This window comes from Crocuta crocuta, unplaced genomic scaffold (genome assembly GCF_008692635.1).
Source record: "Crocuta crocuta isolate KB4526 unplaced genomic scaffold, BGI_CrCroc_1.0 scaffold479, whole genome shotgun sequence".
NCBI lineage: Eukaryota > Metazoa > Chordata > Mammalia > Carnivora > Hyaenidae > Crocuta > Crocuta crocuta.
Window position 1 is genome coordinate 664,621 of NW_027531875.1, and position 135,293 is coordinate 799,913.

The following is a 135,293-nucleotide window of genomic DNA, read 5'->3' on the forward strand; positions in this document are numbered from 1 at the left end:
TTTCGAAGGATTTTCAATACAAATGATCATGTTACAATGGAGAAAGACAGCTTTACTTCTTTTCAAATCTGGATATCTTTTATTTTTCTTGCCAGAGTGCACAAATTAGAACCTGGTGGTATAATTTTGAATAGAAGTGATGAGAACAGACATTCTGACCCTGTTTCTGATCTTGGTGATAAGGGTTGGGGATTATGGCAGTGCGGAAAGCACCAAGTCTTTCACCACTAAGTATTATGTTACCTGTATCAGGTTGAAGAATTTCCCTTTCATTTCCAGTTTGCTGTAAGTTTTTCATAAGAATGTTAGACTTTATCCAAAACTTTTTAAATACCTACAGATAAAATCTTATGTTTATTAGTTTTCTTTAGTCTATTGATATGGTAAATTTCATTGAGGTGTATTTAAAATCTAAAACCAAACTTGCCTTGTTCAGATAATCTCCATCTGGTCATGATGTATTGTCCTTTTTATATCCTTTATATTATTGTTTAAGTTGCTAAAATTGTGATAAGAATTATTCATGTTCACGAAGGATATTAGTATATAGTTTTGTTTTATTGTATTTGCTAGGTTTTGGTATCAGGATAATGCTGACTTTACCAAATAGATGAGGAATATACCCTCTTTTTCAATTTTCTAAAGGTTTGTGTAGAATTGATATTACTTCCTCAAATGTTTGGTAGAATTCACTTGTGGTGCCATCTGGTCTGTAGGTATTAGTGGGAAGGTTCTTACTTATAAACTCCATTTTAGAAATAGATATAAAGCTATTCAAGTGATCTGTTTCTTCTTGACTGACCTTTGGTCACTTGTGTCTTTCAAAGAATTTGTCTATATTTTCTAAATTGTTCTTTTTTTTTTTTTCAAATAGTTTATTGTCAAATTAGTTTCCACATAACACTCAGTGCTCATCCCCACAAGTGTCCTCCTCCATGCCCATACCCCTCTCCCCCCCACATCCATCAGTCCTCAGTTTTTGTCAGCATTCAAGAGTCTCTCATGGTTTGCCTCTCTCCCTTTCCCCCACCATTTCCCCCCTTCTTCTATATTTTCTAAATTGTTCTAATTATTGGAATAAAGTTGTCCATAATATTTCCACATTTTAAAATATCTGTAAAATTTGTAGTGATCTCACTTCTCTCATTGCTTGATATTGGTAATTTTTACCTTCCTTTTTTTCCTGATGAATTTGACGGATGGTTAATTTTATCAGTTTTTAGGAACTGATAAACCAAGGAACCAAGTTTTGGTTTCATTGATTTTCTTGATTCCTATTTCATTGATTTATAACCTAGTAATTACTATTTTCTTTTATGCCACTTATTTTGGGTTGAGCTTGCACTTTTTCTAGTGTTTGAAATTGGAAGCTAAGTTCATTGACTTGAGATCTTCTTTCCTAATAAAAGCATTCAGTGCTATAAATTTCCTTTAAATACTGCTATAACAGCGTCACAAATTTTAATAGGTCTCATTTACATTCATTTTGAACACTTTCTGATTACTGTTTGATTATATTTTGTTTAAATTATTTACAAGTTTATATGTAATTTCACAGTATTTGGGGATATTCTAAAGGGCTTTCTGTTATTGATTTTTAATTTAATTATGTTTTGCTCAGAGGACATGACTTGATACTTGTTGATTTGTTGAGATTTGTTTTATGGCCCAGAATACAGTCTATCTTGACAAATATTATGTTTGCACTTAAGAATGTTTATTAAGATTAAGAATATTATTCTGTTGGGAAGTATGTTTTTTATAAATTCAATAAAGTCATCTTGGTTGATAGCATTACTTGAATTTTCTATATCCTTGTTGATTTTCTGTCTGCTTGTTTTTATCAATGACTAAAAGAAGTGTATTCCAATTTCCAACTGTAACTATTGATTTTTCTATTTATTCTTACAGTTTATTAGTCTTTGTGTATCTTGAAGCTTTCTTATTAGGGGCATAAACTTTCAAAATTTTTATGTTCTCTTGCATAACTGACCTTTGTCATGCAATGGCCTTCTTTATCCTTGGTATAATTCTTTGGTCTGAAATTGATTTTGTGTGATATTAATACAGCCACTCCAGATTGATTTTATAGTGGTAATTTCACTAAGTATATATGAATACACATGTAATATATACATTATATATTATTACATATGAATTCATATCAAAATATATTAAAACAGATCCAATTGTACATGTTAAATGGACATAAATCACTGTGTACAAATCATACTTCAATAAGGTTTAAATTTTCCAGTATGATTAACATAGTGTTGTGTTAGTTTTAGATGTATAATATAGTGATTCAACAGTTCTGTATATTACTCCATGGTCATCATGATAAGGGAACTGTCAGTTCCCTTCACTTATGCCACCTATCCCCTCACCCACCTCCCCTCTGCTAACAACCATTTCTCTATATTTAAAAGTCTAATTTTTCTGTCACTTTTTTCTTTGTTCATTTGTTTTGTTCCTTAAATCCCACATGAGTAAAATCATATGATATTTGTCTTTTTCTGACTGACTGATTTCACTTAGCATTATACTATCCAGATCCATCCATTTTCCATTTATTCCTTCTCCATTTATCTATTGATGGACACTTGGGTTGCTTCCATAATTTGGTATTGTAAATAATGCTATAGTAAACATAGGAGTGCAAATATCTTTGAATTAGTGTTTTGATATTCTTTGGGTAAATACTCAGTAATGGGATTACTGGATCATATGGTAACATACTTTTAATTTTTTGAGGAACCTCCATACAATTTTCTACAGTGGCGGCACCAGTTTGCATTCTCCCCAACAGTACACGAAGGTTCCTTTTATTCTACACCCTGGCCAGCACTTGGCTTCTTGTGTTTTTGATTTTAGTCATTCTGATAGGTGTGAGGTGATATTTTGTTGTGGTTTTGATTTTCATTTTCCTGATATTAGTGATGTTGAGCATCTTTTCATTTTGGCCATCTGTGTCATCTTGGGAGAAATATCTGTTCATGTCTTCTTTCCATTTTTTATTTTTTAAGTTTATTTATTTATTTTGAGACAGAGAGAAAGCATGAGTGGAGGAGGGGCAGAGAGAGAGGGAGAGAAAGAGAATCCCAAGCAGGCTCCACACTGTTAGAGCAGAGCCTGATGTGGAGTTTGAACCCACCAACCACAAGATCATGACCTGAGCCAAATTCAGATGTTTAACAAACTGAGCCATCCAGTTGCCCATCTTCCTGTTTTTTAATTGGGTTGAGATTTTTTTTAATTTGAGTTGTATAGGTTCTTTATACATTTTGGATATTGATCTCTTATTGGATATGTCATTTGCAAATATATTCTACCATTCAACAAGATGTCTTTTTGCTTTGTTGATTGTTTCTTTTGGTGTATAGAAACTTTTTATGTAGTTCCAACAGTTTATTTTTGCTTTTGTTTTCCTTGCTTCTGGAGGCATAACTAGAAAAATGTTGGATGGCTGATGTCAGAGAAATTACTGCCTGTGCCCCCTTCTATGATTTTTATGGTTTCAGGCGTCACATTAGGTCTTTAATACATTTTGAGTTTATTTTTGTGTATAGTGTAAGAAAGTGGCCCAGTTTCATTGTTTTGCATATAGCTGTCCAGTTTTCCCAGCACCATTTTTTGAAGAGACTTCTTCCCATTATACATTCTTGCCTTCTTTGTCAAAGATTAATTGACCATATAATTGTGGGTTTAGTTCTGGGGTCTTTATTCTGCTCTATTGATCTGTGTCTACTTTTATGCCAGTGCTGTACTGCTATGATTACTGCAGCTTTGTAGTAGATCTTGAAATTAGGGATTATGATGGACTATGTTACCTGGTTTTATTCTTTTTCAAGATTGCTTTGGTTATTCAGGGTCTTTTGTGGTTCTATACAAATTTTAGTATTATTTCTTCTAGTTCTGTGAAAAATGCTGTTGGTGTTTTGATGGGAATTGCATTAAAAGTGTAAATTCCTTTGGTTAGTGTGGACATTTTAATAATATTTGTTCTTCCAATCCACAGGCATGGAATATCTTTTCTATTTGTTTGCATCATTTTTAATTTCTTTCACTGGTATTTTATAGTTTCCAGAGTACAAGTTTTTTACATCTTTGGCTAAATTTATTCCCAACTATTTTATTATTTGGTGCAATTATAAATGGGGTTCTTTTATTAATTTCTCTTTCTGCTATTTCATGATTAGTGTATATAAATGCCATGAATTCTATAAATGGATTTTGTATCCTGTGACCTTACTATCAGTTTTAGTAGTTTTTTGGTGGAGTCTTTAGGGTTTCCTGTGTATATAGTGTTCATGTCATCTGCAAATAGAGAAAGTTTTATTTCTTCCTTACCAATCTGTATGCCTTTTCTTTCTTTTTCTTGTCTGATTGCTGTGGACATAATACTAGGACTTCTAGTACTACGGTAAATCGAAATGGTGAGAGTAGACATCTTTGTCTTGTTCCTGATCTTAGGAGGAAATCTCTCATTTTTTCACCATAGAGCAAAGTGCTAGCTGTGGATTTTTCTTATATGGCTTTTATTATGTTTCCTTTAAACCTAATTTGTTGTGGGTTTTTATCATGAATAGATGTTGTGCTTTGCTGAATGTGTTTTCTTTATCATTGAAATGCATATGGTTTTTATCCCTTCTCTTTTGAAATGATGTATCACACTGATTGATTTACAAATATTGAACCACCCTTGCATCCAAGGAATAAACCCCACTTGAGTATGGGGAGTGATTTTTTTTTTAATGTTTGTTGGATTTGGTTTGCTAGTATTTTTTTTGGGGAGTGTTGCATCTGTGTTTATCAGAGTTCTCTCTCTCTCTCTCTCTTTTTTTTTTTGGTAATATTTTTATCTGGTTTGGGTATTAGGATATTGTTGACCTCAGAATGAATTTGGAAGTGTTTCTTCCTCTTCTATTTTTCAGAATAATTTGAGAACAATAGGTATTAACAATTACTTAATTGTTAATGTTCTACCAAACATTAGTGGTAGAACTCACCTGTGAATCTCTCTGGTTCTAGACTTTGTTGGCAATTTTTTTGTATTACTGAATCTATTTCATTGCTAATAGTCTGTTCAAATTTTCTGGTTCCTCCTGATTTGGTAGGTTATAGGTTTCTAAAAAGTTATCCATTTCTTTTGGTTTTCTAATTTGTTGGCATAGTATTCTCTGATAATTCTTTATTTCTATGATGTCAGTTGTTATTTCTCCTCTTTCATTTCTGATTTTGTTTGAGACTGGTCTCTCTCAGTGTCTGTCTCTTTTACTCTTTCTTTGAGTCTGACTAAAGGTTTGTCAATTTTGGTGATCTTTCCTAAGAACCAGTTCCTTGTTTTATTGATCTGTTCTATCTTGTTATTGTTTCTGCCATTTATTTTGGCTTCAATCTTTAATATTTTCTTCCTTCTACTGGTTTGGGTTTGTTGTTGTTGTTGTTCTTTTTCTAGCTTCTGTAGGTATAAGGTTAGGTTGTTTAGTGAAAATATTCTGGCTTCTTGAGGTTGGCCTGTATTGCTATAAATTTCCCTCAGAACAGCTTTTCCTGCAACCCAAAGATTTTGAAGCATCGTGTTTTCATTTTCACTTGTCTCCATTTACTTTTTATTTCTTCTTTGATTTTTTGGTTGCCCCATTCATTGTTTCATGTTATTTAACTTCAATATAGTTGTGTTCTTCCCAGATTTTTTCTTGTGGTTGATTTCTAGTTTTATATAGGATTGGGTCAGAAAAGATGCATAGTATGACTTTAATCTTTTTTAATCTGTTGAGACTTGTTTTGTGGCCCAGAGTATAATCCAGTCTGTTCCATGTGCACTTGAAAAGAGTGTGTATGCTGCTGTTTTAGGATGGAAGGTTTTGATTGTGTCCATTAAATCCATCTGGCCCAATGTGTCGTCATTCAAAGCTCCTATTTTCTTGTTGATTTTGTTTGGGTGATCTATTCATACTGGTGAGGTGTTAAATTTCCCTATTATTATTGTATTACTATCAATTACTTCCTTTATTTTTGTTATTAGCTACTTTATGTACTTGGGTGCTCTCAGGTTGGGGTTATAAATATTTACACTTGTTATATATTTTTGTTGGATTGTTTCCTTTATGATTAGGTTATCGCCTTCCTTGTCTCTTGTTATAATCTTTGTTTTAAAATCTATTTTGTCTGATATAAATATTGCTAGCCCACTTTTCTTTTCACTTCTATTTGCATGATAAATGCTTTTCCCACCCCTTCATTTTAGATCTGCATGTGTCTTAGGCCTGAAATGAGTCTCTCATAGGCAGCATCTAGATAGGTGGGTCTTGCTTTTTTATCCATTCCATCATCCTATGTCTTTTGACTGGAACATTTAGTTCATTAACATGCAAAGTAATTATTAATAAGTATGTACAGGCCACCATTTTGTTACTTGTTTTACTGTTGCTTTTGTAGTTCTTCCCTGTTCCAGCATTTGCTCTCCTCTCTCGGTTTGCTGGTTTTCTTCAGTGATCTACTTGGATTCCTTTCTCTTTATTTTTTGCATATCTATTACTGGATTTTGATTTGCGGTTACCATTATGTTTATATATATAACATTTCATACACATAGTTGTTTATATGAAGCTGATGGTCACTTAAGTTTGAACCATTCTAAAAGCGCTGAACTTTTACTCCTATCCCCCTAGTATATGGTGTCATACTCCTCATCCTTTTATTTTGTGGATCCCTTGATGGATTTTTATACATATACTCAATTTTCCTGCTTTTGTGCTTCCTAATCTTATTAGTCCTGCTTATAGTCTTTCCTTTCCACTCAGAGTCCCTTTTAACATTTCTTGTAAGGCTGGTTTAGTGGTGATGAATTCCTTCAACTGTTATTTGTCTGAGAAACTTCTCCTTCTATTCTGAATGATAGCCTTGCTGGATAGAGTATTCTTGGTTGCGGTTTTTCTTTTCAGCACTTCCCTTCTGGCCTGCAAATTTTCTGCTGAAATATCAGCTGATAGCCTTATGGGGTTTCCCTTATCTGTAACTGTTTTTTCTTGTTGCTTTTAAAATTCTCTTTATCACTATTTTTTGCCATTTTATTTTATTCTTAATTTTTTTTAATGTTTATTTATTTTTGAGAGAGACAGAGACAGAATGTAAGCAGAGGAGGGGCAGAGAGAGGAAGACAAAGAATCTGAAGCAGGCTCCAGGCTCTGAGCTGTCAGCACAGAGCCTGAGGTGGGGCTTGAACTCAAAAGCTGTGAGATTATGACCTGAGCTGAAGTTGGATGCTTAACCGACTGAGCCATCCAGGCGCCCCATTGCCATTTTAATTACTATGTGTTTTGGACCTCCTTGGGTTGATTTTGTTGGAAGCATTCTATGCCTCTAAGATCTAGATTTCTGTTTCCTTCCCCAGATTTGGGGAATTTATAACTATTGTTTCCTAAAATAAATTTTCTGCCCTCTTTTTCTTTCTTCTGGAATTCCTATAATGGGAAAGTTACTACACTTAATTGTATTATTGAGTTTCCTTAATCTCTTCAGTTTTTATTCTTTTTTTTTTTTTTTTCCTCTCTCCTGTTCAGCTTGACAGCTTTCTATTACTCTGACCTCCAGGTTGTGGATCCATTCTTCTGTTTTCTCTAGTAGTATTTACTGAGTATTTCATCTCTGATTGGTTCTTTTTTATGCTATCTCTTTATTGAGGTTCTCACTGATGTCGTCCACTCTTTACTCCAGCCCAGAGAATATCATTGTGACTATTACTTTAAATTCTTTATCAGGTATATTACTTATATCCATTTCATTCAGCTCTCTTGCTGTGATTTTTTTCTTGTTCCCTTACTGGGGACATACTCCTCTGTCTTCTCATTTGCCTAACTCTGAGTCTGTTTCTGTGTGTTAGGAAAGTCAGCTATGTCTCCTGCTCTTGGAAGTAGTGGACTCACAAAGCAGAGGTCTTGGAGTGCCCTGCTGTGCAACGTTCCCGGTTTACCTGAACCTGGCCGCTCAGGGTTGTCTCCTGTGTGTTGCATGCACCCTACTATTGTGGCTGAGTTGCATTTGCCTTTAGTCCAGTCATCTGCAATGGCCCTCTGCCTATTGTGGCAGGGTTTGATTCCTGTGTTAGTGGGCCAGTATGGGACTGCCTTGGGCTTGAGTAGGGTCAGACCAGGCATTTGCCACAGCTGCAGCAGCACAGAACTGCAGGGTGCTTCCCCTGAGTTTTCATTTTTGGGAGAGGTCTGCAGTCCACTGCTGGGACCACAGGGTGTGTGTGGTGGTTATCTTCTCTCCCTGAGCAGGAGTCTCTTTGGGGTGGTGCTGACCCATCAAGGCTGCTTGCACACTGCCAAGCTTGTGGCACCTCTTTGGATGGACTCCTACCAAGGGTGTTTTGGAGGAAGCAAGTCCATAGAATGCAGGGGTTGGGGCATGCCGTATTGGATAGCCAAGGTCACTTCTGGCCAAGAGCACTCCCAGTGTGCTAGAAGTATAATTTTCTGTGTGCCATGAAGCATGTGTGTGTGGGGAAGGCTAGAAATCTACATTGTTTGGACATGATATGGGGTACATCTGATAGATTTCAAAAATAATCCCAATTCTTTGCCCACCCCATATCCAGGTCCTCTGTCATGTAACTGCAGGGTCCACTCTAACTCTGGGATAAGCTATGTGATTTGCTTTGGCCAGTATGATATGAGAAAATGTGATACAAGCAGAGGTTTGATATATACCAGTGCAGTTGATCTTGGCTGCCACATTCTGACACACAGCCATAATGCATGCCTGGGTTAGTCTGCTGGAGGAAAAGACAGGTGGAACAGAATCTCAAGGCGGATGGGGCTGGCAATGGATCCAACACAAGTGACCTCTCTTGGAACATGGCTTGCCTGCTTTTAAACCCAAAATACTTATTCAAAGCAGAGTCATGGGGTTGGCTCTTTCTTTCCCATGGCAGAAACTTAGGAAAGAAGGCAACATACAATCTTAACTCTCCTATTTCCTTTGAGGCACTAAGGGATATTTTCCTCTTTGACATACACATTAAAGATTCAAAAAAAATACATTTTTATGAACGAAAAGAGTTCTCACAGGTGTATCTATCCTTTTGAGAAACACAGAAATCCTGTTGTAAATTGCCCAGGTGTTGGAATTTAACTGCATCTTTCTCTTATGAGAAAGGGGAAACATATTACATATATAATGAGTGTCAGGGGGTTTTCAGACCCATAAAGAGGGATTTAACTTCAAGCTTTTTATAAACATTAATATATACTATTCTAACATAAAAACACAACTGAGTTATTCCCCTAATGAAGGACATTTACATTTCTCCAAATTTTTTATTAGAAGCATCACTACAATGCATATATTCTTAGATTTATTGCTCTGGGTACAAGTTGAGTATTTTCCAGGATTTCTGGGATTATGGAAAATGCACTGTTTATGTGAATACATACTTACCAACTGTCCTCTGGTACCCACTGACACTTCTACCAACAGTGTAGGAGAGTTCTCATTTTCCCCTACCTGGGTCAATATATCACGTTCTAAAACTTTACATTTTTTACCAATTTCCCTGATTATCTATCTGGGAGACTGAGCATCTTTTTAAAAGTAAATTAGCTGTTAATATCTTTTGTCTCCTTCCCTATTGTGCAGTTGCTTTTTATTATGAATAATAGTGTTTTGACTTTCTAGATTATTCTAGATTTTAACCCTCCTCTATTATGCATTGACAAGTATCCTCTCAGTCTGTTTTACCACTGTTACAGAATCAGGTCATAAGGAAATTTTACATTTTATAATAAATCCATTAATCTTCTCTCATATTTTTGTTTTCTGGGTCTGAAATTATACATATTTAAGTAAATAAAAAATGTGTGCCTATTTACTGATCCAATGATATACCTACCACCTTTGTTTACCACTTCATAATATATCCTGATATCTGATTGGTTACCTTTTATCTTTGTTGTTTTTGCTCATTATTCTTTCATACTAATTTAAGAGGGGCTTACTTTTCATTTGTTTATTACTCCAACATTCTATTATTAGGCATAATTTTTACCAGCTTCTTCAATGGAAGAAGAGCAAATGTGATGGAAACACAGGCTTGATAAGCTCTTGTATATCAGTCTTGCCCTCTTGCAAGGTCTTCTCTATCACAGGAATAAGATGAGTGTAGCTTACTGGAGCCATGTAGAACAGACCCAGGCACATCAATCAGTGAATCACAAATTTTCAAATGGTCTTGTTTTAAATCACTGAGTTTTGAGATGGCTTGTTGTACAGCAATGGATAAGAGCTACACTTTATGGAACCTCATCATCTCTCTTTGTCTATGTCTGTGTAAGAGAAAATGAATAAAAATTTAATAAATGAAAAAAATTTTTGAAAAGAAAAACAAATCTTAGTCTCTCAGCAAACTCTTAACAGTGCTGGACCTGGTGAACATCTGTTGTATTTACCCCTCTACCTCAGCTATTCAGTCCACTTAAATAAGTATTTACAAGAATCAATAGTTTAACTGTTATCCTAAGTTCTATAGGTACAGAAGGAAGAAACTATATCAATGAACAGAGTACGTGATAAATATTTTTATTTTTAAACACTGAATCGTACATCTTTCATATAAAAGATGAAATTCCAGACTTTTAAAAAAAATCATTCTAATACTTTACATTTTTTTACAGAAGTGAATTTTCTCTAAATTTGCAGCTTCATTCCATTAGCTTTTATAGAATCATAATCTCTTGAATATATTTCCAATTTCCTTTAAAAATAAAAAAATCCATAGAAGATAATTTATTTAACATAGTAAAACTTAATAGGCTACAGTATAACTACTAAGCTTCCTGGCTACCACTGACTACTTTTCCCAGTACAGAGAAGCCAACATGTTGGGGTGATCAGTTCTCTGTATTTACTTTTATTAAAAAGAGGTTTTTGGTAGTGAGAACAAATAATCTCTCATTTGTTGCTTGAAAGCCTAAAATAGGATCATTGGTTTCTAGGCTTGCTACTTGCTGCTTAGCAACCTGCCCTACTTGCCGGCCTTCCTTTCTGTTGTAAAGTACAGTGGACATGGGCGTGGGCTGGCGGTAGATGAACACTCGACGAAGGCACTCGCACAGGGCTGCATACGAGTAGTTTGGAGCACAGGCAAAAAATTTTTTGTCTCTCTTTGATGCTTGGACGTAGCCTGTCATGAAATAGAAAAACAGAAAAAAAAAAACCATATATTAAAAAGAATATGTGATTACACATTTGGTATTTCCCAGTTTTTATTATATATTAAAAATGCCTTGATAAAATATACACCATAAATATTCAACAGTGTGTGAATTCTGAACCATTAGTGATTACCCACAATCAGTTTCTCCTGACTGGTGCAAAAATAGAGCTTTAATTCCTAAGGAACAAAACAGGTAGGGTTTTATCTCTTTAAGAAAACCACAATATAGTTCCTTATTTCCATGAATAATTAGGACGCTAAAAATCTAAAAAATCAAAAGGACTGAAATGCCAATGTCTTTAACAGTCAAACTATCTTTAAATGCCAATAATTAGGCTCATCAATCACAGATGTGGCATTACAGACTCTTTTTTATCAAATAAATGGAAAAATATTTATAAGATACCACTGTAAAGTTATTTCAGTAGTATGTTCATAATATAGCCCCCAAGCCTAAAAATGCTAATGTGACAATGCGGTCACTTATTACTTCTATAATGTTAGTTACATTTTTATACACCGATACCAACAGTGTAACAGGATTTTGTTGGTACTTCAGCTCCCAGAAGTAGAGCCTTGAGATCACTACAAGCTGGAATGAAAATTTAAGTCTCTAATTTTAAAAACTTAATTAGAACATCCCTTGAAAACTTTTCTAAAATCTTAATCTTGTCTTTTAAAAAATTATCTTTACAGGTTAAAAGGGCATTTATGTTCTGAAATATAAATTAGGATTTTCAAACTGGGACATGGTTACTGAATGTTATAGCATGTGAGATAAAAACAGAACAGTAATGTAAACTGACCTCATCAAATAATGAACAAAGAAAGATCAATATTGGTTTTATCATTAAACAGGTTTGAGAGGAAAAAGTGAAGAGGATGTAGATACCTATCTGAGTATGTTAGAATTAACTTTCCAGGCTAACCTTGAAAATTAATAATGTATACAATATCTCAAGACTACATATGGAATTTAATGTTGATTTAACTTAAACTCTAGTGGAATTCTTCCATGATAACAGATTAAGGGATACAAATGGAGAATCTAAGCATATAAAATTATGTGATAGAGATTACCTTACTGAAAAAAGGAGATTCAGAATTAAAAAATTATACAGAGGGCAAAAATTATATGTTTATATTTTTCAATAAAACTCTGTATTTCAGATCATAAAAATCCATTTGGAGTCTGAACCAGTTTAGCAGTCTACATTATTAACTATAAGTGATAACTAACAAATCTTTATAATTAAGGTTGTATTCAGAATATATAATTTTACTTCCTGTTCCCAGTTTAAAATAATCACTCAATAAAGCAGTAACTATGCCTAATTTATATAAAAAAAATTTCTCCCACACAATACTAATATACTAACATAAAATCAATTACTGCATACATCTATAATTATGTATCTTAAAACTTTTCAAGCCCTAGTTTTAAAATCATTTTCCCTTTTATCCTACAGGATAAATTTGACTTCTGCTTACCACCATTTTCCCTAAGTGTTTTCATTACAATGGCTCTCTTTTGCACGTAAGTGCCGTGAAAGAAGTCTCTTAATGTGCATTTCCTTAGAGCAAGTCTATGAGGTTTTTGCTCTGAAGAAACCTGAATACAAGTCCCACATAGGGTACTGTCAACCGGGCTGTTCATAGTCTAATACCATATAGCTTACTTGGAATAAACAAATAACTGATTAGAAGAATTAGATAACCACTTTGATTTCTATTCTATGCTGATCTTTTGTACAAGCATAAAAATAGATTAGTCTTACTGTTCCAAAAGTACTAACATTCATCAACTATAGTAAAAGCAGCCAAAGATAGCACAAATCAATCCAAAGGTAATGACAGCTCATATTAAAAAACAAAAAAGAAAGAAAGAAAAAAGAAATGAACTAAAAAAAATGATGACCATAATTTTTGATATAATGGAAAATGTTGTCAAAGAGCTTGCTTTATACCTAAAGCATTGAAAGTTGCAATGTGCTCCCACATATCATCCTGTTGGCTAGAGTGTGGCTGCCAGAGCAGGGCATCAACATCATGGCGTAAGCAGAAGCAGGGCATTTCTTTAGGATCCACTATGACTGAGAAAAGGTACTGGTTGCTTCCAAGATTCACCTAAAATAGTGACAAAGGATAATTTATTCAGCAAATTAATAATGATAATGATGATGCCAATAACTGACACACAGTTATGTCAGCAAGTTTGCTAAACTTTTTATACAGGCAAGTTGATTACCTCTTGAGAAATGTGCTACTGTCATATCCATTTTAAAGTTCAGGAAAGTTACTTGCCCAAAGCCAGCCTGGTAATAAGTCATGGAGCTGAGATTGAACCCGGCACCTATGTTCTTAACCCCTTCACTTCACATGATGTAATATATTCATCAACTAGTTAGTAACCTAGTTTAAAACATGATACAAAACATTTATAGGCAGAACATTTTTTAAACCACAGAATTACAAATAGGAAGTTTACAAATGGTGACCTGTAATAATAATTACCAAGAACAATTATAGCTACTAAGATTTATGAGCATGTCCTATATGCCAGGCATGTTATAAATATTAATTTCAACAACCAACAAGGTTGTCATTATCTGCACTTAATAGATAAAAGACCATGGAGAGTTTGAGAACTTGTTCTAGGCTACAAAGAAAAACAACAAGTCTGGGATTCAAACTCAAATCTGTTTACAAATTATTTAAGCAGATGTAATATTTAATTATAGTATCAATGTCAAGAATGTTTATTATGTTAATTTTATTGCAATATTCATGACTAAAGGGATTCATTTTTTTGAATTTTTTTTTTTTCTGAGAGAGTGAGAGAGAGAGAGAGATAGCATGAGCAGGGGAGGGTCAGAAAGAGAGAGGGAGACACAGAATCCAAAAGAGGCTCCAGGCTCCAAGCTAGCTGTCAGCACAGAGCCCGATGTGGGACTCGAACCCACGAACTATGAGATCATGACCTGAGCCGAAGTCAGACACTTAACTCACTGAGCCACCCAGGAGCCCCATAAAGGAATTCATTTTTAATACAAAACCATCAGGTTGAGACTCATATTTGGAGTGCCTAAATACAACACCAACAAAATCACATCAAATGCAGAAAACATAAAATACTCATAGTACCTGATAAATACTGAATTGCTTTCATGAGTTTCATGCCTAAATACAACACCAACAAAATCACATCAAATGCAGAAAACATAAAATACTCATAGTACCTGATAAATACTGAATTGCTTTCACGAGTTTCAGAGCAGACTGGAGAATGAAAATGTTGGTTTTCAATGAGAGAGACCTGACCTGTACTCAACAGGGAAAACGGTGTGGCTTTCCAGCAAGGGGATTTAGTGGTACAGCTGAGCAAGCAGGCAGAGGCTCCTGTCACAGGAGAATTCTGTGACAGAGCAACCCAATTTCTGTTGCCCCAGCAATGCCTGAGGATAGAACTTTTGTTTGTCTTCTTCAGAAGGGGAAGAGGACAGCAGACCATGTTCAGAAACTATATGTGTCTCTATGTAAATACATACAAGGATGTTTACTTCATCTTTGTTTATATAACAGTGAAACACTTAAAATAAAACAGGTACATTTTTCTTGGAAAAGAAAAAGGGCCTCTTAATCTGATTTAAATGTTTCTTCTCTTCCACTCTCACTTATGTGGGGCTCTAACTCATGAAACTATGAGATCCTGACCTGAGCTGAAATCAAGAGGTGGATCCTCAACCAACTGAGCCATCCGAGCATCCCAAAAGCCCATTAAAAAAAAATTTTTTTTTTTTACTTTATTTATTTTGAGACAGAGAGAATGAGCAGGGGAGGAGGGGAGAGAGGGAGAGAGAGAGAGAGAGACCAAGAGAATCCCAAGCAGGCTCAGCTCTGTCAGCACGGAGCCTGACATGGGGCTTGAACCCATGAACCATGAGATCATGACCTGAGACAAAGCCAAGAATCACATGCTTAACCAGCTGAGCCACCCAGGCGCCCTCTGCCCTAAAAAGTCCATTTTATAGTAATTATTATTTTTAATTGAAACAGTTGACATATAATACAACAGTTTTAGGTATATGACCTAGTGATCCAATAATCGCATACACATTACATAATGCTCACCATGATAGGTATAGTTACAATATAGTTACATCCAAAGTTCTTACAATATGATTGACTATATTCTTCCCTATGCTGTACTCTTGAGCTCTGTGACCTTTTTATAACTTCAAGTATGGACTTTTTAACTTTCTTCACCTATTTTGTCTATCTCCTAACCGCCATCCCCTCTGGCAATTACCAGTTCTCTGTATTTAGGAATCTGTTGTTTGTTCATTTGTTTTGTTTTTAGAGGTTCCACATATAAATGAGATCATTTATTTGTCTTATTTCACTTAGCATAATGGCATCAAAGTGCATCCATGTTGTCACAAATGGCAAGATTTCCTTCCTTTTTATGGATAAAGTATATTCTGTTGTATGTATATACACTTTTTGTTAAATCCATTAATCTATCAATGGACATATATTGTTCCCCTGTATTGGCTCTTGGCTATCATAAATAATGTTACCATAAGCATGGGGGTTAGTGCTTTGTTTGCGTGTTTATTTTCTTTGAATAAATACCCAGAAGTGGAATAATTGGAGTTCTAATCTTTTGAGGAATCTCCATTCTTGCATTTTGCATAATGGTTGCACCAATGTATATTTCCACAAAGACTGCACAAGTATTCCCTTTTCTGCACATCCTCACCAACACTTGTTACTTTTTGGCCATTCTTTTTTCAATAAAAATTTTTTTTAAATGCTTTTTATTTTATTTCTGAGAGAGAGAGAGAGACAGCATGAGCTGGGAAGGGTCAGAGAGAGAGGGAGATACAGAATCTGAAACAGGCTCCAGGATCTGAGCTGGCTGTCAGCACAGATTCCGACGCGGGGCTCAAACCCACGAGCTGTGAGATCATGACCTGAGCCGAAGTCGGACGCTTAACCGACTGAGCCACCCAGGCGCCCCATTTTTTGGTCATTCTCACTGGTTACTGGCTGTTTTCACTGGAGTGAGAGGATGATTCCCTATGGTTTTGATTTGCATAGGGCTCTGTGCTGGCAGCATGGAGCCTGCTTGGGATTCTCTCCCTCTTGTGGTCCCTCCCCCACTCATGCTCTATCTCAAAATAAATCAATAAACTTAAAAATAATAAAATGGGTTTTGGGAGAGCATGCAGTGGTGGTGATTAAAAATGTGGGTTTGGAAGCATATCTGAACTGAAATCCCAGTTGCCATTTATTAGCTTCCTAACTTAAATCTCTTAACCTCTTAAATTTGAGCTTCCTCTTCTATAAAATGGGATCAAATTTCTAATTCTTAAGTAGTGAAGATTAAATAAGGTAGTTGTAAAATAATAGAAAATATGTATATAATTATTCTCTGCCTCCAGGTCCTAGCATAGAGTTCCTGAAACTCTTATAATTTCCAGAGTGATAATGCTAGGAGCATCTTTTTTTGTAATACCTGATCTTTGATCCAGGTTCCTAACACAGAGCTCCTAATCCCTTGGTATTTGACTCTAAGTTATAGGAGTGTCTTTTGTTCTAATGAGATGACTCTTGGTGGGCTCCTGGATGGCTTCAGGATAGACGTTGTTCACCAGAAAGACGCCATGATTAGAAGCTTGGAACTTTCAGCTCCACCTCCTATCCTTTAGGACAGGGAGACTAGATACTGAGTTAATGACTGATCATGCCTATGTGATGAAACGTTCATAAAAGTCCCAAAAGTACAGGGTTTATACAGCTTCTGAGTTGCTGAATACATGGGTGTACTAGGAAGATGGCAAATCTGGTGAGGGAATGGAGGTTTTGTGCACCTTCCTCTATAGTTTGCATTATGCATCTCTTCCATCTAGATGTTCATTATATCCTTTATTGTATTTTTTATAATAAATTAGTCAATGTGCATTTTGTTAACTGTCTTAGCAAATTATGGAACCCAAGGAAAGGGTTGTTGGAACCCTGATTTATGGCCCATCACAAGTACAGACGAACCTGGGATTTGTAATTAGCATCTGAAGTGGGAGTTTAGGGGAGAGTTTTATGGAACTGAGGCCTTAGCTTGTGGGATCTGACACTACCTCCAAGTAGGTTGTGTCAGAACTGAACTGAATTGTAGGACATCCTACTAGTGTCAGAAAACTACTTGCTGTGTGGAAAACCCACACATCTGGTATCAGAAATGTTCTGAACGTGGCAGTGTTGTGAGAGTAAAGGAAAAATACAGGGAATATTTTTCCTTACACAGTTGTAGATACAGATCAATCCAATACTCAGTGCATAGTAAGAACAGTGTAAATTTTAGCAACTTATTCTATGTAGAGAGTGCTTGAATTTGGAATTCAATAATAGATTCTGGAATTAAAGTTTCATGTCACTAACTTTTCATTCTGGCCTCCTATAAACAGTTTGTTTCTGAACAGACAGAACCTTTCTCTTGATACTCATTTTTAATTTAATTCGGTAATAGCAGTTATTAGAAGTTCTTTAAATGTCTTTACTTTGACATTTAATCTTCAAAAGTCTTTAACTGGTAAGTGTTCTATAAAGAAAAAGGAAGTGTCAACTGACTACTTGAAATACATTTCAAAATTTTCTCTAGAGAATATTTTACTCTGTAGTTTTCATTAGTACTTCAAAGATAAATACAATCTTTTCTTTAATAAACGTGAAAATAAAAGGAATGTGGATATTTTATTGGCCAGTTTATGGATTTACGATTTTTTAAGGCAAGAAATTTGGCATTAGCAAAGAATGAGTTTTCCAGAGGAGTACATTGTCTGGTATAAAGGAGTTCTTATTTAAGTGCTAAAACCAGATTTCAAGGCTTTTTTTTAATGGAATCTTACTAAAATTTATTATTTGCCCAACATCTTATATAGAGCATCAGAAGAGAGAGAAACATGTTATTGATGGTTGAATGTCATCAGGGTAAACGTTAATTACCATGCTGTATATGTTTCCAATAATACCCTTAGAGGCATCTGAAGTAAGTAGAACCCTTTAATACTACACCAAGTAATTGCAGCTTTCTCCATTTTAAAAATGTATTTTCTGGTTATGTGTGGTTTGTTTTTGTTCTTTCCACTGCTAATAAGCTACTGGGTGTTACTTCTTTTGCCAGTGTTTGCCCAAAGCAGCTATCCTTTCCTTCTTTCTTATGTGCTGTCCCATTTTGCTCTTGGCTACCAAATTGTGGCCTTGGGATCTGTAGCACCTGTTCTTAACTCTTCAGGGAACCTTAGAGCATCTTATTCTTGATTCTTACAGGTAATTTGCCCATGCCAGATAAATGTTTCACTTCCTTTGTTTTATCTGCTTCAAATATTTTTGTTCTGCGTTTTCTTATGTTGATATTTTTTGTTTCCATAGGATCATACAAAAGTGCACGTGATTTTAATTGTACTTCTTAAATTATCACACTTCATTTTTATTTACTTAATTCACTTGACAAAACTAGTTACTTTAGTTTGGAATCTTAATATTGATTTGTTTTGCTTTTGGGCAAAATTATGTAGTGTGGATTTTTAAAGTTTGCAGGGAAAAGAGAAAACCTCTGGAATTCTCTTGAGGTGGATGTTGAATGTGAACATATGTGGAGATCATAGGGAACAGTGGAAACAATCTCTTTGAGATCTCATGAAGAACTAGGTCATTCTACAAACAAATGCAGTGGCAGGTCAGGTCTAAAGGATAAGTGGCACATTGTTTAGAAAATAGTACCCAGCTTTGATGAACAGGTAATCTACTTGTCTCTTGAGAAGCAAATGTCCCTTGTTCTGTACTTCACTGTGGTGTCACTGTGATCATATCACCATCTTCTTTCCTTCTTTCCTCATACCTGTATCCACTTCAGTCACTTACTTTCTACCTCCTATCATGCTTACTATATTCTCTCTGACCATGTCTTTTGCCCTTCTGTTGGTGGCATAATTGTGTTTATTGTTCATTTTGGCATTTGAACCATCACTAATTTACTGACTATTAAGTTGAAGTTCTAGGCTTTTTAAGCATGTTTACTGATAGTAAGCAAAGGAATTCTAGATTCTGCCTAGGATGAAGAAAGCTGGAAAGAATGTCACTCCAAACGTAACAAGAAAAGGCTGGATAATCTGGAGAATCAGTCTTTTTAAAAATTCTTCAGAGAGCTGAGGTTACAGGGAAACCAAGTAGCTTAAAATCTGAGGAAAACCAGGTGTTACCTAGGAGATGGGCTAGGAGAACTGTTCCATCTGAGCATAGAAAGAAGAAAAGAACTACCATAATTGAGAATTCAACTAACAAACTGCCAAAGGCCTAGTGTGGGACAGCAAGTATGGAATCCTTTGGATTTACAGATCTTCTTAGTTCCTAGCAAAAAAGACTGGGAGCAAGGGAGCTGCTCTGATGGTATGGGGTTTGAGGAAGGAAGTGACTTCCTCTGTGGAAAATGCAGAATGCCCTTCGTGGATTATTTTCTGTAAGTATCAAGTCTTAAGCTGTTGGGAGAAAAGCATTAAATCTTAGCATCCCAAGGGCTCAGGAAGACCTGTTGCAGATGAGAGGAATAAAAATAAAATATTTTTAAAACTACCATCTCTGTGCCTGGAGGAGAATTTAAGTCACCCTGGACCTGAACTGTTACAAATTTTCTAGAGGAAGGACAGTATCACAGAAAAGTCCCAAACCCTGAAACCCAAGAACACAAGGCTCAGGACTGAGGCTGAACCAAGAGACTGAACCCCTCATCCACACAACCCTTCCCGCCCCCAATCAGGCTGGGAAGCACCAAGTAACTGATAACAGCAGTCTACCACTAGACAATGAGTAAGAGCATAGAGAGACTCTCTCTGAGAGGCAGAGGTTTAGTGAAAGCCCAAAGCTTAGGGCAGAATAGTAGAGTTGGGGAAAATCCTCGAACAACTAAGCCTCCACCAGAGTGTAACACCACTAGGGGAATGTGCAGCTAGGGATGCACTAAGGGTAACCGTAAGAACAACAAAACTCAAGGTTAGATCAGCCTTTTCGCAACCATCCGGTCATAGCCACCCATACTGATGACCTAGCAGAAGTTGTGTCCACTCCCAGGCATAAACACTACTTACCTCAGTCTCTACTATTTTTCACATCCAGTATTCAATCAAAAATTGTAAGACACAAAAAAATGAAGACAGTAAAAACATCCCACTGTCAAGAAACAAGGCAGAGCAGGGAACCAGACTCAGATGATCCATATTTTGGAAATACCAGACAAGGAACCTAAAATAATGCTGGGATTTTAAAGAGTTTAGTAGAAGAGATAGGTTAGATACATAAATAAATGCAGAATTAAAACAGAGAGAAACTTCAAAGACTGAAATAAAAATCCTAGGGGAAAAAAAACACAAGAGAAAAATGCCTGCAACAAACTCATCAGTATACTCAATACATCTATGGAAGAAGAATTAGTGACCTTGAAAATAGGTTATTAAAAATTAGTAGAACCTAAACCAAAGTGTGGAGGAGGGGGTAGGGATTAAAAACAAAAAATTAAGCATCTAAATGTTGTCAGGCAATATCAAATAGTCTAACATACATCTGACTGGAATCCCAGAAGAGATATGGAAAATTCACCAAACTAGACCATATTCTGTCCTATAAAAAACAAATTTAAAAGAATAAGAATCATAAAAAGAGAATGTTCTCTGACCATAACAGAATTAAATTAGATATCAGTAGAGGTACCTAGTTGGTTAAGCATCTGACTTGATTTTGGTTCAGGTCACAATCCCTTGGTTCGTGAGTTCAAGCCCTACATCAGACTCTGCACTGACAGTGCGGAGCCTGTTTGGGATTCTCTTTCCTCCTCTCTCTGCCCTTCCCCACTCACACATGCTCTCTCAAACACTGAAAACAATTAGATATTAGTAAAACAGAAAATTCTGGAAAACCCACAAATAACTTGGAAATTAACATGTTTCTGAATAACCCATGAATCATAGTGGACCCCATGAAGATTAGGAAATTTTGTACTGAATGAAAATGAAGCACAGGACATGTGGGATGCAACTAAAACAATGCTTAGAACTGTGTAGCATTACAGGCTATATTAGAAAAGAAAAAAATGTCTCAATAGTTTAAGCTTCCACCTTAAACTAGGAAAAGAAGAGCAAACAAAATCTAAAGCAGACGGGAAGAACAAAATTTATAAAGGTAAGAGAAGAAATCAGTGAAACTGAAAATAATAGAGAAGCAATGAAACCAAAAGCTGGTCCTTTGAAAGGATCAGGCTGATAAGTCTATCACCAGAATAACCCAAGGAAAATGAAGACCGAAATGACAATATCAGGAATAAAAATGTGCATAAAGGTCCAAGACACTAAGGTTGGAGTGTATTATGAGCAACTATATTTTCATATATTTGATAATTTAAGTTAAACAAATTCTTGAAAGACCAGCATTATCACAGTTCATCAAGGAGAAACAGATAACCTTGGTAGTCCTGTATCTGTTAACAGGATTGAATTTATTGTTGAAAACCTGCCAACAAAGAAATCTCCAGACCTAGAATGCTTCATTTGAGTGTTTTACTGAATGAAAACAGTATCAAAGTGTTTCAGGAAACAAAAGAAAGGAACAACTCTCAACTTATTTTATGAGGTCAACATTACTCTGATAACCAAAGATATGACAAGAAAAGAAAAATGCAAAAAAAGGAGAGAAACTATTATTCCTCACGAATGTAAATGCAAAAAGTCTCAGTAAAATATTAGTAAGTCAAATACTGTAATAAGTAAAAAGGATAATACATCATGACCAAGTACAGTTTATCTTGGGAATTCAAGGCTGATTCAGCATCCAAATTATCAATCAGTGAAGTTTAGCATTATCAACAGACTAAAGAAAAATATTTTAGCCTCCATTTATGATTTAAAAAATGCTTTGCAAACTAGAAATTAAAGGTAACTGCTTCCCTGAGAAACCTAAAATTAACATTGTACTTTACAGTAAAAGACCAAATGCTTCTCGCCACTAAGACTGGTGACAGGAAAGGGTATTTGCCCTCATTACTCTTACTATCATGCTGGAAATCCAAGCTAGTGAAGGTAAGAAAAAGTAGTAAAAAGCATACAATGGAATGTTACTCAGCGATCAAAAAGAATGAAGTCTTGCCATTTGCAACAATGTGATTGAAATGGAGTGTATTATGCTAAGCAAAATAAGTCAGAAAAAGACAAATACATGATTTCACTCATATGTGGAATTTAAGAAACAAAACAAATGAACATAGGGGAAGGGAAGATAAAACAGAGAGGGAGGCACACCATAAGATACTCTTAAATACAGAGAACAAACAGAGTTGCTAGAGGAATACTGGGGTGGGGGGATGGGCTAAATGGGTAATGGGCATTAGAGAGGGCACTTGGGATGAGCACTGGGTGTTGTATGTTAAGTGATGGATCACTAAATTCTACTTATAAAATCATTATTACACTGTATGTTAACTAACTTGGATTTAATTTTAAAAATACTGAAAAGCATAAATAATTGTCAAGAGATTCTAATACTGTCATGAGAAAAATGAAACCTGACATTTTTAGGTGTTATCTTAAAATCACTGTTTATATACAATTCCTTTAGCTACTCTGCAACCTTTGAATGGAATTATAAAGCCTATTTTCCTATCATGTCCACTGACCAACTGACCAATCCAGGAGGGATCAAATATCTTTTAGTGGCATAATTTTTTTTTTTTTAGTGGAATAATCTAATTCACCTGTGGGGAATACTAGGAAGGCTGGAATTTATTAAGTAAAATGAATATTATACAATCTCCTACACAGAGAAGAATTCTAAATTATTTACCTCATCTAAAGGGTATGTTTTGTCTCAAAGTATACTACTGTTCGCAGTTAGTTATCATCAGACTAATTAATTTTGTTTTTACAACTTCCAGAAACTTGGTTTTGAGTATATTTAAAGCACCCAAATCTTATCTCAAGAATAACTTGTTCACTTTTTCTGGGAAGATCTACAAACTACTGAAACATATGCATTATAGGAAAGTATAAAATTGAAAGTGATGGGCATACAGTTGGAATTATAGATAAAATATAATTTGACAATAAAATGACAAACAGAATAATGAATCTTGCATTTCTTATTTTTGAAAGGGTGAAAAAGTTTACAAATTTGTCTCTAATTATGCTAGATTAACAGAGTCAGGTTAATAGCGAGTCACACATTTCTCAGGCACAAAATGTTTTAAGTGCTAGATGATTCCATGAAGATCTCTCCAAAATTGCTTTGTTTTCTCCATTAATGTTGCTCATCTCATCTGTTTAATTTTGGATGACTATAGTATTTAAGGCAGAATGGATAGAAGATGGCTAATAAAGGACATATGCATTTACTACAGTCTTTGTGTCAAGCACTGTGCAGGTGGCTTGAGATATATTTTACTCATTATAGTAACTGTAAAACAAGTACTATTATTGTCATATTTATAGAATAAGATAGGGGCTAAGTATCTTACCCAGAGTCATCTCAAAGAACATATAAAGGAAATGAGGTAAGTTCTACAGGAAAAGTTTAAGTTATTGATGCATTATTTCTTTTTATTAACACTGGAGAAAGCTGCTTGGAGGAGAAGGTGCTCTTTGAGTGTGGCATAAATTACAGGCATAGCTCGTTTTATTGTGCCTCACAGATGCAGCTTTTTTTTTTTAAACTGAAGGTTTGTATCAAAACTGTGCTGATCAAGTCTACTGGTGCCATTTTTTCAACAGCATTTGCTCACTGTGTCTCTTTTTGACATTTTGGTAATTCTTAACAATATTTCAAACTTGCTTATTATTATTATATTTGTTACTGTCATCTGTGATTGGCAATCTTTGGTGTTAACTATTGTTACTGTTTCAGGTGCCACAAACCTCACCCATATAAGATGGAGAACTGAATCTATAGGAAGGCATATCAAAGGCTGAGAAAGGCCCAAAACTAGGCCTCTTGCCCCAAATGATTAGCCAAGTTGTGAATGCAAAGGAAAAGTTCTTAAAGGAAATTAAAAGTGGTACTAAAGCGAACACACCAGCGATAAGGAAGCAAAACAACCTTAGCTGACAGGGAGAAAGTTTTAGTGGTGTGGACAGAAGATGAAACCGGCCCCAACATTTCCTGAAGCCAAAGCCTAGAGCAAGACTCTAATTCTTTGAAGGCTGGGAGAGGTAAAGCAGCAGCAGAAGAAAAGACTGAAGTTAGCAGAGCTTGGTTCATGAAGTTTTTTCATAGGTACCTAGTCATCTGTGCGTTTTCTTTGGAAAAATGCCTGTTCAGTTCCTCTGCCCATTTTTTAAAACATTGGTTTTCTGGTGTGGAGTTCTAGGAGTTCTTTATATATTTTGGATATTAATCCCTTATTGGATATGTCATTTATAAATATCTTCTCCAACTCAGTAAGTGACCTTTCATTTCATTGATGATTTCCTTTGCCATGCAAAAGATTTTTAGTTTGATGTAGTCCCAATGGTTTACTTTTACTATTGTTTCTCTTGCCTGAGGAGACAGATTGAGAAAAATATTGCCTACGCTGATGTGCAAGCCTTTATTGCCTATGTTTTCTTATGGGAGTTAAATGGCTTCAGGTCTTATACTTAAGTTTTTAATCCATTTTTAGTTTATTTTTGTGTATGGTGTAAAGGAATGGTCTAGTTTCATTCTTTTACAATGTAGCTGTTCTGCTCTCCCAGTACCATTTATTAATTTTCCCCATTTTATAGGGAACATTAATACTTCCTGTTTGTCATATATTAATTGACCATATCAGCATGGGTTGATCACTGGGCTCTCTTTTTCTGTTCTACTAATTTATGTATCTATTTTTGTGCCATACTATACTGTTTTGATTACTATGGCTTTGTAATATAGTTTGAAATCTGGGATTGTGACATCTCGAGCTTTGTTTTCTCAAGAATACCTTGGCTATTAGTCTTTTGTGACTCATACAAATTACAGGATTTTTTGTTCTAGTTCTGTGAAAAATGCTATTGGTACCTTGATAGGCATTTCACTGAATATCTAGATTGCTTTGAGAATTATGGTCATTTTAACAATCTAAATTCTTCCAATCCATAAGCATCATGTAGATTTCCATTTCTTTGTGTTTCCTTCAATTTCTTTCAACAATATGTTATAGTTTTTAGAGAACAGGTCTTTCATCTTCTTGGTTACATTTATTCCTAGGCATTTTATTCTTTGGGGACAGTTTTACTTTTTTTTAAATTGAAGTACAGTTTAACATCTGATGTTCTATTAGCTTGAGGTGAATAACATAGTGTCTTGACAAATCTTTGTTATGCTATGCCCACCACAACTGTGGCTACCATCTGTGACCATACAGCGTTGTTATAATACCGCTGGCTATATTCCTTATATCTGTACCTTTCATCCCTACGATTTATTCTTTTCATAACTACAGACATGTTTCTTCTACTCCCTCTCACCTATTCTGGCCATCCCCTGCCCTTTCCACTAGTTCCCTGTAGTTATGGATTTGGTTCTGCTTTTTATTTATTATATTCTACATATAAACAAAGTCATATAGTACTTGTTTTCTCTGTCCAAATTACTTTACATACCCTCTACTTATGTGCAACCACATTGTCAAAATGGTGAGATTTCATACTTTTTTCTAAAAGTTTTTATTTATTTTGAGAGAGAAAGAGCAAGCAGACGGGTAGTGGCATAGAGGGGGAGTGAGACAGTGCACAACCCAATGTGGACCTCGAACTCATGAACCAGAGACAAGGCTGGATGCTCAACTGACTCACACAAGCACTTTTTTTTTTTTTTTTAATTTTAGAGAGAGACCACGAGTGGGAGAAAAGAGGGAGAGGAAAAGAATCTTAAGCAGCCTCCACATTCAGCATGAAGTTCGATCTCACAACCCTGGAATCACAGCCTGAGCCGAAATCAAGTTGGATGCTCTACAAACTGAACCACTCAGGTGCCCCAAGATTTAAAGATTTCACACTTTTTTTTTTTTTTTATAGCTGAGTAATATTCCATTGCATGTGTTCACATACCACACTTTCTCTGTCCATTCTTCTATCGATGGACACGGGTTGCTTTCATATCTTGGCTACTGTAAGAAATAATGCAATGAACACCAGGGTGCATTTACCCTTTTGAATTAGTGTTTTTCCTTTCTCTGGGTAAATACCAGTAGTGGAATTACTACTTTTTTTTTTTTTTTTTTAAGTGTCTTTGCCTGGTTTTGGTATCAGGGTAATATTAGACTTATGGAAAGAATTTGTAAACCTTCCTTCCTCTTCTATAATTTGGAACAGTTTGCTAAGAATAGGTATTACTTTTTCTTTAATTTTTAGTAGAATTTATCTTTGAAGTCATCCATTCTTGGACTTTGTTTTTTTGGGAGTTTTTTGATTAATGATTCAATTTCACTACTAACTGTTAGTCTGTTCATATTTTTTTTTTTAATATTTTTATTTATTTCTAGGAGAGAGAGAGAGACAGCGTGAGCAGGGGAGGGTCAGAGAGAGAGGGAGATACAGACTCTGAAATAGGCTCCAGGCTCTGAGCTGGCAGTCAGCACAGAGCCCGACGCGGGGCTCGAACCCACGAACCGCGAGATCATGACCTAAGCAAAAGTCAGACGTTTAACCGACAAAGCCACCCAGGCGCCCCAGATTTTTTTCTTTCTGATTCAGTCTTGGAAGTTGTATATTTCTAAGAATTTATCCATTTTCTAGGTTATTCAGTTTGTTGGCAAATAATTTTTTGTCTCAGTCCTTTGTATTTCTATGGTGTCAGTTTTAACTTTAATTTCTGATTCTATTTGAGTCTTCTTTTTTTCTTGATGATTTTGGCTAAAGGTTTATCAATTTTATCTTTTCAAAGAACCAGCTTTTAGTCACTGGTCTATTTTAATTACTTCTGCTCTATTCTTTATTACTTTCCTTCTACTAACTTTGGGCTTTGTTCTTTTTCTTGTTCCTTTCATTAAGGTGAGATTGTTTGACATTTTTCTTATTTCTTGAGATAGGCCTGTATCACTATAAACATCTCCCTTAGAAACTGCTTTTCCTGCATCCCCAAAATTTTGAACCATTGTGTTTCTTTTTTCATTTCACACAAGTACTTATTAATTCAAAGGGGAAGATGTTAACTTGGGGGCAGGGAAACCAGGTAAATACCACCCAATTAAACTCCACACAACAGTATAGAAAATTGCCATGAAGTTCTTCTTCATGTGGTACACGAAAAAGGAGTATCATTTATGTGATATTTCTGGCAAAATGCAGCAAGTGAATCTGATCTTGAAGAAATACTGGAGACAGTCCACAAAAGGTACAAAATAAAGTCAATGACCTCAAGGGTGGGTACCTGGATGTTCCAAATAAAAGGAAACTAAAGAGACCCTACAACTTGGAAACCAAGTGCAACAGGTTTCCAAATCAGGAAAAAATATTGCTACAAACTATGTTAGATAAAAGTATTATATCAATGTTAAATTTCCTGACTTGTATTGTGCTTATATAAGAAAATGCCTTCATCTTTAGTGCACATGTGAAATAGTAGAGATGAAAGAACATGGCATGTGCAACTGTTCCTAAATGTTTCAGCAAAAAGGAGGTAGAAAAACAAAGAGAAAATAAGTGTGGCAAAATGTTAGTAACTGCTAAAATCTAAGTGAAGGATATTGTTATGGGCTAAGCTGTATCCTTCCCAAAGTCATATGTTTAAGTCCTAACCCCCTAGTACCTCGGAATGTGAAGTATTTGGAGACAGAACCTTTAAAAGGGGAAATTAAACTGGGTCATTAGGGTGTGTCTTAATCCAGTATGACTGGTGTTGTTATAACATATTAGGAAATAAACACACGCAGGGGAGGACCATGTGAAGACTAAGGAAGGAGAGGCTTCAGAAGAATCTAACATGCTAACACCCAAGATCTTTGACTTCTAGTCTCCAGAACTGAGAGAAAATAAATTTCCACTGTTTAAGCCACCCAGTCTGTAGTACTCTGTTATGGCAGCATAGTAGCAAAATTATTATATAGCTTAATTTTTTTTTTGCACTACATCAAATTTGACCAAGTATTAGAATTGATACCCCAAGGAATGTGAGAATGTAAAGGGATCCTGAGACCAAAGAGCTTGAGAACCATGGGCTTAGATACTTTCTAAACGTATTTCTTTCCTCTGTAACTTCTGATCTCATCCTTAGTATCTTCTTGAAAGAAACAGCCTATCAGATACAGGTCTTTTATACTAGCTTTCATAATGACATTAACCTAAAAGAATTATTTCCTTTTTGTAATTCCTCTGCTTCCAGTTTTAACGGCTTTATTTATCTATAAGTTGTAAATACTTTTTTCAGCTATTTTAATGTTCTGTTTTAAGCAATATATGATGAATACCATCTCATGTGATCTTAGAAATTCACTGTAATTTAAAAAAAATATCCTCTTTTGATTGTTTAAGCTTATGTTTAATTTGATCACTGCAGATTACTACAAACCAAGTATGTAATTTTGAATTTTCTAGTAGTCACATTAAAAAGTAATAAAAACAGAAAAAGGAGTCTTAGGAGTATATTAATCAAATGTATAAAACCTTATGAATTTTTATGAGGTAACAAGGTATTAACGTATATTATTTTTTATTCTAAGACTTCGAAATCTGGTTGTGTATTTCACACTTATAGTACATCTCATTTCAGACAAGCTACAATTTCAAATGCTCAATAACTACTCTGTGGCCAGTGGGTAATATTTTGCATACAGATCTAGACAGAAGCAAAAATATCTCGTCAGCTGTATTTGAATTCTAACTTGAGTTTTATACCCCAGTGACATCTTATTACTTTTCTTTCTCAAATCTAAAATTTAATATTTCTCTTTTATTGTGCTGCTGCATATATTCATTTACTATTTTATTTTCAAAATGCTAAATTCTAACCCTGATTTCCATTTCTTTCAGGGAATTTATATTTTGAAAAGTCTGTCATTAAGTGCCAGAGTTCTGACCTTTTTGTTACAGTGTTGTTTCCTAAAACTATAAGGACACTGACCTTTCCACGTACAGGTAATTTCAAACTGTCCGAAGTCATGAAAAATGAAATCAAGGGAGAACTTAGAGTAAACATTGTAGAAAGAAGTACAAATCGTCAATAAAGTACTATTTGATTCTGAGAATGGATGCAGCAGTGAACATCTGAAATATTTTAGCCTTCTTTGTTTCCTTCCTCCAATGGCAAACCAACTGGTACCCCTTGGGTATACCAAGAAACTACACATTTGACCAGGTAAACCTTGATTTTCATACAATACACTGACAAGCCAATTCTGCCTTTACAAAGATGTACTTACTCATTTGTTGGAGCTGTTCCATCTATACCCATTCCACTTATACACAAACAGCAATGTTTATACATTTGTACTTCACACAGTCTTTGCATATTTATATAAAATGTCTAATAACAGAAAAATTGAAGTGCTCATAATTGTAGGAAAAAAAACTTTGGTCTCAAATTATCCCAACTGAGACAAAGACAAGATACTTACGAGATTCAGTTCAAGGTGGCAATGTAGAAAGATCCTGAACTCACCTCCTCACATGCACACGCCAATCTACAGCTACATATGGAACAATCTCCTCTGGGAAAAAAAACCCACACCCAAGCAGGCAGAGGGGTAAGATATAATCTCACCATAAACTGCACCCTTGGTATGGTCACCTAGAATCGGGAGGGCACCCGAAACACTGAGTTACTCCCTGAGCAATGACGAGTTTAAGCCCACATTAGGCACCCCACCTTTAAAGACCTGCACTTGAGAGATGAACCTCCAAAACTTTAATGTTTGAATGCCGAGGGTGCGTGAACTGAGAAACTGTGATTACAGGGCCATGGGGCACGGAGGCAGCTGACTGCAAAGTACCCAGATTTTCTGTGAAAGAAGCTCATTTTAAAACTCCTCTAGAGACACTGTAATACTCTCAAGGGACACAGACGAGCAGGTGTCACATTTCCATTCTCCATCTGCCTTACTCCAGAGCACTGGTACCTCTCAGAAATGAGTTAGTTGCACTCTCATCTGGTGCCCCAATTTTTGTGGCTGTCGCCCAGGGGAGACCTCCAGGGCACCTAGCTCTGGCAGCTAGTGGGGTTTATACTTGCAGGTCCCACAAGCCTGTACAGGACAAAGAGTTCACTGGCAAACCAGTTAACCCAGGGCAAAGCACAGAGACAAAAGACTACAGTACCCAGTCTTTCTGCAAAGAAAACCCACTAGCTTAGCTTCATAGCTGTCGCTGAGGGGCAGGTTTCTCATTAAACATATCTAAGAGCTGGCTATAACCCTCTAGAGACCTCAGAATGCGGGTGCTATCTTTGCACTCTCCCTCTGCTGTGTTCCAGAGCACAGCATTTCCAGAAGAAAGCTTTCCCACACATCTGGCACCCCAGTTTTTAATCTGGTGGTCTCAGTTGTTATGGCTGCTATCCAGTGGATGCCTCCCTCCCTCCCCCCCACAAATTGCCTATCCAGTGGACCCTTTACTCCCAGGTCCTATGGGACACTAAAAGACTGGAGATGCAGTTCTTGGCCAGCTACCACAAGGGCATTGCACTAACAGAATGAAACATACCCCAAGTCTTTCTGTGAAAAAGACCTATTTGCTTTGCCTGGAATCTCAGCCCCAGGGACAGGGTTTTCATTTTACATACACGGACTTACTGAGATACTTTCTGGAGACAGAAAGCAGCAGGCATTACTGCACTCTCTCTCTGCATTCTTCCAGAGTGCCAGTATCCCCTGGAAAGATACTTGTACGCTTTCTTGGCACACTGATTTTTATGGCTGCCAGCCAGGGTACACCTCTAGTACCTGGTTCTGGTGGACAGTGGGACTTCTGGTTATGACTATTTGCCTACTTTATTTATTTTTTAATGTTTTAATGTATTTCTGAGAGAGAGAGAGACAGCATGAGCAGGGGAGGGCTAGAGAGAGAGGGAGGCACAGAATTAGACGCAGGCTCCAAGCTCTGAGCTAGCTGTCAGCACAGAGTCAGACGCAGGGCTCGAACCCACGAACTGTGAGATCATGACCTGAGAAGTCAGACACTTAACAAACTGAGCCACCCAGGCGCCCCTATTTGCCTACTTTAAAAGCTGTTGCCTGAGGGATAGGCTTCCGATCAATCTGAATGTGGGTGCTGACTGATATCCTCCCTTTAGGGACATTGACAGGTCTTGGTAAACCCCCAAATACTAGGAGCCACTGAAAGTAAAACAGGCTGCTTGGACAATCAAAAAGGTTTGGGAGACAACCAAGAGCTACGGCAGAGCTGAACAATAAGGTTCATTTCCTACAAGAGACCATTCCTTCAAGACCTGGAGAGCTGGCTGTTTAATGCAGAGAAACCAACACAGAGTCAGGAAAATGAAGAAACAGGAATGTTTCAAAGAGGAAAAAACAAGAACTCAGAAAGAAATCTTAACGAAATGGAGGTAAGTGGTTTGTTTACCCAATGAAGAGATCAAAATAACAGTCATAAAGATATTCCCCAAGCACAGAAGAATGGCTAAACAAAGGGAAAACCTGAGGAAGGAAGGGAGGGTTGAAGAAGCCCATAAAGTTTTAAGTAATATGAGCTCAAAAAGACTTACACCAAGACACATCATATTGAAAATGTCAAAAGTTAAAGGAGAGAATCTTAAAAGCAGGAAAAGAAAAACAGCTTGTTATGTTATAAGGGGCCCCCACCATCCCACCAAGACTACCAGCAGTATTTTTCAGGAGAACTTCGCAGGCTAGAAGGTGGGTAGCATGATACAAAGTGCTAAAGTAAAAAAAAAAAAAAAAAAGACTTCCAACCAAGAATACTCTACCTGGCAAGGATATCATTCAGATGGCAGGAGAAACAGTTTTCCAGAGAAGCAAAAGGTGAAGGAATTCATCAGTCCTAGACTGGCCTTATAAGAAATGTCAAGGAACTTCTTTAAGCTGAACAAAAAGGATGCCAAACAGTACCAGAAAACCATATGGAAATATAAACCTCACTGGTAAAGGTAAATACACAGTAACTTTCAAAATCTAATGTGAAGATGGCAAGTTAATCACCTAGAAAGGTAGCATAAAGGTTAAATGACAAAGTCGTAAAAACACAACTACAATATTTGTTATGGGATACACAAGATAAAAAAAATATCAACTGTGATATTAAAAACAGTTTCAGGGAAATAAAATGTATAGCTTTAAAATGCATTCAGACTTAAGCTGTTGTCAACATAAAACAAATGGTTACAAATCTAACCTTTTAAGCGTTAACCTCCTTGGGGCACCTGGGGTAGCTCAGTTAGGTGTCCGACTCTTGATTTTGGCTCACGATCTCACGGTCATGGAGATTAAGCCCCATGTCAGGCTCTGTGCTGAGCATGGAGCCTGCTTGGGATTCTCTGCCCCTCCCCTGCTCGTGTACATGCTCTCTCCTTCTCAAAATAAATAAATAAATTAAAAAAAAAATAGACGTAAACCTCATGGTAACCACTAAGCAAAAACCTACAGTAGATACATAAAGGAGTTTAAGCATACCACTATGGAAAATCATCAAATCACAAAGGAAGACAGAAGAGAAGAAAGTAACAGAGAAACTACAAAACAGCAAGAAAATTAAGTAGCAAACGGCAATAAGTACATACCTAATAATTAATCTACATGCAAACAGATTAAATTCTCAATACATAGAGTGACAGAAAGAAAAAAATAAGACCCATCTATACGCTGCCTAGAAGAGGCTCACTTCAGAAGTAAAGACACAAAGGCTGAAAATGAAGGGATCGCAAAAGATATTCCATTCAGTGGAAACCAAAAGAAATCTGGGGTAGCTATACTTATATCAGACAACAAAGACTTGAAGACACAGACTGTACTAAGAGGCAAAATCATTAAATAATCATAAAAGGTCACTCTAACAAGAGAATATAACATTTGTAAATATTTATGAACCCAACACAGAGGTACCCAAATACATAAAGCAAATATTAAGACCTGAAGGGGACTTTAATATCGCACTTTCACCAATGGATAGATCAGCCACTCAGAAAATCATGAGGATGGACTTAACAAACGTATATATAACATTTCATCCAAAGCAATACATATTGTTCTAAAGTGAATATGGAACAGTCTCCAAAATAAATCGTATATTAGGCCACAAAACAAGTTTGAAAAAATGTAAGACTGAAATCACATCAAGCATTTTTTTGACCACAATGGTATGAAACTACAATCATTTATAAGAATAAAACCTGAAAATTCACAAATATGGGGAGATTAAGCAACATGCTATAGAACAACCAATGGGTCAAAGAAGAAACCACAAGGTAAATAAAAAAATACCTTGAGACAAAAGAAAATGGAAATACAAAGTAACAAAACATTTGGAATGAAGCAAAGCAGTTCTAAGAGTGAAGTTAATATCAATAAGTGACTACTTCAAGAAACAAAAATAACAAAAAAACTAATGTCATTAACTCAAGGGGCCAGTAAAAGAACAAATAAAACCCAAAGTTAGTGAAAAGAAGGAAATAACAAAGACTGGAAATAAATGAAATAGTTTTACTGACCTTTTCTACTCTTTTTTAGTCTCTAAGAGTTGGTCCTTTGAAAAAGATAAAATTGACAAACCTTTATCTAGACTTACCAAGAAAAAAAGAATGAACTCCGATAAAATCAGAAATGAAAAAGAATCCCAACTGATACTACAGAAATAAAGGATCATAATGAGACCACCATAAACAACTATACATCAACACACATGACAACCTAGAAGAAATGGATAAAGTGACTAAATCAGTAACCAAAAATCTCCCTACAAAGTCTAAGAGCAGACAGCTTCCTTCCAAACATTCAAATAAAAATACCAATCTTTTTCAAACTTTTCCAAAAAACCAAAGAGGAGGGTACACTTCCAAATTCATTTTACAAGGCCAGCATTACCCTGATACCACAACCAGACAAAAATCCCACAAGAAAAAAAAAATTATAGGCCAATACTGATGATTAATATCAGGATGCCCCCTCTTAGCACTTTTATTCAACAGTCTTGGAAGTCCTAAGCAGGGCAATTAGGCAAGGCAAATAAAAAGGCATCGAAATCAGAAAGAAAGAAGTAAAACTGTCAGTATTTGAAGATGACATGACATTATATAGAAAACCCTAAAGACTACCAGAAAACTATTAAATTCAGTAAAGTTGAAGAACAAAGTTAACATACAAAAAGGTGTTGTTTCTGTATACATAATGTTGGAAAGAGAAATCAACAAAATAATCTTATTAACAATTTCATCAAAAAGATGAAAATAGGGATAAATTTAACAAAGGAGGTGAATAACCTCTAAACTGAAAACTGTAAGACACCAATGAAAGAAACTGAAGGCAAAAATAAATGGTAAGACATTCCACATTTATAGATTGGAAAAATTGTTACAATGTCCATTATTACCAAAGCAATCTACAGATTCAATAAAATTCCTATTAAAATTCTAAATGGCATTTTCCCAAGAAATAAAACAAAAATTCTAAAATTTGTATGGAACCAGAAAATATCCTAAATAGCTAAAGCAGTCTTAAAAAATGTTTCCTAATTTCAAACTATATTACAAAGCTAGCTATAGTAATCAAAATAGTATAGTACTGGTATAAAAATAGACACAGAGTCCTGAGGCACCTGGGTGGCTCAGAGAGGTAAGCATATGACTTTTGATTTTGGCTCTGGTCATGAGCTCATGTTTTGCGGGATTGAGCCCTCCATAGGCTCAGAGTCTGCTTGGGATTCTCTCTCTCTCCCTCTCTCTCTGCCCCTCCCCCACTCATGTTCCCTCCCTTCCGCTCTCTCAAAATAAATAAATATTTAAAAAAATAAAAAATAAAAATAGAGTCCAATGGAACAGAGAGGCCATAAGCAAACCTATCCATATATGGTCAATTTATGACAAAGAAGTCAAGAATATACAATGGGGAAAGGACAGTCTTCAACAAACGCTGTTGGGAAAACTGATAGCCACATGGAAAAAGAAAAAAAAAAACCAAGCCCAACCCAACCCAAAACTGGACCACTATCCTTACATCACACATAAACGCACTCAAATGGATTAAAAAGCTGAACATAAGGCCTGAAATCATAAAACTTCTAGAACAAAATAGAGGCAGTGAGCTTCTTGACCTCAGTCTTGGAAACGATTTTTGGGGGCAAATACTTAGGAGCAAAGGCAACAAAAGCAAAAGTAACAAGTGGGACTATTTCATACGAAAAATCTGAACAGCAAAGGAAATGGGCAACAAAATGAAAAGGCAACCTACTGAATGGGAAAAAATACTTGTGAATGATATATCTGGATAAGGGGTTAACATCCAAAATTTATAAAGAACTCCTATAACTAAACAGCAAAAAACAAACAATGCAATTAAAAGAAAATGATTAAAGCAACTAAACAGACATTTTTCCAAAGACCTACATATGGCCAATTTATACATGAAAAGGTGCTCAACAACATTAAACATCAAGAAATGTAAATCAGGGGCACATGGGTGGTGGCTCAGTTGGTTAAGCATACAAGTCTTGATTTCGGGCTAGAATTTCATAGTCATGAGATTGAACCCCATGTCGGCCTCCTCACTGGGCTTGAAACATGCTTTAGATTCTCTCTCCCTCTCTTCTGCTCGTCATACCTGACGGNGAGAGCACATGAGAAGGGGAAGGTCAGAGAGAGAGGGAGACACAGAATCTGAAGCAGGCTCCAGATTCTGAGCTAGCTGTCAGCACAGAGTCTGACATGGGGCTAGAATCCAAGAACCGTGAGATCATGACCTGAGCTGAAGTCGGATGCTTAACCCTCTGAGCCACCCAGGAGCCCCAGTCTTCCATTTATTATAAGTATGTGTTGGGGGCTGTAATTTATAGCATGATGACTATTAGTTAATACTGTACTTAATATCTGAAATATTAACAGATCTTAAAAGTTCTCATTATAAGAGAAAAAGTTTGTAACTATGTATGGTGACAAATGTTAACTAGACTTATTTTGGTAATCATTTTGCAATATATACAAATAGCTATTCATTGGAGTTAAACCAGCAATTAACACTTAACTGTGATTAAACAGTTTTAGAGTATGTGCAAAATGCTGGAAATGTTTTATCAACTATTGTCTCTAAAAAACTATGGTACAGTGAGGGATTGTATGTACATTTCTTAACTTTCTGACAATATAACCTAATTATAATGAAGTCTATCATGCATGCTCTTTAGGAACACATTTTGTGAAAAAGTAAGATCACACAAGTCAGTCAGAAACACCAAAACAAATAAATGAAAAAATTCTTCATGAAAGAAAGAGTCAAAGGTAATATCATGAAATAGTCAACAGCAAAAAAAAAAAAACAAAACAAAAAAACAGATTAAATGAAAAAAGATATGGTTATTATAAAGTAGCTGTAACTATACATAAAAACCTAAACAGAAAAAAGCTTACAAGATATCAAATATGTAACAGTATCAAAATAAGGCAACATTGTTTTATAAGGGATAGTGGTATAAACTGCCACTTCATGAAGTAATGAGTTTTAGATGATAGCCACCACCCACCCCAAAAAACCACACAAACTATAAATCCTTTATCTTGCACATCAATTAGTAAAGATCAAACAGAAAGTTCAAGGGTTTGTCATTTACTTAGCTGCTCAGCTTTGCAATCAAGCCAGGTTTGCAAATTACATGTTTGGCCAGTTAATTATTATCTCCTATAACTTGTATTTATTCATAAATTTTTAGAAATAGAATGATCAGTCATGTGGAATTTAAGAAGCAAAACAAAGAGGGGTGCCTGGGTGGCTTAGTCGGTTAAGCGTCCGACTTTCGCTTAGGTCATGATCTCGCAGTTCGTGGGTTCGAGCCCCGCATCGGGCTCTGTGCTGACTGCCAGCTCAGAGCCTGGAGCCAATTTCAGAGTCTGTTTCTCCCTCTCTCTCTGACCCTCCCCTGCTCACGCTGTCTCTCTCTCTCTCCTAGAAATAAATAAAAAATATTAAAAAAAAAAAATAGAATGATCAAAAACTTACCACATGAGTAGTTTTTAATGTAATGCCATCAAATCTGCATAAACTGGAGCTCTCTTCAAAGAAAATATCACATTCTTCTAACTCTTGAGCATTACAAGGAGGTTTTTCTTTATCGGGATTTGGATTCTTAGACCAGAAAACAAAATAAATAAACAAACCATTAACAATAAGACAGTGGATTTCTTCATACTTAAAATATCAAGATTATAACAGTAATTAAAAACTGAATTTCAGACCCATGACTGATAAATCCTAGTCAACAAAACCCAGAAATGACAGAGTGATGAAATCACCAGAAAGATATTACAACAGTTTTATATACTCAAAGATGTACAGAAAAATACATATATGTTGAGAAAGGTATGGAAGATATTTTTAAAAAGAACCAAACTGAACTTCTAAATATGAAAATACAATATCTGAAGTGGAAAGCAAAAAAGATGGGATTGACAGCTTATTAGACACAGCAGGAGACCTGTGAGCTTGCAACACAGCAAGAGAGTCTATCGAAAATGAAACACAAAGAGGACCAAAAAATAAAAAGAGAACTGAAATGATCAGGGGAACAAATATCAAATGGTCTAACACATGAACAACTAGACAAGGGCAGGGAGAACGGAAAAAGAATTGAAAGAAATGCTCACTAAATGATGAAAACTGTAACTCTATAAATTGAAGGTCAAAGAAAACATTAAAAAAACCCACTGCAAATCACATTATAATGAAACTGCTGAAAAGTAGTAATGAAGAGAAATCTTAAAAGTAGTCAGAGGAGGAAAAGACACATTATGAACAGATGAACAAAGATACAAATGACAGCCAACTTCTCATCAGAAACTATTCAAGGCAGAAAACAATGGAGTTGTGAAAGGGGGAAAAATCCTATCGACATGGACTTAATATACTTACCAAAAATATTTTTAAAAAGAAGACAACTTAAGTATTTTTACAGCAAACAAATTTTCCCCCTAAACCTACACTACCAGAAATGCTAAAAGAAGTTGTTCAGCCAGGAACAAAATGACAACAGTTGGAAATATGAATCAACACAAAGAAATGTAGAACAGAGGAAATGTGTAATATGTGGGTCAAGGTAAGACCCTCCCCCCATATTTTAATCTCTTTAAATTTAAAAAAGAACTGACTGATTAAAGTTGAAATAATAATGTGTTATTGAGTTTATAATATGTAAAAATGAAATGTATGATAAGAATACAAAGGATGGGGGCGCCTGGGTGGCTTAGTCGGTTAAGCGTCTGACTTTCGCTTAGGTCATGATCTCGCAGTTCGTGGGTTCGAGCCCCGCGTCGGACTCTGTGCTGACTGCCAGCTCAGAGCCTAGAGCCCATTTCAGAGTCTGTATCTCCCTCTCTCTCTGACCCTCCCCTGCTCACGCTGTCTCTCTCTCCTAGAAATAAAAAAAAAACAAAATACAAAGGATGAAGAAATGGAAATATATTGTGAAGCTCTTCAATTATAAGTGAAATGATATAATAGTTTTTGAAGAAAGATGGTGATAAATTAAAGACGTACAGTGCAAACTCCAGAACAACCACTAAATACACACATACACACATATAAAAACATAAAGGTGTAGCTAATAAGCCAAAAGAAAAGATAAATGGAATCATTAAAGTAATTTTAATATGTTCCATTGTTAAAATGCAAGAAGCGCTGTCTGGCCTTATAACCCTCATAGAGTAAAAGGATCACAATGCTGAAGTGATAATTTGCATATATATATGCATATCAATTGTGTATATACATATATACAACAGAAATATAATTCTACAATTGACCAAATGTCCACACACCTCATTTGCTGAAATGCAGTCATCTTACTGAAAACTTGATGAAATGACCTGAGAAGTCTATGAAACTAAATGGCTGGGAGTTACAGAAGTGACAGAAGATCAACCTTGTCTATGTTCCACCTGGGATTTGGAGCCACCTAGTTGAGTCAGCCTAAATTATCAATGGAAAAAATTCTGGTTGCTATGACTGGCTGGGAAGGCAAGGTCAACAATTAGCTGGAGCCATTTTTTCAGTGATTCAAGAATATATACATGTCCAGGAGCACAGAGAAGGCACCCTCTGCACTTCTCCCTCCCTTCCCTTTTCCATTACCTGTATGTTAAAGATTAGAGAGCAAATATTAAAGTTCAGGACTACTGGTGCACTTGGGTGGCTCAGTCAGTTAAGTCTCCAACTTTGGCTCATGTCATGATCTCACGGTTTGTGGATCTGAGCCCCGGGTCAGGCTCTGTGCCAACGGCTCAGAGCCTGGAGCCTGCTTTAGATTCTGTCTCTGTCTCTCAAAAATAAATAAAATGTCAAAAAAAAAAGTTCAGGACTATCAAGGCAGGCAGAATTAAACAGGGCAAGATTACAGAGAAAGGGGAACAGCAGAGAAGAGAACCCTCTGCCACTTCTCTATAGGCATTTATTGATTTTCAAGCACAGCTGAAAAAGGTAAGTGGAAAGAAGCAGGCAAGGGACTCAAGAGCTGAATGCTGATATTAATAAAGTGCTTGGGAGACAAAAATTGGAGCTCAGGCTGACACAGGAGAATCCCTGTAAACATCCTAGACTTTCAGTTATGAGTCATGAACAGTTCTGTCCTAGGAGAAAGAACAAGCAAGGAATAAATATCAGCCACATAAAATACTGAAATATAGCACCAAATCAAATCATCGTTAATGGATGCATTAAGGAGGATGCAAGTCAAGTAGTGTTTGGAATGAAGTGTATAGCATTAAATACTTTCAAAAGAAAAGTAGGTTAAAAAAATCAATCATGTAAACTTTCACTTTTAAAAATAGAGCAAAATAAATTCAAAGTAAGCAAATAGCAGAAAATAATCAATGTAATAACAAAAAATGAAACTGGAAACTGAAAAAAAAAAGCCAAAGGAAATAGATGCCCAATATAATCCTGTATTTAATAAAGGAATTAAATTCATGGTTAAAATCTTCCAAAAAAAAAAAAAAAGTCCAGTCCAGTTTCATTGGCAAATTCTGTATTTAAAGAAATAATGCCAAATCTACACAATCTCTTCCAGAAATAGAAAAAGCAGGAAACACTTCCCTATTTATTTTAAGACATCAGCATTACCCAGATACCAAAACTGGGTAATGACAGTAAGAAGACAAAACTACTACAGACCAATATTTCTCACAAATATAGATGCAAAACTCCTCAATAATATATTAGCAAACCCACACTGGTAGAACATAAAAGGGATTATACATCATGACTAAGTGAGGTTTATACCACAAATGAAGGGAGTATATTTCACAAAATTCTATATGGCCTTTCATGATTAAAAACTCAGTATAATAGAAGAAAATTTCCTCAACATGACAAAAATAGTCCATACTTAATAGTGAAATATTCAATTATTTTTCCAAGCTTACAAACAAGGCAAAAATGTCTGCTTTCACTATTCACCATTTCTATTTTACAATGGATTAGAAGTTCTAACCAATGCAGAAAGCTAAGAAAAAGTATAAAGATTTGAAAAAACACAAGCCAGCCTTCAGCTGCAGATAACAAGATTCTATGTTTGTTTATTTTCCCCAAACACACTGGTGTTCAGACATAAATAACTTACTCATATATACCAATATTCCCTTGAAATAATCAGGTTTAAAAGGCAGTTAGGAACAATAATCTATAAAATCATAACAAACCCCACTATCACTATACATCCCAGAGCCCTTATCACAATAAATGCTTGCTGAATGAATGAATATAGGGCAATGTAGTCTGCATGGGCTTACTGTAACACCAGGGCTATGAAATCAAAGTTTCATAGTCTTACAAAAAAGTTCCAGAGATCCTGAATTTGTGGTAGGGACAGAGAGAGGGGGACTGAGGATCTGAAGCAGGCTCTGCATGGACAGCAGTGAGCCCGATGTGGGGCTTGAGCTCATGAACCACGAGATCATGACCTGAGCTGAGGTCGGGCACTCAAGTGACTGAGCAACCCAGGTGCCCCCTGAAATTTTTAATTATTGCTAGTAGACGTGAAACTTGATTTCTCCATTTTGGCCATGTTTTCTTTTGATAGAGACATTTACCTTCAATATTTTGATTTCCTTTCCACTTTAGGATATAATTAACCCTGTATTATAAACTACCTCCTAACAGTTTTTTTCTCATTATTCTAATTCCAGATGGCAATAAGTCAGACATTTTACATGTGCTGATATCATTTTTGGTGACTAAACATGTCACCAAAACATGGTGACTAAGATTCTGTTATAATGCTTTATTCAATTTTAAACAATTTTTCTTTAATGTTTGTTTATTTTTGAGAAAGAAAAAGAGCAAGAGCATGGAAAAGGCAGAGAGAGAGAGGGACCCACAGAATCTGAAGCATGTTCCAGGCTCTGAGCTGTCAGCACAAAGCCCAACGCAGGGCTTAAACCCGTGAACCGTAAGATCCTGACCTGACAGCTGAAGTCAGACGATAACCAACTGAGCCACCCAGGTGCCCCTGCTTATTCAAATTTTTAACATTATCTTAAAAGTCATCAGACTGGAAAATATTCAACAAAATCTCACAAATGAATGAGTAGTGTATTATCACTTAATCATTATAATGAATTACTTTGTCAATCATAATTAACTGTGGTATATATACCTCTTGTGATATTCTAAGATATTCTAGAAAATTTCAATGATGACAAGTAGATTATTAGCATTGGTAGCCAGTAAAATCCTAATTTTGTCCCTGCCAGTATCAGTCTATTGATTCTACTAAAGAACATCTATGTGTCTATGTGTGTGTATACATATACATGTTTATACAGATATACATGCAATCCACCTTATACAACAATCCCACACACATATATGTATTCACATAGTGTAAGGAATAAATATTAGAATTTTAAGCTACAAACAATAGTCTGTAGTGCCTAATCTGTATCTCTAACATTAGGAAATGTAAAATAATGTTTGAGAAACCTGGTACAATCCTCACATAACATTCTTCTGGGCCTTTGGAAAGTCACCCTACTATTGCAATTGCTTACCAGTTCTTCAGAGGTCAAGTGCATCAAACGTTCAGCTATTGCAGCACAATGGGCTGAGTCTCTTATAAACTCTCCTTGTTTATCACCGACCACTAGCTCTGGCCATGTTAGTCCTTCATTCTTTTTAGTCAAGAAAATCTCCAAGCTAGAAGTTAAAGGAGAAAAGTAATATGATACTTGTAACATGCTTAATGTTACATTAAGCAACTACACAAATTATATAACCAATAGGAAACAGAAGAATCTTCCACTGAATCTACACCACCCTGGTGTCCAGAAGATGTATTACCAAAACCTGTGTTCATTTTGGTACTGCATATGCTGGAAAATCTATAACCCAAGGGTAATAATTTGTCCTTCCGAAACAATCAATAAAGTGCCACTGGAAATGGCATGCCAAATGGCTTCATGAGAAGAGCGGCAAGAGTAATGCTGTTGTAGTCCAGGTGTGCAGTGTGCTACTGAAAGAGACAGAAACGCAAGCAGCAAGAATCTGAGAGATTTTACTAGGGAATGGTGATGGCAGTAAGGCCGGTGGTTGAGGCAGGCATATAATATTAATTGGACAGAGACTGTAACTAAATGTACTTTTTTGTATGTGAAGCCAATAATTAGCTTCATTTTCCCAAACTAGTAGCCATAATATATACTAATGTAAACACCAGGCAGGTTAGATCACTACAAATATTAATTCTTAAAATACAGATTTTAAAGAACTGAAAAGAAAGTAGAAATTAGAAAGTAATTAACTTTGGTAACATAAGGGAAAAAAAGTTGTTAATGTGTTCTTATCAACTGAAAATCTAATTCTGTACATTTAAGCCACTGAACAAATTCCAAACACACTAAAAAGGCCTATCCAGGAATCTGGAGATTAAGGTCTGATGCAGCAGGAAAGAGAGAGAGAGCTGAGTCAGGGAAGACCGTGGACACAGGAGCACAGAGGCTTGCCCACATGTCTCTTGAACAGGAAGGGAAATTCAAGTAAGCTGCTTTAGGCGTAGCCGTTGCCAGAACACAGAGAAAAGCAGGGTGGTGGTAGCTGTTCCCAAGGAACGCACCCTTTCCCATGTGCCACCTCTGGTACACGTGTGCTATACTAACCCATGCCCTGGGACCCAACTACAAGGATATAATTGCAAGGACACAATAATAACTGTTATCATAATTATCAAACAGAACATGCACGCTTATCATTCTTTTTCAAGGCTGTTATTATCATCACCTCATCAATTAATTATGGCACTTTAACTTTTTCTGAAACTTTAGGAGACTATACAAAATATCTTTTCTATGTAATGAGTTCCTATCATTAGCATTAAAAATTACCACCATAACCTACTCTCTAAAAGAAAGCTCATCTTGAAAAGGATGATGATGATGAAGATAATAATCATGACAGCAACTACTCATACTTATCTAATGCTTCCCATATGCTAGGTGCTGTCTTTAAGCATCCCACATGTTTTAACTCACTGCTTGCTCACCACAACCAAATAAAGTACTATTTTCATCTTCATTTTACAAAGTAAGAAAAGAAAAGCACTGAGAAGTTAAGTAACTTGCCAAGGTTAGTGGCAAGCTAGTGAAGCAGTCTGGCTCTAAGTCCATGTTCTTCAATACTACTTTAATCAATCCTGTTTATCACATCACTGTCTTGTATTGCAGAGCATTCCATTGTGTGCATTTACCACCACTGTGTTTTTATCCTTCACCTTTTCATGAACATCCGAATTGTTTTCAGTTTGAGTTTTTTACGAATAGAGTTGCTATAAATATACTTGAGGGGGTCTTTTATTTTTTTTAACATGCATTTTCATTTCTCTTGAGTAAATATCTAGTGGAATTTTGGGGTTACAAAGTGGGTGTATATATATATGCTTAGCCTAAGAAACTACTAAACAGTTTGCCAGAGTGACCATCATTTTTCCCTCCCACCGGCAATGGACATGCTCCACATTCTTGTTGACATTTGATACCACCAGCCTTTAGTTCTAGTCATGCACGGGTGTCTCATCCAGCTTCAATGTACCTTTCCCTACTATTTTTTTCATATGCTTAACATTCAAATATCTTCTACTGTGATATGTCAATTCAAATGATTTGATTATATTTAAGATTGGGTTATCTTCTAATTATAAATCTCTAGCAGAGTTTCTTATATATGGAGAATGCAATTCCTCTGTTTTATATGCATACTGAAAATATTTTTTCCCCAGTCCACGGCCTGCTTCTTTGTTTTCTTAATGGTATCTTTAGAAGAGAAGAAATTCTCAGTTTTGATGTACTGAAAAGTTCTGTTCTGATAAGCTGACTATATCATCTATTTTTGTGTCCTGAACACATAATTCACAAAAAAATGGACATGGCTAACTTACACAGGAAAAATACTTATTCTCTGTAATTTTCAAAGAAGTATTGATTCCACTTATAGGTATTTATTCTCCATATATATTTCTGCACACATTAAATTCTCTCATATATCTATGAAAGTTATTCACTGTAGCAAACGACTGCAAACAGTCAAAAAATCCAACAATAAAGGATCCTTTTCAAAAAAAATGTGCAGGCGACAGAGTAAAAGATCATAAACAGCCATAAAGGAGAATAAAGTAAGTCATTATACTTTATGGAAAGTTCTTCAAAATTTACTGTTGAAAGTCAACAAAAGCAAGCTGTAAAACTGTAGTTATGTTTTAAAACTTTTTGTTCAAAAAAATATGTATCTGCTGGAGCACCTGGGCTAGAGGGAGCCTTCATGCTGTTTTTTATGTATCTTAAAATTTAAAGAATGGGAATGTATTATCTAGTTGGCAAACTGAAGTTAATAAAAAAAAGATTAGTTCTCTTAAAAAATTTTAAAGTATTAATTAAAATAATTAGCCATTTTTATCTATTAATTATTACTGTTACTACTGTTATTATTTCTTCCAGGGCTGGTAATAAAAAACTCTACCATGGAATACAAACAATAATATTACTAGCATATTTAATCCTCATGAAAATTATGTTTTGATACAGTAATTCTTTTTTTAATCTGTCTTAAGAAAAGAATCAACAATACAGACAGACCTATTGTAGTATTCAACTTTGGTATAACCACTGTGGAAAGGTTAAAAAAAAAGAAAAAGAAAAAAATTATAAAAAATAAATTTAAATATAAATACAATTCTCTCTATATACCTTTTATTCTCTTTAATCATCCATGTACTGCTTTCTTGATCAATAGATGAATAGAGATTTCCTTCCAAAAACCTCTGACCCTTCAGCACAATGTTGATGTGATCAGGCAAAAACTGTACTTGAATGTCCTCCTTAGAAATGCCTTCTGGAAGCTGTATTGTTACTGTCAAATCATCTTCAGTCTGTTGCCAGTAATACAGAGGTTCTATTGGGAAAAGGAAAATACATTACGTAATAAAAAAGTGGAGACCAGAACACACGAAATGAGAGACCAGAGGATACAAAAGAACACCTATCTAAAGGAAATCTTGGCGTAANGGCCTGAGTCTTCTCACAAAAAAAAAAAAAAAAAAAAGTAATTATAAACAAAAACATACAGATCTTTTAGGGAATTTTCAGAGTTATAACTGCACTTGACATTTCTTTTTCTAGGCTTACCTAATGCTCCAGGATGGAAGCACTCATAAAACACTAATGATAGCAATCTTTATCCCCATTCATTCTCTCCCTGCCTCCCAGTTTCCCCCTTTACTCCTTCTTCCTCTTTACACACAGCAGATGCCTACTTCAAAAGAGTATCAAATCTGTCATAAACCACGGTCTGAAACTTTCACCACTGCTTTAACTGGCCCTAACAATGTAACTCTGTGATAAAGGAGACCACTATTATTTGGTGAGATACACACCAACATAAAAATAAAAGATATATATATTTATAAATTCTACTCCACAACTTTGTTGCATGAAAGCAACTTCACAGGAAATTCGAGGGCTGCCAGTATATTTTGTCCAAGTTCCCAATAAAAGAATTCTCTCTTCATCTTCTTCTTGATTTCCTCGGCTTGTCTTATAAAAAGCTTTAAACTCATCATGCTACAGGTTGAAATACCCATAGGATGAAATAAGAAAATAGGGCTTAAATGGAAAAAGAAAAATACTCGCTAGGAAATAAATAAATATTTGCTTAATGATATCCATAAACATTAATCTATCCACCCACTCATCAGAAAGAAATATAACATAGTGGTTAGGAACTAGTACTCTAGAGTTGATTAGTCCTAGGTCTTGAATCTTGGCTCAACCACTTATTAATCTTGGTATGCAATTTTATCTATGCCCCTCTTTTTCCTAATCTGTAAAATAAGGTAACAAAATATTACATTTTCTCACAGAACTGTTAAAATTAAAATGAGTTAATGCATATAAAATATTTAATATCAATCCTATTATTAAATATATTATAAACTCTCAGTAAATAAGGGTTATGATTCTTTTCTGAGGGGGTTATCATTCTTTTTATTTTTGTGCTATTTTGTGTAAAAACTTTGTAAGTACTAGCTATGCTCAAAGATATAGAAAGTATGATGTATCTTCTTAAAAGATCACTTCTATTTGATGTTAAATGAAATTTAATAAGCATATTACAGGAATAAGTATAAAAAATGCATAAATTTTTAGTATAAAATTGTTACTTTGGATTAATTTCTAACTTGCACCATATTCTTTAAGCAGGCTCTCAGATCCTCTCTCTTAATCTCTTTAGAAGTACTTTTAATATAAATTCACTGAAAAAGTTTGAACTATACCTTAAAAGATTGAGAACTATAAGCACCTTAAGACAAGTCATCTGTTTTACTCAATTTTCTGTCTACCACAAAAGTTAACAAGGCAATTTCTATGTAACAATGATTCAATGGGTACCTTCTGCAAGATATGGAAAGGGGAGGAGTCTGCAAAATCACATGGGCTTCTAGTAAAACTTAAATTCCATGGAAGTAGACTAAATGGAAAGCCAGAATTTTTTAATCCTCTCTCCACTAAAAGGTATACAAACAACTAAATTTTCTCAATTGTTGGTTGCTAAATGCCTAAGTTTTTGGAAATGTTTTAAGTCTTTTCTAAGAAAATGCTATTATTTATATCATTATGACAACACCAAATGGGCAACAGACAACATCAGTCTTCTTGAGGTTTACAGAAACCCATATACATTCTCAGAAGATTTAAAAGAATGCTATAATTAACAAATTATCCATAATTTTTTTAAAAATTACATTTTTACTTTATAGGTAAAGGCTGTTTATTAGAAGAGAAACAAAAATACAGGGGATTTAAAGTTCACACTAAAAGGGAAGGGAAGACATAATAATGAATTCAGGAGGAAATCAAAATATAATGTGAGATGTCAACAAGAAAAACAACACCTAAATTGGTAGCGATGATTTAAACAGATGTTGTGTCCATCCCAGGCTACAATCTCTCTTGGAACCACATGGTGTCAGGTACGAGGCTGAATGCTTCCAAAGACTAGGGAATTCTTTCATTTCCTTTGCAGTTGCTCCCTAGAGTTCTAGGGGCATGTGGTCTGGAGATATGAATAGATGTTCTGGCTAAGTTCTAGAAGAGTTTTAACATTATAATTAAGACAGAAGAGTAGAATTTATTCAGAAAGGGATCTTAGAGATAATCTAACATAAAACATATCACATGGGAAACCAAGTTGTTAAAAGGCTAAATAAAAGGTCATCAAGCACAACTCTCATATTCAAACGTGCATATATTTATAAACCTGTGGTAAATATTTTAAAAACACTTATTACATTATTGTCTTCAAATATTTTTCAATGAATTTTTTGTTTAGAAAGCTCTAAGTATAGTGAAACTAATTTTTATTTTATATAATTAACAAAAAAGGGACACTCAAAGATGTGTAATTGTTAAATACTGTGAAAATCTCAAGTAAAATACACTATTCTCTGGTTATAAACATCAGAATTATGAATAGTAATAGTTACAGGATGATGTTCTCTTGAATATAAGAGTACACAGTCTTCATATATAAATATAAATTTTAAAGACCTTACTGCTGTCTTCATTCTAAAACACTACCTTCATCCATTTATCCATTTAACAGTGGGAAAACTCAGTGATTCTGCCCGCAGAACTTTTTTTAGCTTAGTACTAAAAGTTAAGAACATGTACATTAGTATACACCTATAATCAACAGCTAGCTTATTTTAAAAGATTAATATCTTCAATACTAATATGCTAGCTTCACAAACACCAATAACATAGAGACATTATTCACTTAATAAGGATTTACTAAACATCTCATAAGGTAAGCTAAGGTACAGGTTTTTTAAAAACATTTTTGGTAATTATGAAATTACTGATTAAAACAATTCACACTATTTAGACAGTACATTTTACAAAAGACAATTCTGATAAATACAAAGGAAAATAAAGAAAAGTTAAGCACCTATCTAGTCCTCGTAGAACCCATAACCTAACAGGAAGACAAACCAGACATATACGTGTGTGTACATAAACACACAAGAGCTATATGAAGATGAACAGTAAAATTACCTTTGATTTTCTCAGACATGTTCTCATTCTTATTTTCTTCAAGATCTTGACCAACATGTACAAATGTGAAGGACTTGTAGGAGACAATCATCAGACCCTTCCCATCAGGCTCAATAGCAGCATAATGTGGCACTGACTTTCCACGGAGAATATCACGCTTAATGATTTCATATTTTTTATTATCTGTAAAAACAAAGTATTTTAGAACAAAAAATTAAAAATAAGACACCATATTATAAAAATATCCTGAAAAATTTGCATATTAGTTACAATTAAAAAATTTTTTTTAATGTTTATTTTTGAGACAGAGCATGAGTGGGGGAGGGGCAGAGGGCAAAGGAGACAGAATCCCAAGCAGGCTCCAGGCTCTGGGCGGTCAGCACAGAGCCCAGTGCAGGTGGGGCTCAAACTCTGGGACATGGAGATCATGACCTGAGCCTAAGTCAGATGCTTAACCAACTGAGCAACCCAGGTTGCCCCTAAAATTAAGTATTTTAAGTGTACTACTAAAAGGCATGCTATCAAGAGTCTTATATGGCTAAAAAATTTTTATAACTAATTTTCTATAAATTCACCCCTACTTTAAAATACTAGATCTGATGAAATCCGCCCTAGATTGTGCTTTTCAATGTGGTAGCTACTGGCCATAGTGGCTATTTAATCAAAATTAAGTAAAATTTAAAATTCAATTCCTCAGTCACATTAGCCACATTTAAAATGTTCTATAGCCATGCATGGGTAGCTGCTACTGTATTAAATGGCACACATATAAAACATGTCCGTTTTGTAGAAATTTCCATTGAATACCAGTGCTCTAGACTGACTTACCTAAATATCAGCTTCTGAAGGATCTACCTTTTCCTTTACTATAGCCTTCCTACTTCTCCAGCAGGTACACGGTAGGCAACTTTTGTAAAGAGCCACAAATGAAGTATAAAGGAAAGGTATGGTGTGACCTATTTTTCTGCTCATTCTAGTTATTTAAAGGGGTTTCCTTAAAATGAAATGTTTATGGTAGAAATGATTCAGATCTATATGCCTAATGAATCAGGCATAAATAATGATAACTTTTAAAAACATGTTTATTTATTAGAAAGCACACATGTGTACTCGCAGGGGAGGGGCAGAGAGAAAGGGAGAAAGAAACCCAAGCAGGCTCCACACTGACGGCACAGAGCCCAATGCAGGGCTCAAACTCGTGAACTGTGAGATCACGACCTGAGACGAAATCAACAGTCAGACACTTAACCCAGGTGCCACAATACTTGATTTTAAGATACAAATTTAAAATATGAGATATAAAGAAAAGATATAAAATTAACTGTATAATGAAAGTTACTGGTAAAATAATTGAATTTATTCTTGAAAATAGGTTTGGTGGGTTTTAAAAAATTTTTTTTAATGTTTTATTTCTGAGAGAGAGAGAATGAGAGAGAGAAGACAGCGTGAGCAGGGGACGGTCAGAGAAAGCGGGAGACACAGAATCTGAAGCAGGCTCCAGGCTCTGAGCTAGCTGTCAGCACAGAGCCTGATGCGGAGCTTGAACCTATGAATCGTGAGATCATGACCTGAGCTGAAGTCAGATGCTTAACCAACTGAGGCACCCAGGTGCCCCAAGGTGGGGTTTTTTTTGTTTGTTTGTTTGTTTTGGATCCTTATCTTTAATTACACTGTTATTCTTTTGGAGTTAAACTTTAACAAGCTTCACCCTGAATAGTCAAAAATTATAACCCAATGTCACATATTATACATAATGATACAATCTGTTTTATTTACTTATTTATTTAATGTTTTATTTATTTCTGAGAGAAAGAGAGAGGGAGAGCGTGAGCAGGGGAAGGTCAGAGAGAGAGGGAGACATAGAATCCGAAATAGGCTCCAGGCTCTGAGCTGGCAGTCAGCACAGAGCCCGACATGGGGCTAGAACCCACGAACCACAAGATCATGATCTGAGTCGAAGTCGGACGCTTAACCGACTGAGACACTCAGGCGCCCCTGATACAATCTGTTTTAAATAGATGTTCTTGTTTTCCTCTAAATCTTCACCTACTTTCACCTTCATTTCACACATATTTAAGAAAAGACTTGTAAATTTACGAATGAACTAAAAATTCCTATGCTTCCTACACAGGTACCTGTAAGGGCAAGAGTCCTACCTGATTTCAAACACCCAAACTTAGATACCACATGGCTTACAGGGTGGCTTTTCCCAACATGAGTGCAACAGAAAATAACGTGTGGATTTCAAATGAACTCCATGATTAGATAAGCTGGGAAATACCTGATTAAAATTAAGTTGTCTTTTTGTTTTTACTCAAAACTTTTATAATCTTTAACATGCTCAGTGTGTAAAAGGGATATTATATTATTATATGCCCATATTTTCAAATTTATTTAACTACAAAACATAATTTATCAAATGTTCTATATAACACAGTTTAGAAAAGCACTGCTGTTATGTTCATTAAAAAAAAGAAAAAGAATAACAATTATATAAATAATACTTAAGGGGATGAAAGGAATGAGACATTAAGAAATGAAATGAGAGAGCCTGTAAAATTGGCTCAATTCGTTAAGCATCCACCTTTGGCTCAGGTCGCGATGTCATGGTTCAGTTTGAGCCCCTCATTAGGCTCTGCTGTCAGCATAGAGCCTGCTTCGTATCCTTTGTCTCCCTCTCTCTCTCCCACTCAAACTTTCTCTCACTCTCTCAAAAACAAACAAACAAACAAAAAAAAACCCACATGGAGGTTAGGGACACAGATCCCCCACGCAGCCAAAAATCTGCCTATAACTTTTGACTCCCACTTAACTATTAATAGTGTACTGTTGACTGAAAGCTTTACTGATAATAAAAACAGTCAATTAACATATACTTTGCATATATATTATATACTGTATTCTTAAAAATAAGCTAGAAGAAAGAAAGTGTTATTCAGGAAATTGTAAGGAAGGGAAAATACATTTACAGTACTGTCCTGTATCAAAATATCAAATATCAAAAATATCCATGTACACGTGGACTTGAACTATACAGTTTAAACTGTACAATTTAAACTAAACCTGTTGTTCAAGGGTCAACTGTAATTTAAGGTTCTTATGAACCTTCTTTAACTTATGTTAAATAAGTTAATAAAAACTTAGAAAAAGGGCAGAGTCACGGAAACAAGCTCCCTCAGTTTTCAACAACAGTAAGAATGAAGCACTGGTGAAGGGCAAGGCCAAACCATTATAGGAATCCTACTCAATAAAGTGAAGAATAATTTCTGATGTCCAAGTTAGAAGTCTGATAGACAGTTTCAAACAGCCCAAGAGTCGAGACTTTCTACACTGCTAGAAGAAGCACTCTGGGTCAGAAAAACCAGCACTTTTCCTGAAGGTAGAAATGAACAGCAAAGTTCAATTAGATTTAAAAGACATCACAACTGTGATTTAAGGAAATAAAGGATTTGTTTCCATCTAGGTATTTATATTTCCTTTCTCCTTTAATTACACTGTATTTTAACTTAAATTTAATTATATACGTAAATCCTTATGTGTGATATACATACACATAAGAATATATGTGTATAGTCTTGTATATACTGAAAATATACACTTTAAATTCTTCCACAATTATGTAAGAATGTCTCCTTTTATACAAAAAGGCATACCTGACTGTGGAAGTTATTGTTTCTATAACCCGTATCTGGGGAGAAACTATCTATAGGAATTCATTCCACTAGATGTCGGGTATTAGAATCACAGCAACAACACCTATGAAAAAGCACACAGCATTTACAGGAACAGCTTTGCATTTCAAAAACTACTAAATGGCACCAACCACTTGTGGATTCACACTGTGGGTATATTTTACCTTTATTTTTCTTGCTGATAGTGACCCATTCCAAAGAAACGTAGAATCCACTTCCTTTCATATCCAATTCTTCTTTCTCTATTCGAAGAAGTAAGGTAGTTATTGAATGTTCTTCAGTATTCATCAATGAGATACTGTGAATTATGATAAAAGGATTCCCAAGCTCTTCATTAAACATAATCTACAAATAAAAAAAATACACATACCCATAAATGTACAAATGCAGGTGGCACAGCAGAGGTTATGTACAAAATACTGACAATATAACAACTAATTGGATACTATTTATCACAAGGAGTAGAAAAATGCAATAGCCTTTAAATAAAGATGACAAGTTCAACTAATATTCTCTGAAAAAGAACTTTTTAAAGACGCTGTCTTTCTCTGTTTAACAGAGAAAACTGGCCAGTACTCTTGGCTTAGAAACAAGAAAAACAATAAGGCATCCAAACAGTATGAAAAGGAGAAAGAGAACTAGAAGTGACCTCCTGGAAAAGAATTATCAAGTTACAGAGCTCTACAGAAGAGGAGCAGGTCAACGCTGGTCCGGTCCCCTCATCTCTTCTATCTCGTATATGATTGGTCTTTGCTTTGTTTCTCTTAGTTTCTGAATATCGTGCATGTTTGTGTGCAGGTGTGTGCATGTATGTTTTTTTCTATTGTTTTGTTTTGGTTTGTTCTTCTGTTTGTCCCTGGAAGTCTGCAAAGGACAGAGGCAAAGGAATTGGAGAACACATCACTAAAACTCTAATCTCTCTAAAACGAAAGAGCCTATTTACATTTAAAGGTTAAAATTTTTAAAAAGTTGTATTCAGCAAACTCTATTTAAATAGAATACTGAAGTTTCTTTTTAAAGAGCAAATTTAGGCATCACAAAATCTTAAATTCTTTTTATATCACAAGCACATGATCTAAAAGACTATATATTTATTTAAGAGTAAATAATAAGAGACATTTTAAGACTGTCGGCTAAGCAAGATTTTCAAATAAACAGTTGAAAGAAACGTTCAAATGACAAAAGTTAGTTTTTAGAAAAAAACCAAAAAACCTTTTTCTGGGGGTAAAAAACACACACAAAAAATGCCCCTTTTATCCAGAATCTCTTCCTATGTGTTCCTACTTGAAAGCCTTATAAAGAAAAGTGTGCTTTAATGCCAATTTCCCTAAATGTTTGAGCACCTCTTCCCAAATTATTCCAACAGTAGACCTCTGGAATCCATTCTACGGTCTTCCATAAACAGAAAACAGCAATAACAAGAAAAAATACATCAAATACTCAAAACTGAGATGATAAAGGTAAGTTTTAGTTGGCTGACGTTGGGAGACAAAAAGGAGAAAGGAACGAAAAATGATAAGCTTTGTCAGGTACAAATAGCTAGTACAAATAGCTGCTTCCTCCTCTTCTGTCTCTCAGCTGAGTGAAAAGGATGGAATGAGACCATGGAGTGGATGTCTAAACTTTTATAAACGGTTAGGCTGAAAGTTCCTATCTCCTGAACAAGCCTAGCAACTCAAATGTGGTACTGCTGATACACAGCACCCCGTCACACTAGAGGCAACACATCTGTAAAGTAGGCAGTCTTCCTGTCTCCTTTATTTCTCTTCCTACACTTCATTCATCACGGCCCTTACTTGGCCCCTGTATGCTCTACTGGGCCCCTAACCACTCGCACCTTTAGCTTCCTCTCTGTTACACCAATTTCCCCAAAGTCAAACTCTCCTAAGTTGCTTCTCTTAAAGTGACCAGTATTCCACAGTATCCCTCCCACCTTGGTGAACGCCCAGGCCCAATCCCTGTCCCAGTCCCTCTTCCCAGGCCCAGTTAAAACTATTATTACAAACATCTCAGAGGGTGCTTATTTCATTATAGCAGTGTATACTGAAGAGGGCAGGAAGTAGATTTAAGTTTCTGATTTAGAAAATATTACTAAAAACTAATATACACCAAGGGGATGCACATAGTAGAAACCAAATGAATTATAAACCCATATAAATTTCCTTCTGGCAGAGTATGTGGTGTTATTTTTAAGCTGAAGGTGAGCTCGGTCAGTGTGTCTCTTCCTGCTCAAAACCAACAGAATCCACAGCTTGATAATAGTAAGTTCTCATTCATATCTCTCCTGCCCATCACTTTCCAACCTCCAAGTGTTTCAGGTAGCTATGCTATATACACCACATTGCCTCAGTTAAAAAAAAAAAAAAAAAAAAAAAAAAAAAAAAGAAACGAAAAAAGGAAATAAAAAAAAATTTTAACACTGGAGGCCAAAGCAGAAAATGTCACAGTGTCCAATGAATATTTGAATCTGCGACTACCAAGGCCTACAAAGTTCCCTTCTAAACAGGCTATCGTTGTTCTGGTTATTTATCATGTTTTTTGTTTAGTTTTTTGAATTACTACAATTTGGTAGTATGCCATTTAATATAACTTAGGAAGGTAAGCCATTTGGTTCTAAGGCCTTCTTGGTTTTTCTCAACTAATTAAAGCCAGATCTTTGTAGGTATCTGATCTGATAAAAATATTTTATAAGATATAAATCTATTTATTAAGTTCTTATTTGTTTACCCAGAACTAAAGGCCACCTTCTAAGATTTAGACAGAAGTATCACCATATATTTATTAGTATAACTCTGTGTCATTCTTTCCTACCTTCAAAAACTGTGACATTAGAGAAATTAATTCCTTACTTATTATTATTAAAATCCTAATTTGCCCATAGGATTTAAAAATATTACACTGTTGGGGTACCTGGGTGGCTCAGTCACTTAAGCGTCCAGCTTTGGCTCAGGTCATGATCTCATGGTTCGTGAGTTTGAACCCTGCATTGGGCTCTGCTGACAGCTAGGAGACTGGGGCCTGCTTCAGATTCTGTGTCGTCTTCTCTCTCTCCCTGTCCCTCCCTCATTCATGCTGTCTCACTGTCTCTCAAAAAAACTTAAAATTTTTTTTTAAAATGTTACATTGCTTTAAGAAAACTGAAATAGGGATACCTGGGTGGCTCAGTAGGCTAAGCATCTTGACTCCAGCTCAGTTCATGATATCACAGTTCATGAGTCCGAGCCCTGCCTGCTTCAGATCCTCTGTCCCCCCCTTTCTCTGCCCCCCAACCACTGGCACGCACTCGCTCTCTCTCTCAAAAATAAACAAACATTTAAAGAAAAGAAAAAAGAAAACTGAAATAAAAAGAATATCTTAGAGATCGGCACATCAGTATATGTGTGTTACAGTGTATTTTTCTTTAAAAAAATTTTTTTTAATGTTTTATTTATTTCTGAGAGAGACAGAGAGAGACACAGAGAGAGAGAGAGACAGAGAGACATGGCATGAGCACGGGAGGGGCAGAGAGAGGGAGACACAGAATCTGAAACAGGCTCCAGGCTCTGAGCTGGCTGTCAACACAGAGCTTGATATGGGGCTCAAACCCATGAACCGTGAGATCATGACCTGAGCTGAAGTCCGATGCTTAACCAACTGAGCCACCCAGGTGCCCCTACAGTGTATTTTTCTCAGTGAGGAATACTCTGGTCAACTCACTGTTTGACCAATGGCAACTCACTAGACAGGTAGCAGGGCGGTACTGCAGAAGTGTGCTGGGCCCATAAAGATACCAGCAAATATCACATGAGTTAAGGAGGAAAGATATCCCAGTGTAATTTCTGGCTAACTCTTCTTCAAGAAGGAGGTAATATCAATGCTTAGGGTACTGCTTTACACACATATAAAGCAGTTAACAAACATTCGCTGAAAAAATGAATGCAATTCCTGACAACCTACAACGACCCCTGATCAAACCAGAAATGGTTAACACATCAGTGCTGTAAAAGGTACATACTACATAATTAAAAACTTCAAAAACATTATATATTATAAAAACAAAGAGGTGACATATAAACTATGCCCAGAAACTATTATTTCAAAATCACTAAGGTCTGTATCATATATACTTTCCAGACTTTGCATAATTCTTAAAAAGAAATATGTAACAAAAACCGCACCTCCCATTTCTCAGAAGCACTATTTCCACGTTCACCTGTACCAATGAGATACAATCGTCCAGTTCCATCTGATAAGGTAACCCAGGTAGAAGATGTGAAATGGATAGATGCACAAAGGCGATTGTCGTATGCTGTCAAGTCTGTGGGAAGTCGAAACACCTCTCGTGGTTTTCCTAAAGCAGTGTCCTAAAAAGAAGTCAAACATTATTAATGAATCCTCCCTTCCTTCTTCTTCATCCATATACGCATAGAATAAATACGTGCAGTGTAGTGGTTGGTCTCTCGTTTAAGAGAAGCTGCCTAATAAGAAGAAAAAAAAAAAAAGAGAAGCTGCCTAATTCCCCTCCGAGTTATGAGCTGTACTACTGACTCACTTCTAATAAAATATGGCAGAAGTGACAGTATGTGACTTCTCAAACTTGGGTCATAGGTTCTTTCACATCTTCTATTTTGCTCTGTTGGACACACACGGGGAGGGCATAAGGGCTCCTGACCATAACCAACACCCAGTGAGCTAACTGTTTTGGGAGTTTCAGTCTTAGTCCAGCCTTGAGATCACTGCTCTCTGGGCTGACATCTTGGCTACAGCCTCATAAGACACATAGGAACCACCCAGCTAGTCCATTCTGATTTCTCACCCATAGAAGCTGTGTGAGATGACACACGTTTATTATTTCAAGTCACTAAATGCTGAAGTTAGATACTACACACCAATAGTAATTATAGTAACATTATAGCAATCTGGTCTTCATTCTTCTCTTTTTTTATTAAGTTTATTTATTTTTGAAAAAGAGCGAGCGAGCAACCGAGTACAGGGTGGAGAGAGGAGGAGACAGAGAATCCCAAGCAGGCTCCACACTGTCAGCACAGAGCCCCATGTGGGGCTCGAACTCAGGACCTATGAGATTATGACCTGAGCTGAAATGAAGAATCAGACTGAACCACCTAGGTGTCCCTCTTCATTCTTAAGTTTAGAGTTAATGACCAGAATTTTTAACTAATTGGAAATACTACATCAGATTCTAAATGCCTCCACAGACATCAGCCTACGGTACAAAAACACCACATTCGGACTATTAACAACTTAGGTTTCTGTCAACACATTTTTAGTGTATCTATATCCTTACAATTTAAAGCTGTAAGACGGCTCCATCATTAAAATGTTTTACAAGAAAATATATAAAAAGGCCTACATTTCTGGGGCACCTAAGTGGCTCAAACATCCAACTCTTGCCTTTGGTTCTCGTCATGATCTCGTATTTAGTGAGATCAAGCCCTGCATGGGGCTCTGCACGAGCCTCCTTGGGATTCTTTCTCCTCTTCTCTTTGCCCCTCTCTTACTGGCATTCTCTCTCTCTCAAATAAATAAATAAACTTAAAACCAAAAGGTCTACATTTCAGGAAATAGACTTCATCTTATACATCAAAATGTACTCAACTCAATAATTTGTTGTTGTTAAAGCTTTAGTTTTCAGTTAACAAATTTCCCTACAGCCCCAAAACAATTTATGATTTATGTATTTTATTCTGTTCCTTTTAATTACTTAAATCTGTGTCTATATTAACAAAATTTAAGTAAACCATACAAAATGTCCTTACTAGCCACAAGTTCTATAGTGACCTACTGTCTCTTTCTAAAGCATCCGGTTTGGTTTGCTTTGAAATGGCACCTTTCCTTCTTTTTGTATTTATAGTTTATTGGTTTACATAATACTGATTAAATAATGAAAATACAGTGACAGCTGGCATAAGGATTTTAGAATGACCAAATCTGAGTATTAGTGATAAAAACTCCACTAGCAGAAACAGAATTGTTCTTAGCATATTAAGTACTGAGTGGCCTATTGGCAGTAAACATTAAGCTTACTCCGGTCTTCAGTCAGTATATTATATAGAAGGAATACAGAATATCAGTTACTGCAGTCACTCAGTTAAATGGAAGTCAATTAAGAGATATTTTACTGCAGGTTGATGCCTCTGTAGGCATTTAGAACATCATGTGGTATTTCCACTTAGTGAGAAATAAATGGAGTGGCCAACAAATGGTATCAGGATACTAGAGATCTTCCGGAAAAAATTACTCTTTCCCTGACAGCATGTACAAAAATATTCCACATTCCAAATAGATTAATAATCTAAGTGTTTTAAAGAAAAAGTAAAATAACTTTGTTAGAGGATTAATCATGTTTTAATCTCAGGGTGGAGAAAGTCTTCCTCTGAAAAATAATAGACATGTAGGAGACAGGGAGAAAAATAACACAGGATTAGTATCGACAGCATAAAGACTTAACAACTAGAAATACATGATTATTCAAAATGCTGAAAAGGAAAAAGAATAGAAAAACTATGGTTAACAAAATTAAGCAGGAAAAAGAAAATCACCTAATAGAAGCCCAATCCTCTAATAAATCCTTTCTAATATCTTCTTAGTGAAACACTATGTGGTTCTCCATGGTGTAGATTCTCTTCTATTGTAAAATATCATAAATACAACTTGTTCAACTACAGGTGAGTACCTGGCATCTCTGTCTGGAGAGCACTGGTGGAGGAATGGTTAATTGTAAAAATCCATCCTTTGGAATACCAAGCAACTGTTAAATATACTGAAGTGGATTTATAATACTGACATAAAAAGATCTCTAAAATAATAACTGGAAAAAAAAAAGATGCAGAATATCTACAGTATGAATCCATAGTATATGTTAAAACAACTAAATGCTGTGGTATGACAGCACAGAGTAAGGTGTACACAGACATGCTGGGCTGTTAACAGTGTTTATTTACCAGTAGAAAGGAAGAAAAGATCAAAGATCATAGCGCAACTGGCAGGCAGGGAGACTGAGGGTAAGGGAAACTCCTTTTTTGCTTTAGGTACATTGCTTGACTTTTTTTTTTTTTTTTCTCACACTCAGCAATTTATGTGTGATATAGGTAGTTTAAAAGATACTAATAGCATAAAATAAAACGGGAGTTCTTCCTTAATACAGTTGTTTCAAAGTAAAGGTTTCTAGTGGTCTCCACTACATGCCCTTCACTGCTACTAAACCAGTGAACCACCGTTAGGACAAATACAGGGCTTAAACCTGTTAAATCACTATTCTTCATTTCATATACAATTACAAAGGTGGTTTTAAACCACTTTCTTTTAAATTTTTTTTTAATGTTTATTTATTTTTGAGAAAGAGAGAGAGAATGAATGGGGAAGTAGCAGAGAGAGAGGGGAACAGAGGATCCAAAGCAGGCTCCACAGTGACAGCACAGAGCCCAACACAGGGCTTGAACTCACAAACAGTAAGATCGTGAACAGAGCAGAAGTTGAACACTTAACCTACAGAACCACTCTAAAACCACTTTCTTTTAAATGTAAGGTTACACATAACTGAGATTCCTGGGAGTCTAGTTATCAGATAAATTATTTTGATACCAAATATAATGACTAAGACACTCAAAAATATAAATGTAAAGCTAAAATAAATTAAAATACAAAAGACACAGTATCTCCCTTACATAAGTTAAATGATAACCTTTTAATAAATAAGTGAAAGCAACATGAATGTTCCTAATTTTTGAAATCTAAGGCCTAAAGGGCACATCTAATTTTAAATGGACTGTACGCAACAGAAATATTTTCTTCTGTAAATCTTAGAGTGTTAAATTATCTCTGAATAACTTCCATTGACAGTTTTACAAAGTGTCCTCATAATAGATACTGGCATCTATAATGTCTTTGTCCCACCCAATAATTTTCTTCTGCGAGACCACAAAAAAAAGCTTAATTTAACTATATTCAAAGCTGCTGAAAATAATTCTGCAGTAATATTTCACAGCTGAATTACAGAGGAATTACAATTTCATCGGTGAATGGAACATTTACTGAATGACTACATGTACAAGCATTATATGAAATAAGTGCTTTGACTTTTTGCCATCTCATTTAACTATTACAAAATCTTATGAAGTTGGTTTTTCTAAACAAATTATACCTAAGATCTCACTGCAGTTTCTGGAATATTCCCCTCCCCCTGCAAGAAAAGAACAAAACAAAACAAAAAGAAACAAAACATTATGAATGCAACTGCCATACTCAGTTGTTCTTCAGGCTAAAACATTATATAAAATTTTTAATTAAATTCTTGGGTAAATAAAATGTAATTCAAAAATTATAATGTTAATATACTGTATATAAATGACACAGTAAATCATATATGAACTGTATTTATGAAAAACATCTCTAAACAGGAGATTGAAGGCCTCTTAGTTAACAGCTACGAAGATGAGGTTTTAACAGACAAGGCATTTTTCTAATGCATACATGTTTATAGAAAGCACTACCCAAGTTCAGAGAAAAATGGCCAGGCAAAATTAAGTAAGGGTGCCATTTACTAGTATTATTACACACTGACATTTAAAATTCTGCCCTTTTAAAAGGAAGTGATCTTTTCTGGAGAAAGGCTTTCATCACTAATAACGGTTAAGCTTATTTGAAAGAAAAACAAAACATCCTTTTTCCTTTTCCCTTTGTCGCTTTTTTTGGTTAATGCTTTAAGAAATGCTGTTTTATTAAGTGGAATTTGAATGAGTAATGTCTCTATATAACATAAAACTTTTAATAATTGATGAAGAACATATAGTTCAAATTGACTCCCTCCTCCCTTTTTGTCTTTAAGAAGGTATATTTACCAGTTATTACTGGCTCCCTATTAATAAACGCAATTGTAAAAAATAAGGTAAGATGCAGGTCTACAGAATGCTAATCTACAGATACTGACATGCAATGAGCTAGGCTAACGAGCAGTTACAGCATGTCACTCAGCCCATGATATAGCCTCACATATGCTGGTTTCATACAGAATCCGCCAACTCTCCTCCAGTTTTAAGTGCAATTTAAAGAGGCATACTTCTTTAGGAGAACAAAGTCGTTTTTCAGATAAATGGAAAAATAATGATCGAATGAATTCTCTAAATATTAAGAAATAAAATACATTACTTTAAAAGAAGTCCTAACACCTAATAAAATGACAACGTAAGAATTAAATTTTAAGAATCTTTTTTTTTTTTTTGCTTTCCTAAGGCATTTTCTACTTTCTAAAGCACTTTTTCCTCCCATCTGGCATTTCTCTAAAATTAAGGACTGTAAACCCACAGATCACACTGACTGGGAAGCAGAATGCCTCTATAAACCTGTGTGTTGAACTGCTGCCATCTGCTGGGACTCCTGACATCTCAAGGTCAGACGATGTGTGGATTTCCTTTCCTGGGCCCTTACAACCTTCTCTGACTGCAGTATTTAGCACAGATTTAACAAGGGGGAGGTGGGAGTTATTTGTAAACCAGCCACCATCCCTCTTTGGGATTTGTGCATGTGTGCCTTTGACTAAAAAAAAAAAAAAAAAAAAACAGACAGTAAAATGGGTATCAGAACAATTTTTCTGCTTAAAAATAAAAAAATGTCAACGTATAGCCAGTGGCCAACACTTTCCACCTGCCCGGCAACACAGAACTTCAAAGAGCAAATCAATTTCTTGTTGCTGATCTGAAAAATAAGAAATGTGGAATTCATCTGCACCACACTTGCAGAATTTTTCAAAACTTGGTCAATGATGGGGCACCGGGGTGGCTCAGTTGGTTAAGTGTCTGACTTCAGCCTGGGTCATGATCTTGCCATTCCAGAGTTTGAGCCCTGCACTGGACTCTGTACTGATAGCTCAGAGCTGAAACCCTGTTTCAGACTCTGTCTCCTTCTCTCTCTCTGTCCCTCACTCTCAAAAGTAAATAAACAATAAAAGAAATTAAAAACAAAACAAAATGAAAAATTTGGTCATTGGACCACAAACAAAATCATGTAGGTACCTGATAAAATGCAGATTCCCAGACCATGACCAACCCTGACATACTGAATCAGAATCTTTAAGAACCATAAGTTTAAATTAGCCTTTCATCAACTACTCCAAGTGATTCTGATGTGCATTATAAACAGTTTGAAAACCAAAAAAATAGCTGAACTAAGAAAACAAACTAAAACAACCCCAGACATGGGTCTTTTAAAAGAATAAAAATATCCTTCTAAAGTTTGATTAAGGAAAAAGAACAGAGAAAGGAACAAGAGAAGATAATCTTAAAGCATAAAACATGCAAATTTACAGCAACAAATCTGAGAACTTAAGAAGAAATAAATGATCTTCCCTAACAAAAAATACATTACAAAATTACCCAAAAAACAGAGTTTGACTAAGCCAATTACCATTGAATGAATCGGAGAGGTTAATTGGAAGACTAACACTGAAAAGGACAAAGAGAAGACAGGTCCTAAAAGGATCTTTATTTAACATATAGGGAATAGATAATTCCAATCTTAAACTGTTCCAACTCTAGAAAACTCTCTAATTCCTTTAAGCCAGCAAAACTTTAATGAAATTCTGACATATATCATCCCCCCCCAAAAAGAAACAGCTATAATTTGTAAATACAAATATTCTAAAAATATCAGAAAATAGAAGCCAAAATTTTATGAGAAGAATATACTCTGCCCAAAAAGGGTTTATCCCAGGAAAGTAAGCAATTTAATAAATGTATCAATTTAATTCACTACAGTGAGAATTAATGAAAAGCATATAATCATTAACAGTAAGTGGGTGCTGAAAAGCATGTGATAAAATATACAGAACAGAAACCGAAAAAATAAGGAGGCACCTGGGTGGCTCAGTTGGTTAAGTGTCCAACTTTGGCTCAGGTCATGATCTTGTGGGTTCAAGCCCCACATCAGGCTCTCTACTGTCAGCAGAGTCTGCTTCAGATCCTCTGTCCTCCTCTCTCTTTGCCCCTCCTCTGCTGGCTCTCTCTCTCTCTCAAAAATAAACAAACGTTTGGGGCGCCTGGATGGCTCAGTCAGTTAAGCATCCGATTTCACTTAGGACATGATCTCAGGGTTTGTGGGTTCAAGCCCCACATCTGGCTCTGTGCTGACAGCTCAGAACCTAGAGCCCGGTTCGGATTCTGTGTCTCCTTCTCCCTCTGGCCCTCCACCACTAATGCTCTGTTTCTCTCTCAAAAATAAATAAATGTTAAAAAGTAAACATTTAAAAAAATAAAATAAAAAAATAAAAGTTATTTATCAAAACCAAAAATATTTTAAATTAATTTAAGAGCCATTATAATAAAAATCAAGAGCTAAACAAGGATACCTGCAATCCCCATTATTATTCAACATTGTTTTAGAGGTTCTATCTTATAACAGCAATTAGACAAAAATGGAATGGCAAGGGAATGTTATTTCCATTTTCAAAACATTAGAAAAGGAGAGATAAAACTGTTTCCTCCTGGGGCACCTGGGTGGCTTAGTCGGTTAAGCGTCCGACTTTCACTTAGGTCATGATCTCGCGNTAAAAAAAACTGTTTCCTCCTGCTGATGATATAATTGTACATTTTGAAAACCTAAATGGGAGTAGGTAAAAATTACTAAATTATCAAATAAGGTGGCTGTTATTATAATGTTTATATAATAAGCACCTAAAATAATACAAAAACTTTATTTTATTAACAATGGGCTGAAACTTCAAAATAACTTAAGAATAAATTTAGTAAAATGAGCATAAGGTCAAAGGAAAACTATAAAACTCTTACTTAAGGACATAAAAGCATACCTAAATAAACAGAAAGACATACCATGTTCTGGGGTGGGGAAAAAAAATCATAAAAATACCAATTCTCTCCAAAATAATATAAATTCCCCACTGCAGGAAAACACTGGAGATTTCTCTAGTTTAAACTAGACTGACTCTGGACACCAGGCCCAGCTAAACACAGGGGTAAAGAACACTACTGAAAGAAAAGAGGGGAACGAGTCAGATCTCCACGTATTAAAAGATGATACCACAAACTCTTTTCTTTTCCTTGGATCTCAGAAAACAGGATCAGGCCTTACACCTCTCTCTCAGACAAGAACCCAGAGGATTCCTCTCTGGTGACAACTCTCCAGCCCAGGAGATAAACCTGCAAAAACTAAAATTCGGAGCCAGGGATCAATCGTCAAACATACAGTGTCACCAGCTGAAGGAAGACAAAAAAAAGTTATATGGTAGGTCTTTTCCATACAAGATCAATTAATTTTAGAGTGTATATTATACACCTTTTTTTTTTTTTTATGTTTGTTTATTTTTGAGAGAAAGAGACAGAGTGCAAGCAGGGGAGGGGCAGAGAGAGAGAGAGAGGGAGACGGAATCTGGAGCAGGCTCCAGGCTCTGAGCAGTCAGCACAGAACCCAATGCGGGGCTCAAACTCACAAACCTCAAGATCATGACCTGAGCCAAAGTCGGATGCTTCACTGACTGAGCCACCCAGGCATCCCTATTACACACCTTTTCAGCTGAATAATTCAAGGACCTTATAATCCAATTGCTAAACAGAGAATGCATATGAAGTGCTCAAAGAGTTCAGGGATGAGATGATAAATGAGAACTGAAAGAATGCAACTTGTGGAAACTTTACTGGAAGTCCTGTGTTTTTTTTTTTTTTTAATGTTTTTTATTTATTTCTGAGAGAAAGAAAGAATGAGCAGGGGAAAGTCAAAGAGAGAGGGAGATACAAAATTTGAAACAGGCTCCAGGCTCTGAGCTGGCTGTCAGCACAGAGCCCAACGCGGGGCTCGAACCCATGAACCGCAAGATCATGACCTGAGCCGAAGTCTGACGCTCAACCGAGTCACCCACACGCCCCTGGAAGTCCTGTGTTCTAAATTATGATTCCTTATTGCTTGCCAATAAAAAGTTTTTTGGAGGAGGGCACGTGTGGGGATGAGCACCGGGTGTTATATGGAAACCAACTTGAAAATAAATTGTTTAAAAAAAAAAAAAAAAAAAGCTATGTGTAATTGCAAACAAAAAAAATTTAAAAAAAATTTTTTTTAAAGTATATTTTATCAGGCAGCTAAACAAACTTAAATATACATTATATACATGGAAAGGTGTATACTTTTTTAACAAAAGAGATTATTTCAATGTTAAGTTCAAACTGGGGAAGTAAGGGAAGGAAATTCAGTTGACCCTTGGACAATGCAGGTTTGAGCTGCAACCGTTCGCTTATATGTGAATTTTTTACAGTTCAGTACTGTTATTCTAAGATGTCCACAGAACTAGAGAACAGGTCAGGAAAAGGGATCAAAGACATATTAGTCTTTGCTCAGATTCCATGTCAAATAAGCAATCGTATTAAAATCATGGTATTTGAGGGGCTCCTGGGAGGCTCAGTAGGTGGAGCGTGCAACTTCTACTCAGGTCGTGATCTCACAGTTTGTGGGTTCCAGCCCTGCATCAGGCTCTGTGCTGACAAGCTCAGAGCCTGAAGCCTACTTTGGATTCCGTGCCTCCTTCTCTCTCTGCCCCTGCCCTACTCACACTGTCTCCTTCTCAAAGCAAAATTGTTTACTGAAATATTTTTAATAAAATTTTTTTTAATTTACAGCATTTGATTTCCTATGAAAACTTTCTATCAGGAGAATAAAACTATATTGACCAGTTCATACTGCTTATAGTATTTCAAATGCTATCATTAAACTTTCATTCTGCATTTCTCATCAATCTTGTGATTTAAATTAGAATTAGTATCCCAAATCAGGATTATCAACAAGTGGACTGATAAAACCAAGCTTCTGGCCTAAAACTGTGACTCTACCATACCCCTCTCCCAGCCAAGCATAGTAGTACTAAAACGAGTCAAAGAATCAATCTTCCTTTTTAATATTTCTCTTTGCTTAACGCATGACTGTTCCTCCCTCCCTTCACATCCCGGCCTCTGCTCACCTTGTCATCCTCATCTCCAACCAAAGCTGCATATATACCATTTAGGTCCTTCCATACATACTCTGTGTTTTAGCAAACCTGTAGTGCACACACGTGCCTGTGGAAATTTGCTGAATGCGCGTCTTAAGTCGTGTGCGAACACAGCTGCCTCAACCTGTATGGCAAATTAACTGACCCTTCACAATTTTGGTAAGGTGACAACTCGTCTGAGATTTTTTGGAACACTTCATCTCTCAACATTTGTCATTTACTCCCTGGTACTATGCCTGCATCTTATCCCTACTTCCACTGTTACATGTTAATCAGTTTATTTGTGTTTGTGGCTACTAAGCAAATAGCGTTCAATAAATGTTTGCTGAGGAATGTATATAAACAAGATATTTGTAAAATGTATGTTTATATCTATAATAAAAATATATTACTAGGCATATATAAAAATAAACATTTCTTATTCAGTAAAGTTATTTCTCTCAACAAACCAAAGACTCATACCTGAACCCAGAAAAGAAATAAGAAGAGGAAGATCCTATCAAGAATGCAAAGACAACTAAAAAGGATAAAAACAAGCTTTAAACAGTTGTTATTTCAACAAACTGACCAAGCCTTCTGCTGGATGGCAGGATAATAGAAATATTAGAAAAACCCAGGGCCTAGACCAAGGGTTGGCAAACTATAGTCAATGAGCTTGGAATGCAGTCACATTCATTCATTTACATATTGCCTAATGCTGTTTTCTCACTATTACACCAAAACCTAGCAGCTGTGACATAAGACTGTCTAGCCTACAAACTGTGCAGTATTTATTATCTGGCCCTATGCAGAAGAAGTCTTGTGAACCTCTGGCCTAGAAGGAATTCAAAGTCCACACAGATCTGAAAGCCAACAGCTTGAATATTCCTAGAGGAGCAAAGGGGAGATGTCAGGGAAAGCTTAATAGAAGAGATGGTTTGCTAGGTCCTAAGTAACGACTGGGAAGCAAACTGGCAAGAACTAAGAATGTTCCTGGTAGAGTTAATCACCTGGGAAATGAGTGGGGGACACCAGGGTACAGGCCATGTCTCAGGTATTGCTAGAGACTAGTGTACAAAATGGTAAAACACAAGGTTGGAAAGAAGAGCACAATAAACTGTATATACCAAGATGAGGAGTTTGTATTTTTAAAATATATCACTTTGTATTTACACTTGCTAAAAAAATAAAAGACATACAGAAAAAATAAGCCACCTCTGGAAGGACACACAGGAAACTAATAAAAAGAATTTACAAGAAAGCACAAATAAATGGAAAGATACTCCATTCTCATGGATTGGAAGAATCAATATCATTAAAATGTCCATACTAGCCAAAGCAAACTATAGATTCGATGCAATCCCAATTAAAACTCCAATGTCAGTTTTGGTAGAAATACAACAATCCTCAAATTTGTACAGAACTACAAAAGACCTCAAAAAGCTAAAAGCAATCTTGAGAAAGAAGGACCAAAGCTGGAGGCATCATGCTTCCTGATTTCAAAATACTTCACAAAGCTATAATCATCAAAACAGTATGGAAGTGGAAGTCAATGGAACAGAATAGAGTCCAGAAATAAAACCACACATATATGATCAATTAATTTACAACAAAGGAACCAAGAATACTCAATAGGGAGAAGACAGCCTCTTGAATAAATGGTCTTTGGAAAACCAGACAGCCATATGCAAAAGAATGAAACTGGACCCCTATCTTATATCATACACTTAAATAAACTCAAACTGGATTAAAGACTTGAATGTAACCTGAAGCCATAAAACTCCCAAAAGAAAACGTAAGTGGTAAATTCCTTGATGCTGGTCTTAGCAATGATATTTTTAATTTGACACCAAAAGCAAAGGCAATAAAAGCAAAAATAAATGAGTGAAACTACATCAAGTTAAAAAGCTTCTGCAGAGCAAAGGAAATGATTAACAAAATGAAAAGTCAGTCTAGGGAATGAGAGAAAAATATCTGCAAACCATAAGCTATCCAAAATATATAAAGAACTTATACAATAGCAACCCACCGTCCCCGCCCAAAACAACCTCACAAACAATCTTATTAAAAAATGGGTGTGGGGCCTGGGTGGCTCAGTCGGTTAAGCATCCAACTCTGGATTTCAGCTCAGGTCATGATCTAACAGGTCATGAGTTTAAGCCTCACATCAGGTTCTGAGTTGACAGCATGGAGCCTGCTTTGGATTCTCTCTCTCTCACTCTTTCTCTGCCCCTCCTCTGCTCTCATGCTCGTTCTCTCTCAAAATAAATAAACATTTTTTAAAAATGGGCAGAGGATCTGAACAGACATTTTTCCAAAGAAGACCTACAGATAGCCAACAAGTTTATGAAAACTTGCTTGACATCACTAATCATCAGGGAAATGCAAATCAAAACCACAATGAGATTATCATGGCATACATGCCAGAATGGCTAGTATCAAAAAGACCAGAAATAACAAGGTTTGGAAAGAATGTGGAGAAAAGGAAATCCTCATGCACTGTTAGCGGGTATGTAAATTGGTGCAGCCACTATGGAAAGCAGTATGGAGGTTTCTCAAAAAATTAAAAATAGAATTACCCTATGATCCAGTGATTCCACTTCTCGGTATTTATCACAAGAAAATAAAAACAGTAACTCAAAAAGATATATATCCCCATGTTCATTGCAGCATTATTTACAATAGTCAAAAAAACAAAAACAAAACAAAACCAAAAAACCTAAGTGTCCATCAACAGACGAATGATAAAGAAAATGTATCATATATATAAAAAATGGAATGTTTTATTTAGCCATAAAAAGGAATGAAACTTGTCCTTGGCGACAATATGGATGGAACTTGAGGCATTATGCTAAGTGAAATAAGTCAGAAAAGACAAATACCCTATGAATCTTACATGTGGAATCTTAAAAAAAAATTTTGACTGATTCTGCAGATGCAATGTAGAGGTGTAGTAGAAAGAGCAGAGTAGTTAGGAAGCTATTATCATTCTACTGTTTAAAGCAAATACATTAACAGTGTGGAATTTACAATATGTAAAGTGAAATATAGGACAAAAATAGCTTCAAGGGTAAAAGGGAAATATTATTGTAAAGTTTTTATAATAAAATAATATTAGAGGCAGACTATTACCATTTAAGGATGAATACTACAATCTCTATATTAACCACTGAAAAAAAATAATAGTACAAACAGGTTTAGATAAAAAGCCAAAAGAGAAAATTAAATGGAATTTTAAGAAAATGTGACTAATCCCAAAATAGGTAGGAACAGAGAGATAAAGAACAAAGAACAGATGGGGCAAATTGAAAAGACAGGAAAATGGTAACATAAACACAACCATATCAGTAATTACATTAAATATAAATGTACTAAGCCCTTCATTTAAAGGACAAATTGTCATGCTAGATACAAAACAAGGCCCAACTGTATGCTGTTTACAAGAGATGCACTTTAAAAATAACAACACCGTCATGTCAGGATGGCTGAGCGGTGTAAGGCATCAGACTAAAACCAACACTGATAAAGTAAAAGAAAAAAAGACAGAAAAAGATGAATATACTACTAATAAAAAAAGCTATCACACTGTATAAATATTAGAAGATTTCAAGACAAAAATCATTCCCAGAATCTAGAGATAAAGAGGGGTGTTTCATAATGCTAAAAGGACAAATCCATAGCAGACAAAATGTTTGAACCCCAAATAACATGACTAAAAATACAAAAAGCAAGAATTAAAAAGAAAAATAAACAAATTCACTGTCATAGTAAGGGTTAATACTTTACATTAGAAAAGGCAGAAATGAACATCTAGATCAATATTGATCTATAAAACCCATTAGAGTCTGTTGCTCATTGGTGGGAGTGGAAGGGAATAAATAAGTGATAGAAACAAAGGGAAAAATTAAAATTGAATTAAACAGAATGGAGCCTTATATAGATTAATGATTAGATTCCATAGATTAAAGATATGTGTATCTCAATTCTCTGGACATCAGATTAAAAATGAAAATTAAGAATCAGATTTATTGGAAAATCCTCTTATTACAGGTATTTTTCTTACCAGCATCACTGTTAAATTCATAACCCTCCCAAGGTTATCAATGTAGTAGACACTGTCTTGATACCATGAGTCACAGTGCAGGTAATTGTACATTCCAAAAGCATGCATGTGTTCCAGTGTATACTGATCATCTCGAAGTTTTACTTCTGCCACAGCTGAAATACAAGAAAAATAAACATCACAGGTTTCACTTCTGATTATTTCTTTCTGCAGTGCTTACAAGATGAAGAAATCACAGAATGCTAATCATAGAGGCTTTCAGAACAAATTCACTATATTATTTACTCCAAAATAATTTCTAGGCACCCACTAGGCACTGTGTGTAGAGGATAAGGAGTGAGTCAAACTGACATGATCCCTGACAGTGGCTGTAAGAGATAGAGCTTTTCATGCCATAACATCTTTTCTTTTAGGCACCTCTTCTTTATAATTTTGAATGAAAAGAACAGGGAAATTCTAAAATTGAAGGATTTTCTGTCTCTGGGGCAAGTATTAAGTCCATTTTATGGAGAGTTTTTATAGTTTTTAAAATGCTTTTACCTCTATTGTATCTCATTCTTTTTTTTTCTTTTCCACACATCAAGAAATAAAGAGAATGTTTTCATTATATTGTTATACAATTATGGAAATAAATGTAAGCACAAATGGTGATTTCTCCAGTGTTTTATCACATCTTTCCCAAGAGGCAGAACAAAATATTCTATCTGGAATAGAAACCAAGTTTCCTGAAGAACAATGTTTTCCACTGGGCATTAGCAACCTCCATAACTTTATTTTACTTTTTTCCACCTTTATTGTGATATAATTGGCATATAACATTGTGTAAGTTTAAAGTGTACAACATAAAGACTTGATACATGAACATATTGTGAAATGATTACCACATTAAGTTTACTTAATATATCCATCACTTAATTTTTTTCTTGTGATGAGAACTTTTATGATCTACTCTCTTAACAATTTCCATAATTTTATTAGGCTAAATGTGATCTCATTCTTCCTTCCTTCACATGCATATAGGAACCCTTACCACTCAGGGCTGCCCATGACCTAGAATTAATTTCTATTCTGACAGAAAATATAAAAGTAAACTGAACTTACTGTATTCTAATTTCAAGTATTTTCTTTTCTTTCCATAATGTTCATCTGTTCCTACTTCCATTACCTACCTGCCTTGAGGCCTGGCTGACTTATATTCATTCACTGATTTATTCAGCATAATTTAATAGGCACCAATGATACAATGATGAGTAAAAAGCACAGAATCTACCTTAACACTCATGATTCAGTGAGGAAATGGACATCAGTCAAATAACTACATAAGTAAATATATAATGAAACTGTAATAAATGTTTGGAAGAAAAATTACTGAGTATTATGAGAACAAATGACACTGGGCACTGATCTGTGGAGAAGGGGAATTAATGAAAGTTTTCAGAAATATGACCCAAGCTAGAAAGGAAACGGTAAAGTAACTTATGAAGGAATATATCTATACATGCATGCACACACACACACCTACTTATCATAGGCAAAAGGAAAAACAGGCAAAAGTAGGAGGAAAAACTTGTGTTCAAAGAAACCAAAAGATGGCTGAACTACAAAGCACTATGGAGATTCGTACAAGAAAAGGCTATAGGTAAATAGCTAGAGAACTTGGCAGAAATTGGGTCATGAAAGACATTGTCTTTATTTACTGGTAAACTTAATTGTAATTCATTTAAGAGTTTTTAAGCAGAAGAGTACAGTTCAGATTCAAATTTATAAAAGATTACTTCTGAGCTGTCAGCTTAGAGCCCAACACAGGGCTTCAACTCACAAACCACGAAATCATGACCTGAGTGGAAGATGGATGCTTAAGTGACCAAGCCACCCAGATGCCCCGGCTGTTTTATTTTTAAGGTTTACACCAGAAAGATTCATGAGGAAGTTACTGCAGTCATCTTGGTAAAGGATGACTAAAGTTTAGAGGTATCACAGGAGTAAAATCATTATAAACTTTGTTATGGATCTGATGAAGGTTGAGGAAATTGCTATTATATGATTCAAAGAAGTATTTGTTTTGTAAGGAACAGTTATAAGTACTTATTCCACTGATTAGGAGAGAAACAATAATCAATTCTTGGTTTTCTAGCACCACTGTGTGGATGAAACTCAATACTGCAAGAAATGTGCATAATAAAATAATGGCCCAAAGCAGTAATACCAGAGAATGACATGACAAATACATTTACTTCATATTTGTGCTAAAGACCCCGGGCGATCCCAAACAAGCCAGAGGCTTCCTAGCCCTCTGCCTTATTACAACATCTCATCTGTGAAGATAAGGATCTGGAAAACTATTACTAGGGGACTATGATATAGTCTAAGTCTTTGTTGTATTCTAACAAGATAATTTATGTAAGTTATTTGGACACAGAAATGAGCATTGGGCATATTACATACTATATCGTTTGTAAAAGCTGTTAATGCACAGAAAAAAAAGCTGCATTTCTAGCCTCAAATGAGAAAGGAGAAGTTATCATTGCATTTTTCATGTCAACCACCTTGAGTTTATGAAAGGAGAGAGAGCAACTGAAAGGCAAAAGTAGTGGAAAGCCTCCCAAAAAAGGAGTTGGAGAGCAAGGAATATTAAATCTCTGCTGGGTTCTTGGATTTGGTGGAAGAAGGGGAACCTCTTTAACAGAAGGCTAAGAGGCCAGAGTAGTAAAAATTTTATTATTTATTATCTTGCATTAGAAATAAAAATAAAAGAAAGAAATAAAAGAGCTTCGCTGAAAAATTCTTCTCTTTCAGTCTTTTAAAAAGAACTTAGGACCTGACAAGAAGAAAATTTCCCTTAATCCTTACCTAAATTTCTTACAGAACCTGTATGAAACCTCAAAAACCTATAGCTTCTCATTAACAAATTATTTATTGAATGTCTACTATGTGTATTGTACTTGGCAGTAGACATATACTAGTAAGTATAAAACACACATGATCCTTGTAATGGTGTTAACAATGGTTACAGTTACTGCTTCTTGTCCTTTCAAAATATACTATTATGTTGAACCACATGAAATTGCCAATATTCAACTCATTTGACCCAATTAAATATGATTCATTCTAATACCAACAGAAGCAAAGTATAGTACTTTAAGAAAAAATAGGGATGGAGGCAAAGAACATTAAATGTTAACTTACAAAGGTCACTTTTTAGACTATTTATCTTCTAATCATACCCAATGAATTAAATCTTTTGACCAAGTTACTTACTGAGTTTCCTATTTGTGTATAAAAAATAAAAATGCAAAAAAAAAAAAGTAGTAGCCCCCATGCCCACTCCCCCTATCTACAAGGAGTATGTCCTAAGATCCCCAGTGGATGCTTGAAATCACAGATTCCGATCCCTATATATATTGTTTTTTCCTATACGTACATACGAATAGTAAAGTTTAATTTATAAATTAGGCCTACTAAGAAATTAACAGTAACTGACAATAAAATAGAGAAATTATAACAATATACTGTCCTAAAAGCTACAATGAATGCGGTCTCTCTCTAAATATCTTCTTCCTGTTAATGATGTGAGATGAAAACATGCCTGTATGATCAGATGAAGTGATGTAAGCGACACAGGCACTGTGATAGAATGTCAGGCTACCACTGACCTTCTGACAATACATCAGAAAGAGGGTCATCTGCTTCTACACTGCAGCTGACATGGATAACTGAAACGGAAGAGAGCAAAACTAAAACTGTAACTACTGTACGAGTCTGTATTATGAGTTCTGAAGCAAGATTTATGGAACACAGCAGAAACAGACTTCAGAGCATTGCTCCCACTAATCTATTTTATACAACGCTTCTGCACAAATTAACAGTCATCTACCTCTCTTGTCCATTTTTTCCACCCTAGGAACAGTTATGAATTTTACAGTAAACTCTACATAACTCCAATGGTGACAGAGCTCGTTTCTTCCTCCTAGTCCGACTACAGCCTAAATCTTCACCAGCTTTTATTCTCCCTCCCCTGAAGAAACAACCCAACGAGAACACATAAATCATTAGAAAAGGCTTAAGCTTTAGAGTCTGCTTTGCCACTGTCAAGTAGTTTTCTTAAGTTACTGGCCTTTCTACCCGATCTCCTCATCTGTAATGAAAATTAATAATACTTGTATGAAATTATTAACAAGCTTCACTTTAAAACATGTAAAGTACTTGTTATATGGTACATATGAAGAAAAGAAAGTGCAACTTTCCTGTATCTCTTCTCCTGTCCAAGGTTAATTCTCACTTGGTGGTTTATTATTCCATTCTCTTCTACCTCTTCTAGAATTAGAGGGAAGTTTTGGGCACTCACACAAGGCTGGGAACTGTGACTGCTACCAACAGGTAGAATGGAGAAAACACCTAATTCATGGGATAATGGGTAAAATACACAGAAAAGTCCTGTCTCAGTAGTGGGGAATAATTAGCCCTAGACTGAGCATTGCTCCAGACCAGCCTAACAAATCATAAAGGACTAAATGAAATTAACGTTTCCAGGGGCGCCTGGGTGGCTCAGTCGGTAAAGCATCCGACTTCGGCTCAGGTCATGATCTCACGGTTCATGGGTTTGAGCCCTGCCTTGGGCTCTGTGCTGACAGCTAGGTCAGAGCCTGGAGCCTGTTTCAGATTCTGTGTCTCCCTCTCTCTCTGACCCTCCCCTGCTCACACTGTCTCTCTCTCTCAGAAAAAAAAAAAAAAAACTTTAAATAAAAAAAATTGAAATTAACGTTTCCAGTAACTCAACTGCATCCCAGAATCAAGTTCAATTAGATTTATAAGAATATAAACCTATTCTCCAGTCAACAAGGTAAAATTCACAATTTCTAGCATCCAAATATTACTAGGCATGGAAAGAGGGGGAAGAAACCCACAATGAAGAGAATAATCCATTTTTAATGCTTTATTTTTTATTATAATTATAATTTATAAATAATTATAAATTAATAATTATTTATAAATAAAGTTTTTTATTTTTGACAGAGAGATAGAGACAGCGTGAGCAGGGGAGGGTCAGAGAGAGAGGGAGTCACAGAATCTGAAACAGGCTGCAGGCTCTGAGCTAGCTGTCAGCACAGAGCTCTATGCGGGGCTCAAACCCACAAACTGTGAGATCATGACCTGAGCTGAAGTCGGATGCTTAACCAACTGAGCCACCCAGGTGCCCTGAAGAGAAAAATCAACAGAAGCTAAACATAACTGATAGAGAAGTTATAATTAGTAGAAGAGAACACTGCATTATTAAAATCCATTCCATTGTTCAAAACAATAAAGACAAAAAAGATTTAACAAGTATATACTCCATATGTTCAAAATAACAAACATGAAAAATGTAGACAAAGAGATGAAAACTACAACATCTATGATGAAAAATACACGTGATGGGGTTAACAACAAATCAGACATTGCAAAAGAAAAGATTAGTGAAGCTAAAGGAATGAACATAGAAACTATGCAAAATGGAGGAAAAAAAGAATGGAAAAAACACAAAAATCAAGAGCACTGATAAGCAGGGGCCAATATCCAGCCATCTACAAATGGGCAACTGGGAGCCCCTGGGGGGCTCAGTCAGTCAAATGTCCAACTCAATCTCAACACAGTCAGGAGGTCACAGTTCGTGGGATCAAGCCCTGCCTCAAGCTCTGCGCTATCAGCACAAGAGCCTGCTTGAGGTTCTCTCTCTCCCTTCTCTCTGCCACTTCCCTGCATTCTCTCTCTCTTTCAAAATAAATAAACTTAAAAAAAAATAAAAAATAAAAACGGGAAATTAGATTCCTTAAAATAAAGAGGAGTTCTGAAGAAACAAGAACTGAAAAAAATGGCTGAACATTTTACAAATTTTAAAACTATAAACCCACAGATCTAGACAGAACAACAAACTCAAATCAAATTGCTCAAAAGCAATGTAAAAGAGAAAAAACACATGTCATATATAAAAGAGTAAAGATTGGAGAACACCAGATTTCTCATCAAAACAATAATAGCTAGAAGAGAGTAGGGCAGCATCTTTAAAGTATATTTGACTTTTGAATGACAGGGGTAAGAGGCACTGACCATAGCACATTCGAAAATCCACATGTAACTTTCTGATTCCCCATAAACTTAACTACTGATAGCCTTCTTTTGACCAGAAACCTAACCAATAACAGAATTAGCACATATTCTGTATACATACTATATTCTGTAGTCTTATATAAAATAAGCTAGAAAAAAATGCTATTAAAATCATAAGGAAGAGAAGACATATTTACAGTCCTGCACTAGATTTACTGACAAAAATCCACATATAAATGGACCTGTGTATTTCAAACCTACATTATCCCAGGGTCAAATGTACTGAAAGAAGAAAAGGTATAAACCTAGACTCCTACACATGGCAAAAATATCTTTTGAAAATACAAACCAGGGGCGACTGGGTGGCTTAGTGAGTTAAGCATCTGACTTCGGCTTAGGTCATGATCTTGCAGTTTGTGAGTTCGAGCCCCGGTCGGGCTCTGTGCTGACAGCTCAGAGCTGGAGCCTGTTTCACATTCTGTGTCTCCTTCTCTGTCTCTCAATAATAAATAAACATTAAGAAAAGATTTTAAAAAAATGAAAAGAAAATACAAACCTAATAGCATAAAGGCCGGGAGAAAAGAAATAGAAGTACACTATTGTAGGGTTTTATATTACAAGCGAAGTATAACATTATTGAACATATCATGTAGTAAATTAAAGATGTATGCTATTGGGACACCTGAATGGCTTAGTCAGCTAAACATCTGACTCTTGGTTTCCACTCAGGTCCTGATCTCATACTTTTGAGTTTGAGCCCTACATTGGACTCGGCACTGGCAGCACAGAACCTGCTTGAGACTCTGTCTCCCTTTCTCTTTGCTCCTCTCCTACCTGAGTGCCCGCACACTCTCTCTCTGTATCTCTCAAAAATAAACAAACATCAAAAATATCTTTAAAGATGTATACCATTAACTCTAAAGCAACTAGTAAAATAACAAAGAGCTATGGCTAAAAAATCAAGAAATATGATAAAAATGAATTCTTAAGAAAACATTCAACCCAGGGGCCCCTGGGTGGCTCAGTTGGTTAAGCATCCAACTTCGGCTCAGCTCATGATCTCATAATGAGTTCAAAGACAGCTCAGAGCCCGGAGCATGCTTCTGATTCTGTATCTCCCTCTCTCTGTGCCCCTCCCCTGCTTGTGCTCTGTCTCTCTCTTAGAAAGAAATAAACATTAAAAAGTGTTTTAAAAAGAAAAAAAAGAAAATATTCAACCCCAAAGAAGGTAGAAAAATGGAAATGAACAAAATTTAAAAAAAAAAGGAAAATTCCATTTTCCCAAAGACTAAATAGTACAAACAGAATACCACTAGCAAGATGAAATATCAAACTAACAAAATCAATAATCACATTGAATATAAACAGCATAATGAGAAGGTAGAGATTGTCAGGTTGAATAAAAAAAAACAAGACTCAACTACTTCTGCCAATAAGAAATACATGTTAAATACTAAGACACAAATAGGTTAAAAGTTAAAAGGTAGAAATAAATAAATACACACACTTTGGTAATATTTAGCAAAAGACAGCTGGAGGGAGGATATAATAACCAATGGTGTTTATGCAAAATAACAGAGCTTCAAAAGATATGAAGCAAAAATGAACAGAACTGCAAGGAAAAAGAAAAATCTACAATTATAGTCAGAGATTTCAATATCCTTCTCTCACACAGGCATGAAGTAAAAGTAATTATGGTGAGTAAAAGAAGCAGACAAAAAAGAATACATACTGTGTAATTCCATGTTTATAAAACTCTAGAAAATGCAAACTAATTTATAGTAACAGACAACATAGCAGTAGTTTGCTTAGGGACTGAAGGGGGTATGTGGAGGAACAGAGGGCTAGTAACAGAAGGGCACAGGAAGTATGCAAGATCTGTATAAAAGAAATGCCCAGAGGGGTGTCAGGGTAGCTCAGTCGGTTATGTATCCAACTCTTGGTTTCAGTTCAGATCATGATCTCACAGTTTCAGGAGTTCAAGTCCCGAGTCAGGCTCTGTGCTGGTAGCACAGAGCTTGCTTGGGATTCTCTCTCCTATTTCTACTCACACTGCCTCTGTCTCTCTCAAATAAATAAATAAACATTAATTTTAATTTTATTTATTAATTTATTAATTAATTTTAATTAATTAATTTTAAAAGAAAATAAATACCCAGAAATGGAATTGCCGGGTCAAAAAACAATCACAATTTTATAAAAAGAAGTTTTTTGCTTAGTTCTTTAGCAAAGAAAAACACAAACTGGAGCGTCTGGGTGGTTCAGTCAGTCAGGTGCCTGACTCTTGATCTCCGCTCAGGTCGTGATCTCATGAGTTCATCTCGTTGAGCCCTGCTTTGGACTCTGTGCTGACAGCAAGAGCTGTCTCTTTCAAAATAAATAAAATTTGGCCAAAAAGAAAACCCTAAATTGGCAGTTGTACTGTTTATATAGCAAAGGGAACAATTTACTATTATTATTTAAAAAAAGAGAATAAAAATGAGCCAGTACTAAAACTCCCAAGACGAGAGCACATCTTCAACCTCACATCCTAAATGCAAAGCTTCACACACCGCTCACTAACATTTTTGCTGAAATACTGTAAATTCCTTGAGTAGTATAAAAGAAATCAAGTTGCCAAGAAGAGCTCCTCAATCATACCCCACCACCACCAGAAATGACAATTTTTAAAAGAATTAACCTCAGGGCACCTGGGTGGCTCAATCGGTTAAGCGCTGGACTCATTGGTTTAGCTCTGGTTCAACTCTCACAGTTTCATGGGTTTGAGCCCCATGCCAGGCTCTGTGCTGACAGTGCAAAGCCTGCTTGGGATTCTCTGCCTCTCTATCTCCCTCTCTGCCCCTTCCCCACTCACACTATCTCTGTCCCTCTCAAAATAAATAAACTTAAAAAATAATTAATTAAAAATAAAAGAATTATCCTCTTCATCATCATCCTTAGGTAGTAACTCTTTATTATTATTATTTTTTTTAATGTTTATTCATTTTTGAGAGAGACAGCACGGGCAGGGGAGAGTCAGAGAGAGAGGGAGACACAGAATCTGAAGCAGGCTCCAGGCTCTGAGCTAGCTGTCAGCACAGAGCTCGATGCAAGGCTCGAACCCACAAACCGTGAGATCATGACCTGAGCTGAAGTTGGACGCTTAACTGACTGAGCCACCCAGACGGCTCATCAGGTAGTAAATTCTTAATGCAAGTCCCTCTCTTAAACTATTGCAAAAGCCTCCCAACTAGTCTCCTGTCTCTATTCCCCAATTTCCCAGATTCGGTCGCCACAGATCCTCTTTTTTTTTTTAAACGTTTTATTTTTTGAGAGAGAGAGACAGAGTGCAAGCTGGAGAGGGGTAGAGAGGGAGACCCAGAATCAGAAGCAGGCTCCAGGCTCTGAGCTGTCAGCACAGAGTCCAACGCAGGGCTTGAATCAATCTCTAATAAATCTATCTGCTTTCTATACGTAAAACCCTAAGTGGCAGCTCATCATCACCTCCAATTGTGCATCCCAAACATAGATTCCAAAACCAAAAAATGATGAAATGAGGGAACAACAATAAAAACTCAGGGAGTCATTAATAAAGTTAATGTATTCAATTTAGAGGACTATTGTGAGAGTTTGCTTCCTGCTTTTTTGATGTTAAAATATCCTTTGACTTATGAAAGAATGGTGAGGACATCACAGTGCTTAAGAAACATCTCCACTTAAGAGCTACAGAGAAAGACAAATGCTGTATCATTTCACTCCTATGTGGAATTTAAGAAGCAAAACAGATGAACATGGGAAAGGAAGGGAAAAAAGGGAAGTGAGCAAACCATAAGAGACTTTTAACTATAGAGATTTGAGGGTTGATGGAAGGCAGGTGGGTGGGGGGATGGACTAGATGGATGGTGGGTATTGAAAGGGCACTTGTGATGAGCACTGAGTGTTATATGTAAGTGATTAATCATTAAGTTCTACTCCTGACACCAATATTACACTATATGTTACCTAATTAGAATTTAAATAAACACTTGAAACAAACAAAAGAAGCATCTCCACTCAGCAAATTAAAAAGTTGGCAAATCTTTAACAGCTGAACTTTATTTTTAATTGTAAGGGCCCACAAAAAGAAACACGCCAAGAGGTGTAGATAAAGTCCTTAAGACAAAGAGTGCTCTCGCCTATCTAACTCATCTCTTATTCCCCAGATTTTTTCCTCCAGCAACATAGGACTGCAGCAGTGTCCTGTCCGAAACCCATGCACGCTTTCCCTTTTTTACTCATGTTTCCTCAGGAATGGAATGATCTCGATAACAACTCCTTTTCTTCATTCATTCAATTTATTTAGTACCTACAATCTTAAGCACTAGGGATAAAGTAGTGGACAAAAGAGAAACATTACTGTCTTCATGGAGCTCACAGTCTAGTGGAGGAAAAAGATATCAAATAAATAAGTATAGAATTAAAAACTATGATAATACTGTTTTACAGAGAATGGAATGAAGGAGAATGAAATGGCAGGAAAGCTAGTCAATAAGCTACTATAGTTAAGGTAAGAAATAACTGATTTGGACAAGGACGGGGCAAGAAGTCAAATCTTGAGCTGACTGTACTTGCCGACATACTTAACAAGGGGACTAAAAGAAATACTTCATGACTCCAATATAAGTAACTATATAGACTTGCACTAACAGTCCCAATTTTTTATGCCTCCCTGGCTTTGCTATGAGCTTGCTAAACTGACTGTAAGGCTTGACAACATGACTTGCTTTGACGAATGGGACAACAGCAAACTTACTTCTGGCAGCTTAAAAAAGTGCCTGTGCACTGCTAGTTTTCTCTTGGATTAAAAAGCCTACTAAAGAATGAGAGACCACATGGGGAAGAACTAAGCAGAAACCATCTGAAATAATCTTATACCAATCTGTAGCCAGAGAACCCCCAAACATATGCTCAGCCAAAAGCAGAGCAACAAACAGACCCATAAGTTAACAAAAATATAGGAATAAGCCCAAACCATGACTAGAAGAACCACCTACCTCACTTGTAAACGTGTGAGCAATAACTGCTTACTTCTTTGAACCACTGAGTTTTGGGTGGCCTTTTAATGCATAAATTAAACATAATGGTACCATTTACTGACATAGGGTGGGAAAAGGAGAGGAAGAGAATGAAAAGAAAAACCAAGCTCATTTTATCTTACCTGAGTCAACTCTTACCTATTCTTAAAAACTCATGTTAGATATCAATCCTCCAGGAAGCTTTTCCAGATCTCCAGGCTGGTTTGGAAAGATTCTTAAGTACTAACATTGTGTTCTGTACATAACCAGATCACTGCCTTATCGGATCGTTTTAAAATTATGTTTACAGTTTTCTTCCCAAATACACGACTGCATTTTATGTTACAGACTGTACCTAATTTATCTTGATTATCACCAGGTAACATAAAACAGGCTCTTGATAGAAGTTTCCAAATTTTATAAATCAATTAATAAACACTTATCTGATAAGATTTATTAATTCTAGATCAGTATTTCTGAAAGTGTGATCCACTCACAACATGCATCAGAATCACTAGAGGTGTTAAAAATGCAAATCTCTGGGCTCTTTAACTTTAACGAAAATACCATTCATAACCTTGTAAGAACAAGGATGAATATTATGGCCAGCCTCAGATACACAAACAAATATAAGTGTAGGTACTAAATCAACGTTTCCTCAAAATTTCCTAGAGATATTCTCTAAGATAGCGTCTTTAGTCTGACAGCACCTATGGAACTGAAAATGGTCTGAACTGCAATGGAGTTTCTAAGAAATTGATCTCTGCCGTCGGGGGGTGGGGGGGGTCCTCTAAGATGTTACTTCTCAAGGCACACGGTTCCCGAGGATGCTCGAGAACGAAAGCGGGGCCCAGGCCAGGGACGGACAAGCGACCAGAGCCCAGCCAGCAGCTGCGTGACGGACCCTGGAACTCGGGCCGAACCCGGCGAAGGAGACTCCCACTGGGTTCCGGGATGGGCTTCCCTCTCCAGAGGCGGCCACCCCCGGTCCACCCTAGCCCGACGGGACATGCGGAAGGCCCCGGTCGCTTTGCTTGCCCAAGTCAGAAAGGAGGAAAATGAGGAAAGGGTCCGACGGCTGGCAACCGAAAGGGGGAAGAGTCTGGGGGTCGTCGCCGCTTCCCACCTGCGTCAAGCTCCAGCTGGTAACAGGGCAGCGGCTCGAGGGAGAGCTTGTAACCCTCGAAGCGAGGATCCAACAGAGGTCTCTTCACGCGCAGAGAGCAATTAGCAGCCACCTCCATAGCCTTCCTAGGTCGCAACGTGAAAATTAATAAAGCTCTTGTTGAAAGGTCCGCGCTTCGCTCGTAGCACGGAGGCTGGCAGGCGGCGTGGTTCCCATCCCAAGAAACACTGCGGTGCGGGATGCCTTCTGGGAAATGTAGTGTCCATGAGAAAGTGGACTCTGTTGCATGCCGGGCTATGTAGTCTTTAGGAGACTTAGCGCTCGCGCGACTGCAGGGTATGGACTTTCTTACCCAGAGGGCTGAGCTACCAGGAGGCGGCCCGCGCTGGTTAAATTCTCACATTTATAGGCAGGGTGGCGAGACCCCGCCCCGGAAATGCGTGTTTTAGCTTTCTGTGTGCTTAGGTGCCCGAGCTACTGAGGGTCTAAGTCCGGGCAGCCGAAGAGTGTGGTAGGTAACGGTCGTCAGCGCAAGGGTCATTTCGTCGCTGGGAAGGGACGGCCCTCGCCCGCGGTGATGGTGGTGAGCTATGCCCGTGGTCCTCAGGGCCGGGACCCGGGCCCAGCCCAGGCTCCTTTCGATGTGCTGTCTTTCGTTAGCTTCCCCGACCCGCGCTCGCGGGCCTGTAGGGCTCTCCGACAGGGCGTGCAACCGGAGTTGGCCTGAAGCCAGTCCACGCTTTGTTTTCTGGCTCCTCCCCTCCCGCCTCTCCCGCTGTCTCCGCCCTATTCTATTTTCCCAAAGAATGTCTGAACTGGGAGGGATCCCCTAGCGCCCTTGTTTTACCAGTGAGAAAACTGAGGCCTTTAAGAATTGACTTGTCCAAGGTCACTATCCGTCTTTTAGGGGCCAAGGCGAGATCGAGTTGAATACTCTAGGAATGGTACCGACTAGACCTTAGAGTTGTTTTGAAAATGTTAGCCTCCAACGACATAAGCAAACATTTCTAAGTCCTTTCTCAGCCCCTCCTTTTTCCTGTTCCACTCAAAAATTTTTTTTTACCCAACTCAAAACTCATTGCCAGTCTGAGTTTTCACATAGGCGAAGATGGGGGACAGCAAAAGTAGTGCCAAGTTAGTGACAGATTATGCGCAGTAATGTTACCTTATTCCAAGTTTTTACATTCGAACCTACTTTCTACATCACTTTGGTTTGGGTTGTCTTTTTTTTTTTTCTTTTTTTCCTGAGAATTGAAAATTTTCTAAGCTGGGAATAAGTTCGAGATTTATTTTTCGCTTATCCCACCAGCAAGCTTTGATGAAGTGCATACACAAACGCATATTTGGAGGTAGTTTGAGAGTTGTAATTCTGGGCGCATCCTAGTGAAAAGTAAAGCACTTAGAGCCTAGTCTGCAAACTTTATTTTTCACCAACAGTGCTTAATGTTTTATTGGTATTTAGGGTTTATAACTTCCCAGAAATCTGGAATGCAGTTCAAGTGCAGAAATTATTAGCAGTCACTTATGATGTACTGTTAAAGTGTTTTGGGGCTTCTCAGGTTAGAGTACCTGAGTTCAAATTCTGCCTTCGCAGCTTTCTATCTTGGTGCCTCAGTTTTCTCAATTGTAAAATACAAATTATGTTAATAATTCGTACATAAAAGGATAAGTTTTGGGAATTAAATGAGGTTAAAAAAAACCAGTAATGGGCACATAAGTGTGTCATAAATGTTACAATAATTATTATTATCCAAAGACTCATTAATAAAGGGCATATGGGGGAAGAAAATCGTGAGTTAATCAGTATGAGAGTAATGACATTGTTAACACAATGTTGAAATTTATCACCCCTTCAGTTGATAGAATGTTATGTGTTGGGATGCTTACCTAGAGGATTTAGAAGAAAAATGCTTTGTGGGTGTTCTGTATCTGAAAATACATGTTGATGTTCAGGTTAGCAAGATGAACAAAGATGCGCAGATGAGAGCAGCGATTAACCAAAAGTTGATAGAAACTGGAGAAAGAGAACGGTAAGCAATGGATTGTGTTAATAAATTACATTTAACATCTTTAAGTTATGGTTATATCAATGTAAGAATCTAATATCAAGGAGCAAACTGATGTCAATGGAAGGAATTACAGATAATTGAGATTATCAAAAGCTTCAATTCCTAACATCTATAAAAAAATAGGACCGTTCAGTATTGCATGACTCAAATGAAAAGGAGTTCTCTAAAAAGATGAACAAGAAATGACTTTCAAAGAATGTATAATCTAATGGAGAAGAAAATATACCCAGATTACTACAACTAAAAACCTCATGTTCCCTAGTTTTTAACAGAGAGATGATATGATAGAACTAGTTTTAGTTACCATACTGTTACCCTCAGAGCAACATGTGCTGTTCCTACTCTGAAACATTACTCTTCCCTGGTCTTTAATTCTAGCTCATCTTTCAGGTCTTAGTTTAAATATCATCTCTTATAGGAATCCCTTAAGTCTAAGATACCTTGTTCTATCCTAGCACTTAATCACATTGTATTATAACCACCTACTTTGCTTATTTGTGTCCTCCAATATAACCTAAGTTCCTTGACAGTAGAAATACCATTGTATCCCCAGCATTGTATGCCTAGCATGTAACTGGCCAAGTAAATATTTGAAGAATGAACAGGTGTAGAAGTACTAAGCAGAGGCTTGGGAATCAAGAAAGGCTTCCAGAAGTAGGGTAAAAAAAAAAAAAAAAAAAGAGAGAGATATTTAAGGAATAGGAGGGATCTTTCAACTTTGCTTGGGGTTAACATAATCAGTTACAAAAGAGGTATTTCAGCTCAGGCAGAAAGATTAGCAGTTCTTCCAGCCAGTAAAGCAGAGAAGACATTCAAGGCAAATGGAACAGAAGGTGCAAAGTCACAGATTTGTTACAACATGATAACGTTCTGAGGAACTGCAAAATTAAAGCTAGCAGGTAAAGTATGAAAGTGATGTTGCTGGAACAGTAGACAGGAGGAGTGGATTTGGTGTAAGTCAGAATTCTTTCATTTGTAAATAATAGAAACTGAACTCAAAAACTTGCTTAATCAGTGGAAATATATAAGCTTATCTAATGAAAAAGTCAAGAGCTTGAAGTTGCTTCAGGCTCCGCTAGGTCCAAGCACTCAAAACTTGTTACCAAGAATATGTTTTTCTTTTTCTTTCTCAGCTCTGTTTTCCTCTGTGTTGGCTTTATTCTTAAGCAGACTACCCACAAGGTGGCAGAGATCAGCAGTTCAGAATTCACATCCCTCTGGCTCAGACTACCTTTCTCCTAGTAGTTCCAGCAAAGTACCTGGCTTGATTACCATCTTACTTAGGTACATAGGCCAGTTATGATCAGCCTTGCCTGGGTCTCATTTCCATTGCTGGAACCCTGCACAGATTTATTACACTGAGAACGGTGTCAAAGAAAGGGCAGGAAAACGGGTGATGGGTTTGCAAAAACATCTGACTTTATCCTTGGGTGGGGGGAGAAATTCAAAGATACCTAGGAGGGGGGTGTGTGTGACTACATCACATTTGCTCTTTAGGAATACTAATCTGGCAATGTGGAGGATAGACTTAAAGGGCTAGAGCTATATTACAGAAGAATGTATTAACAGGTTATATATCAGGTTAAAAACGAAAAAAAGCAGAAATGGAAAGGAGAACTTAAAATTTTTTAAAGTAAAATCAACAGCCCTCAAATATGAGAAATGAGGAAGAAGGCATCCAGAACAGTGCCTTGGGGAACTGAGAGGATAATATTGAAAGTAATATATAAAGGGGATCATTTATTACTATTTATTTGTCTCTTCACTCATGCAGCTTAAAGTTACTGAGTTTCTACCATATGCTATTTCCTGTTAAGGTGCTGGAGGTACAGTAGTGAACAAAATAAGAAGTCTGTCCTTTCCTGGAGCTTACATTCTAATGGGAGGAGACAGACAATACGTCTGTTTTATGTAGATGGTATAGTTCTAGAGGAGAAATAAAACAGAGAATAATGGGGTGTGTATTTGAGACAAAAAAAAAAGAGGGCTTTACAGATAAGAAATCAGAAGGATATGAGTGAATGGGGGGAACTTCCAAGAGTCAAGGACCTGAGACAGAACCTTGCCTGGCATTTTGAGGAGCACGTGAAGTTCATCAGCCTGAGTGAATTGAGAGGAAGAAGAGATACCTGGGGAGGGGGAAGGTCATGGAGGGTTATTTAGGCTGACCTGGAATTTTAGTCTAATTAAATTGGGAAGCACTGGGCTGTTTTGAGCAGAAGGAGGAGGAGAGTGGAGCAGGGGACAAGATAGGGGCTCTGGTAGTGGTCCAGTCAAGAGAAGAAGCTGGTTTGGACTAGGGGAGTAATGGCAAAGATGGTTTAAAAAAAAAAAAAAAAAATTGGATTGTAGGTACGTATTTAAAACTGGAAGCAGGAGGAATTGCTCCTATGGATTATATGTATAATGAAGGATGCTGCCATGTTTTCTAGCCTGAGGAACCAGGATGGACACTGGCATTCTGACAGACTAGGTTGAGGTGGGAGAGAAGCAGGAGTTGGGTGTTGACTCTGTTAAGATGGAAAGACCGGGCGCCTAAGTGGCTCAGTCAGTTAAACGTCCGACTTCAGCTCAGGTCATGATCTCATTGCTTAGCTCAGCAGGGTGAGCCCCGCTTTGGGCTCTGTGCTGACAGCTCAGGGCCTGGAGTCTGCTTTGGATTCTGTATCTCTGTGTCTCTGCCCCTCCCCCACTGAAGCCTGTGTGCACACACACTTAAGGATAAATAAACATTAAAAAAAAAAAGAAAAAGGAAGATGGGAAGACCTAATTAAATACCAAGATGGAAATGTCACTTAGTGGATGTCTAGGAATATTGAAAGAGAAATGGTTTGGTTTGGGACATGACATGTTGAAGCTGAGAAATGATTTAGATTAAAGATTGAAGATTTGTTAAGAATGGGTATAGCAAAAGGATAGGAAATATTTTATTATACACATGATGCAGTCAGTTGTAATAAACACCATTATTATTATTTTTTTTTTTACCAGTAGGGAAAAAGAAAATACTGCCAATTAAATTATAACAGGCATCCCAATTACTGAATTATTGAAATGTGGGGGGGAAAAACAGTCTTAGAATCAATGAAATACCATACTTAGTATATAATTTGGAAGGTTGTTGGGAAAAATTGAGGGGAAATTTTTTGGAGGTTAGAGAGGAATATGATGGGGAGCAAGAGAGCTAACGGATAAGGATTTGTAGTCAGAGAATAGATATGAAGACTTTTGAGGTGCACCTGCTTCAAGTTCCAACTAATACCATCTAGAAATTGTACAGGACTCACAGTATTCCTGTTGGTGGAGGGAAATAGAATGTGTATGAGAAGGCCAGACAGTAGTTTGTTGAGAAGTCCTTCTACCTCATCCACTTCATTTAACTACTAATGATGTAAATGAGGTCCAGAGTCTAAATGATTTCCATAAGATCAAAGAATTCGTAATAGAACCAAGATTAGGCCATAGTTAAAGCTTTTGTGCCTAGAAGGCAGGGAATTTTTAATTGAACATTTGAACTTTTGCCTCAAACATCCTATCTAAAATACTGTCCATTGTTGTAGTTTAATATGAAAATATTTCTTTCTCAACAGCCTCAAAGAGTTGCTGAGAGCTAAATTAATTGAATGTGGCTGGAAGGACCAGTTGAAGGCACACTGTAAAGGTAATCAGTTTCATTTACAAGATAAGCTAATTCCATTGTTCTTGTTGGTTTGGAGTTCACTAGAAATATTATAGGCAGTATTTTAAGATCTTTTGAGTGCTGAGCATAATTTTAAACATATGGAAAATTGAATGATTTCCTCCTTTTGTTTCCTTTTGGTAGATGTAATTCCTGAATCTTTAGAAATTTTCTTTGTATTTTTTGTAACTCAGTGACGCAAGATTTTCTCCAGCACTGAAGTATGGAATCCAACCATTTTCAGTGTCCCTACACAAAGTGAAACATTAGTTATTCCTGTGTTTTAACTTTATAACAAAGTGAACACTTTATGATTGGCAGACTTTATAGGAATTATATCTCTAGGCTTTAACAGTGTTATTTTTTTGAAGAATTTACCTACAAAAGTCTTACATAATTACACTTACTTTTTAAACTGTGGGGTGGAGGCTTGTTACTTTACTGAGTATCAACAAGGATACCACTAGGTAGATTATATACGTGTCCTGAAGACGAGCCGTCTTTCCTGGCTCAGCTCTGGAATAATGGAATTCTGAATACTTTCAGTGAACTCCCATTATATTGTAATTGTTTCTACAATTAATGATATTAGAAACTATTTATATCATTAATCCTAAGAAGACAATGTTATGAATTAGTAAAAGGATAGACTTTGAGGTCGTACAGACCTTCACTGGAAGAGACTGCAGCTGGACTTCAGCTCATGTTTGGAGGAATTATTTAATCTTGAAGCCTCAGTTGGCTCTCTTGTGAAGTGGAAAGATGCCCAGCCCATTAGATTGTTGTGAATATTAAATGCTGCAAAACACCCAGCACATAGGGTTCCAGTAATGTTAACTCCTTTCCCTCTTCTTTAGACCCAGCCTAGAGACAAGAAATGAACAAATGAGTTGTTCTATACTTTAATTTGGGGATATGAAATTACAAGTTAGGCTCAAATAATAGCTTTTCCTCCCTCCACACATTCAGAAGCTGCCATTATAGTGAAATAAGATCTGTCCAGTTCTAAGTTTCCAGCTTTTTACACATGTGAGATTTGACCTTAGAGTTCAAATTCATTCTGAGTGTTATATTTGTTAAGTTACAAGTTATTTAGCTTGTATAGGCTTTTAAGATTTTGATCTGGTGAATACTTAATGTGTTTAAGGTTGAACTAAATCTTCAATAGAAAAGAAAAAAAGAAGTGTCCTCTTTTTTTTTTTTAAAGACCAGTCTGCACTCTAAAAACATGATCTTAACCCTTCCTCTATGAAAATCTTTCTTACAGATAATGATTTTAAATGATATGATTTGTTTTTTGCTTTTGCATAAGAGGTAATTAAAGAAAAAGGACTAGAACACGTTACTGTTGATGACTTGGTGGCTGAAATCACACCAAAAGGCAGAGGTAAGGAATCCAAATTGTGCGGAAGGAAACGTGTGCTGAAGACATGACTTTTTACTTTCTCTCTTGCTGGCTCACCCTTTCCAAAATGTTTGGATACTTGAATTTTCCTCAGTGGGACAGATAATTGCCTACTTGCCTGTCTAGCATAGTCTTGAGTAATAAATGAGAAGTATGAAATGTTTTTGCACTCTGAAACAGTATAGAAATGTAAGTTGATAATGGTTGGTAAGACAAATAGTTTTTAAAATACAGGATTTTGTAGGGTCGAGTATTACCTGAAGCTAGGATTCCTAAATTTTATTAGATATGGCCCGATTTCAGTAATCCAAAGTTTCTCTAGCCCCAGAGTCAATGCTCTGCTGTTTTTTTTTTGTTTTTTTTGTTTTGTTTTGTTTTTTAAGTAAGTAAAGTTCTGGGGCACCTGGGTGGCTTGGTCAGTTGAGCATCCAACTCTTAATTTCAGCCCAGGTCATGGAGCTCAGCATGGAGCCTGCTTAGGATTCTCTCTCTCCCTCTCTTTCTCTGCTCCTCCCTCACTTACATGGTCTCTCTCAAAATAAATAAATAAACATTTTGAAAAGAAAAGTAAAGTTCTGTCTGCTTAAGTGTCTAATTAAGAATTGGGCAGCTCCACAACTTCATGTTAAAGGTAACCTGTATTTAAAATTCACACTACAATCATCTTCATTTCCATTCAGAAGGCAAAGGAAGGAGAGGAAGTATATTAACATTGGTGTTAATGTAATATATACTAAGTTAGTTACATTGTTACCTCAGATATAGCTACATGATTTTCATTTATTTTGAAGAAAGGGTTTTTTTTGGTCATTTGATTCATTATCTGTTTTCTCACATAGAAATAGTAAAAAGAATTTAAGTGTGAAAAGTAAATGAGTTTGAAAATTATTGCTAGAGAATACTAATTCTCTGAACTATCTGCTGGGAAAGAGCTACAGAATCCCATCGTCCCTTCCAGCCATCTGTAGGCCTGTTTACGCTAAAAACCATGACTTTTCATCAAGCATGTCTCAGGGAAAAGAAAGACAAAACAAGAAACAGTATGTATTGCTCCCCCCACGAATTACATTTTAAAATAATTTTCTCCAGTTTCTTTTTCTCTTTTCCTTTTTTAATTTACGTTTAATCTATTAACATTTAGGAGCTGGTTATACAGGATGGAAATTTCCTTTGCTTCTCTTTTAACACTTGCATCTTGGACATTTCTGTCCTGTGTAGCTCCACTGCTAGAGCAAATACAGAACACAGAGGTCAAAATGAATCCTTTATGTTCTTTGTCGTCTTTTATAACAAAGAGAAATATTTTCTTTTTTTAATTAAGATAAAGTAGAATTGACTTTTTCTTAGTGTGCAGTGCTATGAATTTTATACACATGTATGGATTCGTGTAACTACCTCCAACCCCCATCCCTCAAGCTGTCCTTTTATGGTCACAGGGTATATCCCTAACTCCAGGGCAACCGCTCTAGTCTCCATCACATAATGTTTGTTCAAGTATGTTCAGTGTATGTACTGATTACATTTCTAGTGATCGTAATTATGTAGCCTTTATTTCTCACAGGCTTAAACAATTTGTCAGGAAGAGTCTGTGCCTTATTTAACTTGCATACTTATTTGTGAAATTCACTATACAAATACTTAACTGTATCTGAAGTTTTTAGTTTCCTTTAGATACAAGCAAGTAGCATGAGAAGTTTTCGTTCATTTGCAATTGTCCTTATTTATTAGTAGCCACAAAAGGAAAAACAATAGTGTACATTTGTTTGTTGACATTTAATAGTAATGGAAATTTTAAAGAGTAGGGCTTTTTTGTTTTTTATTTTTAGTTTGATACTCTGAATAGATAATAGTCACATGGTTCAACATTGAAAAAGTAAAAATACCATAAATGTAACCCCTGTTGCAGTTTTTGCATCTTTTTGCTGAGTGAGTTTGTGCACTTACTTCAATAAAGTCTTGCCAAGTTAGTGGCCCAAAAATGTGCCACCAATTTATATTCCCTACCAGCTACTGTAAGAGCCCCAGTTTTCCCTCAGTCTTGCCAGCACAGGATATTACTGACCTTTGGTTTTTAGCCAACATGATTGGTAAAACATGCTATTTGAATGTAGTTTTAATTTACATTTCAGTTATGGGGTTAAACCCCTTCTATGTTCAAGAACTGTGTTTCTCCTTTTCTTTATCTCTTTTGCTCATTTTTCTATTAGTCTGATCTTTTTCTTATCAATTTGGAGAAATTCTATAGTAAAGAGATCAGCCCAATTCTGTAAGAGTGTTTTTCCGCTTTTTGTCTTTTGCCTTTGTTCATGGTGATTTTGACCAACTTACTGAATTGTCAGTGTTGCATTTAAAACAAAATTATCAACCTGCTGTACTTCTGTGTTGAAAAAAGGCCTTTTCCACTCCTAGTTTAAAGAATTGTCTCCTGTTTTTTCCTCATCAGTGTGCAGTGTATTTAGGTATTGGACAGTTCACTCAAATAATGAATTGCAAATATACTTTTTCAGGTATCTTTACCTATTTCTTTATTGAAGCATGTGGGTTTTTCATGAAATTATTTTGTTAATCCAGAATAAAATATCAAATACCAAATTGACGTATGTTAATTGGAATCTTCTTACGCTTACATTTTTATTTTTATGTTTCAGCCCTGGTACCTGACAGTGTAAAGAAGGAGCTCCTACAAAGAATAAGAACATTCCTTGCTCAGCATGCCAGCCTTTAAGATTGAATTAGATTGTGTCGTTTTGTGGTTTTATTTCTGAAAGTAAAACTTGCCATAAATTAGGAATCGATTTCCCAAAATAAAATCCTTTTTTGTATGATGGTAATGATGTATACATTGTATTGATTTTTTTCCCTAAATGTGTTATTTTAATAAATATCTCATGAATGAGTTTGAAGTTTCCTTGGATTTGCGAATAAAAGGGACTTTATTAATACTTCACCAGATTTGTTGAAAGAAAAAGTCAGCAGGTAATACACTTTAAATGTTAAGTATGTGCATATATCTGTGCTAACTACTGAAGAGAAGTAAGCAGGCTCTTGTTGTCTGGATATGGTATATTCCTCTTTTGGATCTCTATGGTATTTTATAATACATGTCCCATCTTGTACTACAGATGTCTTATTTCTGATTTGTTATAAATGCTGAGGGTTGGGACTGGGTCTTAATCATCTTTATGTGCCTTCCTTATTCCTCAAAGAACTTACCATCCTATTGGAAGAGAGAACACTTGCAAACTGGCTCCACACCATGCTCCTCTCACATACTCTACTCATCTGAACTTTTGAGAGCAGAAACTCTAAATTGCATCCCCACATACTAAGGTCAAGAAAGAACTTTCTGGGAAATAATCTCCACCTGTAGCTTTACTCTGACATCAAGATTGCCAATGGACTCTTATCTATTCTTATGTGACCTCTGCTGGAATGAGAATGTTGACCATCCTGCCACTTGGACCTTTCTTCCCACTCCTCACATTGTGTATTCCTACACTGGAAGTTCCTACTGTTTCTTGTGGATACCTTTTGCTGTATGGGACTTTAAAAAATGGCGTGTTTTAGTGCTCCCTCCTGGGCCCTCTGCTTGACTAATGATATACTTTTCCTGGGCAAATTCCAGGACACTTGGGTTGGACTATGGCTTCAAATATAAACTTGTTGATAAATGGTAAATTGTATCTCCAAACCAGACTTCAACCCAGCCTCCAGACCCGGGTACCCAACTGCTGTGGATCAGCTTTCTTGGATGTTCCATAAACACTGTAAACTGACCACACCTAAGACAGTGACTTCTTTTCCTCCAGTAACTGCCCTTAACTGTGTTCCTTATCTCTGAGTGGTACCTCCCAGACCTACAGATTACCAGAGCTTGTTAAAATACTAATTCAGAAGGTAAGAGGTATGGCACAAGATTTCTCCGTTCCAGACAGGCTCTCTCAGTCAAGGTTTATGCAGCTGAGGGAGGACACTTTGTAGCAAGGTTGTAAAATTGTCCACTTCCTGCCCTCTGGACTGCCTTAGTGCAGACAGATAGATTATTGCAGTAGGCTCCGGTTTCCTGTTTAGTTGTCCATGCCTCCTTACCCAATGATTCTTCCACACTGTTACCTAAGTGATCTTACAAAAGGTCAAGCCTCATCATTTTATTCTACTTGAAATTTCTCAGTGGCTTTTAGTTTCCAGAGTAAAATCCAAGCTTGACCATAGCACCTCGGTCTGACATTCATTTATTTCTAGTTTCTCTAAGAGTCCCCAAAAGTATCAAATTATTTCATCTCTCAATATTTTGAAAATCTATCAAGTGAGCCCTTTTACTTTCCTACTTGACCTTCAAAATTCAGCTTGAGTTGTTGCAAAAACATTTTAATGTTCCTTTGGTTTAGATTCCCCACCCCCCCTTTTTTTTCCTATAAGAAGCACTTGTGTGTAATTTCTCTTCACCACAGTGGTTCTTGAACTTTGCATATATCTTCTGGAGGGAAGGAAACATGATTTTTTGACTTTGCCTGATATTTGTGGATGGATGGACAAGGGAATGAACATGAGAGCACAAAATAAGAACAATACAATTGGATATAGTTGAGAAAAAATTTCATGTTAATATTTGGTTCACTGTTGCACAGATACAATTTTATCTTTCCAATGAATTTATATTCTAGATGTAGTCTGAACCAACTGGACTTAATTATGTAAAGTGACCTCCCTCATTCTCTCACACATAATCACAAAACCTACGCAAGAAGGTTTTTGTTTTGTTTCATCTCTTATAAAGCAATGATCTAAAGTAATGATACTTATATTCATTTCTCTCTTGCCCGTTATCAAAAAGGAAACAAGTGGTACATCAGAAGTATTAAAAACAATTCTTATTTTATAGTATTATGTATGAAAACAGACCAAAATTGCTCATAAAGATATTTAGTAGCTCAAAAGGAAAATGAAAATACTTTGAAATGGAACAACACCCAAAAGCTCAATTGAAAATATAGCAATTGAAATTACTGAAGAGCATAGTTTTAAAATGATAGTGACAAAAACTTCCTTCTACTCCCACCACCTCTAGGTTTCTTCGACATCTCAGAAATGCCTTGTTTGCATCCAGCACCATTGATATCATTGAAATAAATTAACTTCTTGACTCACATCATTGGCTTATGTTAAACTAGGAGTACATTGTTTAAAGATCTTACACCCTTGCATTCCTAATGTCAGGAACTCAGTTGGAGATTACTGTTACAGGACTGCACTGGGTGAGTGAAATACTAATTAAGATTACTATAAGCTTCTCCTGGACAGGATTAAAGAAGACCCAATTAAATTATTTATGTAATCACTTTGCTTTAGCATTAAGAGTATCATTTGGTTGAGCAGTGCCAAGCTTGAGATGATGCTGGAGATTGGTAATTAGATACGGGACTTTTCATAACTTGGTAAAAGGCTCCGTCTAACTCAAGAGAATTGTGACAGCTGCTCAGTAGCTGATGTTGGAAATGATCCAGTGTGTGTGTATGTGTGTGTGTGGTGTGAATCCTTCTTGTAAATGGCTGTCTCATGTTACTTAGTGACTTCATAAAACCCTTCATATTGCCATTAAAAACCACACAAAAGTCATTGGATGAATTCACCAAGAAAATCAACAGGTGCAGTTAGGCAATTCAAGTTCCAGTTTCATCTCTGACACTGAATTCTCAGGTAAAACTGACTCTTCTGCCTCAGTTTTCTCATCTGCATTATAGGTATAATAATATTATCCAGCAAGAATTAAAATAATTACAAAGCTGTTAGTACTATGAATAAAACAAACATAAAAGCAATATGGATTTGAGCTATTCCTAAGAAAAACTCTAGAAATCCGTAATTATTTATGATGTGTTTTCTGTATGTATATAGATATATGAATTACACCCTATGTGAAAAGTAGGTTTTATTTTTTTTAGGGATTTTTATATAATATTAGTTACCATGATAATACCTATAAAAATGAAGATAACAAACGTCTTGATTATAATAGAATAAATTGCACTATAAAAGCAGTTAGCAGGGAGGGTTGAAATGCTCTCCAGTCAGTTTTACAAACCTCATTCTACTATTAACCCCTCTGTGACATAGACTGCATACCACTTATCATTTGATCCTAAGTGCCTAACAGAATAAACCCTTGATAAGCTCTTTTAAAGATATGAATAAATAAACGCAACAGAGAATGAAATTTGGCATGTGCCTATTTATTCGACTTCAGATTGTGCTGTTCTGTTTGTCAGCCACCAGAGGGCACTTGAAGCCCGTATTTGGGTTCCATCCGGGGCTCTCTCTTCACTCCAGTGTGTTCTCGACAGGCCTAATTTCAATTCGGGCCCGCCAGATTTTTCAAGTTGAAAGTGTTATTGAATTAAAACTTAATGTGAGGACCTCAGAATGTGGTTCTGGTATAAATTAAAATGAAGCTACAGTGAGATACGTTGCCTTACTGGTATCATTTTCTGAAGTCAATCCAGTGTTTCAGGCAGCAAGTTGATTTAAATAGCATATGCCATGATGGAAATAGTTCTTTTTCAGCTATTTTATCAAAAAAAGGACAATAAATTCTTAATAAAAAGTGAAGAAAATCACCAGTGTCTTACTACCCTGTCATCGTGCTCCTCTCTCATGGAGTCCTTTGAGAAGGGAATAATACTCACATCTTCCTTTTTCATACTATGTCAGTGTTTAAAAAAATAAAGTATAAATAGAACATTATATAGTGCGAAAACCCTATAGACACTCAATGAATGTTGGCTTATGATGACGGTGGTAAAGAATGCCAGATAATGAAGGCAGATAGATTCTGCCATCAGGGTGCAATGTCTCACAAAATAACGTTGAGAACAGGAATTGGTGCCAGTACGTAGGGCATTCATAAATGCCCGGGCTTTGTGCCTGGAATCACCAGAACCGAGTGATAATCAATGGCTTTCAGTTACTGTAAACCTTCCTAATCCAAAATTATTTGTTGAGGGCACATCCTTAAGAATTTCTCCTTTCTAGGAAGCTACTTATATCCAAATTGGGCTTTGACAAAATAATGTCAAGTCCATTAAGCCCCAGCCTTTCCCATGTGCAGGTGATTTGGGTAACGAAATACAGTGTTTAATTTGAGGAGCGTCCAGTTTGGATAATATAGCATGTGAGTGCACACTCTGGTTCTCAGATCTATTAGTAATGTGCTTAATGATTTCATTAGTCACTTGAAAAGTTCTACATGACAGTTGCCTGTCATGATTCCTTTCTGCTAGGGATGCTGAAAATATGAAAAAGCAGGAGAATCATGAGAGCTCCTCTTAGGAGGTGTAACATAAAGCCAAAATTAATAGTAAAGGACTTTGCCAAGTCCTTATGTATAATACATGCTGTACTTCTAGAAATGAGGCTCATGAAACAGTTTTGTGTATGGGATCTATCTCCCAGATTTTACCTCATGCATAAACACTTTCAGGAGACCTAGGTAGTGAAAATGCACAGATGTATCACTGATCAGCTGCCTTTCCTATGTTCCTGATCCAGTTCATTCACAATATGGAAACTTTGTAGAGACTTCCAGTTAACCAACTACCCCTTTATGATTATCCTCACTCCCTTCATGGTCTCATTCTCTCCTTTTACCCATTTACAGTTGATGGTTTATCATTAGAATTCCTTTACAATTACCCTTAACTTCTCTCATCCTTCCCCCCACCCCAATCACACACAGTCCTGCTTAAATGTAACTACCCTGAGAGCTTACTCCCTCCGTGCATCTTATCACCTGAACTTTGTGTTGAAGAAAATTTCACAACCTTCTGATAAGTACTATTCTAAAATAACAACCACAACATTGTGAAGTTGGCTTGGGCTGGTCAAAAATGTTAATGTCATGAAAGAATTAAAGGCTATAAAAAAAAGAACAGGGGAAAAAAGGAAAGAAATGAAGGTCAAGAACTGTTTTATGTTAAAAAGAGAATAAAGAGATATTTGCATTTATTATTTTTTAAATTTTTAAAAATTACATTTATTTATTTACTTAAGAGAGTGAGAAATCAGGGGAGAGCAGAGAGAGAGAGGGAGAGAGAGAATCCCAAGCAGGCTCCAAGCTGTTAGCACAGAGCCCGATGCAGGGCTCGAACTCACAAACCGTGAAATCATGACCTGAGTTAAAAATCAAAGGTCAGATGCTTAAACAACTGAGCCACCCAGATGCCCTTAGAGAGATATTTGTCTTTAAAGCAATGTGTCTGTCTCATTAAACAAAATTATAAAGAATATTATTAGAACACTTGGAAAATTTTAAACATGGACTATAATATCAGTGTTTCAAATTTCCTGAATGTTACACTTGTACTTAGGAAGAATGACTTTGTTCCATGTTGAAGTATTTAGGGAAGAAGCGTTACATCATAAGTAACTTTCAAAGGGTTCAATAACAACAGCAAAAGTATATATACCTAACATGGAGGGAATGATAGACAATGTTAATCTAAGGGAAGGACATGCTTATCACAAACAGCTTTGAAATTTTTCAAAATAAAACTTTGAAAAGAAATAATGATCACAATTCTCAAATCAACACTTTTCACTGCCCCAGAATTCTCCTATACTTCCCTAGCATACACTTCCCACTGCCCCAAATGCCTTTGTCACACTCCTTTCCCACAGTAACAACACTATTTCCTGCTTTACCAACAAACAGCAGCAATTGGACAAAAAGTCTTATCATCCCATCACCCAAACTGCCAGCCTTCCTGAATCTGAATCCAGTCTTGCCCCCACTTTCCTCCACCTGAGCTATGGATCCCAGCACTCTCTCTTTCTAGATTTCTTTCCTGAGGTTATTCCTCTCCATACTTTTCCATCAGAAGCTTCTTCCTCTATTGCATCAACTCTAACAGCAGAAATTTGGCCTGGTAACTTGCATCTTTCATAAAAACCATGTTTTGGTCATAGATCTTCCTCAAGGAACAGCCTCATTTCTTTGCTTATATTCAAAGCAAGGAAGACTTCCTAAAGTGTTTTTTGTTGTTTGTTTAATTTTGAGAGAGAAAGAGACTTCGGGGGGGGGGGGGGACAGAGAGAGANAGGGCTTGAACTCACAAAACTGTGAGGTCATGACCTGAGCCAAAATCAGGAGTTGAATGCTTAACCGACTGAACCACCCATACACTCCTGTAGGAAGGCTTCTTAATTGAGTTGTCTATACCTACTGTCTCCACTTACTTCCCATTCACTCACTCAATTTGGGGTTATGGAAATTGTTATTTCACTGAAGCTATTCATGTCAAGGTCAAGAGAAACTGCTACCTTAATAACCTCTTGGAAACATTGGTAACAAATGACCACTCTCCTTCCTTAGACAAGTTCTTCTCTTGGTTTCCATGTTTAAAACTGCCCTACTTTTTTCCTAACTCATGGCTGCTATCTCTCAGTCTTTGTCAACTTCTCAAACCCCAATCATGTGGCCTGAGTTCTTCTCTGTCTCAGGATTCTTGACTGCTTTGTGTTATTTCGGCACTCAAGTGAAGCCTATCAAATCTTTCTCATAATAATATATTTAAGTGTACAAAATAAAATTCTTAGTATTACACAGGAAACTACATTAAAGCATAATTATAAATATCTTTCAAAATAAATGTATGATATTCATCTTTATTAACACAAAAATAAGGCAATACATTTCAAATATAGGTAGGCTCAAAATCACATCTTAGTTTTAAATTAACAACTTAAAGGCTATTTATTTCTTCAGTTGTATAAGAACATTAAATTATGAGGTGGTGTTTAACCAAACATATATATTATATATGATATATATATGATATATTGGACATTCCATCAATTAAAAATTTTTGTTTTAAAGCTTATCAGTACTGAAAATACTGATTAGTTAAGATACTTTTTTTTTTTTTTTTACAGATGGAATTAAAGCTTCTTTAGCTCACTTTTCAAGGCCAGGAAAGCTTGTCTCAAAGAACACCAGGATTCTCAAAGGCTTTTTGAGTTATATTTCAACTATAATAAGATTTGGTCCTAAGATCAAAGATCACAGGCTAGGACAATATCTTCAATAGAGTTTATTGAAAAGAAAAGGATTATGGATCTGTGGTTCAGCTTTAATACTATCAAGATAAAAGTAACTTCTGAAAGAATCAATAGTTTCCAATTGTCCATAGAATTCTCTTTTTGAAGAAATTGACAGTCGTCTGAGGATGAAGCACCTTCTCCAACATTTCAAAGTTTGGAGGGTGTCAGCCTTGATTCTGGTCTTCCTGATCAGTTGCTAATCCTAGGAACTTTATAATTTTTTTTTAAGTAGAAGCCACAATGGATTTGAAATGAAAGTTTAATCTCATTGATATGGTTAAAAATAACTGCCGGTGGAGATAACTCATGGATAAATCATTTTTTTCAAAGTGTTCCAAATGTGGAGTTTTTTGGCTTTTAGAGAAATTAAAGCCAATGGTCCTCAATTCAGATAAGCATTTAAGTCTTGTTCCTGGGAATGCCAGTGAATTATTTGGTTAAAAAAATTACTTCTTATTCTGATCCTCTTTCTTGACAAATTTTTAAATGCAATTAATTTTTCAGAGTAATTATCAGATGACAATGTTGATAACTTTTACAGTTGTTGGCAAAGCTTCTCTCAGGATTTTAAGAATAGTCTTAATTCTTAGTGCATGTCTGTGTTAAAAAACAAAAGGAATGACATTATGAGGTTCTTCCTTTTCCATTAAGGCAAGAATATTGGTTATATTACTGAGTATTGCTACAATCAGGAAGGAGAATAATGCTTTTTTTTTTTTTTCCAATGGAAGTTTTGTTTGGAGAAATAATGTTTACAAAAAACAGAGCGATATTTCACAGCTTTGAACGTGTCAACAGCCTTGCTCCTTTCCAAAAGAGACTCACAGAATAAGAATTCTTCCAGCTAAATACTCAAGGGGAACAGTGAGACTGTCAATTCCTCCATATCTTGTTTCAGAATGTTAAGATATTTTTATAATTCTACCCTGAATGAGAACGTTTGACATGAGAACCTCTCCTAGATTTCTGCTGGTTTTCAACCTTGGGAGCTTTTGGGTAAAACCTGAAACTAGCCCCTGCACAGGGAGGGCACTTAGAGATGAAAGAAAGAGGCAAGCCACTCCAGACTAGCAGGTGGAAGTTTTAATAAGCAGGGAACTTACATATGAAGCTTGTCTTGAGCATCAGAAAAACAAGCTGATTTCTGCCCTACCTGCCATGGTTGTAAAAGTTTATATAGACATTTTAACTGGGTTCAATCATGTATACAGTCTAGATGGTCTCAGTGGCATCTCACTCTCTCAAGCCTACGTTCCTGAAAATAGTTCTCACTGTGGGAAATGGTGGACAGAGTGTGCATTCCAAGGTCAAGGGAGCGGGTGTGGAGCCTCTGATTGCCTGGGTCTAACTCGTGGGTCAACTGGTGGTCACATCCCCTCTACCACCTGCTCCAACATTTTCCTCTGTTCCAGTCCAAAAATCAATTTTCAGTGAGTATGGCTGAACTAGAGTCTCTCCCATTTTATAGTATGTTAGAAAAAAATTTTGTTAAATGGAAATTCCAAATTTCAGAAGTATCCTAACATTCATCTTGAGATTTTCTTACATAAAAAAGTGCCATTCTTAAGAACTTTTACAAATAAAAACTCTGTGGTGGCATGATCCATGAAAGAACTAATTGATAAACATGACATGATTCAAATTTAAAAATTTCTGCTCTGCAAAAGACATTGTCAAGAAATTGAAAAGACAGGGGCGCTTCGGTGGCTCAGTCGATTAAGCGTCCAACTTCGGCTCAGGTCATGATCTCACGGTTCGTGGNACAAACTACAGACCAGGAAAAAAATATTTGCAAAAGGTTTATCTGCTTAAGGACTGTTATCCAAAATATACAAAGAATTTCTTAAACTCAATAATAAGAAAAAAAAACACAATTAAAACATGGGCCAGAGACCCCACCAAAGAAGATCTACAAATAGCAAATGAGCATATGACAAGATGCTCCACATCATATATCATCAGGGATATGCAAATTAAGATGATAATAAGATGTCATTATATACTTATTAGAGTGGCCAAAATCCAGAACACATTGAATGCTGAGGAAGATGTAGAGCAACAGGAACCCTCCTCATTCATTCCTGGTAGGAATGCAAAACAGTGCAGCCACTTTGGAAGACAGTTTGGTGGTTTCTTACAAAACTAACAATACTCTAAACAATGCAATCCAGCAATCACACTGTTTGGTGTTCCCCCAAATGAGCTGAAAATACATCTACATAAACACCCACATACGGATATCTATAGCAACTTTATTCATAACTGCCCGAACTTGGAAGCAATCAAGTTGTCCTTCAGTATGTGGATGGATAAATAACCTGTGGTACATCCAGCCAAGGGAATATTATTCAGCACTAAAAAGAAATGAGCTATTTAGGGGGCGCCTGGGTGGCTTAGTCCCCTGCTCACGCTGTCTCTCTCTCTCTCTCCTAGAAATAAATAAAAAACATTAAAAAATTAAAAAAAAAAGAAATGAGCTATTTAGTTCATTAAACCTTAAAGGCATACTACTAAATGAAACTTAAATGCATATTACTAAGTGAAAGAAACCAATTTGAAAAAGCTACATTTCAAACATGTGATATCCTGGAAAAGGCAAAACTATGGAGACAGTCAAAAGATCAGTGGTTGTCAGGGGTTGTGGGGAAGGAGGGATAAACAGGAGAAGCGCAGAGGATTTTTAGGGCAGCGAAACTAGTCTTAGGAAACTACAATGGTGTATACCTGTCATTATAAATTTGTCCAAACCCAAAGAATGTACAACGCCAAGAGTGAACCTTAAATTATGGACGTTGGGTGATAATGTATCAGTGTAGGTACAACAATTGTAATAAATGTACCACTCTGGTGGCGGATGTTGATAACGGGGGAGTCTCTGAATATGTGATGGCAGGAGGCATCTGGGAAGTCTTTGGACCTTCTGCTCTACTTTGTGAACCTAAAACTGCTCTGGAAAAATAGTCTGTTAAAAAACAACTACACTGTAGCCTTTGTGTCTCATCACATCAAGTAATACACAACTACTACACTAGCATCTGAGACAGGAAGAGTATAATTATTTTGTTGTGGGTCTAATAATTCCTTTAAGTAGTGATGAGCACAAACAATGTCAAGATGTCTCCAACAATTATAATATTATATAAAAATATCTACAATTTCCAGTGATATCACAGATACCAATGACATTACGGTGGTTTGTCATCTACATTAATAATGAAAGGGAATGCAAAATAAACCTGTAAGTTTTTTCCCCATCCAGGTTCATAAACATCTGCCCTCTGAGATCTTAGCCACTCGTGTGGCTTCAAGTTCCATCTGTGTGCTGCTGAATAAGTCCCTCATTTTATTTGTGTACTTAACTTGACATTTACACTTGGTCTATAAGAATAGTTATCATTTGTTGAGGGCTTACCATATGCTAAGCACTATAATAAGCATTTTACGTTTACTAAGTCATTTACTTCTGAAAACAATACTCTCAGGTAAGTTCTATTCTCATTTTACATAATAAGAGACTTGAGGCACAAAGATGTTAAGTAGTTTGTCCAAGGTTTCTTGGCTACTGAGTAGCAGAGTGAAACACAGAGCCCTGGAGGGCTGCCTCCAAAGCCTGTGCTCTAGCCTGTAAGCAACGCTTCTCCTAATCAGTACCTCGGATTCAAGTTGGACACAACAGGGGTCTGGCTCACCAACCTCAAACTGAACCTCTTCCTTCTTTTCTGTATCAAAGTAATGATCCACCATCCACCTAGGCATTAATGCCCCAAGCTTAAGATATCATAGGTTCCCCTTGCCCCACCAATCCATTTCAAAAGTAAATAACAATGCTATCTTTAACCTATATACAGGCATCTGCCCATTTCTTAACAATTCTAATACCTCCTTTCTTTTTAAAAAGAAATCTTAATGTTTATTTATTTTGAGAGAGAGAGCGAGAAAGCAAGCAGGTGAGGGGCAGAGAGAGGGAGACAGAGAACCCCAAGCAGGCTGCACACTGTCAACACAGAGCCTGATGCAGAGCTCAAACTCACTAACCTTGAGATCATGATCTGAGCCGAGAGCAAAAGTCAGACACTTAACCAACTGAGCCACCCAGGCGCTCCTCCAATACTTTTTTTCAAATTCCATCCTCATCATCTCTAATCTAGACCACCACAATAGCATACTAACCAGTCTTATGTCCATTCTTGTCCCAAATTTAATCCCTTACTGCAAAGCAGGAATGGTACATTTTCTGAAACATGAATCAGGTCACTCCACCTCCACTTAAAACTTGACAACTGTTTCCTTGGTTTCAAAAGCCTACTTTAGGGGTGCCTGGGTGGTTTAGTCGGTTAAGTGTCCGACTTTGGCTCAGGTCATGATCTCACAGTTCGTGGGTTCGAGCCCCACGTCGGGCTCTGTGCTGACAGCCAGCTCAGAGCCTGGAGCCTGTTTCAGATTCTGTGTCTCCCTCTCTCTCTGACCCTCCCCTGCTCACACTGTCTTTCTCTCTCAGAAATAAATAAAACATAAAAAAAAAATTAAAAAAAAAAAGCCTACTTTATCTTGCCCCATGCCGAGCTCTGCGCTGACAGCACAGAGCCTGCTTGGGATTTTCTCTCACTCCCTCTCTCTCTGCCCCTCCCCTGTTCACATGCACACATGTGCTTTCTCTCTCTCTAAATAAATAAATAAACCTAAAAAAACAACAACATAGTACTAGAAGTCCTACCCAGAGCAATTAGGCAAGAAAAAGAAGAAGAAAGGCATCAAATTCAGAACGGAAGAAATAAAGCTATCACTATTTGCAGATGACATGATGTTATATATAGAAAACCCTAAATATTCCACCCCTCCCAAAAAAACCTGTTAAAACTGATAAGCAGATTCAGTAAAGTTTAGGAACAAAATCAACATATAAAAATCAGTTACATTTCTGTAAACAAATAATAAAATATCTGAAAGAGTAATAAAGAAAATAATCCCATTTACAATTGCTTCAAAGAAAATAAAAAACCTAGGAATAAATTTAGTCAAGGAGGTGAAAGATCTATACACTGAAAATTATAAGACGTTGATTAAAGAAATTAAAAAGACATAAATAAATGGAATTTTTATTTTGGTCTCATAAACTGGAAGAATTAACATTGTTAAAATGTACATATTACTTGAAGTCATCTACAGATTCAAAGCAATCCCTATCAAAATTCCAACGGCTTCTCGTAGAAGTAGAAAAACCAATCTTAAAATTTGTATGAACTACAGAAGACCCCAAATAGCCAAAAGCAATCTTGAGAAGGAACAGAGTTGGAAACCTCACACTTTCTGATTTCAAATTATATTACAAAGTTATAGTAATCAAAAAACAGTATGGAAATGACTTGAAAACAGACACATAGATCAACGGAACAGAGATCCCTGAAATAAACCCATGAATATACAGTCAACTAATATTGGATGAGGGAGTCAGGAATACTCAGTGGGGAAAGAATGTTTTCTTCAATAAAGGTGTTGGGGAAACTGGATAACCACGTGCAGAAGAATGAAATTGGACCTCTTACGTCTTTTTAGTTCTTAATCATTCTATGTTTGTTCCTTATTTAAGACAATTGCTCTAAATGTTACCTCAGTTGAAACTTTCTTACTTGACTGGAAGCTCCATGAATGCAAGGACTTTGTACGTCTTCTTCACTAACATGTTTCTATTATCTAGAACAATTTTTGATCATCAAACATCCTTAATAAATATTTGTTGAATAAATGAATGAATATATATATTCATAAATCCTTCTTAGTGAAAATATAAATTAAAAGAATATTTTATTGGAGTTTATTGGAGTTTAATACACCTAACAGAATGCTGGGCAGATAGTAAGTGCACAAGAAATACTTTGTTGATAAACTGAATATGACCATCATATTGTTCACCTATTTTCAAAGTAATATAAATTCCTAATTATCAGCACATACTTGGCCAGGAAATACTGTGGAGTGTTTCAAAATATAGAGTCAAGATTGAAAGCTTTTTGTTTGCTTCAAAACAGTTATAACCATTTGCCAAGGGCATATAAGATGTTAATTTGTTCTCAGTTTTGTCTAGGAAATGTCTTATCCGAGCGTGTAGATAGCTATTTGAAGAAGGGAGCCTTATAACTTTGTGTCTAAGAAAAATGGCGATCAATACAGGTTCTGTATTTAAATTTCCTATGTAAGGTTTTGGGAAAATAAGAATTGCCAAATGATTCGGCCCTCTGAGAACAGTGAAGGCCTTTCACCTTCACCTTATTAAAGTATTTTATCCAGTGCTGCATTTTTTCAAAATGGCCTGTCTCATTTTCCAGGACTTTGTTCTTGCCCCAAAAGTATGATTTGCTAATAAAAATGTTTTCTTGATTAGAATTTGGGGGGGGGGTTGCAAACAACAGTAACTAACTGGCAAACTTAAGCAAAAGGAAATTTACAGAAAGAATATCTGACCCTCGTATTATCACAGGAAACCTAGCAAATCAAAACATGAAAACAGGTAGGAACCAAGGCACTTTCTAAGCCTTGGAGGAAGGAACCTCAGAACAGTCCTCTGTGAAGAGTCCAGTCAGGGCACCTCCAAGGCAATGAATGAATGCCAGCATTCACTCTCTCAAGGCTCCTCTGCTTAAGGTTCAAGCTCCAGGGAGAATTTGATACTCTAACCCTAACCCTAACCCCCCACCACACACATACACACCTTGGGTCACCAGCCTACATTTAATAGGAAAGAGATTATTCCACAAAGGAGAAATTGAGATGATGATTAAAAGGGAGAAAAGATAGTGCTCCCCACATTAGAACTGTCTACTTCAAACAACAGAAACAAGAATTCTCCGGGCATTAAAAACAAAATAAACCCCACATGCTTGCTTGAGAACAAAGGTTTGTTCTATCAGTAGGTTTTAGTCTCTTTACCCCTTTACATTTTTCTAGTTTCCTGACTTTTATTAGACAGTGCTGCTGACAGTGTCATGCAGTGTAGGCAAGCGCCTTAAAGACAAGTGAGTAAAACTACTAGCTTTCCCAAAGTGCCGACTTTCATGCCTGCACCTGCGCATCTACAAGTAGCTAGAGAAAAGACGAGACCATTCTCATTGATTTCACTCTAATTCAAGACAGCTACGACCACTAGTCTGCTTGGCTGCCTGCAGGGACTATTTTCCCTCCTGGCCTTTTTACTTTCCAACTCTTCTATCTTATTGTGGTGGATAGATTCTAAGATGGCCCCCAAATATCCCTGCCTATTTTTCAGGAATCTGCTCCAATCAGGATTTCACTCCTGCCATTTTACTATAACTCACCTTAGAGTTTCCAATAAGCTCCACAGTGTTAAATCCCAGGGTAATTAATAGCCACTACTTCTTCCTCCTTGAATACTTCTCTAGGTAGCTTCCCAGGAAATCCTTTTACCTGATTTCTCTGCCACTTTTTGAACCACTCTTTCTCAGTCAGTTTTGCTTGTTTTTCCTCATCTTTCCTACTACTAAATATTGGAGTTTCCCAAGGCTTTGTCTTTAGACCTTTTCATTTTTTCATCTATATTCTATTCTCTAGATGATCACATTTGGCCTCATTATTTATAAAATACATGCTCATGTTTATCGGATTAATATCTCCAACCTAAAGTTTTCCCTGAACTTCAGATTCAAAAACCAAACTGCCTTTTTTACATCTCAGTTGGAAATCTAATAGATCTTAAACTCGATATTTACAAAGGTGAGCTCTTGATGTGCTCTTCAAATCTACTCTTGCCACATTCTTCACCACCTCTTACTGACCATACTTCTAGATACGCACACCAAACCCTTGCAGTCTTGTTTGCCCCTCCTTTTTTTCTCTCACCCAATATACCTCTTGTCACCAAATCCTACTGACTCAGTTCTCAATATACCCACAACCTGACTGCTTTGCACTACCAACACTGTTACCATCCTGGTCCAAGATATCATCACGCTTGCCTGGATTATTTGCATTCATCTCCGAATTGATGTCCCTGCATCTGCTCTTGCCCTAGTGCAACTAGATAGCATCCGGGTGTTTCTTTGAAAACAAAAGTTAAATCATGTCATATTTTAGCTCAGTATTCTACAGTGGGTTCCTATCTAACTCAGAGCCAAATATGTGATCCTGCATGAACTGCCCTGCCTCCCATTGCTTCTCAGACTTCATATTTTATACCACTTTGGCTTCCCTGCCCCTTTCACATCAAAACACACTCCCTCCTCAATGCATTGGCATTTGTTCTAAAATGATTGGAATGCTCTTCTCCCAGATTTCCACATGGCTAAGCAATTCCCTTCAGACCTTCAGATCTCTACTTGAAATTCACCTTTTCTGTGACAATTTCCCAGTCCTTCTACATAAAACTTCATCATACTCAATCCACCCCCCCAACACACATATGATATACTTCCCTCCTTATTTTTCTCTCTCCAGCATGTATCACTTTCTAACATAGTTTATGTTTTGCTCACTTATCTTGTCTACTGACTATCTCCATTAAGAATGTAAGTTCTTGAAGACAGAGCTTAAAAAAAAAAAAACTAGTGCCCTATCCCTACAGCCTACAATATTGAATATATTTGTTGACAGCAAACTAAGAGAATAAATCTATTCTTGTAGGTACCTCATTTTGTTCATCTCTCATAATTAGTTCTAAATTCATAACCAGGCTCTCACACACAGCTCATTTTCCAAGTAAGGTGAATTCATAGTAAACCTTTTATTCCTTCTAGCACTGCAAGAGTTCTTACTAACTCCCTATCACTTGAAGGATCAACAAGTTTATTATCTGTCTCTTTTTTCACCATCAACGCAGGCAGAACCAGGCAAAGTGAATATGGGGATTCCCTCATTCCAAAATTATTAAGGACTTCACAATGGTGACAGCACAGGATTAAATGAAGCATGGGACCTATGAGACTGAATGTGTCATATGCCCACGATGCTGGCCCTATTAGTGGGGTTTTCTTAGAGCTGCAATTTGTTTTTAATATGTTTTAAAATTTATTTCTGAGAGAGAGAGAGAGACAGCGTGAGCAGGGGAGGGTCAGAGAGAGAGGGAGACACAGAATCTGAAACAGGCTCCCAGCTCTGAGCTGGAAGTCAGCACAGAGCCCGACACGGGGCTTGAACCCACGAACTGTGAGATCATGACCTGAGCCAAAGTCAGACGCTTAACCAACTGAGCCACCCAGGCGCCCCTGGAATTTTTTTAATTTACAAAGGAAGCATGGGACTTAGTGGCCAGAAGTCGCCTTTAGTCCATGATGAATCTATATTGCAGAGGTTTAAATATTCTAAAGATAAATGCAATTTAAGTCATTAGTTATGTAAACTACATAGTCACTTTTTTTGGTTCTAAATTGACTTTTTGGTTATATAAATTTCCATCTAGTTATAATTATTTATTGTCACATTAACTCATCCACTTAAATTAATATTTTAAGATAAAAAATATCAAAATGGTGAGGGGCGCTTGGGTGGGTCATTCAGTTGAGCTTCCGACTCTTGATTCTGGCTCAGGTCATGATCTCACAGTTTGTGGGTTCCAACCCCATGTCAGCTTCATGGTGGTGGTGTGGAACCAGCTTGGGATTCTCTCTCTCCCTTTCTGCCCTTCCTCCCTCTATCTCAAAATAAATAAACAAAAAAATTTCATTGGTGGGATCTTTTGCAAGACATCGTTATCATCTAAATAAGCATTTACTTATTTATTTATATTCTTATTTTAAATAGGCTCCACACCCAACATAGGGCCTTGAACTCACAACCCTGAGATTAAGAGTCACATGCTCTACTGACTCAGCCAGGCAGGTATCCCATAAATAAGCACTTTTCAAGGGAGAAATGTTAAAGATGTTCATTTATTCAACAAGAGTTGAGTAAAAATCTATATACGCAAATTACAGTGCTTGGCTTTTTAAGAAATTTAGGCACTATATGGCAAGCAAGTAGGCTTTTTGTTGAAATATCAGTTTTCCTAAAACCGATTAGCCAAATGATCAATTTGTTAAATGACCCGTTTGCCAAATTTACCAAATTAAATGAATGCAATTTAACATAAATAGTTTGAAAAAGTTGTTTGATTTTGGTTACTGATGGTGAAATATATAGAAAAATTATCCACACATTTTTAATATTGAGTATCACAACTGGATTGTGAATTATATATGGATATGTGTATTTCATATTTATATATGTTTGTTTCATACATATATTCACTTATTCATACTTACATGTATAGTTAATTTATATATGCCTAGTACGTATAACATATATAAGTTAATATACAGTTAACTTTTTATAAGAAGACTAGATGTAAAGGAAGTAAGGATATCTGAATGGGACTACTATACTCTGAAAAAGACTATATATGGTTAGTATGAGTTAAGGAGAAAAATGAAATAGGCCACAGGAGGAGTAACCATATTATATACTAAATATTATATGCCATTTTCTGGTTAGTATACTCTAAAGATTTGGTAAAAGAATCTTAAAAATATATTTTGGAAAAGCAGTAATCAATATAAAAAGGTTCCTGGGGGCTCCTGAGTGGTTCAGTCAGTTGAACCTCTTGATTTCTGCTCAGGTCATGATCTCATGGTTGGTGAGATCAAGCCTGGACTTGGGCTCTGTGTTAATAGCATAGATCCTGCTTGAGATTCTCCTTCTTCTTCTCTCTCTGACCCTCGCCCACTCGTTTTCTCTTAAACTTAAAAAAAAAAAAGTTTCCTAATCACTTTACTGATATCCAAAACGTAGAACACTTTTCCTCCTTGGTATAAACAATATGGAGTCCTTCTATAAGAAATCTGCCTGTTTCAGTGGTTCCTGGTTATAAACTACTCTGGTATAGGACATGGGACAAAGTTTTTCATTTATTTCTGATTTATTTCTTAATACTTTTGAATGACATTTACTACCTTTTAAATTCTAAAACCATTTAAAATATTTTAGTATTAGTGTCCATCAACAGACGAATGGATCAAGAAGATGTGGTTTATCTATACCATGGAATACTACATGGCAATGAGAAACAATGAAATCTGGCCATGTGTAGCAACATGGATGGACCTTGAGGGTGTTATGCTGAGCGAAATACGTCAGGCAGAGAAGGACAAATATCATATGTTTGCACGTATAGGAGGATTGGGAGGAACTTAACGGAGGAACAAGGGGGAGAAGAAGGGCGGAAATGGTGGGGGAAAGGGAGAGAGGCAAACCATGAGAGACTCTTGAATGCTGACAAAAACTGAGGACTGATGGATGTGGGGGCGAGGGGGGATGGGCATGGAGGAGGACACTTGTGGGGATGAGCACTGGGTGTTATGTGGAAACTAATTTGACAATAAACTATTTGTAAAAAAAAAATATTTTAGTATTATTTCACCTATTCCTAATATTCCTTTTTAATTTATAAATTCAGAAGCATCTGAAGAAAACCCAAAAATTTGAATTAAATTGTATTTAAATTGCTTTTTAATGAAATCATCCTAAGTTTAATTTAGGTTAATTTAATTCTAATTTGAAAGCAGCAGAAAAAAAATCAAAATTAACCAAACAATTCCAGCTTTTATTCGCACATTAGATTTTAGTTTAGTTTTTCATATCAAAATATATATTTCTACACATTTCACAGCTAATAGCTTAAAGTGAATACTTTTGTTAGTGCTGCTAAGAAATTCTTGGTAAAGCTAATAATTGTTATACAACCTTACAGTCTTCAAATTTAGTAAAGGTGGCAAGTAATTAATCAGCAAATTGGCATTCAATGAGCTGATTTTCTGCTAATTGACCAACTTCCAGAAATATCAAATTTAAGGAAGAAGATGTAAGAGAAAAATATGAGATGGAAGTGATTGGAGAGGTAGGAAGAAACCCAACACTCTTCAGAGGAATGGAATTTCAAGAAAGATGTTAACAGTGTCACATGCTACAATGAGTTCCAGGAGTAAGAAAGGCAGTGGCACCTTGCAGGCACTATTTTCTGTAGGCTGGTGACATGGGGACTCAGTTTGCAGAACATTATGAGATGAATGTAATTAACCAAAATCTAACAACAACAAAAAATTTAACCCCTAATGAGACAGATATAAACTCTTGAAGAGCAAAGGCCTAATTTTGTTATTTTCTTATTTTAGAGTTCTTTCTTTTATTTTTTCTCTCTTCCCTCCCAGCTAGAGTAGTCAGGTTTAGTAAATACAGGATACTGAGTTAAATGTGAATTTCAGACAGATAAGGAATGATTTTTAGGATAAATATGTCCTAGGCATTGCAAACACTCACTGGAGGTGTGATAAACTGGGGGGCAGCGGAGGGGTGAAGCGCACTGGCTCAGGAGTCAATGCCTAAGTCCTCACTTTGCACTTAGCTATGTGGCCTTGGGCAAGTCACTCAATGTTCCTTCCATGCCTCAGTCTACAGCTTGGAACAATGGGGATAATAATAGTAATTGTCATTAATAGCAATAGTAATAGTCCTTTGGGGATTGTGGGTTGAAGTCTCTAAAGCATTGGGCATGGTGCTTGGGACATGCAGAGAAATCGATTCCTATTGATTCTCAATCCAATATGATTCTCAATTAAAGTTTCAGCACTAATTTATATGAATGTGAAGGGGAAACCGTGTGGGGTTTGTTCATTAGATGGACTTTTATGCCTACCTGGTGATAATAACCAAAGCAGACAGGCAAATGAAAGTATGTAGACCTAGAATTAAAGCNGCACTCTCTTGCCGGATGAACTGGAGTCGTTACACTCGCGGGGACAGGCTTTAGACGTCAGCACCCAGGTCGGCCTGTGGAGGTCTGATCTCCACACACCCGTCGGGGCGGGGTCCGTTCTCCAGCGCAGGGGAGTGTATCTGCGCGCAAATCCCAGAGGTGCAGCGGGACGGCCCGGGGCGGGGCGGGCCTCGGGGAGCGGGGGTCCCCGGGGGNAAGAGCGTGGCGCGCGCGCGAGGCTCGGCCGGGGCCCGAGCCCCGCACTGGCTGCCGCTGCGGGCGAGCGGCGCGCGCGCACTCTGCGGGTCTAGCGCGGCGATGGGACACCTGTGGCTCTTGGGAACCTGGAGCCTCTGGGGGCTGCTCCTGTGCGCCGCGGACCCCGGCACAGGTAACTCATCCGGGGCGCCGTCCGTGCAGACGCAACCCCTGATCCCAGGGGTCGCGTGGGAGAGGCGGGACCGCGGGCCACCAGCCCTGCGCGGAGGCTGCGGGGGCGGCTGCATGGCGATCCTGCAGACCTGGGACTTGCAGGGCAGGCCTAACAGAGAGACAGACACACAGACACATACACAGACAGACAGAAGAGAAGAGGGATTGTTCTTAAGTCTTAAAAGCTACTGCGTGAATTAGGAACCTCACCGCCTCCCACCCCCAAGTGACTCCACTGAAAGTGACCCTGAAACTTGGCAGGGGGTAGGGATAGGGGCACAGTCTGAGTCCTCTCTCATCTCACTCTTTTGGGGTCCCTTTTCCCCACCGTAGGGAGGGCAGTGCCCCGCAGTAGGACAGGAAGGGATCTCTGTGGTTGGTGTCAGTCACTTTAAGGGGCAGCTGCCCTGGGCCTTCAAAGTAATACCCGGGAGAGGCTTGGAAGCGACTGATAAGATAAGAAATTGGAGTTGTTGGTGAAGATAACAGGGAGGATGAACCTGAGATGGGGTTCTGAGCTCTCGCTGGAGTTTCCTACTCTTGGCTGTGGGCTGGTGGGAGTTATAAATGTGCCTGAAGCAGGATCAGCCTTGGGGCTCTTGGCACAGTCAGACCTAAAGCACAGAGACATCTGAAGTCCACACTAAACTTTTGGCAGGCAGGAATGAACTATACGATTATAATTTCTTTAACCTTTTCTCATACATCCATTTTAAACAGTAATTTGTATAGCTTTTCTTTTTGTCTCAGCTTAACTTTTTCCACCTACTTTGAGAATTGTTACTGGATCTAATAAGTACCAGGTTCGTATAGTTTAAGCAGAAAATAAACTCTTCCAGACACTGTGTACCTTTGAGTTGTTTTAAAGCATATTTCTAGTTCTCCAAAGAAGCAGCCCACTCACCCTCGTGTGTGCAGAGGGCCCTCTCTGTTTCTGGACTTCTTTATCTTTCCCAAAGTTGGTCCAGGCCAGCTATTCATATTTGCCCTGCAAGATGCAGCCAGGGTGCCCCTTCTTTCAAGAAGCCAGTATGACCCGAGCAGTGTGGATGCAGTGCCCTGTCTTAGTCACCCGTGGCCCCTGTGCTGTCTTCTGTCACTCTGTGTTGTCTAAGCTAACTTTTGGAAAGTTGGGACTGTTAATGCATTTGTATATCCCCAGGAACCTTACAGCATTCTTTGAATGAATTAGGGATCATTAGAGTAGGAGCTTACTGTGATCAGAAGGCTAAGAAGATGCCAGAAATTAGCTTCCCTGAAGTCTTACTCTGTCACAGAAAAACAATTTCTTCTTAAGACACATCATTACCTTTTGTACCTGGACTGTTCTTTCCATTGACCTAACTTTGCATTTCTTATGTGCTTTTATAACAAACAACCTGTTTCTCCACAGTATTATTTCTCCAGCATTGTCTGCTGCTGTGTGGGCTGCTAAGTGTAGTTATGGAACTGTAGTTAGTGAGCACGATGTGAAATTAAGGGTTTGAATAAATCTTTTGTAATATGATACATAAGAATGTTGAGAATGATCATGTATTATTCTCACCCTTTGTGGCACCTCAGAGGGTACTTTGCATAAAGCCAATGGGTATTCATTAAGTTAATGACTTATTTCCCTGTCAAATCAATGGTAAGTAGTAGAGCCACAAATAGAATATGGGTGTATTTACTTTCAGTCCTATATCTTTATGATGTTTTTCTTACAACACTGTAATATGTGGTACCAAATTTAATGCTTGAAACGAGTACCTGATGCTTTTACCCCTACTGTACTGTAATATCTTTCAGGTGGCTCTAAGATTCCCAAAGTCACAGAAATAATACCTAAATATGGCAGCATAAATGGAGCAACAAGGTTGACTATCAAAGGAGAAGGTATGGTTGCTTTTTTTTTTCTTTTCTTTTCTTTTCTTTTTCTTTTTTTAGCCAAGGTTGAAGAATTTTAAAGACTAGATCACATTTAGAGATTTATGGTTAAAAAAAAAAAAAAATCCGCAAGAGTTGTTTCTCTATTTGGCCAGAAGAATAAAACTCTGCCCCTTTGATAGCTAACACAATCCCCAAGAATCTCTACCAACCTGATCTTCTGAATTCATATTATAATTACTTACTTAATTTAACTCCCAGGATCTGGATTATAATGACTGAGCCAAAAGGAACATTTTTAAAAAATGTATATTCATTTTTGAGAGAGTGAGCATGAGCAGGGAAAGGGTAGAGAGAGAGGGGAACAGATGATCTGAAGCAGTTTCCACACTGACATCAGAAGCCTGATGTGGGGCTTGAACTCAGGAATGGTGAGATCACTACCTGAGCAAAAGTTGATTGCTCAACTGACTGAGCCACCCAAGTGCCCCTGAAAGGAACATCTTTAATTCAACTTGCAATTATTTACTTGTTCTTCATGGGTCTAATAACATTTAATTTATCTTTATATCGAATATAACATTGGGGGCGGTAGAGAGATAGAATGTCTAGAAAGAGGATGTGATGGAGAATTAGAACATTAATGAAGGCGGAAGGGCAATTAACAGCAAAACTTTGGATGGCTTCTCCTGCCATCCAGTCCTTATCATATACTTCATCAAAGCATGGGTTATGTATGACTCTTTCTCCATGGCTGGTTGTGGGTGGAAATATAATAGGCAATCAGTGAATTTGTTTAATGAACAACTGTTCCTAAGATTAACTACTTGGTTCTTTTAGCCCTAAGGCCTTTTCATTCTAAATAATAATAATAATATTCAATTTATAGATTTTTGAAGGATAGGAAAGAAAAACATTTTTGAAAATACTAAAAGCAGTTACTTAGTCTTTAAAATAAAAGGACAAATGAGAACCTTTGGGAGTTAGAATTAACAGAGGAACATATTTAATTATTCTGCCATATATACTGAAATGTTTTTTTGATACTTCTAGGTAACATTTCTGCAGAATTTGATCTCTCAATGACATATTTAAAATGGTTTATGTCTCTAAATTGTGAAGAGTATATTTGGACTAAAGTGTGTTGTTGTTTAGAGTTAAGAACTTAAAGGCAATGTATTTGCTAAAGACTTAATTTAAAAGAGGCTTTATCCATAGTTTCCTTATATTGTAAATTGCTGTTAAGATAGTGTGTTTGAAAGCTATTTGGTTCTTAACAGAGTTTTCAAAGTCATGAAAGAAATGCCCAGATCAAAACAAAACAAAACAAAACAAACAAAACAAAACAAAACATCACTCAGCTATTTCTTTCTGCCTCAAGACCTAAACTTTTTCTGACCCAGGAATCATTGCTTGAGTTTAATTTAAGTACATAGAGCCAGATGGCCCTTAGTTATAGATACAAAACAAAACGTTCTATTTTTAAGGCATTTTGGAAGAACATCTTTATGAATTTAGCTTTGCTCTTACATGGACTTTCTGAGTCACAGTGTATCGTGTGTCACTCATGTCATGGTGAATTTCCGATTTCCCCTTCTGTCTCGATTTCTGGATACTCTTGATAGAGAATCATGGGATAGTTAAATCCTATTTGAGTTGCAGATACCTGCATCCTCACGTTGATTTGTCTTCCCTCTTCTTAGTTTAACCATGCACTGCAGGTTACTAAAAACGTATTAGCATATGTCTTTCTCAGATGTTGAATCTAAATACTATTTTATATAGGTTTTCAGGGCCCATGAAAAATACAGAATGTGTATAGAGCAATGTAATTAATTTACAAAACATACCAGACCTCCAAAGCTATATGAATGTGGTACTTGAACAAAATACTTTTAAAGAACTACATTCGCATAATCCATCAGTGCTGTCTCTAACCCATACTTGATGCTTAGAATTGCATGCAGACCTTACTTATTAATCACACAAGAACACTTCCTAAATGGAATTGTACCTGCTAGGTGATTACCTAAATGTTGGTCCCGTATGACTATAAAGATTTTATTTTTGTAAGGGTCATGATGAGAAAATTAAATATTATAGAAATGTTTGACTTAGAAAGTGAGTTCTCTGAAATTCCACCATATGGAAAGATCTACTGTTAATATTTTGGTGTATCCACATGACTTATGGCTATTTCCACACATCATTTTCACCTTTGCAGGCAAAAACTTGCTGCTGCATTACTTTGTTCTAAAGGCTATGCTTCAGGAGCCAAATATATATAATTTTACAATTACGTTGCCTAAATGGAAGTGTTTTTAAATCTTTTTTTAGATGTTTACTTATTTTTGAGAGAAAGAGAGAAAGAGAGACAGAGTGTGAAGGCAGGGGAGGGCAGAGAGAGAGGGAGACACAGAATCTAAAGCAGGCTCGAGGCTCTGAACTGTCAGCACAGAGCCCAACGCAGGGCTTGAACCCACGAACCATGAGATCATGACCTGAGCCAAAGTTGAACACTCAACCGACTGAGCCACCCAGGTGCCCCTAAGTAAAAGTGTTTTGAGCAATGGCATGATCATGGAAATAATTGTGTCTCTGTCTAAGAGGACCGATTTAATGAGGAGTTTTATCATTTTGTTTAGTTCTGGAGTGTTTCTAACTTTCTTGGCTTTTATTACTTTATAGTCCTACCTTGTATTTCTCAATCATCTGTAACATGGGATATTAGTTCCTACCTGTTGGAGTTATTGTGAATATTGAAAAGGATGATGTATCTAAAGTACCCATAGATACTATCTGTTCCATAAATTAGGGCTATTTTATTTTTATTATTTTATTTTATTTTTTCTGCATTTATCTTATAGGTTTGGTTTCGTTCTTTAGGAATTATCCTTCATCACACTGCTCCTTTCCTTCTCATCATTTTGAATGTTACAACTTTGGAATAGGATTATGCTTTCAACTCTGCTTTGTTTTGAACTAGAGAAACCCAACAGCCTGCATTGTGCAAAACAACTACTGGCTTTAACAACACTGACATTTTCCATGATAGCAGCACGGGCTCCTATCAGGAGAACCAGGTTTGCGTGCCTGGCAAGTCTTGTCTCGAGTTTTTCTGCAAAAGAAAAAAATACATCAACATGCCAGGAATTCCCATCTGAAGCCTCAACCTTTTTTGTTTCCAGGGTACACCCAACCCTTCCTGTAATCTTTGTGCTTTGGAGTATTTCCAGAGGTATCTTCTTCATACTCAATTATTTATTCAGAATTATACTTTTATACTGAAATTCTTTTTAGAGGGAATTCCTTTGGAATTAGCTAAAACATTAGAAATATTTCTATAGTTTTTTAAGCAACATTGGTAATGAGGATATTTACAAATCTCATTGATTTCCTTGTGCTTTCCCATTGATTTTAGTCCTGAGAGATATGTCTATATATGTGGCATAAATAAGGTATATAAGATTTATATATGACATATTTAACATTAAATATATATGACATTAAGTATATAGATGACATTAAAACAACTCCTAAGCAAAACAAACAAACAAACAAACCCAAAACTCAATATCATCTTCTGTTGGTTTTAATTTTTACGATTGTATATGTCTTAAGAATGCCAAAGAACAGATCTGTGTTAGTATATCAATTATATGACATGTGTCTAATAGGAAAATAAATACGCGCATCACATCCTGAGCCACACCACTAGTAAAACTTTCCATACTTTAGTTAGTTGCCAGCAACCCTTCTGTGTATTTCAAACTCAACATGAACTCCAAAGATAAGCAGAAGCTGGCAAAGGGAAAGGGCAAGTTTACAAGTAGCTAAGTTTCCTCTGTTTTCATGTATCTTTTCAAAATTCCATTTTACAAGTTACTGCCATCCTAGAGTCAAAGCTTCAGATTCAATGCAAGTGTCTTTTACATGCTAAATTGATGCTTATATTTGTACTTTAGCCTATTCTGGGTAAGTTTGGTTTGTTTAGTTTATGCTTAGAGGAAGAAAGTGGTATTTATTGAAATCCCTACCCTTTGTTGAATTTGTGCTTGCTTTCTCTACATTTAAAAGACAGGAGAAGAGCTAAGAACATAGGGTCTGGAGGAAGTTATGTATGATAATGGGTAAGAGCTTTGTAATGTACATTTTTAAATGTTATTTTTCTCCCACTATCGTGTGTGTCAGGTTGACATCTACAACCTGGATTTGAATCCTAGACACCCACTTCTTAGTTCTGTGTTAGTTTTAAAAAGGAATATTAATGCTGAACTTAAACTTTAGGACTTTTGTGACCACTAATAAGAGCAAATATCAACTGAGCTCTTAACATCTGAGCCAAGCACCATGCTAAGCAATATATATATATATATATACTCCTTAGTTAGTCTTCCTACAATCTAATAAGTAGGTTATTATGGTCATTTTTCTGATGAGGAGACTAAGAATGAGAGAGTTTATATCTAAATTCTAATGCCCAAAAGTCATACAACAAGGACATGTGGAGCTGGGATTCCAACCCAGAATGTTAGGGTTCCTTTAAAAGCACTGTCTCCTGGGGCACGTGGGTGGCTCAGTCTGTTAAGTATCTGACTGGATCTCAGTTCAGGTCATGATCTCATGGTTCGTGGGTTTGAGCCCCACATCAGGCTCTGCACTGACATTGCAGAGCCTGCTTGGGATTCTCTCTCCCCTTTCTCTCTGCCCTTCTCCTGCTCGTACCCTCTCTCTCTTGAAATAAATAAACTTAAAAATATTTAAAAAATAAATAAATAGAAGCACTCTCTCCTAATATGTAGCTTTACCAGAGCTGAGCTTCAGGACTTTGGCATTTGATGAACCTCTGGCACAGTGAAGTCCTACTTCCCGTCCTACATTAGATGAGGCAATATTCATGTTTTCTACTGGACTTTTTAGAACACTGAAAATGTTTAATAATTTAAAAAGCAGTCACACCACAGATATCTGGTAACCCCAATTCAGCCACTTCAGCTATTAAACGCTGTTTAATGTGAGCATTTGTGGTAGTAATGATTGTTTTCTGAAACAAACTGCAAACCTACTGAAGATTTAAGGTGAATACTTAATATTTACTTTTTTTCTAACATTAGTAGTATATATACATAGGAGTTAGAGTTAAATATACATCTTTGGGTTTAATATTTTTCATGGCTTACAGATTTTAAGTTTATTATAGTACTGTGGGACAATATACTTTGTAGGTGATTAAGTTCTGAAATTCAGATAGCTTATAAATTTACATTAATGACATGTATGCAAAGGAAAAACTTTCATAATTTCAAAAACAGTAGTTATCGACTTGGCAATACTGGTGTTTTGATGTTAAGTGCTTGTGATATTTAGAAAAAAAACACCTAAAAACATACTTTTAGAACTAAGAATTTAGGAATTTTAGATTTTGAAGTGATCAACTACTGTTTATTTACTAATATAACTTTATTCCAAAAATATTATAATGTTGACAAATTTATAGATTCACTCTGCATATTAGATTATTAAGTATCTTTTAAACATTTTTATTAGAAGAATATTTAATTATAGGATTTAATCAATAAATAGAACATTATCTATTAAATAAATAAATCTATTTAACCATAGATTTTATTTCTTGGATTTATTTCAAAATCGAATGTTGTTCCAACTATATAAAATACCTGTGACATAAAATTACTTAATGGATATTTAACTACTTCCAGGTCTAGTCTGAATATTCATATATTTATAGTAAGATTAAAATAATTTTCATCAATTAAAAAATAATTTTCTGCTCTATTTCACATCATCCATTTTTCTGGTTCTGTTGAGTATGTTACATTAGCATGTAAACATACTGTTATTTCACAAATCTAAAAAAAAAAGCAAGAGCAAAATCATCAAGTATCCTCTTGCTGCACTTCAGGCTCTGTGCTCATAGCTCAGAACCTGGAGCCTGCTTTAGAATCTGTGTCTCCCTCTCTCTCTGCCCCTTCCCTACTTGCTCTCTGTCTCTCTCCCTCAAAAATAAATAAACATTTGAAAAATTCAAAAAAATATAAATGCCTCAATTTCTGGTCCCATGTCCTACCACTCTTCTCACACATACTTCTCCAACCATGCTCACTAATTCTTGAATCCAGAAACATTGTCCCACTGCAGGGCCCTGAACGTCATGTTCCCTCTCTCTGAAATGCACTCGCCATTGATATTCTCCTGGTTTACTCCTTCTAAAAAGCTCTCTTGACCATTTATGTTACATGCCTCCTGTATCCCAGGAACAGGGTTTGAAATAAAAAACAAGAAAGTCTTTTATAAGTATTTTGTAAGTATTTTATGTAGTTTATATAGATTTTGAAAGGCATGTGAAGGGGCTCATGGTAAGAGCACAAAGCATGCAGAAGTATATGTCTTGAGTTAATTCCTACAAGAGAGGATCCCCCCCACAGAGGAAACAGCAATCATGTTGATTGAATGACTCATTCAGGAGCTTCTCTCTTTGGCTACCTCAGTGCTTGTGCAATGGGCCCATGAACAGAGGGGCTGTGAGGTGAAGGCTGTGCATGGGCCAATACCACGACTCCCTTTTCCTAAGGCTAGGCTACTCACTGTAGTTGCGGAATACCTGACCTTCCAGTAGCAGACACCAAAACTGAGCCCTCAATAAGACCTGTCCTTCAAGAAGTCCGCCAGCTATTTAGTGACATTGATTGCATTACTCCTCTTCTCTCACGGAAAGAACAGAGATCATTATTGTCGGAACAGACACTCCAGATATAGATTTTGCCTTCTCTCTCCACAGCGCCTCTGCCAGTTCCATCTTATGGGAGCTTCCAGAGTCTGAGTTATTGCCATGAGATTCCACAAAATAGTGCCTCATAACGAAGGACATAGTTTATAGTGAAAAAGTTTGTGATTATTAGCACATGACCACAAAACCTGTGTTACTCTGAAACATGTGGCCTAGTAGAATGATGGAATGATCTATTAAAGGCAAGTCTAAGATCCCAGCTAGGGAACAGTGTCTTGTGGGATGGGATGCCAGCCTCCATCATGTGCCGTATGCATGGAGCCAATGGCAGATACATCCTGCTGTTTCCCAAGAAACAGAATGCTTGGAGCTGGAAAAAAAATGGTTATTCTCTGTCATTATTGCTCCTAGTGATCCCAAAACTGAATCTGTGCTTTCTGTCCCTATGGTTTTAGATTCTGCTGTATTTGGGGTCTGAGGGTCCAGTTATAGAATGCTTTTTTTTTTTTTTCCTAGAGAGAGTGTATGCAGATGAGCTAGTGGGGTAGGGACAGGAAGAGGGGAACAGAAGATCTAAAGTGAGCTCCATGCTGAAAGCAGAGAACCCGATGGGGGGCTCAAATTCACAAACTGTGAGATCATGACCTAAACCAAGGTTGGACACTGAACTGACTGAGCCACCCAGGCACCCCTAGAGAATGCTTTTGCCAGGGATCCCTACATGGCTTCCACTGAACTGAAGCTACCACTACTACCTGATCACTTTGAATTCATCAAACATAATTAGCAGACTACTAAAGATAATCAGTTCTGATGATCATGGAGAGGTAGGGTTGCTTTGCCTAATGGAGATAGGGAGGAATATGTCTGGAATTCAGGGTATTAATGGAGTATCTCTTGGCTTCCATGTCCAGTGATAACTGTGAATAGGCAATTATGGTAACCATAACCTAAGAAGGGCAAGGCAATTAAGGGCTCAGACACTCAGGATGAAGGCAAGTGTCACTCCATTAGTTGAAGTACAGGTTAAGGGTAAGGAAATCTACAATGGGTGGTAAAAAAAAAAAGGGGGGGGGGAGGAAGGGATGGTATGGTGAGTGAGTATTCATTATAGCCTCAGGAATAGTTGTGTTAGTGTGGCCTGTATCTTGCCCCACTAACCCTCTGGTATTAAATCTTTAGCAGAGCTCTTGGCTTGATAATGGATTATACTTAAAATGTACATAAGCATGTCTATATGTTGTGAAGAGTTGATTGTTGTGAAGGGTTGACTGTTTACACTCAGCTTCACATCCTCTCCTAATGCTAGCCACAGTCATGGCAAATAGTGCCTCATTTACTTTGACACTGACTATGCTTGTAGCTCTTGCCTTCTGTTCCCGTAGCAGGTCTTTGTCTACTGTCCCAGGGCTTCGCTGATGCAGTAACTTGGGACATTGGAACTCATATGGCATATGGGTGTATGTGCAGCCTGAAAGTGCAGGAAAAACACTTTTCCCCTAGGGAGAACCCTCAACTAATGGGGACAAGATTTGATGAAGTGATGTTTCTTGCCATTGATTCTTTGATTCTGAGAGGTAGTCTATAATTTCCTTGGAAATTTCCAGCAAGATTGAATTGCAACTGTGCTTGTGGCTCGGGTTTTCTTTCTTCAGGTTTTATTCTCTTTTGTCCAAAAGGGGTCACTACTTGAATAAGCCATTTGCTTCCAAGTCCATGCCTCAGATTTTGCTTTATAGGAACTCAAGGTAAAGATCCCATCCCTTATAAAATAGTGTTTGACCCAACTATTCTTCCTATCCCATCAGGCCTGCTTGTTTTCACAGTAGTTATCCCCAGCAGCTATAGCATCTGATGCAGGTTTCCACACTCTACCCCTGGAATATAAGCTATTTAATTCCATGCCTGGCAAATAATAGGTTCTCAAGCATTACTTTTCTAGATAAATGAATTGAAAGCAAATTTTTATGCTTCTAAGAAGGATTATAATCATAGGGATAAATACAAAATAGGTTAACTGCTTACTTTAGTACTATTCCTTATTATTTATTGATGATTCAGTACTGAATGACAATTGTTAGATCTTTGAAAACGGAATTCCATCAATAATAATTCAGTGTTTTTACTTTTCCAGGTTTTGCTCAAGCAAACCAGTTTAACTATGGAGTTGATAATGCTGAGTTGGGAAACAGTGTTCAATTAGTTTCCTCTTTCCGATCATTTTCTTGTGATGTAGAAAAGGATTCAAGTCATTCAACTCAAATTACCTGCTATACTAGGTATGTTTTATAGTACCTTTAATAAGAGTATTTTTCTCATATATGTATTAGTATTATATAGTGTTTTATATAATCTGGCTATTATAATATTTTCTGATGATCAGTTATCTTTATTTTATGAAGTTTAGACTATTTTATAAATTTATTGTATTGAGTTGTAATGCTTTTTCCACATATTGGCACAGTAAAATATATTCTAAATCCTTTCCCAGGTTATTAGAGCTATTATCTTATCATTATTGATCCCTTTTAGAAGATAAATGGCTACTATTAAATTATAATGATGCTCCTCAAAATATCAAAACTGTGCTTTCCTGTTTGGTTTGATTAATTTTGTTCAAGTCTTGACATGGTCATTAAGATTAAAGATGATCATTTAGTATAGTGACATTTCAAGTTCTTTACTATCAGACCAAAATGATGTTTGTTATTAGCAACTTAGAGGAAAAATTAATCATTATAAATGGCAACTTTTATAATAAAACAGGTCGCACATATTCCAGAGGATTTCATCTATGGCTATTTTTAGTAGCAAAAGCTCTCTTAGAAATTAAATCAAAAATTAAAAAAAACCCAACGCATAGCATAACTGTACCAAGGTGACAATGTTAGTGTTTCAAGTGATTATTCTTACATTTGTAAATACATTTGTTTTCCTTCTCCTCAGTGAGCACCCATGCACTTAGAATAAGCATTTGTCTGAGGTCCGTCATGTTAGAATCTGCAGCACAGAGTTGCGGATGGACATCTTTCCATAATATAGGATGGAATTCTAATAATATAGAATGGAACTTAACTGTACATCATTTAGAGTTTTGCACATTTTGTTTCAAAAATGACTTGTAGTCTGGGACAGTATTTTTCATTGATGGTATAAATGAAATAAAAGAGTCATTGCATTCCTTATATGTTCTTCATTTGCTTTGCAGAGCAATGCCAGAGGATTCCTACACTGTGCGAGTCAGTGTGGATGGGGTTCCTGTTACGGAAAGTAATACCTGCAGAGGTCGCCTTGACAGCTGGGCATGCACCTTCAATGTACATAGGATCTCCCCTTGAACTTACGGATAATAGATCTTGTGCTTTCTTTCTTTCAGAAGTGGGCTTTTATTTTACAGATTTTTAAAATCTATTTCTACATTTAAAAAATACACTAGCAGGTAGCTAAGGATAACTTTACTCAGTTTTAATTATCTTCTATATAAGAATCTCTTATTTATTTGTTTCCCTCTTTAATTTTACTAATGAATTAAACTTTTAAACTTTAAATTTTTTCCTCACTCACAGTCTTTTTCTCTTTCTCCACTTCTACTCTTAGTTTGATTTTCCTTTTCTTATTTTCACTGGACTCAACTTCGTTTTAAATAACCTTTCATTTTTTTATAATTTCTAATACGAAGTCATAAAATATTATTGCACATACCATAGAAGTCATTCAAAATATAATTACCCTATATAGAGATATTTACAATAATACATTTCTTCTAAGGATCATCCATATTTTTAAAAAAATTATGTGTGTCTATCAAAAGTATTAGAGTTCCCATCACCCTTGTGAGCTCCCCGGGCTTTTGCTTTCTCCCAATTCCAATTTTGTTTGTTATAATTCTTAAGAATTATACCTGCATTGCTCTAGAAAATTATCATTAGCTTAGTTACTAAAGCTTACTTTGATGGACTTCTGCCAGGTTTTGCTTCTGCTTAGGAAATATGCTTTGTTATTTTTTCTCCATTGGCTTAAATAAAAGAGGGTTTCTGTAATTTTATTTCACCAAATTCCTAGAAGTTGTCACTAGAGAGCCTTATTATTAGAGTTTGACTTACAGTGATAACAAAAGATGATTGTGAAAATTCCAAGCTGAAAATATTTTGAAATGAAAGAGGATTTTAGTGGCTAAGGAAAAAATCTTGAATAATCAGAATAATATTCTAAACTTTATTTTCTTATATGTAAAAAGAGATATTTTGACAGTCATATTATGGATATTGTTTATTTTTTTTTAATTTTGTTAACGTTTTATTTATTTCTGAGAGAGAGCGAGACAACGTGAGCAGGGGAGGGTCAGAGAAAGAGGGAGACACAGAATCTGAAATAGGCTCCAGGCTCTGAGCTAGCTGTCAGCACAGAGCCTGATGTGGGGCTCGAACCCACGAACCATGAAATCATGACCTGAGCCGAAGTCGGCCGCTTAACCAACTGAGCCACCAAGGAGCCCCTATGGATATTATTTAATTGTAAATAATCTAAGAAGAGATATTAACTTATTGACTGTATTATTTTACAGGCAAAAAGTTTCAGAACCCCAACAATAAAGAGCATCACACCTTTATCTGGAACTCCAGGTCTGTTATATGACAACTGAAATATTTGTTTTGGTTTGTAGTCATTAATTTAATTTTTAGTATATAAAATTATACCTGATAATTTGTAAGTAACATTTATTTTTTTATTAAAGCTTTTATTTATTGATTGATTTTGAGAGACAGCGTGCATGAGTGAGTTGGGGATGGGCAGAGGGAGAGGAAGAGAGAATCCTCAGCAGGCTCCGCACTGTCAGTGCAGAGCCCGGCGCATGGCTCAAACTCACAAACTGAGATCATGACTTGAGCCAAAACTGAGTCGGACACCCAACTGACTGAGTTATTCGTGTGCCCTAAACAACACATTTCTGATTGTACAATACCTCCCAATATTTCAAAAATTATTTTCAATGGTTGTATCTGAATCTGCTATAAAGTATTTAACTATACCCCTATTGGACATTTAGCTGGCTTCCACTTTATTAGTGTTATAATTATTCCAGTTTATAATACCAACAGGAATATGTGAAAATGCCCATGTCTATACTCTTAACAACTTTAGTACTAATTTTTTTCAAGTATTTATATGAAAAATGTAGTAGCTTATTTCTAATTTTTCCAATTCTTGATTTATGCAGTTAAATTTACTCATTTATATATATTTATTGACCATTTGTATTTCTTCTTTTATTAATTACTTGCTCATCTCCTTGGTTTAATTTAATGCTAGTCAATTTTTTCCATATTAAGTTATAAGAATTCTTTATATTTTAAAGATATTAACTTTTTATATGTTATATATGTGGAAAATATTTTTTTAATTTACCATTTACTTCTAAATTTTATTAATGGTTTTTTCTGTTATTAAGACATTTTTTATTTTCTAAATTAAATCTACAGATCTTAACCATTGTTATGTTTTCATTCACTTTTATGCTGTAGGCCATACCACCCCAATTATATAGATATTATACAAATTTATACTTATTTTTCAAGAGTTTTTATGGTTTTATTTTTATATTTAATTTTTATTTCTCCTAAGATTTATTTATTTATTTGGTAGGGATCTTATTTATTTTTTCAAATATATCATTCATGACCCAGGCAGTATTTATTGAATAATTCATTCTGTTTTCTGTGAAAAACTTCTTTGATATATAAATACTTATAGATAGTGCTTTAATACATATATACTCATTTTATTGTATTTGCTAGAACTTTCAGAACAATGCTAAACAATAGTGACGAACATTGTAGGATATAAGTATCTGGATGCCTGTTTTATGGGGGATACCTCTGATGTTGGATATTAAGTATATGGGTGTATGGGTAGATAATCTTACACAGACTTGTTTGTTTATTTGTTTTAGGTACACTAATAACTATCCAAGGCAGAATCTTCACTGATGTCTATGGAAGTAATACTGCATTAAGCTCAAATGGGAAAAATGTTAGGATTTTGAGGTAAATTTTTGATGTGGAAACATACTTTTATCATGATATCCCATGATATGATATTCTAAAATTAATGGGTCCAATGAGTTTAAAAATCACTACAATGTGAGTGGATTAGCTGGTATATTTTCAGCCATATTATAGGAAGCAAAGTAGATTATTAGATGATTCATCGACATGAAAGCAAATGGCCAACATGCCTTTCTTTTTGGTCTGACATATTTCTTTATTTTTCTGTAATGGATATTATTAACAGAAGGCACATGGAGGCAAGTTCAAGAGTAATTGAGTTGGTCATAGAACTTTATTACTGGATAACGCCTTACCTAATTTAACTGCCTCAATTTGCATGTATATGTAAGTGTGTAGCTTGGAGGTTTATAGTTTAGTCAGGATTGGGGGCAAGGAGGACCGAAGCCTCCTGACATGTAGTTTGGCTCTTTTCCTTTCATACCATGGTGCATGGGAGAGTGCTGAAACTAAAAATGGTTAATAACTTAAGTAGGATTTGAACACTGGTTCCTCCATTTACTAGCTACAGACCAGATGGTAATATTACTTAGTATGATAGTATTTGATACTTAATATCAAAAAATAATTGTCCACAATTGGACCAGAAACTAGCATTTTCACTAGCATTATCTTTCTGTAGCATAGGAGTGCTATACCTATCTCAGTCGTGCCTTGCAAGACTGAAAGCCCTCTTTATTTCCTATAGAAGGAAGTACAGAATCCATATTATGGCTTTGAAGAGGCTCCATGCTTATTGAATACATGTATAAAATGGATAAATAGATAAATTAGATAACAATTCACACAACAATTAGAAGGTTTTTTTAAATACTAAAAAGGTGATATATGTGTATACACACATATGAGTATATCATTGTGTAAAGCAAGTAATTTGAAAGGTTTTCCCAAATGAAATAAAGGTAATTTAGGTGACATTCTATGAGATAGAACTCAAATCACATTTGGATGCATGTGTAACACTCTGGAAATGTTTGTATTGATTGCTTATATATAGTAAAATGAGTACTAAACAGAGAAATGAATATTTAACATTTTGTATAGACAGTTTAGCATAAAGATTTTATTTGCTTCTATATAGTTGAATGCTATGAATGGCTTATATTCTAATTCTTAGATGGGGTTTTCTAAGTCATCCTTTCCAATAATAATGCCAGGAAATAGAAAGCTTAACCTTCAAGGAGATTCCTTTTTTTTCCCAGTTGTAACTGAAATTTCCTGTGCTTAGTACAGAGGAATGGAGAGAAATTATTTCATGAAATTATAGAACTGCAGTCAGCAGCGACCTAGAGATCAGCCTACCCAGCCCTTGGACCCTGGAAACCCTAAGATCCTATATATAAATGTAGAAAATCTTTTCACACACCTATTGATGTGAGAGACGAAGGTCTTAGAACTGTGTTTATCTCATTTTACCATCTTTATTGTGACACCTGGTCCCCCAAAGCAGTTTACTGGGCCTGATTCCATTAACAGGGAGCAATGGGCCATGTTCTGGGCAGAAGTCAGGACACCAAAGCGTTCAAGCAGTTTCTGCTTCTCACAGTTCTTGTCAATTCAGCCTAATCTTCAAACTCAGACAAAGTACAGATTATAGAGGACACACAAATAGCTAATGGACTTGGTGCCCACCAAGCAGATTTTGGTCTAAAAGATGGGATGAAAAAAATGTATATATTTAAGGGCAAATAGGGTAGTAATGCCACTGACAGATAAACCCAGACCACTGTGGCAATCACTGGGCATGGTTAAGAGCACCTACTGGAGCCCAACTGCCTGGGTTTGAATTCTCGATCTATTCCTTAGGGCTGTAGGCTTAAGCAAGCTACTCAACCTTCCTGCCTCAGTTTTTTCATCTATAGAATGGAAGAGTAACAGTAAGATGGTTGTAAGGTTTAAATGTAGTTAAGTGTCTGTAAGTGTTCGCTGCTAAATTTACTATTTAGGTGCAATAAGGCGAGAGGTTAGAAGGAGACTTTGAATCCATAAATCTCATACAGGGTACAGTAATTCAGTGTTCTTGCTTTACAAACCTAATGTAATGGTAAGTGAAAAGATTAGTGTTTAAAAGTATATTAAAAAGTGTAAAGTTCTCTGCAAACGGAAGTCCTTACTTTTTTAAGACTTCAGGTTTGTATCTGCACTTACTTTGAATCTGGTTTTCAGCACAGAAGCTGGGTGGTTTATGCTGAGTGCGGCCAAGAATACAGTCCCAGTCAGTCACGCCTGCCAGTTTCCAATAGCATCGGGTTCTTTCCTCCGTAAAGCAGTAGGTTGACCTGGTCAGCTGGGGACATGCACAGGCGGATGTTTCCCTGCAGCCTAACCCTGCCTCTTCCAGGGTTATCTCCATTCCAGTGGCGTTGAAGATGTTGTTCTCTTCATCCTGGTTACTCTGTGGGGTTTCTGCTGTGGACCTTGCCTAATTCCTACCTACAGGAATTAAAGGAACATACTTACTGTGTGTTCCAAAACACAAAATCCTGTTTTGTATTTGAATTAATGAAACTTCTGATGGAAGAGTCCCCATTATCTGTTTCTACATCGTCTGTTCCTGTGGTGTTATCACTTTCTAACACATACATTATGATTATCATGTTTATTGTCAGGTCTCTCCCAGTTAGAATGTCAGTCCCACCAGGGCAAGATTTTTGTTTTGTTCCCTGATGTGTGCCAGTACCTACAGCAGAGGCTGCAACATAATAGATATACAATAGGTGTTTGTTGAAGGAACGGGTGATGGATAATAATAAGTGATTAAGAGAAAAATATAAGGTGTCAGTGAGCTTAGTGGGACGGGAGTATTTTGAAATGATTTACTAAACGTAACGATCTTTTCCAATAAAATATTTGTACAGAGTTTATATTGGAGGAATGCCCTGTGAGCTTCTCATACCACAATCTGATAATTTGTAAGTAATTCAAATAATTTTCCTTAGAAAACGAATAGTAGATATGAACATACCAGTGTAAATAGTAATGTCTAGCAATACTCTATAGCTTAATACTCTAAAATATGGTATAAAATTATAATATTTTATACAGTAAATTAGCAATCATTTATATAGTTAGCTGTAACCTGATATCCTCTATTGTCTCCAGTATAGTATGATATGAACTATTATTAAGTTATTATGTTTTGGGATATTTTGAGAAATATCTTTATCAAATAATTATTTCATTTTTTAGCATTTAAAAATATTTAAAAGGAATAGCAATGGGGATAGCCAAATTAACTACAAAATATTTAATTATAAACTGAAGCTTTATTCAAGTATCTTCAGCCAAGGCTGGGAACTATTTTCATTTTACAGAAATTTTCGTTACAGCAACCGTTTCTATCCTGATACATATTCTAAAGTCCAAAAGATGTTTTCAAGGAAACACAGTTTTTATTTTATTTTATTTATTTTATTTTACTTTACTTAAGTTAATTCAATTTTATTATTTTTTTGATAATAAATCGATCTTTATTATATAGATACTTAAGGGAAATACAGTATTTAAAAACTTTAGTGTCAATATAAACTTTGGAATTAACACATATATTTTATTAGGTATGGGCTAAAACTAGATCATCCAAATGGAGACATGGGTTCTATGATTTGTAAGACGACTGGAACCTATATTGGTAAATGTTGATCATCATTCTTCATAATTCTCAGAAATGCCTCGCTCTATTTCCTTGTTTCATATTCTCTTAGACCTCCCGTGCATCTTCATCCCTTTCTTTAAAATTAACATTTCCTCTTTACCTTGGCTTCTTTTCAGTTTCATGTAAGCATGTATGAATTACCTTTTTCGTAAGGTTTACATTTAAGGTAAGCTTCTTCAGATTTCTTTTTCTTTTTTTTTTATTCTTCTGTCATCCAGAAAATTCCATTAGTAATTTAGCTGTTTTCCCTGTAGCCTTACTTTTTGTTGTTGTTGTTGTTTTTTCTCTTTGCTGTATGTACTCCGGACACATAAATCCTTCAGTTCTTTTTTTTCCAGTTTTATATGAACATATATCACTGTATAAGTTTAAGGCATACAACATGATGGCTTGATATACACATATTGTGAAATGCTTACCAGAGCAGGCATCCGTTTTTAGAAGGAGCTTCACTTCATTCTGTCTTGGAGCCTTTGCAAGCCTCCCATCCTGAGAATTTCAGATACAATGTCATGTCTTCAAAACAGCCTTCCCTGATGCCCTGCCTTCCACTCTCAAAGTTCACCCTCCTCTTTGATATCATAATTTTTGGTTCTCTGTTTGAGTCATTGCTCTTGGCTGACTGTTTCCTCTACTGCACAGTATGTGCAGTTCAGAGAACTGAGGGCTCACCCTGCGTCTCTCATCTCCTTAGCAGAGTGTCTCCCCCAAATAAATAGCTATTGAATGAATGAAGGAAATTAGAGGACTGTATGGTTATGTATATGTCCTTTTATCATTCTTCATTCATTATTATATTTATCAGGTTTTTCTAGTTATAGTTTTTAAAAATTTTTTAAGTTTATTTAAGAGTGTGTGAGTGGGGCATGGGTAGAGAGAGAGCAGGACAGAGGATCTGAAGAAGGCTCTGTGCTGACAGCAGAAAGCCCGATGTGGGGCTTGAACTCATGAACCATGAGATCATGACCTGAACTGAAGGCAGACGCTTAACTGACTGAGCCACTCAGGCACACCTCTGGTTATAATCTTGAGATATCTTAGTATGTATATTTTAAAATACTTCTTTCAGATAATGTCTTTGAGGATTAATAAATGGTTGTGTAATTACAGTTTTAGTTTTAAATTACTTTGGTTTTAAATCAGCTTTATAATGTATAGTTATTGTTCTCCTGTGATTGGGAATTTAATTGATTGTGTATTTTAATTAATTCCAGGTCATCACAATGTCAGCTTCATCTTGGATAGTGATTATGGAAGGTAGGTCATTTTGTAAATAATTTTCATAATTGAGTCAACTGGGTAAATAAAATAAAAGTACATATTTACTTTGTGCTATAGATCCAGAGATTAAAGAACTGCTAATCACTTTTTTCTCCCAAGTTAACATTTAAGAGGTCTGTAACTCCCTTTCTCTAATTTGTGCCTCAGACACAGCCTTTTAACTGTTGGAAAATCTAGCACTACCTAAAACAACAAATAAATCTTTGATTGCGATATTGAAAAGGGTTCTTTTATGTCTTACAGCTTTTCTGACTTAAATTGTAAGTCTTTTGATAACTAAATAGTTCACTTTTGATGTGAACTAATGTAAAAATAAATAAAATCCCACAGTTATATTACCAGATAAAGGTGTTCATTTAAAGTATCAAGACATACAGAGTGATGAATGATGGCAGCTACAGCTCTCAATTGTCCATCTTAGCACCAATGTTAATCACTTATATTCATGATTTTTTTTTGTTTTGTTTTTTTGTTTTTTTTTTCAGTGATAAGCATTTTATTTCAAGAGATTTATTCTGTAGACACAGAATAAAGGGGAAATTTTATTTATTTATGTACCAAGGTAGGTTTTTACTCATACGACCCTACAGCACAATCCCATGTAATAATTCAAAATCCATTTGTGCTAATGGTAGCTGTTTTGACCCCAACAAGTCAAAGAGTTAATTTTATTGAATTAAGTCTTTCAAAGCCATGTCTCTCAGGGAATTCATGCATGAGCACTGGCTGGATGAGGAAATCATGATTTTTAATAAAGCTAGAAATCATATCTAGATATCCCACATCCTAATTTCACTACGAAAGACTGTATGTTTATAGAAATAGCAGAATATGCAAAACTCAACACATGTTGCAAACCTCATATTGCAGATAATAAAGAACATTTAGTGGCAGACATGGTGCTAAGCACTTTACATATATTGTCTAGCTGAATTCTCCCAAAGAAGCTATAAAATTGAGAGTTATCATCTCCCCAGAGTTTCACGCTGGGAACAGTGAGAATCGGGAATGTTGAATAATTTGCACATGGATATTCAGCCTGTCGGAAGCAGTGAGGTGTGTGAACCCACACAGCCTAACTCCAGCCTCTGAGCCCTCTGTTCCGGTGATCTGCCAAGAGTGGTGGAGGATTACAGCCGTAGAACCACATCACATCACCACGTGACATCCTGATCGAGGATTCTTTGACCATGGCAAAGATTACCCCACCTCTCTGTTTATTTGCAAATGTGTGGGGGCATTTGTTGGCTGTCAAAGTAACTGAGGCATGTTAATGGCCTTTTATGGGCAGAACCAAGATGTGCCAAACCTAAATGAATTATTCTGCTCAAAGTATCATAGTATCTCCCAATGAGAAAATGAGCCGGTTAACAGAAATCCAAATAAATCATAAATTCTAGCCATCCAATACTAATATAGCTGTAATAGATCAATAATAGGATAAGTCTGTTGATTTCTTTTTTGTTTCTGAGGAGAGACCAATGATTAGAAAAGATGGAAAAAGATTAAAAAGACTGAAAAAGATTGAGAAGAATGGCAATATTACAATCAAAGTAGATGTTATTCCTCACAGACTGTCCTCAAAGATGACATTTGATAATAAAGTTCATGCATGAAACTGTAATTGAGTTGGTGAGCCAAATCCATTATCATTATATTTGAGGATCATCTGGTTCCAGGCGTCCAGAGGCAATAGGTTTATAACAAAGTGATGATTGGGCTGCACACTTTATTATAGACCATTATAGACTGGACCAAAACCATGAAGAAGGTTAAGATTCAAGGGCAAACCATAGTGGATGGTATATAAATGGTACTAAGACTCACCGTTGTGATTTCCATGGTGCAAATGACTTAGTGTCCCATGTTTTACCAGTTATCTTCTGCAAAGACACTACCTATATACATATAACTTGTTAGGAGTAGGGCAATAGGATTTTACTGAAAAGATTAGAAAATCATATTAGAAGCAGTAATTATTAAGTTTTAAATGATTTCTTGAAATATATATACATTTTTTTAATGCCACTTTCATTCTTCTTCAGGTGGAAAAGATGAATTCTTAGTTCTGAGTCTGTATGAAAGGTATTAATTACCAAATCCATCACAGATTTCTCAGAGAAATAATTATCCAAAAATAGGTTTGAGTGATCAAGCTTGAATGTGATTGATAAATATATATAAATCAGCATGTTTCATTAACATGCCCTGAAACTTTCAATTTTAAAAAGCCAACCAATTTGCACATAATATAGACAAAAATATTACTTAAGATAGTTGACTCTGTGATCTTGACATATAGTTCCTTTTTTTTTTTTTTTTTTTTTTATCCTT

At 36.2% G+C, this 135,293-nt stretch overlaps 3 protein-coding genes across 8 annotated transcripts in view; 2 read left to right on the top strand and 1 right to left on the bottom strand.

Annotated features, from left to right (window-relative positions):
• Window positions 1–10,568: 10,568 nt before the first annotated feature.
• NUDCD1 (NudC domain containing 1) lies at window positions 10,569–83,137 on the bottom strand. Its single transcript, XM_077772940.1, has 10 exons — window positions 82,932–83,137; window positions 70,689–70,843; window positions 56,823–57,008; window positions 52,830–53,010; window positions 48,974–49,156; window positions 45,608–45,812; window positions 42,425–42,569; window positions 37,383–37,508; window positions 13,189–13,348; window positions 10,569–11,188 (listed from the first exon to the last, which is right to left on the bottom strand). The coding sequence occupies exons 1-10, from the start codon at window positions 83,047–83,049 to the stop codon at window positions 10,896–10,898; spliced, it is 1,752 nt and encodes a 583-aa protein (XP_077629066.1). The 5' UTR covers window positions 83,050–83,137; the 3' UTR covers window positions 10,569–10,895.
• A 219-nt stretch (window positions 83,138–83,356) lies between these two features.
• ENY2 (ENY2 transcription and export complex 2 subunit) lies at window positions 83,357–93,860 on the top strand. 6 transcript variants are annotated; one of them, XM_077772936.1, is made up of 6 exons: window positions 83,357–83,442; window positions 84,885–84,961; window positions 88,591–88,661; window positions 89,992–90,066; window positions 91,043–91,124; window positions 92,733–93,860. In XM_077772936.1, exons 2-6 carry the CDS (start codon window positions 84,894–84,896, stop codon window positions 92,743–92,745), a joined length of 309 nt encoding a protein of 102 aa, XP_077629062.1. In that variant the 5' UTR covers window positions 83,357–83,442; window positions 84,885–84,893; the 3' UTR covers window positions 92,746–93,860. The 6 variants fall into 6 exon arrangements, with proteins under 6 accessions (XP_077629062.1, XP_077629059.1, XP_077629061.1 ...); XM_077772933.1 differs by having other exon boundaries at window positions 83,361–83,514; XM_077772935.1 differs by lacking the exon at window positions 91,043–91,124 and having other exon boundaries at window positions 83,361–83,514; window positions 92,528–93,860.
• A 29,617-nt stretch (window positions 93,861–123,477) lies between these two features.
• Window positions 123,478–135,293, top strand: part of PKHD1L1 (PKHD1 like 1) — a 149,037-nt gene continuing 137,221 nt past the window's right edge. The window contains exons 1-8 of the mRNA XM_077772932.1: window positions 123,478–123,535; window positions 124,093–124,237; window positions 125,167–125,275; window positions 126,523–126,580; window positions 127,909–128,002; window positions 130,882–130,935; window positions 131,581–131,654; window positions 132,893–132,935. Of these exons, the coding sequence (XP_077629058.1) occupies window positions 123,478–123,535; window positions 124,093–124,237; window positions 125,167–125,275; window positions 126,523–126,580; window positions 127,909–128,002; window positions 130,882–130,935; window positions 131,581–131,654; window positions 132,893–132,935 (635 nt within the window). The remainder of the gene's footprint in view (window positions 123,536–124,092; window positions 124,238–125,166; window positions 125,276–126,522; window positions 126,581–127,908; window positions 128,003–130,881; window positions 130,936–131,580; window positions 131,655–132,892; window positions 132,936–135,293) is intronic.

Coding starts and splice junctions, on each gene's coding strand:
- NUDCD1 (XM_077772940.1), bottom strand. CDS start 83,049: ATGGAGGTGGCTGCTAATTGCTCTCTGCGCGTGAAGAGACCTCTGTTG. Junction 53,011..56,822: donor GTGCTTCTGAGAAATGGGAG/GTGCGGTTTTTG, acceptor TTTTATTTGTAG/ATTATGTTTAATGAAGAGCT. Junction 45,813..48,973: donor CATGTCTGAGAAAATCAAAG/GTAATTTTACTG, acceptor TTTTCCCAATAG/AACCTCTGTATTACTGGCAA.
- ENY2 (XM_077772933.1), top strand. Junction 84,962..88,590: donor GAAACTGGAGAAAGAGAACG/GTAAGCAATGGA, acceptor CTTTCTCAACAG/CCTCAAAGAGTTGCTGAGAG. Junction 88,662..89,991: donor GTTGAAGGCACACTGTAAAG/GTAATCAGTTTC, acceptor CTTTTGCATAAG/AGGTAATTAAAGAAAAAGGA.